This window comes from Vipera ursinii (assembly GCF_947247035.1).
Source record: "Vipera ursinii genome assembly, chromosome: Z".
Lineage (NCBI taxonomy): Eukaryota > Metazoa > Chordata > Lepidosauria > Squamata > Viperidae > Vipera > Vipera ursinii.
The window spans coordinates 9,351,594-9,495,772 of NC_139517.1; the positions used below are offsets into that span (position 1 = coordinate 9,351,594).

At 40.8% G+C, this 144,179-nt stretch overlaps 1 protein-coding gene across 1 annotated transcript; it reads left to right on the plus strand.

The window, feature by feature from the left end:
- Positions 1 to 20,626: 20,626 nt before the first annotated feature.
- LOC310649960 (vomeronasal type-2 receptor 26-like) lies at positions 20,627 to 103,691 on the plus strand (the record flags this gene model as incomplete). The annotated part of the gene is made up of 3 exons (XM_083378792.1): positions 20,627 to 20,906; positions 57,674 to 58,404; positions 103,488 to 103,691. The coding sequence occupies 3 exons, from the start codon at positions 20,627 to 20,629 to the stop codon at positions 103,689 to 103,691; spliced, it is 1,215 nt and encodes a 404-aa protein (XP_083234918.1).
- Positions 103,692 to 144,179: the final 40,488 nt, after the last annotated feature.

A 144,179-nucleotide genomic window follows, 5' to 3' on the forward strand; every position in this document is an offset into this window, starting at 1 on the left:
GATTATTTAGTATTTTAAAAATTCATTTTTAGGGATTGTTAGGATTATCAAAAGCACAGTTTCATCTAATTTTCCTCTTTTTCTAAAAATGCTTTCCTTAAATAAGGTGGTCATGGTTAAACAGGACACTGAATATATTGTACCAAGAGCTTTTTTATGTATATATATTTTATTAGAATTTTTTTTCTTTAACATAACAGATCATTGTAAAACAATGTTGTCTGGGTAACATTGTACCAAGAGCTTTATGCTTTAACATTTTCAAGGGCCATTTTGGGAGGTGGGAAGAGGGGGCCAGACGCTCAATCCAAGGGAAAGAGAATAATCAGTCCAGTCTTAGCCACCAATCACAGGCAAGGGTGGAGAGAACTTGAGGTGGAGAACTTTTTTCCCCATCACGATACACTTCACTCATTTTGGTCTTTTGACTTGGCAGCTTGTGGGAGAATAGGGGGATTCCAGAACCATTTTATTTTTCAGATTTCTGAATTTAGAGGCTCCTTTTCTAGCTTAAAATATTCCTTATCTTTTTGTTTAATGCATGGAGTCAGTCTTCAGTCTTGGCAAATTTTCAGAAAGGGTTTGTTTACCACTCCTTTCTGGGGCTGAGAGAGGGACTAGACCATGGTTCCCCATCTGGATTTTGAAAATTTTTAAATGATTATTTCACGTCGTTGCCAACCACTGATACTAATGTAAGGGGCAAATAAAGTATTTTGGTCATACAGGTTTTTAAAGAAATCTCAGTTAATCCAAGTAAGGCCTGTGGATTTGTAATCTCTGTCTTTGAATATATTACCTCAATTTGCTTTACTTATCCACCTAAGAAAGCCAGGGAAGCTCAACTACCCCCTAAATGTTTATAGGAAAGAGAGATGAAAAGAATTCTGTCAATTTATCTGTAATCTGACAGGTCGACATATCTGATCTGTTGTACTGGTTACTGGATAAGGGTTTTTGTTTGTTTTACAACATTGACAAAATACACTATTTAAAAAAAACGGTCAGAAATTAAAGACATGGGTGACTGCCCTTTTAGTTCTTTCTCTTTCTTCTCTTAGCAAAATCTACTTGTAACAGAAGAGTTAGGCAGTGTTAGAAGTTGATCACTCTAATCAACTTTTACCAATCAATTGTACTTTTATCCAGTGCTTTTTTTTTTCTAAAAAAAAGTGCCGGAACTCTTGTTAATGTTTTATTTATATAATTTTATTTATATATTTATATAATTAAAAATTAAGTATTTACTGATTATCTGGATTTTTGTCACTCAGCCTTAGCTGCACAATCACTGGGAAGCAGAATGTATTAAAATATGACACAAATTCCACCCCAGTAAAAAAGGGGGAAGCTTGTACTGTAGTAGTTTTATTGTATTACTGTATTCTGGAACTGAGTACTGTAGATTATTTTTGAAAATAGGCAAATCCTTGTCTGAAATAATGCTGGTTTTTTTTGCAGTTGCCATTAAATAAACACCACAGTTGTTAAGTGAATGCTGTAGTTATGAAGTGAATGTCATGGTCATTAAGCAAATCAATATTCCTAAACCAAGCGAAAAAGACAGAAATTAGCAAAAAAAAATGTCATGAATTGCAGTTACTTGACTGCAAAATGCTGCAAGTGGCTGTAAAGGTGAGCCAGTTGTCAAGTTGCTGAAATGTGATCATGTGACTACAGGGGTGTGTGCAACTGTTGAAACTGAGTTGTAAGTAGCTTTGGGGGGGTCCATTGCAACATTGAATGGTAACCAGTCATAAGTTGAAGAAAACCAGGTTTACTGTCCATTATTTGGTTTGCATTTTATTTTTATCAGTCAAGTTTAGTCTTGAATTGGATTGACAGTGGAAAGAGGTCAGACACAACTTGTTAGATTTGGGATGCTTGTCATCTTTCTAAATGACCTCAACCAACCCTCCCACGTATACACGATCTTTGTCTTTCCCTCCACCACACCTGGAGAATTTATTCTTCCAAGGTTATAATCACTAGTGCCTTATATCTTAACAATGCTATATTTTGTTGCTAATACAATATCAAACCTATTACACTAACACTTCTAAAACACAATAATCAGTATTAATCAATTTCAAGTGTTTATATTCCATACAGTTCTAATTTTTCTATATAGGAACATGTAACAATAATGTAACCATTAAATTACCTCGATATTATAACCAATATTCAGTTAGTCAGTTCAGTTATAAATATATTCAACAAGGAGACATAAATTTTCTCACCCTCCTTGAGCATTTAACTTTTTGTTTCTAGTTAGTCTCCTCCAATTCAATCATACAATAGATTATGTTCAGTTAATTCTTATTGGTCAAAATTCTCAAGATAATTACCATTTATCCCTTTCGTTTTAGAAACTTTTGAAACAGATAGTTCAGTTCTTAAGTTATGAGTATCACTCTTCCCTCATTTAATGCTAATTGGTTGTTAGTTCTTATTCAAGGTGTCCGGTCTCTCAGCTCAGTCCGCATTGTCACTCTTAAGTTTATTTTGTTTTTTGTTAAACTTCTTGGCTTTATTGCGAGAGCCAGAAAGAGAAACCACCCTTGGCCACCAGTCTTTACAGCCTGTGAGTGTTGCTTTAAGGTAGGCATGTCCAAAGTCTGGCACGGGGGCCATTTGCGGCCCGGGGGGTGGTTTAATATGGCCCTCTAACAGCCCTCCCTGCTCTGTGTAAATGCGGCCCTCCTGATTGAGGGCGGCAAGCAGAAGACTGTCTGCCACAGGAGGGAGGGCGGTGAGAGGGCCGCATCGGAAGCCCGATCCTGACGTCACAGAACATGGAAATATAACTTATGAATTCTGATTGGTAACTTATGAATTCTGATTGGTTACATGAATTCTAAGCCCCCTTCTAGCATCCCTAGCCCCCCTTTGCAGTGCGAAATTCTAGCTAAATATCGTGCAACCTTGCGTCTAAGAATGGTCATAGGTGTCTTGCTAGCATCTAAGTTTCCTGTGCTATGTCTGTGGTCGGCTACAGGCGAGACATATGTGGCTAGCTGTAACTGAATTCTGTGTCAGCTATACTAAAGGTGTTCCAGGGGTGAATGTGTGGTTTGACATTTTCCATTTCCTTGTTCTTCTAACTAATACACACATTTTTTTATGCCTCACTTTTGTGTCCTACCTCACATTTATGACATACAGCATTCATATGTATTCTTTGTGTCTTTCTTCATAGGCTGCCTCAAATGGCTGTTCAGTCTCTTCTTAAAAACTTCCAGTGTTGGAGCATTCACCGCTTCTGGAGGCAGGTTGTTCCACTGGTTAATTGTTCTGTCAGGAAGTTTCTCCTTAGTTCTAGGTTGCTTCTCTCTCCTCGATTAGTTTCTATCCATTGCTTCTTGTCCTGCCTCTGGGCACTTTGGAGAATAGCTTGACTCCCTCTTCTTTGTGGCAGCCCCTGAGATACTGAAGCACTGCTATCATGTCACCCCTGGTCCTTCTCTTCATTAAACTAGACATACCCAATTCCAGCAGCCGTTCCCTATATGTTTTAGCCTCCAGTCCCCTAATCATCTTTGTTGCTCTTCTCTGTACTCTTTCCAGAGTCTGGGGTCTTAATTGGGAAAGGTCTTAATTGGGAAAAGGCTCAGATTTACAGTTTGATTTTTGGAAGCTCAGTACGTTCCCCACCCCCTATTTAATACATTCTATTTGGCTTCATTCTTACAGCAACAAATCTGTGTAAAATGCAGGTGAATTTCACTCTATAGTAATGACTTTCTCATAACATTCAAATACTGTAACAGGGATATGACCTAATTAATGAATTAATGTTGCCCCCTTTACTTCCAGGGTGTGTGGTTTGTCTTTGAGAGATTTTCTTCTTTCCCTTTAATAGAGGCACTCAAGCTAACAAGAACAGGCATCGTTGGCATAATGAGTTATGTAAGAGAACATAGGAAATTCTGTTGATCTGTGGCTGAGAAACCCAAAGGGAATAATTGATGGAAATAACTTGCACCATCACCTTTACTTTGACTCAAGATCAAGACTGGATATCCACCATGTGAGGATTACAATTCTTTTACTAGACATCATAGATGCGTTTTTTAAATGGCTGTCTGGATGGAGATGGTGACGGATCTCATAAAAAGCTCACAACCTTAAAGGAAGAAGCTTGGGAAAAAATGCAGGCAGCTCCTTCTCTTTGTTGTGGTGATGGTGGAAGTGTGTTGCCTTTCCTTGTCCCAGAGGTCTACAAGCAGATCTTAACTCAATTACAACTACCTTTTGTACAGTCCTTTCAAGAGGTGGGCAGAGATATGGTATCACTGCCCAATCACTTCTGTTGTCCTGCATTAACTTTAGATAGTGACGTTTTGTTTTGTTTTCACGTCAAATTTTCTACTTTGGTGTTCCAGTGGGTTTCTTTTTTGGCATTTTATGACCCAATTCTGCAGTTATAACGGTGGCTGTACTGTACTCTAGTTGGTTTGCTTCATACAGTGTGCTGGATGGGATGGAAGTTAAGATGTTGTTCACAGCATTTAGTAGATCCTTCACTCGTTTGTTATGCACTTCACGAATGGCAGGCAGTCTTTTTCTGTGTTTTCTTTGATGTTGTTTTCAATCTTTTCTTTCAGCATTTTCATTAGATCACTTAGCTCTACATTTTCAAGTTGTTGCGCAGGGGAATCTTCATCCTGTGTGGTGGCTTCTTCCACTGGTTGGTCAGTTTGTTCAGGTGTTGGAACAATTTCTTCGGCCTGTTCATCGTCATTGCTTGTTTTCTTTTTAGCCAATGTTTCTAGATGTTGCATTTCCACATCTGTAAAAACTTTATTAAGGATGATGAAATGTCTTTGATCCATTAATCGTTGTTCAGTCATGTCACTTTCTGGATGTTTTTCTTTCCACAGTTGCATCATTTTTTTTAAAAATCCCCTGGCTGTTGGATCTTCCTGGTAGTAGCGTTGGATGATTTCTCAGTTTTCTTTGGTTGTCCAGGTTTTGCCCTTTTGTTCCAGTCGTTTTGCAGTTGTACGCTCTGGTTCCCCAGCAGTAACAACTGAGCCCTATGGCCCTGTGATGATCCAGGGCACAGCACAGAGGCAATGCAGTCAGTTGGCAAGTCAAACAGTTCTTTTTATTGCTCCCAATTTCCCCCAAATGTTCCCAGGTTTGCTGGCAAGCCTCCAAGAAGAAGATCACACACACATCCCTTCAGCCGACTGTGGCTGAAAGCAGGTTCAAATACAGGCTGATTAGGATAAGAAATTACCCAAGGCCATTTAGATAACAAGGAAGAATTCATAAACTTATGTTTGAATCTGTTTGAATCCTAGCTTGCCTGAGCAGTTTTCAAAAGAGAATCCGAAATACAGTCCAAGGTCTTTAAACAGTCAAGCACCGTGGTCAGTCAGTCCAATAGTCAGGGTTTCCAGGTTTCCAAACAAGAGATCGACAACAATGCACAACACTCCCAAGATTCAGTGTTTGTTCCCAACAAATGCCCCTCCCCATAGCGTCTCCTTAAATCTCAAATCTCCAGGTGTGCCTTGTGGAGAGGGGCAAGATGCTCTCCTCCCAAGTAATTGAGCCTGCCTACATTGTTCCCTCCTTCTCTCCACTCTCCGTGCTCTAGGATCAGGTGGGGGTGGGCCTTGCTCATCGCCTGTATTGTGTACTGGGTTCTTTGCAAGCAGGAGACGAGGCGAGAGAGTTCAGGCAGGAACATGCTTTATTGAATAGCAGGAACTGAATGTTAACCAAGACTTCTTGATTAAGGCTCTATGCAGCTATTTATACTGCTGGCCACTAGGCGGTGGCCAATAGGTTTGAAGGAGCCTATTGCCGCCCTAGAGCCAACCAATGGTGGTCCTGGAGACTTCTTGTCTGAGGAGCCAGTGACCGTTACCCAACTCCCTGATTCAGCAATCTCAAACAGCATTCAAAGAGAAGTGGTACAGTTCAAGTAAAACAGGCCCAATACATTACATCCCTCCCCCCTAGAATGTACAAATATTATAATAAAAAATAGTTGAAAATAATGTACAGCAGTGTTACAAGTGTTTTCAATAATACAGTTACTTTTAGAACATGAAATAAAGTTCAGCAGTGATACAGTTCTTGCAATACAAGTTCTTGCAATAATACAATTATTTAAGAACAAAATCTTGCAAATACGTTGGAGGTCTATGCGACCTTGCAGATCGCCTGGGGGATCTAGGCAACTCTCAGTCTACCAGCTTGCCCGTTGGGCTGGGTAGACCAGGACTCATGGGTCCACAAGAGTCAGACTGCCTCGAGTCCCTTTGGCTGGCCATTCCAGATTGGCCCAGACCAAAGTCCAATGTAGGAGCAGAGTTAGCACAGCGGCTGTCTTGTTCGGGTTGACTTTCTCTGTCGGGATCCGTGTTACACTCCTGGGCTTTGCCCATCTACGACCATCTCCCCGTTGTACTGACTGCTAGAGTCCTCAGGCATGTGAATTGCTCCGCTTGGGTGCCGGTTTCTGGCTGTAGGAGTGGACCTGTCGTGAGGTCCTTGCTTTGTGGCCATTCTGGGAACCGCTTCCCTAACTGATCAATATAGCGGTGAATGACTCGCCCGCCATCCAGAGCCACCTCGTAAGAGAGGGGGCTGAGACTTCAACAATTTTACCCGGCACCCACAAGTTCCCATGTCCATAGTTTTGGGCCCACACCCCATCACCCACTTACAACCCCCTCGGAGGCTTTGGGCGAGAGGTGTCTGCTGCCACATGGTCTGGATACACCCTGTCTAGTTTGGTGATGAGTCTCCTTCCCCAGCGAAGCTCTGCTGGGCTTTTGCCTGTTGCTGTGCAAGGCGTAGTGTGCTGGCAAAGCAAAAACTCAGTGAGCCTATGGTGCCAATCCCCAGTCACTATTTTCCCCTCAGTGACTCCTTTGTAGTGCGCACCATCTGTTCGGCTGCCCGTTAGTCGAGGGGTGAAAGGGAGCCGATGTAGCATGCCTTATGATCCTGAGCAATTGGGGAAAAGCAGAAACAGGTGGATCTGGACCAGCTGCAATTTCTTTTTTTTTTTATTAAAGAGTTTTACAAAAACAAAATTTTACAATATATCCCCAAATCCCTCCCACCCCAAACCCACCCACTTCCCCCCCACTTCCCAGAGCTAAATACAGGATTATAGTTATAATAATCATATTCTAAATAAAAATTATGCATAATATACAATTAACCAAATTCATAATGCGCTTTAACTCTCTTTTAACATAACTACAAACAACGTACCAATAACAATATCCCACTAAAATCTACTCATAAGCTAAATGGTACTTTTTAGTCCCATGTTTGTTTTGAATATAATTTATCCATCTCCTCCAAACTGAAATATATCTTTCCTGTGAATGATCCTTCAGATAAGCAGAAATCTTAGACATTTCTGCAAGATTTGAAACTTTAAACACCCATTCTTCTACAGTGGGCAAACTATCTTTCTTCCAATATTGTCCCACCAGTAATCGTGCTGCCGTTATCATGTTCAACATCAAGTTAGTTTCTTTAACATCACAATCTACAACAATGCCCAATAAAAACAATTGTGGGGAAAACTTTATCTTTCTCTTAAAAATCTTTTGAATGTTCCACCAAATTTTAATCCAAAAAGCTTTTATATTTCTACAAGTCCACCACATGTGAAAATAGGTAGCTTCTAAACTACCACACCTCCAACATTTAGACTGTAAATTAGGATACATGTTGGACAGCTTCTTGGGATCCAGATGCCATCTATAAAACATTTTATAAAAATTTTCTCTTAAATTTTGAGCCTGGGTAAATTTAACATTTCTGACCCAAATTATCTCCCAGGTGTCCAACGAAATTAGTTCCTGAATATTTTGTGCCCACTTTATCATGCAGTCTTTAACCAGTTCCATTTCTGAATCCAATTCAATTAAAGCATTATATATCCTCTTTATATGTGCACAATTTGAATCTCTAATTTGCTTTACTAAATTTTGATCTGTAGTAGTGATGCCAACCTTTTGATCTGACTTACACCTAGCTTTCAATTGGGTATATTGAAACCAAGAGTAACTTATGTTTTCTTGTCTTAACTCCTCTACTGGTTTAAGTTGCCAATCATTCCCTTGCAATCTAAGTAGTTCCTTATAAGAAACCATATCCATACTCACTCCCATAGATAACGCCCTCTATCGCGTGTCCAGGAATTCCCCAAATTGGTATTTTATAATTTAACTTATAATAATACTTTTTCCAGACATGCAATAAAGCACTTCTAAGAATATGGGATTTAAAAGCCCTATCTACCTTCTTATCATAAAGCAAGTATGCATGCCATCCATATACCAAATCCCATCCCTCAAGATGAAGTATTCTCTTGTTAGTTAGATTAAGCCAATCACTAACCCAGGTCAAGGCAACCGCATCATATTACAATTTCAAATTCGGCGCCTTGAGTCCCCCTCTTTCCCTGGCATCTTGTAAAATCTTGAATTTAACTCTTGGTTTTTTCCCCGCCCAGATAAATTCGTTAATACCCTTCTGCCATTGATCAAGGTTGGCATCTTTTTTCAATATAGGTATCATTTGAAACAGAAAGAGAAACTTTGGTAGAACATTCATTTTAACAACTGCAATTCTTCCCAGTAATGATAATTGTAATTTTTTCCAATTATTTAAGTCCCTTTGTACCTTCAACCATAGTGTTTCATAATTATTCTTATACAATTTTACATTGGAGGCTGCAATATATACTCCTAGATATTTAACCTTCTTCACTATTTCAAAACCTGTTAATTTAGATAACATATCCCTTTCACTCATAGATAAATTCTTGGATAATATCTTAGTCTTATTACTATTCACCTTAAACCCAGAAACCTTACCATACTGAGTTATAATTTCCATCAAGTCTATAACCGACTGTAACGGTTGGGATACTGTCACAACCAAGTCATCAGCAAAAGCTCTCAATCTATAATCATTCTGTTTTATTTTAATTCCCTTTATCAAAGAGGACTCTCGAATTTTAATTAGTAAAATCTCTAATATTAAAACAAACAATAATGGTGATAGGGGGCAACCCTGTCTTGTACCTTTTTCAATTTTAAAAGTCTCTGTTAATCCCCCATTAACTATAATTTGTGCAGTTTGTTGTTGATATATAGCTTTAATAGCATGTAGAAAACCTTCTCCAAAATTCATCTCCTCAACAACTCTTAATAAAAATTGCCAATTCAATTGGTCAAAGGCTTTCTCTGCATCCAAAAATATCAATGCTGCTGAGACTTGGTTGTTCTTATCCAAATATTCAAGCAAGTTAACAATTTGTCTTACATTATATTTCATATACCTCCCAGATATAAATCCCGATTGATCACTATGAATCATTTGTTTCAAAACTTGTGTTAATCTATTAGCCAATACTTTAGCAAAAATCTTATAATCTGTATTTAAAAGCGATATAGGTCTATATTTTTTAGGTTGAGTAAGGTCTTGATCCTCCTTTGGGATCAACGATACAAAAGCTGTCCTCCATGATGGAGGAACTGTGCCTCCAGTCTGAATTTCATTAAACAAAATCTTTAAGGGTTCAATCATTTCAGGTAAAAACTTTTTATAATAAATTGCTGTTAATCCATCTGTTCCCGGAGCTTTGCCCAATTTCAACTGTTTAATAGCTAAAGAAATTTCTTCTGATGTAATTGGGCAATTCATCTCAAGTTGTTGTTCTTGTGAAAGTCTTGGAAAATGAGCTCCCTGTAAATACTTGTCTACATCTAAAGCTTGTATATTCTCTTTAGAATATAATTTCGTGTAAAAATCTAGAAAACTCCTCTTAATCAAATTTTGTTGGTAGACTTCTTTTCCTTTATATTCTATTTTGTCTATAGTACGTAATTTCTGTTTCTTCCTTAATTGATAAGACAACCATCTACCAGGCTTATTGGCGTTACAAAAAGTATTGTGTTTGGCATAACGCAAATTAGTTGCTACTTGATCAGCCAATAGCACATTAAATTGTTCTTTCAATAAATGTATTGAGATCTTTAAATTATTATCCAATGGATTCAAAATGAACTTTTTCTCCTTAGTTTTAATCTCTTCCTCAATATCTAAACGTTTTTGCGCTTGCTTACGCCTATAAGCATTACAGATCTCTCTAGATCCTACAGATCTCTCTAGATCCTGAGCAATTGGGGAAAAGCAGAAATGGGTGGATCTGGACCAGTTGCAATTTCTTTTAACAGTCTCCAGTGCTCAACAATTCACAGTTCTAGGAGAAATTTCTCGATAGTGAGAGCAAACAACCAATGGAACAACTTACCTTCAGAAGTTATGGGTGCTCCATCAGTGGAGGCTTTCAAAAAGAGGCTGGACAATTATTTAAGTGGAATGGTATAGGTGTCTCCTGCTCAAGCAGGGGGTTGGACTAGAGGACCTCCAAGGTCCCTTCCAACTCTATTATTCTATGTTTTATGAGCTACTTCCTATACCACCTCTGAATTGTGGGACATATTTTCCATCTTCAGAAATTGAGCGCCCAGCTAGACCTTTTAAATTAGAGTCTTCATGAATATAGCTTTGGCTCTGATTGCATTCCATCTGTATTGCTAGTTGAACCCCCTGCCCCCCCCCACTCCCCTGGGGGTTGAAAGAGAAGGTTTAGGTCAAAGTAAATATATATATAAGATAGTTTGTCTTTGCTTCCCTGTTTGAGTTAGTGCATCCATCCTGACCTGGAAAAACACTCAGTAAGAAAAGGATCTTTGCTAAAATTTTCATCTTTATTCTTCCTGCTCCGTTCATCTCTCTCTCTCTCTCTCTCTCTCTCTCTCTCTCTCTCTCTCCCTGTTTTTCCTTTTTGCAGACCTGATGGGCGACCCGTGAAGGGTGCTCCTTAAAGGGAATTGCTTCATCTTGATGATTTACATAAAGAACGTGTTGTCCAACACACTATTTAAGGAGGAAAGGAAGTTAAGAAGAATCTCTCAACTGCTTAGACTGCGACAATTTCATCCTGTGGGTCTGCGTGTCTTTGTGTGCGCGCATGTGTATAAAATGAAGGGGTAAAATGAACAAGCAAAAGGAGGGGGGGAAATGGCGTAGGAATTTAATTTAATTCATTATTTGTATACCGCCCTTCTCCCGAAGGACTCAGGGTGGTGAACAGGGCAACATATAAAAAATACAAAAATACAAAAGTTAAAAACGAATTAAACAACGGCCCAGAATAAAACAATGGATAAAATATTTACAACAACAATAAAATCCCAACCCATTCCATAATATATGGAAGTGGACAAAGGAATGTTTGAGACTGTACAATTAGTGCTTGTTATATCATTGAGGGGAATTTAACCATTAAAAAATAATAATTTCTTTTTCAACTGCAAGAAATGATTTGAATCTCGGGTTTAAATGCCCAATACTTCACTATTTGCTATTTAAAAAAATAATAAATAATTTTATGTAGTTTATATTTAGTTTTTTTGTTGTACAGGTAGTCCTTGATTTACAGCAGTTCATTTAGCGACCATTCAAAGTTTCAACAGCACTGAAACACGGGACCTATGACTGCTTTTCATAATTACGACCGTTGTGGCATCCCCATGGTCATCTGATCAAAATTCGGATGCTTGGCAACTGACTCCTATTTATGACGCTTGCAGGGTCACATGATTCCCTTTTGCAAACTTCTGACCAGCAAAGTCAATGGGGAAAGTCAGGTTCACTTAGCAACCGGGCTACTAACTTAACAATTGCAGTGATTTGCTTAACAACTGTGGCAAGAAAGGTCGTAATAAGGGGGCAAAATCTACTTAACAAACGTCTCACTTAGCAATAGAAATTTTGGGTTCCATTGTGGTTGCAAGCCAAGGACCGCCTGTAGTTTGATTATGTACCCTATTTAACGTTTAACATTTTTGTGTATTTCTGATTTCAACTCAAGTTCTGTCTCTCTTAAAAACCATATTTTTATAGTTGCATTTGCCATGCTGTATGATGTACTGTATCCACGGAAAACATTCTTGATTAAATCTGGATACATTTATTTTCTGAAAACATGCTAGGTCAGGGGTCGGCAACCCGAAAAAGGAAAAGAGCCACTGGGAACCAGTTCCATAACACACACATAAAAGTGGGAGCCGCATGTGTGTGTCCATGCACGCGCATGCGCAAAACGGTTTTTTCTTGCGCATGCGCGGACACCCGTGGTTGCCACCTTCCTGTGTGTGTGATGGAACCGGTTCCCAGTGGCAGAGGCGCCGCCGCCTTCGGCAGCCTGTAAACGTGCCGCGGCAGCTCTCCCAAAGAGAGGAGGGCGGCGGCCTGCAAACGGGCTGCGGCGGCTTTCCTCCTCTTTGGGGGAGCTGCCGTGGCACGTTTGCAGGCTGCCGAAGGCAGCAGCTCTGCAGGCGGGCCGCGGCAGCTGTTGTGGCCTATGGGTGCGACATTCGGCAGTGCCCCTCTTCGCAGCACGGCACGAGGCCCTCACCCGCCTGGACACGCCCTCCTCGCCACGGGAGCCATCCTCGTACACCACTAGCGCAGGCCCACCTCGTCTTGGGGGCCTGCCCTCCGCACGCCGGCTGCATCCTCCGATCGACCGACGCCGCCAGGGAGACTGCCCGGTGTCGGGCTCGACACGCCCGACACCCGGTGAGGCCGCGGAGGGACTCACCGGGCCCCGTGACCAGCTGCTGGTGTCTGTATGCAGCCCCCACGTTACTGCGGCCTTCCACCGAGCCGGGGAAGAGCGCGGCCGCCGGGACGACCCAGCAGCCACCGGGGCCTTCCAGCAGGCCGGGGAGCAGCCGTGGAAACGCGCAGCTGGCTGACATGATCCAGCGCCGACGCAGTGGGCCGAGGAAGAGCGCAGGAGTGGGGCAGGAGCGAGAGTGCCTGTCCTGCTCCTTTTCTCTTCCAAGCGGCGCTGCTCGGCAGAGACAGCGACGACGACATCGGGGCTTGAGATCTCGCTTTCCCCCCTCTTCCTCCTTCTCTCATGCTTTACATAAACACACAAACGCACACATGCACACACAAAAGCACAGAGTTCCCCTTCCCCCTTGTACAGGAATGAAAGGCCCCCCAAAGGAAGCCCGGCCTCTTCACCGCACCGATCCGCTGAGGAGGTTTTTTCAAGCGGGAGACGGGCAGAGCAAGATAGCCAAACAAGAGACTCCTCAGACGGTGCCATCTTTTTCTTCCCCTCCAGCTGCTGGCTCTGAGCCCCAGCTCGCGGGTCTGACTGGCGGCTTTGCGCGAAGTTTGCCGGGGTTGTTTTGAGATTTACACGTGTCGTTCTCGGGGGGGGGAAAGGGTACCCGACCTATTCCCCCCCTGTTGAACGAGCCAGGGGAGGGCAAGAGCCTCTGCGGGCAGGGAGGGAGGAGCGGCGAGAAAGGGACGTTTGGATGTAAGCCGAGCAACCCCGAAAATCGGTTTGAGTAGAAAAGGAGGAGCTTTGGCAGGGAGGGAAGTGAGGTTGGAAAAGCAGGCTGGGCGAAGGAAGGGAGCGGAGGTGGCAGCTTTGCAGACGCAGCTTTCTCAAAGAGCGGCACCGCTGCCCGTTCGCGCGGAGCTACGCGTGCACCTCTCCAAAGGTTTGGGAAGGTGCGCGCGCACTCGGAATGGGTAGCGGCCCCGCTTGTTGCAAAAGCTGCCACGGCCCGTCTGCAAAGCTGCCGCTTTCGGCAGCTTTCCAGACGGGCCGCGGCAGCTTTCGCAACAAGCGGGGCCGCTGCCCATTCGCGCGGAGGTACGGAGACCTGCTGAGGTTTGGGGAGGTGCGCGCGCACCTCCCCAAACCTCAGCAGGTCTCCAGACGACAGCGGCTTGGGAGAGGTGCGCGCGCACTCTCCAAACCGCCGACATCCCGTTTGCACAGCTGCCGTGAACGCGGCAGGTCTCCGGACGGGACGGCGGCAGCTTTTTTTGTTTTTTTTATTATTTTAAATGAGCGACGCGTCTGCCTTCCGCATGCAACACAACCCCGCCACTGTGAGGCACAAAGATCAGGTTGATATTCAGATGGTATCCAGAGAGTCCCTGCAAACAAGGCAGACACGGGCGAGGTGAAGTGATAATTAAAGCGCCAAGAAAGCCTGACAAAGGTGGCGGGGCGGGGAGCCCTCCTGCACAAATCAAATACTAATCAAAAGCCAAGGAGACGAGCGGGTGACCGAGGGAGTTTCCAGCCCCTGCGCCTACATTCTCAGATTCCACTGCTGACGGTGGTGGACAAGACGAATTAAAAGCAGCCTGCTGCCCAGGAGACGGCAGCCAAAGCTTTGACCACCCCCCCCCTTGTATCTCATTTGGTGAAAAGAAACAAACAAACAAAAAAGGGGGGTGGGGTACCGTGAAAGTGTCAAGAGGCGGACGTGGCAACCGGGGGTGGGGGGGGCTGTCTTCCACAAGACAGCACTACCTCAGGAAGACCAGAAAGGGGTCTCGCCTATTCTTCTGTGCTCTCCTCCGCCCACCTTTCGGGCTGAGTCTGGCGGCCGGGAACTCTGCTTCCCCTGTTTGGCGGAGCGGACTTGCTCGCTCCGAGGCGAAGTGGCGTCAGAGCCAGGCTTCAGCAGCCTGCGCGGCAAGGAATACCCTGTGTGGCTGTGGCTCTTGGGGAAGCCCTGGCTGTCCGCTTCCTCGCTCCACGCTGCCATTCGGGGCCCGCGCGTTCCCCGGGCAAATCGTGCCGCTCAGCAGGCGAGGAAACACACCCGCTCCAGTTGCCCCCCCTTCCCTCAGGAGACGCGAAGCAAGTGACCGCCCGGAGCGCGGGCTCTCCGGGAGCCGCCTCTGCTGCCCCAGTCCTTGCGGTTCCCGTTTGCTCGGTAGGGATCTTTCCCGGGACTGGCTTTTCCCTCTTAGCCAGACATTGTGGAACCACTTTCCTCAAACCCCCCCCCTCGGTTCTGCTCTCTCCATGCCTTCTCTAACCTCCTCTTCTCCAAAAAGGCCTGTTGGAAAACTGCACAGAGCAGAAGCGGCAGCCAGGAGCCTACCATCTCTCCTCTACCGCTCGCTCTCGCTGCTCCAGCCCTGGTGAGCGAAAGAGACGAAAGGCCCCGAGCGATAGGAAGGGGATCTCTGCCCTAGAGCGGGGGGGAGGGAAAGGGGGGGAGGAAAGGCCCGATCACTTTGTGTTACCTGCCGTGAAACCAGTCCTTGCAGGCGTCGCACTCGATCATGAAGCGGGTTACATCGTAGGGCAGCCAGGCAGCGGAAAGAAGCAGGCAGGCAGGGCGCGGAGGTACAGAGACCTGACGATGTTTGGGGAGGTTTGGGGAGGTGCGCGTGTACCTCACCAAACTTCCCAAAACTTTGGCAGGTCTCCGGACGGCGGCGGATTGGGAGAGGTGCGCGCGCACCACTGCCCGTGTTTAAATTGAAGATATTAACACAATTCACGAAGAAAGCAACTGAAAGAAGACGTGCAAATATTTTTACAATATTTGGCTTCAAAAGTTATTCTAAAAATTATTCCAAAATGTTTTTGCTTGTTCCTAGATTCTTTTGATTCCTGTTTTACTTCATCATTATCATTGCTTATATCATGTTATCTGTCATATTACCTCTTTGAATGATAAATCCTTTTGTGGTAACTCCTTTCTTTTCACATTCATCTTTGATCTCCTGTCTTTGCTTCTCCCTCTGCTTCTGGCCTTGACACTTGAGCTGCTGCTTCTTGTGGTGCTTTCCGGACTATGTGACTGATTTCTCCTAGTGCTGTCCTTGCTTCTTGTCCTCCTTCGTACCCTGAAACTTTAACTAAAGCTTTCTATCTTGTCTTTTATTCTGGAAACCACCTTTCCATGGCTGTACTTGCAAATGCTCAACCCATGTCGCAGATGCAATTTTCTCTCCAAGATTCTACCAAGGATGGACATTTTCTCATCAGGTTCCACGCCAACTAGGAAGTGAGTGTGGTGAACTCATGAACTCGTTAAACTTTACATAAAGTCAATCACTCTCATTTAAAAAATAAAAATGAAAATTAATTAAATTAAAATAATACTCTCCTCAGCTTCCTGGAGTTGCTTTTTAATCTTCTTGTTTTCACCCACAACATGTGCCAGATTGCTCGTAAGCACTTTATTTTCTTCTTCCACCTAAGACATAAAAATGACCAGAAGTCACAGAATAGAAATAAGCAGACCAAAAGAGAAGCTTAAGACAGGCTTGTAAGGGAAACGACTGACTCACAGTGGCTATTCTGGCATTCTTTTCCACCAGCTCCTCCTGATGCCTTGCTTTTATTGTATCAAGGTGTTCCTTCTCCTTTCTCCGTCGCTGTTGGTATTTTGCGATACACACCTGCCAAAAGAAGACATTTTGAACCCTTTGAACAGAGGAGGCAAATTTATTTGTAGTTAGGACAAAGTAGGGTGAATTTATATTTTTAGCAGCATCATTAAAGAGGCTGATTAGCAATGGAGCTGATGAGAATAATTACTTTGCTGTCCTCCACTCTTTGTAAAAATTTATAACTCACTAACCATGGTTAACCATTGTTAAGCAACAGACCTTATGACATCACTTGAATGTTTGCCTCTAGCCAGCTGAAGTTCCCTTTAGCTGATGTTATAATGGCCCTTTTGTTCCAATGTAAACTTTGCTGCATGAACAATTGACACTGCTTGCGAGATAGAGTTGATGACAGCATGGTCAGAGGCTAGGATCTTCCCATCTCTAGCTTAGGGTAAGGTGACTCTGAGCCTCCTGACATAATCAGGAATTAGGAATTTGAGGGCTCTAGCCCCCGCCCCCCTGTCCACTGTGTGCTTTTCTCTGCACCCCAAGCAAAATCACAGAGCCATGTTTCCTAGCCTTTCTGGAAGGCTGTCCTGGGGAATGTGTTCAAATTGAAGATATTAACACAATTCACGAAGAAAGCACCTGAAAGAAGACGTGCAAATATTTTTAAAATATTTGGCTTCAAAAGTTATTCTAAAAATTATTCCAAAATGTTTTTGCTTGTTCCTAGATTCTTTTGATCCCTGTTTTACTTCATCATTATCATTGCTTATATCATGTTATCTGTCATATTACCTCTTTGAATGATAAATCCTATAGTCAGACATGCAAGTTGACAATATAATAAAACCAAACATCTCTTACCTCAATCAGGATCTTCCCGGCGTAATATAGGAGTGCCTGCCTCCATTGTGACTGAAAAGTATAAAATTGAACTAAATGAAACTAATCCTAACAACTAATTCAACAAATATATGAAATACGATAAATAAATAAATATTATGTAAATAGATATACTGAGTAAATAAATGAATGAAGAAATACTGCAAAACAAAGCTAAACTACGTCAATGCCAAATAAAAGCCACTGAGCCAAATAAGCGCCCACAGAAGGTAAAACTCTGTGTGAATAACTTTCACTCAGCCCACCAAAAACTTTTATTTGCTTTTCCTTTGTGAGCTCATGCCCCTGTCAACACCGTTATGAGGCATGACCTCAAAAGGGAAACGCCAAGCAAACTGAGTGGCTGAATGAATGCTACTCAGAGTTTTATCTATTTTTTCAATCCTACTGATGTGTTTGCTGCAATCAGAGGATGAGCTAACAAGAAAAATATACACAGCTGAGAGTGAAAAAGGGCTGCAGTGGTGAATGAGCAGACCTGGAGAGATTTCTGTGCTCGGCAGAGTAAATTGTAATAGGATCGCACTTCAAAAAGCTTCCATGCATTGCTTCTTGTCCAGCTCTTAGGTGTTTTTGAGAATAAGTCAACCAACTCGTCTGAATGGCTGCTCCTCAATTACTGGACGATAGCTGTCATATCACCCCTAATCTTTCTCTTTGATGGGCTAGGTGTTGCTTTGTATCTGTTATAGCCAATTTCTGCACTGGTCAGGGAGTCATACTAGATGTTCTCCAAGATCCCTTGCAGTTCATAGTTCCACAGATTTATGAGCCAATAATATACATATATTTTTATCCATTTTTATAAAAAAAATATTTCTTTTTATTAATATATTGCTGGCTTCCATAAGATCATTATTTTCGAAATTAACATATTAATGTGATAGGACTACACAGTGGCTCTCGTCACCGCGCACTTTGCCCCCCCGCCCCCCCCTTTGGCTCCTCTCGTCGCCGGGGCTGAGAGCCCCGGCAAGCGAAAGGCATGCTTTGCCCGTCCGCCCCCCGTTGGCTTCTCTCGTCGCCGCGCGCTTCGCCCGCCCACCCCCCCGTTGGCTCCTCTCGTCGCCGGGGCTGAGAGCCCCAGCAAGCAAAAGGCGTGCTTCGCCCGCCCGCCCCCCCATTGGCTCCTCGTCGCTGGGGCTGAGAGCCCTACTTCTTCCCCTTTTTCCCAGCCCCCCCCCCACCCCCTCCTCGATCTGTAAAGAGATTCCATAACCCCCGTGGGGATATTTGGGTGTTTTTCCCCCCTTCCTCTCTCTTTCTCTCTCTCCCCCATCTCCCCTTCTTGGTGTCTCACCGTTCTTCTCCGTCTGCACCCCCCTCCCCCCCTCCTCAGAATCCTTCAGAGAACCCCTTCCCCATCCCCTCCTTTTCAGTTTTTCAAAGGTGTATTTTGTTTTTTCCCCTTTTTATCTCTTCGATTTTTCTGTTTTTCTTCTTTTCCTTATAAATGAATAATAACAGTCACCAAATGGGAGGGGCGTTTACTCGTTCCCAAGCAGCTGAGGGGAAACTTGGAGCTGCTCACAGCCACCTGTGTGCAAGGCTGGCTTTTTAAAAAGGATTTTACCTTAAGAACCTGGGTAAGGAGGCACAGGTGGGGCTGCCATCCCCAAGGACTCGGGTAGGCAACCTTGGCTCTTTTATGAGTCCTGGGCTTAAACTCCCAGAATTCCTGAGCCAGCCATGCTGAGGAGAAATGGAGAGGTTTCCATACTGGCTCAGGAATTCTGGGAGTTTAAGCCCAGGACTCATAAAACAGCCAAGGCTGCCTACCCGTCACAAGGGGAAACCAGATTCACTTAACAACCTGAATACTAACTACAGTGATTCACTTAGCAATGGTGGTAAGGTCGCAAAATGGAGCAAAACTCAGTAAACAAATGTCTCACTTAACAACACAAATGCAACTCAACCAAATAAAATGGCTTAACAAAAAGGTATTCGTCTCTTAACAGTGATTTTTTGAAAACTGCTGGAATACTGCTGACTAAAGAAAAGGCCTGTTTATTCCTCAGGTGACTGTCCTACTTTCCAAGTAAGTGGCGGGGGGGGGGAGGGAGAGAGAGAGAAGGAGAATATGAATATATGTGGTTGTCCTTACTAGACTTTTAGTAAAGAACTTTAATGAAATATTTTGATGTTTGTTTAATTAAGAGATGAGGTATGGCGCAATTATGCTGTATTTAAAGATGGTAGATTAGCTGCTAAAATTGTTTTTACTTGTTGGGATGAAGGAGAAAGGGTTTTTTCCCCTTCTTTCCTTTTCTACACACACACATCCCTTTTTTTCTTTTGTATTTTTCTATTTGTGGTTTTTATAGTTTGCACTGGGGAGGGGGAATCATGGCTCTCAAAAAATAAGCTGGCTGTGCTTCTTGCTCATGTTCACTTGCCTTCTGCACCTTGAGTGTGTGGGGGGAGGACGAGCTTTGCTGCTGCGGTTTGCTTGTCCATGCCCGGGCTATGTCCTGCCGCTGCCTCCCAACCTCCACCTTTGCCACTGGGTAAAGCAGCGGTGGAGCGCTCTGTCCTGGGGGAAAGCAGCAGTGGCAGTGGAACGCTCCATCGGGTGGGGGGGAGTAGTGGAGGCTGGGTGCTCTGTGTGTGGGGGGAGAATCTTTGCAGGAAACTGGTTCTTACATTATTTGATTCACAATACTGGTTATAATTTCCACCGTACGACACCCACCAGCATGAGATTTATTTTGCTGTTTGCCCCTCAATAGGCCAACCATGGACAAATCATCCAAGAGAAGAAAAATTTCGGAAGAACACAGAGTGTTTAATGATGAATGGGCACATTCATTTGCTTTCACCACTGACAAGACTGGTTTACCAGTATGTCTAATATGTGGTGAGAAATTTGCAAACAACAAGAAGTCTAATGTTGCAAGACATTTCCAAAATAAACACACAGCCTTTGCTGAAAAATACCCAGAAGGAGAAGAGAGAAAAAAAGCCGTTTCAGAATTGATGCGGAAGGTTGATCAGAGCAAGAATCAATTTAAGAAGTGGGTGACGTCTGCAAGTTGTTTTTTTTATTTTAATTCCATTTATATCCCGCCCTTCTCCGAAGACTCAGGGCGGCTTACAAGCTTAGCAGTAGCCTTCATTCTATGTATATGCCTGCTTATTAGGGCTTTCATACACCCCCAAGCGGCATTATTACAAAGTCAGCTTAATTGCCCCCAACAATCTGGGTCCTCATTTTACCTACCTCGGAAGGATGGAAGGCTGAGTCAACCTTGAGCCTGGTGGGACGCGAACCTGCACAACTACATATGCTAGTTTTGTGGCTGCTCAGGAAATAGTCAGGCATGGGAAGCCGTTCACAGATGGAGAATATATGAAGGAATCATTCATTAAGATTTCATAACATCTATTCTCAGACTTCAAAAACAAGAGTGAAATTGTGCAGAAAATCAGAGATATGCCCCTCTCTGCGAAGACTGTTAAAGACAGAACCCTAAAAATGGCAGAAAACATCACCAGACAGCAAATTAAAGACATCAATTCAGCTGAGGCATACTCAATTGCCTGTGATGCATCCAAAGACACAGGTGATATTGAACAAATAGCGCTGTTCTGCCGATATGTGAACTCTGCTGGACCACAGGAAGAAATGTTTGAGTTGATACCACTGAAAGGCCAAACAAGGGGAGAGGACATCTGTGAGGCTGTCTTGGATTATTTTAGAACCAATGAAATCAACACCACCCACCTTGTGTCAGTGGCTACTGATGGGGCACCAAGTATGACAGGAGTCCCTTGGACTGCAAGGCGATCAAACCGGTCAGTCCTAGAGGAGATCAACCCTGACTGCTCTTTAGAAGGCCAGATCCTGAAGCTAAAACTCAAATACTTTGGCCACCTAATGAGAAGGAAGGACTTACTGGAGAAGAGCCTAATGCTGGGAAAGATTGAGGGCAATAGAAGAAGGGGACGACAGAATGAGGTGGCTGAATGGAGTCACTGAAGCAGTAGGTGTGTGTTTAAACGGACTCCAGAAGATGGTAGAGGACAGGAAGGCCTGGAGGAATGTTGTCCATGGGTCGCGATGGGTTGGACATGACTTTGCAACTAACAACACACACACACACACACAAAGCATTAGGCTTTATTTTCAGGGCATGTCCTATTTTTTCCACTGTTTCACTTCACAGCAGTGGCCCCAACAGCCCCGTCCAGCTAGACCCCACATGGCCACCACTGGCTCACTTCTTTTGTGGCCTCTCACCAGAGAACAGATGCCAGGGGATGGGTATTCTAGGAATGTGTGAATTGACGTCTTAATAGTAACACTTCCCCCCCCCCCGCCGCCAAAAAAATCCTGCTATTTATGGTCTTCCTGCCAAAAACAGTCTGCTTATTCTCTAATGGGAAATGTCACATTGATGAGCTGCTTCCTATTCTTCACAAATATGTTAAGACAGGAAATTTCATCATTGGTGGCATCATGTCTCAGATTTACACCCCTTCTGAGAAAATCACATTTATTAGACATCCTTATTAGACATCCTTCTCAAGATTTTAATGCGGAAGCTATGTAAGGAATTGCTGTTACTTAATGAGAGCAAATGTTCAGGAACGTTTTGAGACTTGTTGCACAGAATTGTACAATGAGACCCCTTTTCTTCTCACCATGTTCCAAATTAGTGCCTTTTAAAGACAATAAGCTAATAAACAGTAGGGGACATGGAAGATAACATCTTGAAATAATTCTTAGTATTAGTATTGAAATTTGATACACATGTTTTGCTGCATTGAATGAAAATGCTGATTCTTAAAATTGTTTCAAATGATGAACTATATATTTGATACTTTTCATCTCATTTTTAGGACCCAAGTTACTTTCTTGCAAAAAGTTCAAAAGGGGCAGAAAGTTTGAGACTTTCATTTCCTACTCCTACTTCAGACATGTCAAACACAAGGCCCGGGGGCCAGATCCGGCCCGCGAAGTGGTTTCATGTGGCCCGCGAAGCCATCCTGGAAACAGTGAGGGATCGGCCCCCGTTGCCTTGGCCCTGGCCCAGAGACCCTCCTCCTGCCAGAGACCCTCAGATCCGTCCCACTCCTGCCCAGGCCCCCATAGGCACCCTTGATGCGAATGATGTACAGCTGGCCATGCCCACCCAGTAGGCCATAAGCACTCTAGCCACGCCCACCCAGTAGGCCACACCCACCCTGGCCAAACCCACCCGGCCCCCTAAGGGCAACCACAATGCTGATGCGGCCCTCAATGAAATTGAGTTTGACACCCCTGGATGTCAAACCCATTCTCTTATTCTACCAGGTAGCATCATCGTAGCATCCAGTTTTGGGTTACTGAGCTGTATCTTTTTCCCCAAATGCTATATTATTTTGATTAGGTCTGAAATAAATAACGAAAGCCTTCTAAGAAGAGGAAAGAAGTAAAAGAAAAATATTTGAGGAATTTGAATTTAAAGAACAAAATTATACAAGATCTGGAGAATGGAAAAGTTTTCTCTACTATTGACATTTTTGGATAAAGTCAGTGGTGGGATTCAGCTGGTTCACACCAGTTCGGCAGAACCAGTAGCTAATTTTTTGTTGCCCAGGCCCAGAATGGACTTCCAGAAGTGTCATCCAGACAGAGAATTGTTTGTTCACATATTTGAATCCTACTACTGGATAAAGGTTAATATTCAGCTACAAGCTTTGTTTTGTTATTGATAGAAGATGGTAGACATCTGGCTTTTACCTTGCCTGATGATTATAACGATAAGATTCTAACACTGGGGTGTGTGGGGGAGGTTGGCACAGAGAATGGGACTGTTAAGGGACCTTTATCACAACATTATTCACACTGCATTCAGATTTTGAAAAGTTATTTGTTCAAGAGGATTATATACTGCCACTACTTGAAGACATAGATAGAAAGAGAAAGGTAAATGTTTCCCTTTCCAGTCATGTCCAATTCTAGTGGGTGGTGCTCAACTTCATTTCTTAGCCAAGAGACCAAACATTGTCCAAAGACACTTCTGTGGTTATGTGACCAGCATGACTATAAGCTGATATACACAGAATGCTGCTATCTTCCCAGCAAAGTGGTACACGAGGTCTCAGCAGTTAAAGATGCTGAGCTTGTCATCTGAGAAGCTGATCACCCAGGTTCAAGGCCCAAGTGCTGCATGACAGGCAGGAGCTCCTGTTACTTGCTCCAGCTCCTGCCAAACTAGCAGTTCAAAAGCACGCAAGCGCAAGAAGATAAATAGGTAGAAAGGGAGCAGTAAGTTCTTGAATATTCACCAATGGTGGTAGAATTAATGGAGGGGGGCATAACGACAGGTACAAAAAGAAGAGGATTATGAATTATATCCAGTACCCCATCTACTTCCTTTTGCAATATTTTTCCTATGTAAATCTGGCACCAAACTCCATCATTCAGCCCTAAAATATCATTAGCTTAGTGTGGCACAAAGACTCCCCAATTACTATTTGTTTTGGAACTGCTTCAGATTGTTCTGGCATGGAAAAGTTACAGTTCTTGGAAGCTAAGGAATCTCTTTCCCCCCTATGGAAGGACTCCTGGTTCACCCTTATCTCCTGTCTCTCAGGCCCTGCTTCACAAATCAGTTGCAAACTTTAACTGTAGAAATATGGGTGGCATGGAAATCCCAAGGCTGTTACAGTCTGTCTGTGATCCTGGATAAGCTATTTCCCAAACATATTTTTAATTTATCATTAGTATTATTTTTTAAAATGTTATATATTGCAACAATCTACATTTATCTTGTCAATGTGGCAATATACCATATATACTTGAGTATAAGCCGACTCGAGTATAAGCCGAGACCCCCAATTTCACCCCCAAAAACTGGAAAAAGTTGTTGACTCGAGTATAAGCCGATCCGCCGTTCTGCAAGCCTCCGCCGCCGGCAGAGGCTGGATTCACGCTCTGCAAGCCTCTGCCGCCAGCAGAGGCTCGATCCGCCATTTTGCAAGCCTGAATACACAGGAATACCCTGTGTGGCCGCGGCTCTCGGGGAAGCCCTGGCTGTCCGCTTCCTCGCTCCACGCTGCCATTCGGGGCCCGCGCGTTCCCCGGGCAAATCGCGGCGCCCAGCAGGCGAGGAAACACGCCCGCTCCAGTCGCCCCCCTTCCCTCAGGAGACACGAAGCAAGTGACCGCCCGGAGCTTACCGAGGACTTGCTTCGGTGCTTCCAGGATCGCGCGCACCTCTCCCAAGCCGCCGCCGTCCGGAGACCTGCCGAAGTTTGGGGAGGTTTGGGGAGGTGCGCGCGCACCTCCCCAAACCTCCCTAAACGTCGACAGGTCTCCGGACCTCCGTACCCTGCCTGCCTGCTTCTTTCCGCTGCAGAAAGAAGCAGACCTCCGCGCCGTGCCTGCCTGCTTGTTTCCGCAGCGGAAAGAAGCAGACCTCCGCGCCGTGCCTGCCTGCTTCTTTCCGCAGCGGAAAGAAGCAGGCAGGCAGGGCGCGGAGGTCTGCTTCTTTCCGCAGCGGAAAGAAGCAGGCAAGCAGGGCGCGGAGGTCTGCTTCTTTCCGCAGCGGAAAGAAGCAGGCAAGCAGGGCGCGGAGGTCTGCTTCTTTCCGCAGGGGAAAGAAGCAGGCAGGCAGGGCGCGGAGGTCTGCTTCTTTCCGCAGGGGAAAGAAGCAGGCAGGCAGGGCGCGGAGGTCTGCTTCTTTCCGCAGCGGAAAGAAGCAGGCAGGCAGGGCGCGGAGGTCTGCTTCTTTCCGCTGCGGAAAGAAGCAGGCAGGCAGGGCGCGGAGGTCTGCTTCTTTCCGCAGCGGAAAGAAGCAGGCAGGCAGGGCGCGGAGGTCTGCTTCTTTCCGCAGCGGAAAGAAGCAGGCAGGGCGCGGAGGTCTGCTTTCCGCTGCGGAAAGAAGCAGGCAGGCAGGGCGCGGAGGTCTGCTTCTTTCCGCAGCGGAAAGAAGCAGGCAGGCAGGGCGCGGAGGTCTGCTTCTTTCCGCAGCGGAAAGAAGCAGGCAGGCAGGGCGCGGAGGTCTGCTTCTTTCCGCAGCGGAAAGAAGCAGGCAGGCAGGGCGCGGAGGTCTGCTTCTTTCCGCAGCGGAAAGAAGCAGGCAGGCAGGGCGCGGAGGTCTGCTTCTTTCCGCTGCGGAAAGAAGCAGGCAGGCAGGGCGCGGAGGTCTGCTTCTTTCCGCAGCGGAAAGAAGCAGGCAGGCAGGGCGCGGAGGTCTGCTTTCCGCAGCGGAAAGAAGCAGGCAGGCAGGGCGCGGAGGTCTGCTTCTTTCCGCAGCGGAAAGAAGCAGGCAGGCAGGGCGCGGAGGTCTGCTTCTTTCCGCAGCGGAAAGAAGCAGGCAGGCAGGGCGCGGAGGTCTGCTTCTTTCCGCAGCGGAAAGAAGCAGGCAGGCAGGGCGCGGAGGTCTGCTTCTTTCCGCTGCGGAAAGAAGCAGGCAGGCAGGGCGCGGAGGTCTGCTTCTTTCCGCAGCGGAAAGAAGCAGGCAGGCAGGGCGCGGAGGTCTGCTTCTTTCCGCAGCGGAAAGAAGCAGGCAGGCAGGGCGCGGAGGTCTGCTTCTTTCCGCTGAGGAAAGAAGCAGGCAGGCAGGGCGCGGAGGTCTGCTTCTTTCCGCTGCGGAAAGAAGCAGGCAGGCAGGGCGCGGAGGTCTGCTTCTTTCCGCAGCGGAAAGAAGCAGGCAGGCAGGGCGCGGAGGTCTGCTTCTTTCCGCAGCGGAAAGAAGCAGGCAGGCAGGGCGCGGAGGTCTGCTTCTTTCCGCAGCGGAAAGAAGCAGGCAGGCAGGGCGCGGAGGTCTGCTTCTTTCCGCTGCGGAAAGAAGCAGGCAGGCAGGGCGCGGAGGTCTGCTTCTTTCCGCAGCGGAAAGAAGCAGGCAGGCAGGGCGCGGAGGTCTGCTTCTTTCCGCAGCGGAAAGAAGCAGGCAGGCAGGGCGCGGAGGTCTGCTTCTTTCCGCTGAGAAAAGAAGCAGGCAGGCAGGGCGCGGAGGTCTGCTTCTTTCCGCAGCGGAAAGAAGCAGGCAGGCAGGGCGCGGAGGTCTGCTTCTTTCCGCAGCGGAAAGAAGCAGGCAGGCAGGGCGCGGAGGTCTGCTTCTTTCCGCTGAGAAAAGAAGCAGGCAGGCAGGGCGCGGAGGTCTGCTTCTTTCCGCAGCGGAAAGAAGCAGGCAGGCAGGGCGCGGAGGTCTGCTTCTTTCCGCTGCGGAAAGAAGCAGGCAGGCAGGGCGCGGAGGTCTGCTTCTTTCCGCAGCGGAAAGAAGCAGGCAGGCAGGGCGCGGAGGTCTGCTTCTTTCCGCAGCGGAAAGAAGCAGGCAGGCAGGGCGCGGAGGTCTGCTTCTTTCCGCTGCGGAAAGAAGCAGGCAGGCAGGGCGCGGAGGTCTGCTTCTTTCCGCAGCGGAAAGAAGCAGGCAGGCAGGGCGCGGAGGTCTGCTTCTTTCCGCAGCGGAAAGAAGCAGGCAGGCAGGGCGCGGAGGTCTGCTTCTTTCCGCAGCGGAAAGAAGCAGGCAGGCAGGGCGCGGAGGTCTGCTTCTTTCCGCAGCGGAAAGAAGCAGGCAGGCAGGGCGCGGAGGTCCGGAGACCTGCCGACGTTTGGGGAGGTTTGGGGAGGTGCGCGCGCACCTCCCCAAACCTCCCCAAACTTCGGCAGGTCTGCGGACGGCGGTGGCTTGGGAGAGGTGCGCGCGATCCCGGAAGCACCAAAGCCTTGGCCGCGCACAAGTCCTCGGTAAGTTTTTTTGTTGACTGGAGTATAAGCCGAAGTGGAATTTTTCAGCCCAAAAAGTGGGCTGAAAAATTCGGCTTATACTCAAGCATATACGGTAATCAATCAGTCAGAATTGAGGTGGATGGGACTTTGGAGGTCTTCTAGTACAAGCCCCTGCTCAAGCAGGAGACTAAACAATTTGAGACAAGTGGCTGTCCAGTCTCTTTTTAAAGACCTCCAGTGATGAAGCACCCACAATTTCTGAAGGCAAGCTGTTCCACTGGTTAATTGTTCTCACTGTTAGAAAGTGTCACCTTAATTCCAGGTTGCTTCTCCCCTTGATTAGATTCCATCCATTGTTTCTTCAATTAGAATTAATTCAATTCTAATTGAATTAGAATTAGAATTAGAATAGAACAAAGAAAGCTCAAAACAATCTATATTTATCATGCCAAAATGTCAGTAAAAGAATAGAGAAAAGCTATATTATTATGTAGAAATATGAAGATGGCATTTAGGTTCTTTATATTATGGATACAATTAATCACTAAGTTGTATTATTTTTTATTTATTTATTTTATTTTAATTCCATTTATATCCCGCCCTTCTCCAAAGACTCAGGGCGGCTTACAAGCTTAGCAGTAGCCTTCATTCTATGTATATGCCTGCTTATTAGGGCTTTCACACACAACCCCAAGCGGCATTATTACAAAGTCAGCTTATTGCCCCCAACAATCTGGGTCCTCATTTTACCTACCTGGGAAGGATGGAAGGCTGAGTCAACTTTGAGCCTGGTGGGACTCGAACCTGCACTAATTGCAGGCAGCTGGTGTTACTTAAGGAGGCATCAGCCCACTGCTCCACCAAGGCTCTTTTAATTGAATTATTATGTTATTTTTATTTAATTATTTATTAGACTTTATGCCACCCATCTTGCTTATTTTTTTCCTAATTAGTCTGCTGATTTATCCTGGACTCTCTCTTCATAGATAATACTATAATTTCTATTTGTTGCTTTACATACCCACAGACTTGATTCTTTTTCCATTTAAGTAATCAAGGAAATATTTATTCTCCATAGTGTGATTGCTTACTTCTGGGGTTCTGCAAAGGAATTATTTCATTCAAACCAAACCAAGTTTGATTACTTTTATCTAGAATCAACCTATCTTACAAAACACTTGCAGTTTTAAATAACTGTCAGTTCAATCTATCCTATAATTATCAAGATCATCATGATGCTTTCATTCTTTCATTAAAGTGGGTCCTTGGGCTGCAGCAACACTATTAAGACTAAATTGTTCAAATAATCCAGCCTCTGCCAATTAGAGGTGGAACAACAAAAAAGACAAACATTTGCTTGACATTTGGCACACCCAACTTTTGCATCAACCTGTTTAATAAGAGAGTAATTATCCAGTTTTTATGATACTCAAATATCTTTAACTACTCCAACAAAGCTGGCAGAAGGACTTCTCAGAAATCAGATTCTAATGCAGCATAATAGAGGTGTTGATATCAGTATTAATGTTGCTAGGAATCCAGATTCTTCTTCCTATTCTTCATAAATATTACCATCCAGGGGAACTCAACATTGCTGGTATTATGTCTCAGAGTTATGTCTTTTTACATCCAATAACCTTTAAAATGGCCCCTTCACTGGATCTCTTAGATGATATCATGTAAGGAAGTTCTCAAAGAGAACGTAAGAGGTATTTCATTATTAGAGTTTTGTTCTGATGATATAATTATGCATAAATTGTAGTATGGCATATATTTTTCTAGATTACGTTGATAATGCTTAATCTACTGTATATCACTTTTATTTATTTTTAGTTAGGTACTACCCATCTTACGCACAGAATGATTCTGGATGCTATACAGTTAAAAGCATAAACACATTTAAAATGCAATACATCGGTAAAAGAAGCCAGGTAGAAACAAAACTAAAACAAGTTAAAATAAGTATTATGCCAGAAAGATAAAGCTATTTTATCTTGCCACTTGCTAAACATTTTTTTTTTTTGCCTTATGGCCAATCTGGAAAGATTTTTTTTTCCCTATGAAAATATTTCCTGATGAAGTCTCCTTTATAGTTAAATGGTTCTTATCATTTGGAGATTATTTCTGGTGTGCAACCAAAATCTGCTTTCTAACAATTTAAACATGTTTTTGTTTTTTTATCTTGTCTTCTGGAACACGTTTGAACATTTCAGCCATGTCTTGTACTGAATAAGCCTTCTGAGATATGAAGGCAACCAACAGCCATGGATAGTGCCTTGTGCCTCTTGTCATACCAAATATATTATTACCATTATCTGAATATATGTAGTTTCAGAGAACATACTTAATCAACTTTGGCTAGTCTCGCAATAGGTGTGTTTATGGGTGGGGTTGAACATGGTTAAATCTTGGAGGGAAAATCTAAGGTAGTTGATCTAACTAACTGCCTAAGGTGATTGGCGTGGGAATTCAAGAGAGAAAAAAAGTCCTAGAATAAGCATTACAATTTGAATGCTATAATGTTGTTAGAAAAACACTTAAGGATAATATAGGTTGAGTCAAGGGCATATTTATATTAGATAGAAGAGAGGTTTTTAAAAACACATACAGGAAAATGTATGACAAAACAGAGTTGTTATTGGGTTTATATGCAAAGAGAAATGTAGCACCTAACCTAAACCTAAACAGACAACCTTTTTTTTAAAAAAAAGCAACATTTATTAAAGATGTTTGCAACAGAATAATAACAATATAAATTTTGAATTGTCAAAAAGAAAACTAGGGAAAAGTAATAAAAAGTGGGGGGAAAGGATTTGAAAAGGAAGAAAAAGTAATAAAGAAGTGGCTTCGGATTTTTTTTAATAACAGTTATAAGTACATACTGTATATATTTTACCCCCTCTCTAAGCTTACATCATAATTTCCTTCTGTCCATAATATGCTATTTCTATTTATCAAAGCCATAAATCACCAGTTTATTTTCTTTTTCTTTTCCAGAAAAAAGTCCATAAGGGGTTTCCAATCACTAATAAAGGGAGTCATTGACCTTTCTCTAAGCAAACAAATTAAATTTGCCATCTCTGCTAATTCTATCATCTTCACCAATCATCCCTCTGCTCAGATATTTCAGGGACTTCTCATTTTTGTACATAATTCTTGCAGCAGAGATAATCTTCCATGTTTTTTTTTCTAAATGTGCAGTCCTGACAAAACAAATCCAAATGTTTAGCAAGTGGCAAAATAAAATAGATTTATCTTTCTGGCTATATATTTATGTTTAAAATTCCTTGTGTTTTTATGTATTTGAACCCAAAGTTTTCTGGTTTTCTAAAATCTACCAATCATGATAAAATGGTTCTTCTTGTTGTCCACATTTCAAACACAAATTTAGGGTACCTTTATACATTCTAGATAAAGATCTATTACATATTGCTAATATGGCACTTCTAATATAGTGATTTTTAAATCTACATTGACGTTAACTTTATTGAACCACAGAAAACTATGCCATCTAAACTACGTATTGTGCTGCCCTAAAATTATTTTATTTCTCAGCAACATGAACTCTTCCATGCAAACTAAAGGTTGGAAAATGCAACTTCAAAACAGGCAATGCCAAGTCTCTTCATTTCTTTGCATCTTGGAGAGCTTTTTATCTGTTTTTGATTCTTGCCCTTGCCATATGAACCTTTGCTTAAAATGATGTGTTGCCTACCAAAATAGATACTGTTTGAAACAAAATCATCATTCTAGATGATGGATTTTTTTTATCATAGAGCTTCTCTCCAATAATACATCCACTTTTGTAGGATTTTGGCTCAGAATTACCAACATATTCTGGCTCTGGCATTTGCAATAAAAGAAATCAATGAAGACCCACACATTTTGCCAAACATCACTCTGGGATTCCAGATCTATAACAGTCATTTGAGTGCAAGCTCAACTTATCTTGCCTCAATGGAACTTTTCTCTACCTGGAAGAAGTTCATTCCAAATTATAAGTGTGATAGCAGGAGTAGTGCAGTTGCAGTCATTGGAGGACCTGACTCAAATGTCTGCCGCCATATGTCTACCATTCTAGGTATCTATAAGATTCCACAGGTAAGTATTTTCTAGGTTCTCCTTGGCTTTCTTGATCACCAATTATATTTTCTCACTACTTAATAGTATTTCATTACTTACCGTAATTTTAACTCTTCTGTGTTCACGATTCTCTTTCTCCTATTTTTTTTTGAGTTGTTGATTATGCATTGCTATTTATATATGTTAATGATTACATTTTGGCAGTTCCAGTGTTGGATTTTTGTTTTGCTGTAATTTGGATTGCTTTTTTTAAAGGTTGCTATGATCATATTTGAGTTCATTAGATGAAGAAACAGAATATACATTTCTGGAATTCATTAAAACACAACTGAATAAATTTTGTTTTGACAGAAGCTTAACATCTGGAGTTTAAATATGAAGTGGACATTTGACTTGATTTCATGTTTTGAATACAAGGATAGTCCACAATGCAGAGTACAGTTTCACCTTGATCTAGTAAAGCGATGTTTTGCAAAAAGGATTATTTTCACTTGAAACAGGTTGAAAATAGGTGATGATAGATAGATGAGAGTGAGAGAGAGAGAAATGATAGATAGATTAGAAGAGATAGATATATAGATAGATGATAGATAGATAGATAGAGAGAGAGAGATTAGAAGATAGATAGATATATGATATAGATAGATAGATAGATAGATAATTAACAAATGAGAGATAGATGACAGAGAGAGAGAAAGAGATGGAACTGCACTTGACAAATAGATAATAATATCTCAGTAGATTTGCAAATAGTTAACAATTTCTCTTCTCTCTGATTAAATTTCTGACAATTTTTTTAAAAATATGCCATTTTAGAAAATGCCATTTATCTATTTAATTTAAGCAGATAAAATTATATTTGTCCAACACTGGAAAACTCAAGAAAATATAACAGTTGAAATGTGGATTAACATAGCCTCTTTAAGTGTCACATTAGAAAAAAAATGAAACATGAGAGACAGTCATCATATTTTTATCAAATTTATGAATTTTATAGATTTCTTCAGGATCAATAAGCTATATTATTATAATAGTTTATAGTGCATATGTGGTAAATTTGCTCTTTATTTACATGTTAGTATATTTTGTTCTTCTATTTTCTATTTTCTTTTTCTATGCATCTTGGATTTGTATTAATTTTTTTGCATGTGTGTGTATACATATTAATGTATTTTGCAAACCTGCTCTCCTTTTCAAATCTCCTTTAGCTCATGTATGGTTCTTCTCCAGCAATGGATAACAAATATGAAGAAGCTTTTGCTCAACAGATGTTTCCAAACTGGACTCATCAATACAATGGAATTCTTCACTTACTTCTATATTTCAGGTGGACATGGATAGGGGTGCTTTATGTTGAAGATGAGAATGGGGAAAGGCTTGTGCAGAAAGTCCTTCCCTTTTTTTCTCAGAGTGGCATTTGCTTCGATTTTATTCAAAAATTACCCAAGCACAGTTTTTCTAGTAACACCTTTAATCTTGTAGAAAAAGGGGTTGAAACCTATAAGATAACTGAGCGAAGCAGTTACAATGTCTTATTCACACACGGAGAACTGCAGACAATGCTCATTTTCAGAGTATTTATCGCACTTTCAGAATATGATAGATCAACTAAGGCTGAGAGTAAAGTTTGGATCATGACTGCTCAGATGGACTTTGCATCCCTCCCTTTTCAGAGGAATACAGGCATAGACTTCCTTCATGGTGCTCTCGCTTTGGCAATTCACTCTGAGGAGATACTGGGATTCCAAACATTTCTTCAGACCAGAAAACCTAGTTCAGAAAAAGAAGATGGTTTTCTCCAGCTATTTTGGGAAAGTGTATTTGGATGTTCCTTGTCTAACCAAAACACAAATGATGGACCTGAGAGGGCCTGCACTGGAGAGGAGGAGCTGAACAATCTCCCTGATTCTGTTTTTGAAATGAGAATGACTGCTCACAGCTATAGTATCTACAATGCTGTCCATACTGTGGCACATGCCCTGCACTTAATACATGTGATGAATTCCAAACAACACACCTTGTCAAAAGAGAAGAAGCTTCTCGATCAACATTCATGGCAGGTAAAACCAAAGGGAAAATATGTACACGTAACAAGTTTGAAACTACTTAGGAAATAAGGTGTTAAACTGGATGAAGATCTTTCTTCCTTTCTATTTCACCAATAGTCTTGCATGATTTTCGACTTCAAAGAATTTGGTGATGCCTATTGACAATATTTGCTGTTGTACTGTTTGCATGTGATTTCGATTTTATTTCTTATGTTAAATGGGTTAAATATGATTGAGTACAAAGAACCATTCATTCCAGATTCATCTAATGTTAACTGATTAGTAGAATATTTATTATGACGTCTACTTTAACCACTTAGCAAACATTAAACAATTCCAGCCCTAAGGGATGTCATGGTAGCTTGGCTACCTTCATGAACTATTAGGATCAAGATGGATGATCTATGCAGGGTTTCTTCCCCCCCCCCACTTTCTGAAGTTGAAGTTATTGAATGAAGGCTAGAGCTGAATTGCAATCTTAAGCAAACCAAAGACAGAGTCTTCTATTTTGGCCTCTACAAAGAAATATTAGCCATTTCCTATTATTATCAATAAAAATAATATGACCTGTTCACAGCAAATAAATAGATTAAAAACAAGAAAATAGTAACAATCATCACAGGGATAGATACTAACCAGCAGAATAGATTCTAAAGCAATAAGAAAGCATTTATTTTTTATTTCTTTTATTTTATTTTTAATATCTTGCCTCAAGAATCCAACTACAGTTAAATATTAACAAATAACAAATGAATAATGAAAATCAAGAAATGAAACATAAAATGAAAACATGAATAAAATAAATTTGTACCACAATATATTCATAAGGACAATGAAAATAATCTTTTACGTATACTAACTTAAACCTATCTACCGTATAGCTTTACTAAACATTTTGTACTAAAACACCCCTATTACCATTCTCAACAACTGTTTATCCCCTTCTTCCAAATGGTGTTTATTGAACAAACAAAATTTCAAATCCTTCTTATATACCTTTCAAAATATTATATATCTAAGGATATGTAGACCCAAAATAATGAATTTCTCCAAGCTGAAATTGTACTTCTTTGTGGAAACTCTTTATGGAGAAGTAGTTTTTTATATAGGAAATGAATAGGTGATGTCATTGAGAAGCCTTTGCTACAGGATCCTGGTTGATGAGACTCCTTTTGAAATAGCATCCTCAGCAAGGCCTGTCTCCCAGATCTTCCTAAAGTGGGAATGAGATATTTTTTTTGTTAGGATTCTGAACAATTACAAGTTGTATCTAATTACATGGATTCGGTATCTGTACCAACTTAGATATCTTTACAGTCATGGAGATTTTTTTGTTCAACAATGTCATGACAGATGTAGTAGACTATACCATGACAAGGTCAATTCAGCCCTGGATTAACTCCTGAAAACCCCATCCTGAAAGCTCCTCAACTGGAAAATCTGTCAGAATGACACAGAACAGAGCAATATGGAAGGTTTGTTATACTCTTTAAAAATGAGAGGCTGTGTGGTTTCGAAAAGGCTTTTTCAAAACATAAAGAAAACAAAGGACCTCTTCAATGTTTTGCACAGCCTTAACAAAAGAAGTAGCAATTGAAAGGTTCAGTAAAATTGTTATACTACTGATACTCCAAACATTGTTCATGGAATTTACTTTATACCTCTTGCACATGTTTCCCTCCCTCCCTCCCTTCCTAAAAAATAGCACATCCCCGACTTATTAGTTATCCTTATGAATTTTCTCCCTTTATATTTTAGTTACTGAACTTTCTAAGAAAAATTTCATTTAACAACAGTGCTGGAGAAAAGATATCTTTTGACCAAAATGGTGAAAGGATAGCTGCATTTGATGTTATCAACTGGGTGACGTTTCCAAACCAATCTTTCCTTAGAGTCAAAGTTGGAAAGTTAGTCCCACATGTGTCGTCAAATACTTCATTCATCATTAACGAGAATAATATTGTATGGCCTAGCAAGTTCAATCAGGTATGAGTTTGTTCTGAGTTTCCAGATCTTTTCACCAAAGAAAAAAATTGGATTGCACAGAGCCAGGCCTAACAATAAGCAGTGCTAACAATATGGTGGTGTGACTGGTGTTGCGGTAGCTGTTATGTATGCTAATTTGCAGCACACATTTGAAAATCCTTTAAACATTTAGAGACATGCACCATGGTGACATGCACCAATGAAACATCATTTTATAAAAATTGTCTTTAATTTCAAACTTTTTGACCACATATTCTCCCACTGATCCATGTATATATTACAACCAAAGAACTTAGCCCATTTTATCATTCCTTCTTTGACTTCTTCTGTTTCATATTTCAGTAAAAGTTCAGGCATCTTAGCAATAACATGTTCATCATTTGTACACAATTTCATTTCAAATACAGTCTTACATTGCTCAAAACCCAAAGTTTTCTTATGTACTTTAAATCTTTCTACTATGTATAAAAGCAACATGAACTTCCTTCTATCACCAGTTTTTCTTTTGTGTTACTCTACATTTTCTTTTGACAAAATTCTAATTTATCAAAGTAAATCAAGTAGGCATTTCTTAGTAGACATTTCTGTCAAATGCTTCCTATGCTGAGAGCTACAAAGGTATTTTAAAGGAAAGTACAGCCTAGGTTTATATTTTTCTGCATACTCAGTAAATCTAACAAACTTATTTTTAATATTTACATCAACCTTAGTTTTATTGTATTATATATATATATATATATATATATATATATATATATATATATATATATATATATATATATATATATATATATATTTGTTTTCTGAGGTTTTTGCGGGTGCCTGTATGTGGATCCTTGGTTTTACGGGTTTTTCCCCGCGTAGAACTAGAGGTGTAAGCGCAACGTTTCGACGGAATCCCATCCATCATCATCAGGCTTTAGCTTCCTTCTTCTGGGAGAAGCATGTGGCTGTTTGTTCCTCTTTTATATATATACGTGTGTGTGTGTGTGTGTGTGTGTGTTAAATTATGCCCTTCTAACTCCAAATTTAGAGGGACATGGTGGCTCAGTGGGTTAGGACGCTGAGCTTGTCGATCAGAAGGTCGGCAGTTTGGCGGGTCAAATCCCGAGTGCTGTGTAACAGAGTGAGTGCCTGTTACTCGTCCCAGCTTCTGCCAACCTAGCAGTTCGAAAGCACGTAAAAATGCAAGTAGAAAAATAGGGACCACTACGGTGGGAAGGTAACAGCCACATGACCACGGAGACATCCTTGGATAAGCACTGGCTCTTCGGCTTTGAAACGGAGATGAGCACCGGCCCCTAGAGTCAGAAATGACTAGCACACATGTGCGGGGGAACCTTTACCTTTACCTTTTTAACTCCAAATTTATCAGTAACATTCATCCTTTTATCCAGACCAAATAGCAAGCTGCCACGTACAAATTCAAATCAGGTAAGCTCAACCCTCTTTTTTTGTTTTTATTTTTTTCTTTTTTTGGTATCTTTAACACCTTATATTTAACTAGTATTTTTCCCTCCAAAACAAATTAAATATATCTGTCATTTAAATGGTGTCTTTCTATTTTTTTTACCTTCAGACCTGTCCCGTTTCAATATGCAATGACAACTGCTTTAAAGGTTTTAGCAAGAGAAAAAAGGAAGGCCTGCCATTTTGTTGTTATGATTGCTTTCTTTGTCCAAAAGGGAAGATTTCAAATCAGGAGGGTAACATACCTAATATATTAATGGGTCAGAAACATTTGTTGTGTAAATATAGATACAGAAACAAATACAGATATGAGAACCAATTTGATAAGGCTAGAATCTAGGAGACCATAAGCTCTAGTCCCATTTTATGGTATGAAATCAGCTAGATGACTTTGACACTCTGGTCTTGGGAAGAAGAAAATGGCAAACCAATTCCTAAAATATTTACTAGTCCACCAAGTTAACACTGTCTTGAAAACTCTCTCACATGCACACAAACACACACACAACAATATTGATAGATATATGTAAGGTGCAAAGCTGACCTTATATTTTAGCAGTTGTTCAATTAAATCATGATGGTAGCATCTGCAGATGAAGATATAGTCCTACATAACCTCTGATAAGCATGGTATTATTTTGTGTATATTGTTAAAACTATAAGAAACCAGGTTACACGTATAACATGAGTAAAATACATTACATATAAAACAGACAGAAAAAAATACCAAAGATGTCCTTAGGAAATCATAATTTTCAGATATATGATAGTGACATACAATGGGGTTACTAAATATTCCCATTTATAAACCAATACTTCCCAGCCAATAGCATAATTCAGTGATTGGAAAGACTAAAGATGTCTCTTTTAGATGCATCTTAACTCATTTTTAAGGACTTTGGCAATATCACATATTGATGTTAGTCATGAATTCTCTTTCAGACATGGATGATTGCATTCAGTGCCCAGAAGGACAATTCCCAAATCATGGACAGGATGGATGTCTTCCGAAAAAAATAATCTATTTGTCACACAAAGAATCATTAGGTATTAGTTTGACCATTCTTGCGCTCTCACTTTTTTTAATCACAGCATTGGTGTTTGGTCTTTTTATAAAGTACCAAGACACTCCCATTGTCAAAGCCAACAACAGGAATCTCACTTATACTCTCCTTGTTTCTCTCCTGCTCTCATTCCTTTGTGCTTTACTGTTCATTGGCCAGCCTGAGAAGGTGATGTGTCTTATTCGACAAAGTGCTTTTGGCATCATCTTTACAATAGCTGTATCATGTGTCTTGGGTAAAACTGTAATTGTGGTTCTAGCTTTTAAAGCCACCAAGCCAAATTCCAAAATGAGGAAGTGGGTGGGAAAACCTCTGGCCAACTCCATTGTTTTTTCCTGCTCTTTTCTTCAAATAATTATTTGTATAACATGGCTGGCTGTTGCTCCTCCATTCCCAGATCTTGACATGCATTCTTTGCCTGAACAAATTATATTAGAATGTAATGAAGGCTCAAATGTCATGTTTTACTGTGTCCTAAGCTTTATGGGTTTCTTGGCTGTTGTCAGCTTCATAGTAGCTTTTCTAGCCAGGACACTGCCTGATACTTTTAATGAAGCCAAGTTTATCACCTTCAGCATGCTAACATTCTGCGCTGTTTGGTTGTCTTTTTTCCCAGCTTATTTAAGTACCAAGGGGAAATATATGGTGGCTGTGGAGATCTTCTCCATCCTGGCCTCCAATGCTGGCCTACTGATTTGTATTTTTCTTCCAAAAATCTATATCATTATAGTGAAACCAGAATTAAATAATAAGGAACTGGTCAGAAGAAAGCACTAAAAACTTATGGCATTCAGCTAACAAATTTAAAAATCATATAGATTCTAAACAATGAATGGAATAAACCATTATGGGCTTTTCCTTTAGCTTCAGTGAGCTATTAACATTTTTTTTCTCTAAATGCCACTTCCAGCACTTAGTTGTATACATGAACATTTTAAATTAATGTAAAATGGGATGCTTGAACTAGGTTCACCTCTTTCAGTTCCCCACCTTAGAGTGGGGAGAGCCGGTATGGAGTGGTGGGAGGATTTAATTGTCCATAGGTAAAATTTCTTATGTAAATCTGGATATAAAGTCCCAGTTCATGTGAACAGCTTCATTCTGAGCCAAGTGACTCTGGTTATTTTGATTTTGTAGACTTACTAGCTAAATCGCTCGGATTCGGACCGGTTTGGACTCCAGCTGGGCAGAGTCTGACGATCAGGACACGGGCGGTCTTGTCAATGTTATCTGGGAGGAGTTTGATTCTGTGACCCCTGATGAAGTGGACAGGATTATGGGGAGGTTGAGCTCCACCACATGTTTATTGGATCCGTGCCCTTCCTGGCTGGTTTATGCAGCCAGGGAGAGGACACGAGGCTGGTTCCAGGCGGTGATATCTGCTTCTTTGAGTGAGGGTAATTTCCCCACCGTCTTGAAGGAGGCGGTGGTGAGACCTCTCCTCAAGAAGCCTGCCTTGGACCCAGCTGTCTTGAACAACTTTCGTCCAGTCTCCAACCTTCGCTTCCTTGTGAAGGTTGTTGAGAGTGTGGTGGCGCATCAGCTCCCTCTGGTCCTGGATGAAGCGGATTATCTGGACCCGTACCAATCGGGTTTCAGGCCCGGGTACAGCATGGAGACGGCATTGGTCGCTCTGGTGAATGATCTCTGGAGGGCCCGGGATAGGGGATATTCCTCTGTCCTGGTCCTATTAGACCTCTCGGCGGCTTTCGATACCATCGACCATGGTATCCTGCTGCGGCGTCTCAGGGGATTGGGAGTGGGAGGCACAGTTCTTCGGTGGTTCTCCTCCTATCTCCTGGGATGTTCGCAGTCGGTGTTGGCAGGGGGGCAGAGATCGGCCCCTAGGTCTCTCGTTTGTGGAGTTCCTCAGGGTTCGGTTTTCTCGCCTCTCCTGTTCAACATCTACATGAAACCGCTGGGTGAGATCATTCGTGGTTTTGGAGTTGGGTATCATCAATATGCTGATGATACCCAACTTTTCATTTCGACCCCAAACCACCCCAGTGATGCCCTCGCTGTGATGTCCCGTTGCCTGGAGGCGGTTCGGGTCTGGATGGGGAGGAACAGACTTCAACTCAACCCTGACAAGACTGAGTGGCTGTACATTCCGGCATCCCGGGACATTCAAAATGTTCCATCTCTTTCTATGGGGGGTGAGCTCTTACCCCCCGTGGATAGGGCTCGCAACTTGGGAGTCCTCCTAGATTCACGGCTTACCCTGGAAGATCATATAGTGGCCGTGACTAGGGGGGCTTTCGCCCAGGTTCGCCTGGTGCGCCAGTTGCGGCCCTATCTAGACCGGGATGCCCTGTGTACGGTCACTCATGCGCTCGTGACCTCTCGTCTTGACTATTGCAATGCTCTCTACATGGGGCTTCCCTTGAAGACCACTCGGAGGCTCCAACTGGTACAGAATGCGGCCGCGAGAGTTGTCTTGGGAGTTTCCCGGTACTCCCATGTTACACCTTTGCTCCGCGAGCTGCATTGGTTACCAGTTGTCTTCCGGGTGAGGTTCAAGGTCTTAGTGATGGTTTTTAAGTCCTTACATGGCATGGGTCCGGAATACCTCGGGGACCACCTGCTGCCGGCATCGACTCCCCTCCGCCCCGTGCGTTCCCACAGAGAGGGCCTCCTCAGGGTGCCTCCAGTCAGAGAATGTCGGCTGGTGGCCCCCAGGGGGAGGGCCTTCTCTGTGGGCGCTCCGGCTTTGTGGAACCAGCTGCCGGTTGAGCTCCGGATGGCACCGGATCTCCGCTCCTTCCGGCGCGGGTTAAAGACCCATTTATTTGAACAAGCTGGCCTGGCCTGATGGGGAATCACTTAGGGTTTTAATATTTATATATATATATTATTGTTTTTATTGTGGGCAATAATTTAATTCTTTTTTAACTTTTGTACTTTTGTAGTTTTAAGTTATGCCCTGTTCACCGCCCTGAGTCCTTCAGGAGAAGGGCGGTATAAAAATTTAATTAATTAAATAAATAAATAAATACAGTGATAACTAGGAAGGAGGGAGGCAGATATTTGTTCTTAGTCCTATTATCTATGAGGATTTAAATAGTAATACAGATCAAATTTTAGGGAGGCCAATGGGCTGTACTCCAGGAAACTTTTGATAAGATTGTAATTTCAATATCTGTTTCCAGTGTCCATTTTTTCCTGTTGTGGTTAATGATTAGATGACTGACTGACTAACTGACTCATTTATCCATTCATTCCTTCATTCATTCATTCAGCCATCCATCCATTTCACTCAGTAAAGGATTTATTTTGCATGATTAAAATGTGATACTCAATTAACAATTGTATATTTATTTATTTGAACTAATAAAGTGTTTCAATACCAGTTAGTTCTAAGTGGCAGCTATTCCAATACAATACAAAAATGAAACCATAAAACAGATGGTGGTGGTTGTGGTGGTGGGATCACATTAAGCAACGTTCTGAGAAAAGACATGCTCAATAACAACAGATTTCTCAATATTTTATCAGTCCCCCCAAAGGCTTTCTGAAATAGCCAGAAGTTAGTGGCTTTCCTATGTACCAGCAGAGTTCATCCTGAAAATGATGGAACCCTGGGTATGATGGAACCCTGTTCTCAAAGAGAAAGGTTTTCTGAAACTTGCCCCTGAAGAATGAGGAGAAACTACAGCTAAACAAATTCATAATGATGATGACGATGATGATAACTTTAATGATGATGATAACTTTATTGTCACTTTGAATGTACACCAATTGGCATACATCAAAATGAAATTTCGTTGCATACAGCTCTCAAAAGGGTCACCATCTCTAATATATACTCCTTGTTTGGGGCCCGCTCAAATTTCACATTGTCCATTTTAGTCTCTAGGGAGTGAACGATGGCAAACAGGACCGATGGAAATGGGGCTCCATGTGGATTAGCCCTCACGTTAGCTTGTATTCTGACAACCTCGCCTTCTTTCCTTTTTCTGATCCTGACTCTTCCACCTTTTCCTTAAAGAGGCCTTGCTTCTTTTCGCCCCTGGAGCATGCTGCCGCCACCACCAACTCCTCCAAAAGCCTCTCTCTCTTCCTCTGGGCCTGCCGACAGCCTCATCCAGTTCCTTCGCTCCATAAGCTCCAGGTCCTCTCCTCTCCCTCCTCTGGAAACAGCCCTGATTTGCAATAGAATCCATCACTGGGCCAGCAGTCAGATCTTACTGCTGGTAGAACAGATTCAGTTAATAATACTTAACTCCTGGAGGTGGTCTAAAGCACAGCTGAGAGATCACTTAGAATCAGGAGGTCTAATGACCCCTAATCTGGTTTCAGCATAGTACATCACTGTGGACTAATGTGGTTTAATATTCTGGGTTGATTCCAGTTTGAAACTAGCACTGATAATTCGTGTCTTCAAGTGCCTTTCATAACTACTGATCCACAACTTTCTGCAGAAAGAGGAAATTTGAGAGTGTTTTATAATTATCAAAAACAACTAGGCTGAGCAATTACTTTTTGAGGAAGGGCACATATTGCACTGTGCAAAAGTCTTAGCCCACCATTAGATTTATTTTTGTAGCAATGGTATAATGACCATATATAATTAAGTCCCAGTCTCCTTATTAAAATGCAACCAAAAAATACAGGGAATTTGTACAGGTAGTCCTCAACTTAATAAAAGTATGTTTAGTGACCATTCAAAGTTATAACAGCACTGAAAAAGGGACTTATGGACATTTTTCATACTTACAACCATTGCATCCCCATGGTCATGTGATCAAAATTCAGATGCTTGGCAACTGACTCATATTTATGATGGTTGTGGTGTCTGGGGGTCATGTGATCACCTTTTGCAACCTTTGGACAAGCAAATTCAATGGGGAAATCGGATTCACTTAACAACTGTGTTACTAACTTAACAGCTGCAATTATTCACTTAAGGACTGTAGCAAGCAAGGCTGTAAATGAGACAAAATTCAATTAATAACTGTCTGTAGGAGGTGACCAAGCTGAGCCCAAGGGAAGGGTCAAATGTGTCATAAATCATGAGTCTAAGTCCAGCCCACCTTAAATGCCTCTCTTATCTTCCACTCATTTCTTTCAACTGCTAGTTCATCCGATTCTTGTAGAGATCTTAAGCTTGAAATAAATCTTTATACTCAGTTGAATTGTCTCAATCTCCTGATAGAAGAAGAAGGAGGAGGAGGAGGAGGAGGAGGAGGAGGAAGGAAGGAAGGAAGGAAGGAAGGAAGGAAGGAAGAAAGAAAGAAAGAAAGAAAGAAAGAAAGAAAGAAAGAAAGAAAGAAAGAAAGAAAGAAAGAAAGACCTAGAACTAAGGAGAAACTTCCTGACAGTTAGAACAGGTTGTTCCATTAATCAGTGGAACAACCTGCCTCCAAAAGCTGTGATTGTTCCAACATTGGAAGTCTTTAAGAAGTGATTGGACAGCCATTTGTCTGAAATGGTATAGGGTTTCCTGTCTGAGCAGGGGTTAAACTAGATGACCTTTTTATTATGATTATTATTATTATGATTATGATTATTATTATTATTATAAAGAAAGAAAGAAAGAAAGAAAGAAAGAAAGAAAGAAAGAAAGAAAGAAAGAGAAAGAAAGAGAAAGGAAGGAAGGAAGGAAGGAAGGAAGGAAGGAAGGAAGGAAGGAAGACTCAGGATTGTTTAACTACAGCCACTTTCCCCTTCCCCTTCATCTGGGAGAACAGTGTGAGATTCAGAAAGGAAAAGTTTTATTCTGACTCTAGATCCTCAAAAAACCCTAAAGGATTTATATAACTGGGCCTAAATTTCAGTCTCTTGACTGAGTTAAAGGGCCCCAATATAAGAAATTTGGCCTGAAAAACCAAAGAGAGACAAACCAAAATTTTGGATTTCTGTTCAGTTTAACTTTTGTTCCACTTCTGAGCTCCTCAGTCCTCTAACTATACACACTTTTTTTTTCAGTTAATGATCTCTGGTAGTGAAATTGTTGAGAGAATCAATGAGAGAAATTTCATGGGAATCGCCCAGAAGCTTACCCTATAATTATGAATAGTTACTTGGTCTGCAGCTTCTTTGAGAAGCTTTTCACTTTCTCTGTGGAGAATTCAGGTATTTGTTGATGGTGCTACAGACCAAAATAAAAAGAAGTTAAATGTCCCAGTTCAGAAATACAGATGCTGCAGAGAGAGACTGTGTTACCAGGCTAGTAAGATATGGTTTGCCTTGACTTAGAATCTAACTAAAGATGGAGAAATATTCTTTTATGGGGAGATTTTCATTCATGATCTTAATACTCAGATTATTGGTATTAGTGCCCCTTCCTACGTGTGTCTGCAGAGTTCCAGTGCTAAAATGCCCCAGGACCCAATATATTAGTAATCATCTTAAATATTATTACACAGGAGACCAGATCCTGGGTGGCATTTTCTCACAGTCTTTCATTTATATGAACATATTAGAGTTCAGAAGACACCCATTCCAAGACATGCTTTTGGATCATGTGTAAGCAGTTGTGTATTTTAAAATTATGGATAAGTTTTCTATTTCCTTTTTTAAAGCTATATTTCACTCTTTCACTAGTAATATATTTATTATACCTTAGCAAGCTATTAGAGAAGACTCTTTCCTTCTTAAAAGTTCTCGGAGTCCTAGTGGACAATCACTTAAATATGAGCCAGCAGTGTGCTGCAGCTGCCAAAAAAGCCAACACGGTGCTAGGCTGTATTAACAGAGAGATAGAATCAAGATCACATGAAGTACTAATACCACTTTACAATGCCTTGGTAAGGCCACACCTGGAATACTGCATCCAGTTTTGGTCACCATGATGTAAAAAAGATGTCGAGACTCTAGAAAGAGTACAGAGAAGAGCAACAAAGATGATTGGGGGACTGGAGGCTAAAACATAAAGAATAGTTGCTGGAATTGGGTATGTGTAGTTTAATGAAGAGAAGGGTGAGGGGTGACATGATAGCAGTGTTCCAATATCTCAGGGGCTGCCACAAAGAAGAGGGAGTCAAGCTATTCTCCAAAGCATCTGAAAACAGGACAAGAAGCAACGGATGGAAACTAGTCAAGGAGAGAAGCAACCTAGAACTAAGGAGAAACTTCCTGACAGTTAGAACAATTAACCAGTGGAAAAACCTGCCTCCAGAAGTGGTGAATGCTCCAACACTGGAAGTTTTTAAGAAGAGACTGGCCAGCCATTTGTCTGAAATGGTATAGGGTTTCCTGCCTGAGCAGGGGGTTGGATTAGATGACCTCCGAGGTCCTTTCCAACTTTATTATTATTATATAACTTTTATTCATTAAACATGAAACTCAGTCTCCTTCTTCTTCTTCTTCTTCTTCTTCTTCTTCTTCTTCTTCTTATTATTATTATTATTATTATTATTATTATTATTATTATTATTATTATTATTATTATTATTATTAGAAGAGACTGGCCAGCCATTTGTCTGAAATGGTATAGGGTTTCCTGCCTGAGCAGGGGTTGGACTAGATGACCTCCAAGGTTCCTTCCAACTACTACTTCTTCTTCTTCTTCTTCTTCTTCTTCTTCTTCTTCTTCTTCTTCTTCTTCTTCTTCTTCTTCTTCTTCTTCTTCTTCTTCTTCTTCTTCTTCTTCTTCTTGTTATTGTTATTATTATTTCTGAAATTCCAATGGCAATATAGTAATTTTCTATTTATTCAATTTACAGATTACTGACTCAGAGCTATCAACACATTTTAGCTTTGGTTTTTGCAGTGAAAGAGATCAATCAAAGTCCTCTCATCTTACCTAACATCACCTTAGGCTTCAACATCTATAATGACTATTTCAGTCCAAAAGATACTTACAAAGCTTCAATGGAGCTCCTCTTTGCTTCAGATACATTCATCGCTAACTATAAATGTCATCTTCAAAATAATCTGATAGCCATTATTGAGGGACCAAGTTCTGTTGCTTTTCTTGATATGGCTACCATCATGACACCTTACAAGTTGGTACAGGTGAGTTCTTTGATGAAAACGTATGCCTACTTTTTAAACCTATTACATTTCTAATATTTCATTTCAGTTGCTTACTTTTCTAATATTTTATTACATTTGTTATATGTTTAGCAGACATAAAATAAAATGGCTGAATGATACCATTTCAAGATCTAAATGTATGAAGAATATTATTTTTTAAAAAGTCACAGGGCCCAATGGACCTAACTGCTTATACCTTTTCTGTTTCCTTGCTTCATTTAGGTTGCATATTGCTCTGCTCTAGAGATCAAGACCCAACCTCCATCATATTTCTTTTACTGGATGTTCCCAAATGCAATTAGTCAATATAAAGTACTTCTCCAGCTTCTTCTGCATTTCGGCTGGACCTGGATTGGGGTATTTTTCCTTAATATTGGCAACATAGCAGATATTTTATGGAGGAATATTCTTCCCATGTTTTCAAAAAAAGGTGTCTGTTTTGAATTTATAGAAAAAATGCCAGCTGGCTTTCTCAGTGAGGATGAAAAAACTGTTCAGAGATCACATGCAATTTTAAAAACAGTTTTCAATAGCACAACTAATGTTGTATTGCTTCATGGGGAATTTCAGAGTATATTAAATTTAAGGTTTTTACTCAACATGTTGGAATTTAGTAATGTAGATTATGGTACAAAAGTCTGGGTGATGACAGCAGATGTTGACTTCTCATCAGTTCTCTTTCAAAGGACCTGGGACATTAATTTCATGCATGGAACTCTGTCCCTTTCAGTACAATCAATGGAGATATCTGGATTCCAAAATTTTGTTCAGATGAGAAACCCAACTTTGGACAAAGAAGACAGTTTTTTAAAAGATTTCTGGCAACAGTCATTTAATTGTATATTCCCAGTGTCTTCTATAGAGGATGAGACTATCTGCACTGGGGAGGAGAAACTTAAGAACCTTCCCATGACTGTGTTTGAAACCAGCATGACTGCCCACAGCTACAGTGTCTACACTGCTGTCTATGCAATTGCACATGCTCTGCATGTTATGTTCTCTTTCCAAGGCCAGCAAAGGTTAGTGAGGAGACAGAAAATCCTCAATCAAGAGTCATGGAAGGTGAGCAGACTGCTTAGAACATCTCAGCAGAAACAGTACATTGATTCAGTTGCAAAGTTGTCTATCAGCCTTGTTTCATCCTTAAGCCTATCAGATATATTTTCAGCTTTTATTAAATTCCAATGTGTGTGGTTGATCTAGCTGCATATTTTGCAAGTGATAGTCACAATGTGTTTCATGAGCACCAACTGTGTGTCCTTTGCTTTTTATGTGATTTTTAAAAAAAAATCCTTTCTAATTTTATAATTATCTGAACTTCTAATTTGTACTGTTTAGAAATTTGACTGCATTGTTTCAGTATCAGATTTTTCATCCTTAAGCCAATCACATATATATTCAGTTTTTAGTAAATTCCAATATTTATGACTGATCTAACTGTATATTTTTCAAGTGATAGTCACAATGTGTTTGGTGAGCACCAGTTTCATGTGTTGTATACTGTGTGCTTTGTTTTCTGCACAATAAGATGATTATTATTTTGCTTTCATGTTTTAGGAGTTAACTTCTAATTTGTATTGTTTAGAAAATTTGACTGCATTGCTTGAATGTGTCATTGTTCTCCAAATTCTAGCATCAGTTCTGTTGTAGCTAAAATGCTATTAACTTATAACTATAAATATAGTTATTCTATTTGTTGGGCTCACCATCAAATTATCAACTGATGGTGAACAATCAGAAATAATTAAAATTACATCCTTATTTTGCCCTGAAAAAATATGTAAAATGCAATTTTATTCTAGCAAATTCAAACTTGGCAAGATACTAGTAAAACTATACTCGAGAAAAAATACTCAATGCTTGGAAAAATGCTGAAGTTATTTTTATACACAAGTAAAGAGCCCAAAGTGATTTAAATAATTATTGCCCAATAAGTCGTCTTTATCATCTACAAGATTTTCACCAAAATAATAGCAAAAAGAATATTGAGAACATTTGATGATGAACAAATCAAAGGAGCAAGCAAGGTTCAGAAATGGCTACAGCATAATGGATCATATCCAGGTTGTTCAGCAAATCATTGAAAGGCACAATGGACTTCTGGTTTGCACTCATAGTTCATGGCTGTGTGAGAGTGGACCTCCACTCCTCATGGCTAATTTTGCCCTGCCAGGGGGACCCTAGATGAGTCTGAAGTCACCCCGGAGAAGTACCCACAAAGGTGGAGTGCCCCATTGTTCACAAAGCGACAGCAATTGCTTGGTTTGATCCAGGGAAAGCCTTCGAATCTGACAGGAGAAAGGCTAGCCACATGCTAACATCTAGCCCAAGCTACTGCAGCCAAATCCAAGAGCACTACCAAGAACAACAGTGAACAGCGTGCTTGGAACTGGTGAGAGTATTTGATCTTCTCTCCCTTATTTTACAACCAGTCCCTGGGAAAGTTCCCCAAACCAAACAATCTCTGAAAGTGAGAGGAGGGGACTACATTCCCATTACCCCATAGACAGAAGTGGCGAATTAACCTTTAAGGAGGAAAGAACCTTATTGAAATTAAATTCAAAATACTACAATCTGATTAAACTTAGAAACTAAAACAAACTGCTATGATTATATTCTAGAGAATTTTGATTACAAAAAGAAAAATAATAACTTTTTGTCTGAAAAAGCTGGAAAATAAATATTTGCTGACATCTAGTGGACAATGAGGGACGCGGTGGCTCAGTGGGTTAGGACGCTGAACTTGTCGATCAGAAGATTGGCAGTTTGGCGGGTATAATCCCAAGTGCCACGTAGCAGAGTGTGAGCCTGTTACTCGTCCCAGCTTCTGCCAACCTAGCAGTTCGAAAGCATGTAAAAATACAAATAGAAAAATAGGGACCACTATGGTGGGAAGGTAACAGCGTTCTGTGTGCTTTTGGCGTCTAGTCATGCCGGCCACATGACCACGGAGTCATCCTCGGACAAACGCTGGCTCTTCAGCTTTGAAACAGAGATGAGCACCGGCCCCTAGAGTTGGAAACGACTAGCACGCATGTGCGGGGGAACCTTTACCTTTTACTGGTGGACAATGAGAATATACCACATTAAAGACAATGCACAGAAACAAAGAAAAAAATCTGTTCTCATGAACTCTAATAACCTTTAAGAAGATAGTTTATTTATTTATTTATTATAAATAATAAATAATAGTTGCTAAGAAACAGAAGAGATTCCATACTGGGCCGGCTATAAGATTGGAAAGTGTTTGAAGGAAAAGAAATACTTTGATTGTGGTTTAAATTTATGAACTGTTTAAAAACTTAGATCTATGATAAAATATTGAGAAGGGAAGTTACAGGAAGGATTTAAGCTGGCTAAATATATTGAATTGACAATTGACTCTTGAAAGAAAGAATTGTTATAAAACATTGATTTTATTGAAACCTTGAGAACTGAAAATTACAGTAGATTACAAAAATTATATATAAAAACAAGAACTATACAAAATTTTACTGTATGGATTTTGAGTTTTGGTTAGCTTGACAAGGTTAATTACAGAGACTATGGCATTTATGATGGACTACTCAAAAGGGGGAGATAAAATGGACGTGACATACTCATTAAAAAAATGATAGAAAACCACACTTAATATCTACTTCTGAAAGATTTAGCCTGAAAGATCAAAGACCTTTAGAAACACTTCAAGACAAGACAAATACTTTCCAAGATGAAATTTATGCAATGCTATGACAGATACAAACTACAATAGACTTAAACCATGAGGAGATTAAACATAACTTGGATACTATAAATAAATATACTTCTAACTTAAATCTACAATAAAAAAAATCCAAAGAATGATGGTAAAGAATGAGCAAACAATCCAGACAACAGAATGTGAACTAGAAAAAAAAATAACTGGTGAAGTTATAAATGAAGGAAATTGTAACTTAATACAAACAAGAAAATACTTACAAGACTTGGATACAACAATAAGTATGAAAAAGATACCTTATGCATTAGAACATGAAAAACCTGAGAAGAAAGAAGACTTAACAAAATGGACACTGCTAGGAGAATCATTGTTTGGGAGATAAAAAGCATACATCCTATCTACTATGTATATACTCCTAACAATAACTACAAAATATAAGAACTGGAAAGGTTGAAAATATTAATTTGGAAAACAATTTGGCAAAGGAAGAAGATTAGAGATGAGCTGAACAGACTGGATTTGCCCTACCAGATGGAATATTATCTGATTAAACACTTGTTTGAATATGGCTAAATAAACAAAGAACTTTGGCCATAAAGGGACTTTAGAATAAGAGGAATAAGAGTTATAACTAATATAATATTTTTGATAAGATACAAAATGTAAAAATATTAGGATTTGTAAGTGAAGGAAAAGTTTGAATTTTAAAGAAAAAATAAGTTTGAAAAGATTTAGGATTAAGGAATGATTGAAATATTGAGGGAAAATTAGGCTTAATAAGAAATCTGAATAAAGGATATATAGTGATTTAACTATTTTTTTACAAATAGAAGTGAAATATAAATTGACTAGAAAGATGTTATGGATAGATGTTATGATAGATAAGTACTACAAAGGTAAAGGTAAAGGTTCCCCCACACATGCGTGCTAGTCGTTTCCAACTCTAGGGGCCAGTGCTCATCTCTGTTTCAAAGCCGAAGAGCCAGCGCTTGTCCGAGGATGTCTCCGTGGTCATGTGGCTGGCATGACTAGATGCCAAAGGCGCACGGAACGCTGTTACCTTCCCACCATAGTGGTCCTTATTTTTCCACTTGCATTTTTACGTGCTTTCAAACTGCTAGGTTGGCAGAAGCTGGGACGACTAACAGGTGCTCACTCTGTTATGAGGCACTTGGGATTCAACCCATCAAACTGCCGACCTTCTGATCGACAAGCTCAGCGTCCTAACCCACTGAGCCACCGCGTCCCTTTTTGAGATAAGTAGTATAGTATCTCTATAATATATGAAAGATGAAAATACTGGGATGATATATTTAAATGGAAAATTTGGATATTTAGATGTTAAATACTGGGAAAAATATGATTGATAAGAATTGTTTATTATGGAGAAATTGAGCTTAAACAAGATTTATGAAAATAAGATACATGGTGAATCAATAAGTTGACTCTTACGAAAATAACATAAGCTGATAAGAAAAAAATGCTACCTATGGACTATTCTTGGTATAATTATAGAAAAAAATGTTTTTATTTAACCATTTAAATATGGAAAACATCAAATATTAGAAATTATATTTGTTTAATGTTGTAAAAGGAGAATACTACTGGGTGAAGAGAAGATCAAGGAAATATATTATAAATTGATATACTAATTATGGAAATATAAAAATTAATTATTATTGTTTATTAACTATTAATAATTGTATTTCTTTTCTAAAAAAAATTATGAACCAAGAGAACATGCTGTTCACCAGGCACTAAGGCTGTTACTGTAAAAAAAAAACCAGTAAAACTTTTACAAGAAAGAAAGAAAGAAAGAAAGAAAGAAAGAAAGAAAGAAAGAAAGAAAGAAAGAAAGAAAGAAAGACACAACGAATACACCATGCCTCTGTGCATGGCTTTCACTGACTACAAAAAGGTCTTTGACTCAGTATTCCAGCAAGCAATAATTAATGCAGTGCTCAACCAAAGCGTAGACACTGCTTACATAAACATACTACTATCATTATATGAAAAAAATGCCTTAATGATCTTAAAATGGAAATCAACAAAGAACAAGGTGTATGACAAGATGATACAATATCACCTATTCTTTTCTCAGCCTGCCTTGAAGAAGTATTTTGCAAACTAGACTGGGCAAAAGATGGAATAAAAACCAGTGGCACCTATTTAAATCACTTAAGATTTGCAGATGATGTTGTTCTCTTCTCACAAGACCCAGAAGAGCTACCCAAAAACATAGAAGAGCTACATGAAGCAGGAGAACCATTTGGCTTAAAAATAAACGTGAAAAAGAGCCAGGTTATGTTTAATAAATTCACTAAAGAAAAAAAAATATATCTGAGAAGAACATAGTAGACCACTACGTATATTTTGGTCATTGAATCTCAAAGGAAGGTGATACAATAAAGGAAAGTGAATGGCGTGTCAAATGTGATTGGCCGGCATTCAACAAGTTAAGCATAACAACCTCCCTTTATGCCTGAAGAGAAAAGTTTTTGATTAGTGTGTGCTACCTGCTCTAACATACGCCAGTGAAACATGGACACTAACCTCACAATGATACAAAGGCTAGGAGTGGCTCAAAGATCTTTCAGTAGTAATAAACTATATAGTCCCCCATTTTACAGGCCTTTGTAGTAATATATGCAAGCTTCTAATGGAATCTTATAGTAATGGTTAGTTCTAAATACTTACCACTAGTGTATAAAATGTTTTATTTGCTGAATTGCTGGTTTCCATTACAGTAGCTCACTGCAAATTTTGAAGGACAAATCATGCAATCTTATCTTTGTACCTTTCTTTTCCCCTGCTTATAAAGCTTCACCACTTTCTGCAAAGCACATCATTTAACAGCAGTACTGGAGAGATTTCCTTTGATAATAATGGGGAAATAGTTGCAGGATTTGATGCTATAAACTGGATCATATTTCCAAACCAGACATTTCTTAGAGTCAAAGTTGGAAGGATAGATCCAGGAACCCTCCTCTCTGACAAACCATTGATTATTTCTGAAGAGAAGATCATTTGGCCCAACCGGTTTAATCAGGTGAGATTTATCTTATTTCAAAAATGGCTTGGTTCACTTTTATTATGACCAGCCATGAATATTCAGGTTCATACCTCAGTAGAAAGTGCATATATTGTCTTCCCTTCATTCTAAAGAATTGTCCACTTCTTACCATTTCTTTAACATTTGCTTTGTAGATATATATATATTTTATTTATTTTTTATTAGATTTATATACCGCCCTTTCCCGAAGGACTCAGAGCGGTTTACAGGGTATTTTAAAATCACACCAATTGTTGTATAGCAACAATTTTAATATTGTATAGCAACAATTTTAATATTGCTTCTAAAAGTTTGCCTAATTCCCTTCTCTCCAGAAAAAACTAAACATAAAAAATGCTTTATTAAAATAAATGATACTTGGGAGAGTTTAATTAGCTAAGTTTTAATGTTTCCAGTAGCAGCAATTTATTATCAGATTTACATCATGAGTTTTTTCCTTGGTAGCATCTAGTTACTCTGGATGGAAATTCCCAGCCTTGGGCTAGAGGGGAAGTGGAATAAATAAATAAGGAAATAAATGATAAATGCAATGGAAAACTAGAGCAGTACTAAAGTCAAAAAGAATGAGATTGGTCCACCTACTCAACATAAATTCTGCTGAATAAAAGGGGAAATTTCATAACATGATATCCTGAGGTTTGTTTCACCTAGATCCGAGATGTCAAACTGCCAGCCCATGGGCCAGTTGCATCATGCAGAGGCCACACCCACCCCAGCCCTGGCAATGTGAAAAATGTTATGATACATCATGATGTATCACATGATGCAGCGAGTTTGACAGCCATGATCTAGATTCATCTGAGTATTTCAGGAAACAGTTTGCTTCTATGTTTGATGAGAGCTGATTATTTAATTTTCAGGGTTTTTTTTAATTAACACACCTTTTATTTCAACCTTTTTCCTTGCAAATGTCACAAAATTGATTCCAGCCTAAGTAATAGGAAGGATTTTCTTCTCTCAGATTTCCCAGGATTTTTCATTATTGTGTATTTTGTTTCAGCCATATCAGAGAGAATGGGTATCTATACCTTTAACAGGTGTAGCATTTGAAAACTTTTTTATATTGCAAATTTATTTATTTTTATTTTTTTGAACAGGAAAGACCTCTTTCACTCTGTAACCAGAAGTGCCATTCAGGTTACAGAAAGACCAAAATTGAAGGAAAATTGTTTTGCTGCTATGAGTGCACTCCATGTCCAAAGGGGAAGATCTCAGACCAGACAGGTAAAAAAAGAATTGGAGAGAGGGAGGGAAGAACTTTTAAAAGAGGGACACTGGGGCTAGGGGAAGCTAGGGATTTCTCACATTTCTCACATTTTCTCAGTTCTACAAGAAATATGGGACTGGGAAATATGATCTCAAAACTGGACCATTCTTAGTTTCAGAATAGAGTTATACCACAGGTCTGCAACCCGCGGCTCCGGAGCCGCATGTGGCTCTTTCAGCCGTCTCCTGCGGCTCCCAGTCCTCTGCCATGTGCAGTCCAAAAAAAAGTGGGACTAAAAAAGTTCAAACAATCAATTCAAATATGCAGGGTAGGTGCATATCTCGCCTTGGCTCCACTCTTCAGTCAAACCCTGTTCTGTGCATGCATGTATGTACGCACATGCGCACACATTTTTCACAGCTCCCAGTTTTTCCTTTTGTGAGGGAAACGGTTCCGAGTGGCTCTTTCACTGTTTTAGGTTGCTGACCCCTGCTCTATACCATTCCAGACAAGTAGCTGTCCAGTGTCTTAAAAATCTCCAGTGATAAAGCACCCACAACCTCTGAAGGCAAGCTGTTCCATGAGTTAATTGTTCTCACTGTTAGGAAGTTTCTCCTTAATTCTAGGATTTATTTAAGAACTAATTCTTAATTCTCACTGTTAATACAAAGCAACTTAACTGTGAAATCAGTTATGCATAGATGTGGATTCTCCTTGATTAAATGAGCAGAACACGGGCTAGACCAGGGGTGTCAAACTGCTGGTCCGCGGGCTGGATGCTTCATCTGGAAGCCACGCCCACCCCATTGCCAGCAATGGCAAAATAGTCCCAATATGTCTCGCAACATCACGTGATGTCACAGGTTTGACATGTCTGGGCTAGACAATTACTTTTCAGAGGTGTTTTATGTAAGTCTCTACATTAAGCAGGGCTTGGATTGGGCTAAATTGCCTAAGTATAATCTCTGGGATGATAAAGTTTTAACAGGCTGATGATCCACAGATGTTTTTCTTCATAATATTCCAATCAAGAAAAAACTGAGAATATTATGTCCCAAAGCACATAACCTGTCATGGTTCCAATAGATGAAACTCTTCAAAAGAACTTCGAGGCAGTGTTTACCTTAAAGAATCTTTCATTTGAGACACAAAGTATCGGTGCTACATAGCTGAAACCAGAAACTAAATTCCCCTTCCCTGGATACAAAGTAACAAAGTGCAATTCCCTCCTCCAATAAACAGTCACAAATCACATTCCCCAATTAGTTTGAAGTATGGGCTTTCTCCCCAGCTCTCTAGCCTGCCAAAACACTATAAAGCTCTGGGCCCAATGTTCTTCAGTTCCCATTATAATGTTATTATTGTTATGACTAGCTGGACTCTCATCCCTATTCCCCCTCCCAGCAGCAAGTAATTCCAAAAGCAATAGAGAAAATGGCTGCATTTCCATCTGTTGTCTAAGCAAGAACACTCAATGTTAGCAGCGTTGACATAAGAAATGTTTGGGTGGAGGAGAAGCAAAAACTACCAATAAGTCATAGAATACAGAGACTTTAGTATAGGAACTAAAGCTGTATTCTAGTGCAGAGGTCCCCAACCTTTTGGGCACCAGGGACCAGTTACATGGAGAGAGGTTTTTCTGTGGACCAGAGGGGGCATGGTTTTGTGTGCTGCCTGCATCCTGTGGATGGGGTTTTCCTTGTTTGTGCGGACCTGTTGCTGGCATGCTGCAACCCAGTACTAGTCCATGGACCAGGGGTTGTAGACCTCTGTTCTAGTGGATTTCCTTGGTATTGGAATTGGTGACTGACTATTCCAAATAATGTTTCATGGTCTAAGAAAAAAAGAAAAGTACTTTTGATATGCTGTTAGATTAATTGATGCCACATGATCTCTGAATAACTCTTTGGCTTGAAGTATCTATTACCAGTTATTTGTTTGGTATGCTAATCAGAGCTATTACTGTTGTTCAGGCACTAACCCTAACATATGGATAATTGTAATGTACTCTGTCTAGGGCAGGGCTTTTCAACCAGTGGTACGGGTACCACCTGTGATACATTGGCACCTGGCAGGTGGTACATGGCCATCCTAGAAAAGTGGTAGCAGGGGAGGGGAATGAGCTGAACCTGGGCAGCACTATACAAGCCTGAGTGAGAGATGGCTGGAGCTGCAGGGCTGTCAGGGCTCAGTGGAAGTGCCAGGATCAGTGCCGCTTTCCAGCTGATTGGCACTTCTTTGAGGCTGTCAGGGCTCAGTGGAAGTGCCAGGATCAATGCCAGGCTCCAGCTGGAGCTCGGCACTGATCCTGGCGCTTCTGCTGAGCCCAGAAGAAGAGCCGATCAGCTAGAATGTTGCAGCATCTCCAGGGTTTTGTGATTTACACTCAGATGCTTGGAAACTGATTCATATTTATGATGGTCACAGTGTCCCAAAGTCATGTGAAGTGACCAAAACCTGCTGCAACCACCCAGCAGATGGGGGGGGGGAATAAAAACCAAACTTCCTCTCACCCCACCCCTGCTACCAATCCTCAACAGAAATGCTCACAACAATGAAAACCTCAGATAGGAGGAAGAGCGCCACCTTATGGGCAGGCAAGTGTCTTGCCCGGCTGTGGCTGGGGGGGGCACTTTTTCAGTTCCATTGTAACTTCGAACAGTCACTAACTGAATGTTTGTAAGTTGAGGACTACCTGTACTTTATCACTTTTTTCCTTTTTTTTTTTTTTGGTCATCAACTTTTTGACACCTTGCTAGGCGACCGGTGGTACTCCGATGTTGCCATATCCTAAAAGTGGTACAATGGGTGAAAAGGTTGAAAAGCCCTGGTCTAGGGTTTACTTTTCAATGAACTAGAGAAGAGTGTGAGAACCAAATTGTTGAGTGGACAGATGTCCATGTTTTGTGCAAATAAGTGCATTTCCTGTTGCAGTGGTGCAGGATACGTAGAAGACAACCTCCTCTTCATTCTCTTCTCCTTTTTTAATAGAATAACAGAGTTGAAAAGGACCTTGGAGGTTTTCTAGTCCAAATCTCTGTATAAGCAGGACACCCTATATCATTTCAGATAAATGATTATGCAATCTGCAGTGATGATGCACCCACAACTTGCAAAGGTAAGCCATTCCACTGATAACTTCTCATTTCTAGGTTAGTTCTCCCCTTGATTAGTTTCCATCTATTTCTTCTTGTCCTGTCTTCAGGTTGCTTTGGAGAATTGGTTAACCCTTCTTTGTGGCAGCATCTCAAATATTGGAACACTGCTATCAGGTCACCCCTACTCACAATGTCTAAGGACCTACCCCAAAGATGAGCAATGGATGGAAACTAATCAAGCAGAGAACCAACCTAGAACTAAGGAGAAATTTCCTGACAGTTAGAACAATTAATCAGTGGAATCACTTGCCTCCAGAAGTTGTGGGTGCTCCAAGACTGGAGGTTTTTAAAAATAGATTTGACAACCAGTTGTTTGTACTAGTATAGGGTTTGATGCTTGAGCAGGGTGTTTGACTAGAAAACTTCCAAGGTCCCTTCCAACTATGTTATTCTGTATGCTGTTCTCCTCAGCTGTTTTAGAAGGGAAATAAAGGAATATCCCTTATGAAACTTAAAACTGTCCCTGTCATATACTGTACGTGCCTCAGAAACTATGGTCCATGCATTGTCAGTTCTATAGGAACATTCACCACATACTGGTTACCTTTTTAATCTACATATGCAGAACATCCTGTTAATTTGTATTTCTTTATTTCTTAGATAACAAGGTTAATCTATCTCTCCAAAAGTAGCAAATGTCATACATTAAATGTAACCTTCACTCACAAATGATTGATAGAATTCATTGATATTAAGGGTTGACTTTGTTTTGTTTCTTTTATTGGATGTTCTTTTGGTGTTCAATGAGCAAATAATGTTTCTGTCTATCTAATAATAATAATAATGTGTTCTTTAGTATACTTTTTTTAACCAAAAAGAGTTATTCCACTGAAGTTCAATCATAACAGTTGCATCATTTGTACCATAATATCATGTGATATACTAAGGGATTTCTGGTTATATTTTGACTTTAATATATATTTGGCTTTCCAGATATGGATGATTGCTTCCAATGCCCAGAAGGTCAATATCCAAACAATGACCAGGATTTATGCATACCAAAGCTTGTAACTTATCTATCTTATGGAGACCTTTTGGGGACAAGCTTACTTACATTAGTTCTTGTACTTTCTTTTATCACAATCTTTGTGCTAGGAATCTTCTTGAAGTACCACAATACACCCATTATCAAAGCCAACAACCGCAGCCTCTCCTACACCCTTCTTATCTCCCTTCTCCTCTCCTTCCTTTGTTCTCTGCTTTTCATTGGCAGACCCTTGGTGGTGACCTGTCTCCTTCGACAAACTTCATTTGGGATCATCTTCTCAGTGGCTATTTCTTGCATATTGGCCAAAACCATCACTGTGGTTCTTGCTTTCATGGCCACCAAACCAGGATCACGGATGAGGACATGGGTTGGGAAAAGACTGTCTCTTTTCATTGTTCTTTCCTGTTCTCTTGTTCAAAGTACCTTTTGTACTGTATGGCTTGGAACTTCTGCCCCTTTCCCAGATTTTGATATGTTGTCCATAAGTAGTGAAATAATTATAGAATGTAATGAAGGTTCAGTTGCAATGTTTTATTCTGTTTTAGGTTTTATGGGCTTCCTAGCCTTTGTCAGTTTTATTGCAGCTTTTCTAGCTAGGAAGTTACCAGACACTTTCCAGGAAACCAAGTCAATTACTTTCAGCATGCTGGTGTTTTGCAGTGTCTGGTTGTCATTTGTCCCTGCTTACATAAGCACCAAGGGGAAATATACAACAGCTGTGGAGATCTTTGCCATCTTGGCCTCTAGTGCTGGGCTCCTGGCCTTTATCTTTTTCCCCAAGTGTTATATTATTATAATTAGACCAGATCTTAATAAAAGGGAGCAATTAACAAAAAGAGTAAATTAAACTATATTTTAAACAATTTTTTTTCTCTAGTTGTAGAAATTCAATGGTCTGTGACATTTAAATTGCTCTTGACATATCAGTCTTGTCAAAGTATGCCATTCTGTACATCATCATTGTTATTGTAGCAATAAGAATTGAGTTGTGTATGTTCTTTTTCTTTTTTGTAATCTCTGAGATGGACCTTGAAGTCAAAGATTTTCACACACTCCATATTCACTTTTGTTCTCATGGTATAATTTGAAAGATGTTGTCTGTGTCTTTTACTGGTCATGGTTCAAGTATGCTGTCTTTATTTTAAGGCAGACATGTCAAACACAAGGCCCGGGGGCCAGATCCGGCCCGCGAAGTGGTTTCATGCGGCCCGCGAAGCCATCCTGGAAACAGTGAGGGAACGGCCCCCACTGCCTTGGCCCTGGCCCAGAGACCCTCCTCCTGCCAGAGACCCTCAGATCTGTCCCACTCCTGCCCAGGCCCCCTTAGGCAGCCTTGATGCGAACGATGTAGAGCTGGCCACGCCCACCCAGTAGGCCATACACACTCTAGCTACACCCACCCAGTAGGCCACACCCACCTGGCCATACCCACCCGGCCCCCTGAGGGCAACTGCAATGCTGATGCGGCCCTCAATGAAAGTGAGTTTGACACCCCTGTTTTAAGGGAAGCTGTCTTTATTTTAGTTTTTTTAAAAAAAATGTTCTGAGTTCCTTTACCTTTACAAAACAGGTACAGTTTTGTTACCTATTATCAAGATGTACTTTCAAGCTAAATTTTCCTATTCAAGCTGATATCCCTCATTTCATTTTCTGTGACCTACTTGCTGTGACAGCTATTCAAATATTACTTATGTTGTCATTAACATATTTTTTTTAATCTAAGCATAGTGCCAACTCAGTTCACTCTAAATAGGTCCTTTCTCAAGGAATTCATTTCTCTCTGCAATTAAATTTTAAATTTTACTACTACAAAAGCTTATTGGTTTGGCATATTTTATTGATATTAAAGAAATATCTGGCACTTCAACATAGAAAGCATCTTTAATAATCAATTATTATTAAATAATATGCCCCCGACCTCCATTCATTCCGCCGGGACCTGAAGACCTGGCTCTTCGAGCTCTCTGGCCCAGGCTGAGAATTTTAATTTTAATTTTAATTTTAATTGGGGTTTTTACTTTTTTTCAGGGATTGATGTAATTTTTTTAATTGTTTTTAACTTTTGTATTTCTTGTTTTAAATATTTATTTTTATTTTTTTATTTTAATTCCATTTATTTTAATTTAATTTAAAATTAAATTAATTTATTTTAATTCCATTTTTAATTCCATTTATATCCCGCCCTTCTCCGAAGACTCAGGGCGGCTTACAATACCCCGTAAACCGCCCTGAGTCCTTCGGGAAAGGGCGGTATATAAATCTAATAAAATAAATAAAATAAATTAATTAATTAAATCAGGTTTTTTCCTATTTGCTCTGCATATTTTCTTTTCAGTAAAACTCAATTTCCATCTGCCAGTTCAATTTCCTCTTCCTTACCTGGTTGACAAAGGTGACAATGATAGAATGGGAGAGGACACAAAGGAAAGAAAAATAACATTATCTTTCTGTATATAACTTACATGCATGAATCTTTGTGCAAGCATATGGCCACAGCCAGCATATAATATCAAATAAAAACTTCTTTTAGCTAAATTGCTATGTAGCTTTCCACTTAGCACTCTTTCTCAAACAATAACTGGATAATATATTGTGTTCTCCAATTTCCAATTCTCCAGATTTTGAAATACACTTCATAATCAGTGAAATAATTGTTGAATGTAATGAAGGATCAGTTGCAATGTTTTATTCCATTTTACATTTCATAACCTTCCTGGCCCTTGTTAGTTTCATTGTACCTTTCCTATCTAGAAAGCTACCTGGCACTCTCCAGGAAACTAAGTCAATTATCTTCAACATGCTTGTTTTTGCACTGTGTGGTTTTTTTTTTTTCATCCCTGCAAGTACCAAGGGCAAGTACATGGCAGACGTGGAGCCATTTTGTCCTCCAATTCTAGGCTTCTGGCTTTTTCCCCCAAATACTACATCATTACAATAAGGCCTGATCTCAACAAAAAAAGAGCATAAAAAGATTGAATTAAACTGTTTTGTCATCAACATTTTATTTCCATTTTTCTTCTGGGGTGGTCAAGGGTGTAACCATTATTTGATCATTTGTAGTGTGCGTCTTAGGTAACACTTCTGAGCAATTTTTTCATGGGCATTTTATCAACATTTATCATTCTTTCCATATTATAAGGAATATGAGCTAAATATGGTTTCAGCTGGTGCAATGATTGAAGGTAAAATGGCAACTACAGATGACCTGCCAGTCCTCGGGACCTTTCATTAGACAGTTGAGTGATGTCCTGGCAGTTGAGCTTCTTGGCATAGCTGAGCAAGAACAAAGTTGATGGATGGACAGTCCAAAGACCAAATAAGGGGACAGCTGGAGAAGCTGAGCTGAGTCCATGGCTGGTGGCAATTGTATCAGTGGTGATGGCAATGATGAAGAGGAGTCCCTAAAGGAAGAACTTCAAAATTTTAAGGCTGCACCAATGAACCCAGAGGCTGATTCCCAGAAATTGTTGAAGGTGTTAGATGGAATTGACCTGAAATTGGCCTTAACAAACTGCTACCAGTTCTGTCAAAGAGAGGTAGAAGGCTTGCTCTGGGAGTTGGGGTCCCCCAAAATAATAAGAATGGTGAATACTAGGTGAGAACATAGGGGTAACTGCTGTGAATTTAGGAGTGAATGTTTGGTGCCCTTCTCTCTGGGTGATAATCAGGGATAGTATAAGATGGGGCAGTCCTGGGATGGGGTAGATTGAACATGAATTGTGTTGGAGATGTGAGAGAGCTCCTTCTGATACTGAGAGCTAACACTGAAGCACCGCAGGAGCTTCTTCCCCTCACATTCCCCTGATTGAATGATTGAGCTGGAAGCCACAGGTTGGGATATGAATGGCCATGAACAGGGAAGAATGGAAGGGTTGGAAGGAATGAGACCACACTATAAGATCTCAATAGTGATAGATGGAGGGAAATAATGGCTGGATTCAGCAATTCAGCTGGCTTGCACAAAACAGGGACCAAAACACCTTAAAGAAACCCTTGGGATTCTCAAATCTAATTTGAAGCCTCTGAAGTAGGCATGGAAGCCCTAACATAAGAAATAAAAATACTCTTCTTTTTTTGACTCTGTTATGACTATGGTCACATATTTCATCTCCATATTGCTTAAAAGAAATAACACCATTGTGTCCTTCTTAAGCCCTGGCATTAATAAAGCTTGTTATCAAGGTTTAAGGGTCAATGCACTGTCATCTGCTTGATGTAGCGCTTTGGAGAAACAAGGACTTTTGCTGCTGTTGTTATTTCCTTGAAGTCTTTTGTTGACTCCTGGTGAGTGCCTGGGAAATCTCTGCAGTTTTCTTGGCAATGTTTGGGGGAGGGAGTTTAAGTGTTTTGCCATTGCTTCCTCCTTCCTAGAGATGAGAGAAGACTGGCCCAAGATCACCTAGCTCAGGGCTTTTCAACCTTTTCACAGATTGTACCACTTTTAGGACATGACAATATTTAAGTACCACCAGTGCTTAGCAAGGTGTCAAAAACTTGATGACTAAAAAAGGGGGGGATTGGGGTTTTACTGATTAGATTCATTTGTGGTTATAGAAATGACTAGTTTATAATATTATGGAAAAGTAAAAAGTTGAGGTTCAATATTAGTGCTTCCTTCTACTGCAGGGGTGTCAAACTGCCGACCCACGGGTCGGACACGTCACGACGAAACCACACCCACCCCATTGCCGGCAATGGGGAAAAAGCTTCAATACATCGTGCGACGTCACGTGACGTCGCGAGTTTGACATGCCTGTTCTACTGCAACAAAGGAAGTCTGCTCTTTTTCCCTTCTCCCCTCATTTTCCTCCCTTCCTTTTTCCTCCCCACTGTATCCTACTATTAGCTTTTGTATTTTTGTATTTTATTGTATAATCTAATAAAATGTTACAAACTGTAGAAAAAAGTTAAAAAAAAAGTTCCGGTTTTAATTTCTTCGGTGACTGTTCCTTTGCTGAATCACTTTATCTTTGCACTGACAAATGTATGATAAATTTATCCATTTTTATTAATATGCACCACTACCAGCTAGCTCAGGGGCTTGCAAACCTGGCACTTTGAAGACTTGTGGACTTCAAGTCCCAGAATTCCTCAGCCATCATGACTGGTTGAGGAATTCTGGGAGTTGAAGTCAACAGGTCTTAAAGTTGCTAAGTTTGTAGACCCCTGAGATAGCTGGTCGGCCCTTCTTCCTCTCTCCCTCTCCTCTTCTTCCTCCCTGCCTTCTGACCTCTCCTCCCACAATGTAGTAAGAATGCACCCTCCAGTCCCTTCCCTGTACCCTTAAAGACACAGGAATCAAGCACAAAGCAAGAAAGGCTCACAAAACCCTCCCAAATAAAGAAACACTAAACTTCAGGGTTTTTTCCCCCTCTTTAAGCTGCCTTGGGCATGTCTCAGTTTAAACAATGTAGCAAAGACTTGGCAGTTGTGAAAAGCGACAACCTTAAATTAAACCTGTTTATCTACAAAGAAAAGTTGCTAAAAGCCACAGACAGACTCAGGATAAGGGGGTAAAACTAATTACATTTGTTTAAAGGAATTGAACCTATGGAAGGCAACACTTTGGACTCATTGCTAGCCTTTGTGAAGCAGACTAAAATATTCCAATAACCAAAGCACACAAACTGAGCCTCTGAATTACAAAACAATGTAAAACTGTACAAAAATCCTTATGGTAATCCATTCAAGCTGCCAGCTGATCAAGAACCCACTGGCTTCTGAAATAAGCCCACTTCCTTTCTGACATACGTTTCTCCCGGCTTTTCATTTCATCAGCGCTGATTGCATTTTCCTGGCTTGAGAAAATGAACCAGGGGACCTTTTCTTCCAGCAACAACTGCTGCTTCTTCCCTGTCCCTGTTTTTTCCCTGCTTGCTGAGCTCTCCTTCTACAGCTTCTTCTCCATCGCCTTCTCTTTCCATGTTGTCTTTTTTCCCCTTTCCCGCCAAAACCACCTCCTTTTATATCCTTCCTCTCCCCCCCCCTTTTCTCTTCAGTTCACCTCCAGCTCTGTGCTGCTTCCAGAAGCATCAATCAACTGGAACCAATCAGCTGGAGCCCTGCCAGCACTCCTGGGGCTTCTGCTGAGACCTAACAGTCCTGCAGCTCCAGCTACCTCTTCCTCAGACTTGGGTCACTTCAACTCATTCGCCTTCCACACTACACTTCTCTAGGATGGTTGCATGCCACCTGCCACGTGCCAAAGTACCACCGATAGTATGCGTACCACCAGTTGAAAAGCCCTGACCTAGCTGAATTTGTGTCTAAGCCAGGACTAGAACTCTTGGTCTCCTTGTTTTAGTCTGGTGTCTTCACACTACACCAAACTGGCTTGCTATCAAGGACTTACACATATTTAAAAGAAAGAACTATTGGCAATCCTGTAGGTAATGAAACAGTTCTTGCAATCTTTTGCAAAAATTATTGGGAAAGGGAGGGAATAGGTGGTTCTTCCACATTTATTTAAGTTCTAAGTTGTGCATATTTTTGGTCTCAAATTATCACAGGAATCTCCATTTCTGCACTGCACTTTATTGCTATATATGACTAGCTAGCTATAGCCATATAAAGAAAGAACATTATTGTCCTACCACAACTAACATTAGTATTAAAAAACAACAACAACTATGAAAGAGATATATAATGTAAAATGTATCAACAACCAAGATCAGGACTTGGAGTTGAAAATGACTTGATTTTTTTCTGCAAATTTCACAGCTATTTCAAGAAAAATAACATTTTTAGAAATTGCCTTTTCTATTGCATCTTCCTCTGGGAGTGGTCATTACAAATATCGCCTGTGTGATTGCATCATGGGAATAAACTGAAAACTAAAAACATATTTTCTTCCATAATACTGCAAATAATAAAACACAGGATGTGTTCATCAGCACTATTTTGATCATCTTAATTCTTTTCTCCCTTCACTTTGGACATTCCCTGACATTCCCAATTTCATATTTCAAAACTAAAGAATTTATTATCCCTTCTAACTACTGGAATTTATTGAATACAAAACAGTTATGATCCACCTGTGCAGAAGCAAGCAAATTGTTTCAACATTTCTTGATTTGGTTCTGATATCTGGCTATATTGTTTTAGAATTTTTCACCAAAAGTGTGTGAAATGAATAGCTTTCTTACAGCAAGATGCATATGTTTTTAACCATTGGAGTGTTGGTCCTGGTTTCCCTCCCGACAACTGTTTGCAAGATTCCTTTTGCAAAATGTACTAGGAGTGAGCCTAATCCCATTCTTCATAAATACCATGAACCAAGTGAGCTCACTCTTGGTGGCATAATTTCTCAGAGCTTTGTTGCTTCTGAGGAGATCACATTCAAAATGCACCCCTTTCCAGAAATATTTGTTGAATTCATGTAAGAAGCTGGATGATTTAGAATCATATTATAGCTCTGTCTAATAGTAGTTAGAAGCCAAATGATATTTTTCTTTCCTTATTTCTTCAGTGGGGTGGGAATCCCTCCTGAAACTGAATCATTTTCTTTATTTTATCAAATTCATTTGTAATGGAGTAAGTGTCCTTTTAAATTAATATTTTCAACTACTATATCTATGGATACAATCCACTCATGTCTGTCTGACTACTATTGTCTGTCTGTCTGTCTGTCTGCCAGCCAGCCTGCCTGCCTGCCTATCTATCTATCTATCTATCTATCTATCTATCTATCTATCTATCTATCTATCTATCCATCCATCTCTCTCTCTCTCTCTCTCTCTTTCTCTCTCTCTCTCCCTCCCTCCCTCCCCCTCCCTATCTATCTATCTATCTATCTATCTATCTATCTATCTATCTATCTATCTATCTATCTATCTATCTATCTATCATCTCTGTCTCTGTATCTCTATCTCAATATCATCTGTCATCTGTCATCTATCACCTATCTATAATCATTCTTGTGAAAGGTAAAATAGCATTAAACATAATATGTGCAATATATACAATGGGTAGGATCAGTAAAAAAATTGCTTTGAGAAACATATTTATTTCCTTTCTGATTATTATTTTATTTTGAGGAATACATTTAGCAGAACTTAATACTTGCTAATCATATCCCATTCACTCTCATAAGCAACATAATATAGAAAATGTAAAAACTGCTAGTGTCAGTTCTACTGCAAATCTGATGCAGAACAAGATACCAACTTAGGACATGTAGGAAAAGTAAAAGAGTTGGTTTGCTAAGCCTTAGCTGTTATCTTACAAATTACTGCTGGTAGTTTTGGGAAGAGTTGGAGGTGGGGGGGAGAAGAAGAATAGTTTAATGCAAATTAAATATTTGCTTGTGATGATGCAGAAATATGTGAAAGAGGTGATACGTGCATGTTGACTATACAATTCTGCTTTGGTCCTGTAAGTCCCTGGTGCTCTCTAGCATTGGTCACTTAGTTCATTCTCTGAGTGTAGTCACTTTGTTTGTAGAACTTCTCTTAGCTACACTGTTTCTTATATGTATTCCATGAACATGGAAATAGACATGGATGATGCCTTGTTGTAATTAATATCAAGATTGTTAGGAAAACCTTATATTTATTTCAAGTGGAGTTAACATGTACTGTAATTGATTGAGTCTATTTCTTATTTTCCAATTGAATTACAGATTACTGATCCAAAGTTACCAGCATATCTTAGCTCTGGTTTTTGCAGTAAAGGAGATTAATGCAGACCATACAATCTTATCGAATATCACTTTGGGTTTCAGCATCTATAACAACTATTTTGATCCAAAGCTTACATATGCAGCTACAATGGAAATTCTCTCCACACCTGGCAGATTCATCCCAAATTATAAATGTGATTTCCAGAACAATCTGGTAGCAGTCATTGGAGGGCCTAACTCAAATGATTTTCTTCACATGGCAACTATTCTGAGTAAACACAAGATTTCACAGGTAGTTCCTTTCATGAAAGAGAAGAAACTGGAGAAGTCCTTCCCAATTCCCTTAGATGTTAAATGCAAAAACTAAGTTTTTTTGGTTGCAGAATGCTTATTTGAACACTAATTAAACTCAATAAAAAAGCCAAAAATGAGCCCCATAAGGGAGACTATGTGAAATATACCAAAATATGGAATACATTGATATATTTTTATAATAATTATGTGAATTAAATGTTTTAATATGCATTAGTATTGACAGGGTTCAGTTTAGCTGCTCATAAAATACATACATTAAATTAATAACAGGACCATATGATTTCAGTCAAAGATAGGCAGTACATTCTTAGAAACATATTAACAAAAATAAGGCTAAGTAACTATTCTCTCTGAAATGAATCTTTCTCCTAGCTTCTTCTCCCTTCACACTTTCCTTTCCTTAGCTTGCATATACTTCTGCTCCAGAGACAAATGGACCAAATCAAGCAATTTCCTTCCATTGGATGTTCCCAAATGTGGATTATCAGTATCGTGGAATTCTCCAATTGTTGCTACATTTCAAATGGACATGGATCGGAGTGTTTTATGTTGGTATTGGAAGTCAAACAGAAACATTTTTATGGAAAATATTACCTTTGTTTTCACAGCATGGGATCTGCTTTGATTTTATTAGGGAGTTAACAGACAAGGGTTTAAGTGAAGCTCAAGCTGTTGCAGTCTCAGCAATTCCAAATATAAGTCTTGCGTGGAAAAGCACAGTGAATACAATTATCTTTCATGGAGAATATCAAGGGATAATATATCTGTGGATTCTACTTGAAGTCTCAGCATTTCATAATTTGTCAGAGAAAGCAAAGGTCTGGATCATGACAGCAGATGTAGACTTTACATCAGTCTTGTTTCAAAGACACTGGAGCATGGATTTCCTTCATGGTTCTATATCCTTGGCAGTTCAATCTAAGGAAGTGTCAGGATTCCAGAGTTTTGTTCAGATGAGGAACCCTCTTTTGAATAAAGGAGATGGCTTCTTGAAAGAAATCTGGCAGCAACTGTTTAATTGTCTGATTCCAAACTTTTCCACTGAGTTAGATGATCAGAATATCTGCACAGGAAAGGAGAAGTTGGAGACACTTCCAATGACTGTTTTTGAAGCAAGGATGACTGCCCACAATTATTGTGTCTACAATGCTGTCTATGCTGTTGCATATGCTTTGCAAGCCCTGTATTCATCCATGGACTGGCAAAGATCAGGGATGACCTGGAAACACCTTAAACAACAGTCTTGGAAGGTAAATCTCTTTATTAGAATTGTGCCATAACTTTTCATGCAAAGCAAAATTATAAACCTGTTTCGTTTAACTGAATCCTGATGTCTGCAACCTGAGAGTGTCACATTTCCATTATAATAAGAGCCAATGGCTTCTTCATGTTGAATGCATATATTCAAATTGGTGGCTAAAGCTTATCTGCAAAGCAAAAAGTTGAGGTGAGGTGTCCAGGTGTCCATACATCTTGAGTTAGCATTTTTTTTCTTTCATGTCTACAATTGTTTTAAGTCCCAATTCTCATTCATTACAATGCTGGTCTCATACAACTTGTTCCAATCTGGATGTGAATTATTTCTACTTTTCACATTACAACCTCCTTGTTTGGCTCTCTCCATTATCTTCATAAGAATGTGTAAAGTTCATTGCAGATATTTGTCTGCTTCTCATTTTTACCAAGAAGAGATTGTATAGAAGAATGCATCTTATACCATGTTCATACTGATCCAAACATTTTCCAAAAAGTATCTCTTTACAAAATACTAGATCTATGAGTTCCTGACTATGATGTCTGCCAAATATATTGGGAAAATAAATAATTTCCTATCAGAATTTTTTTAAAAAATAGTTCAAAAATGTTTTGTAGCAAACACATAATGGATGATCCCTGACTCTTACTTCTGTATATTTGAATTTTAGTTTTGGAGTTCTTATTCTAGAACTAGCCAATGTTCCTGCCTTCAGATATCATATTGAAACCCTGTACAAATTTATTCATCTCTCCATATGAAAATACTTAATTGCTACAACTATAATCACATATCCATTTCAATATCAGCATTGATTATTTGCTCCTTCTTATTTATTTTATTAAAAAAATAGATTCATATTGTTATCATATACTTTGGAAAGGAAGAGGGAGGTAATGAAAGCAATACCAGATGCATTTTGACCCTCAGCTGTTACAACTGAGATTGTTCAAACTATCTTTCTATTAAAAAAATACTACTATAAATCTAGCAATTGTTAAGATCCTTCGGTAGACATCTTCTTGTTTGGATACTTCTGATATTTTAATTAGGACATTTTAGATTTGCACAAGAATGTCATGTTTTGCCCATAAGAAATAAATATATGTTTTAGAAATTGTGGAAATCCTATTCAGAGATTAACCCTGCAAAAATATTATGATCACTTTTTAGAATGTTAAAAGGCTTAAAAATCTACTTCCATCAAGACAATGATGAAATTAGGAGTATCTGTTTTCTTCTTTTTTTGAATTCACCATGCTTTTATTTTATTTATTTTTTCTAATGTTTTTTTCTTTCCTGTTTAGCTTCACCATTTTTTGAGACGAGTTTCATTTAATAATAGTGCTGGGGACAAGATTTCCTTCGATGATAATGGTGAATTCAGAGGTGGATTTGACATCATAAACTGGGTCACATTCCCAAATCAGTCCTTCCTTAGAGTTAAGGTGGGAACCATTGATCCAGACCCACTCTCATATCACTTGCTGACCATTAGAGAAGATGACCTCATCTGGCCCAACTGGTTTAATCAGGTAAAATCCCTCTCATGTCCACTTTGGTTTATTACTTTGCCCAATATTTCTAGGAGGTTAACATAAACCTAAAGCAATTGAATTCAAGTGACTATACTGATAAAATGTATGCAGGTAGTCCTTGATTTACAACAATTCATTCAGTGACCATTCAAAGTTACAAAAGCACTGGAAAAAGGACTTATGACCATTTTTCACACTTACAACCATTGCAGCATCACTATTGTCACATAGTCAAAATTCAGATGCTTGGCAACTGACTCAACTGCAGTAATTCACTTAACAACTGTGGCAATAAATGCCATTAAATGGGACAAAATTCACTTAACAACTGTCTCACTTAACAACAGAATTTTAGGCTCAATTGTGGTCATACATCAAGGACTACCTATATTCTATTTTGCCTTGTTTTGATTCAATCATAGGAACTGTTGATGAATCTGAGTCCTCCTAGTGATAGACTCAATATCCATGTGATATTTGGGGTCAGTTGGTAGGCTAGGTGACAAATTGTACAGTGGAACTAAATCTGTATACTTTGGGAGAGTAACTTCAGCTCTGGTGACATCCATAAATTAACCTTGCAATAATAAAAGATGTGCCATTAAGTTCACAATGAATGGGAACTACAAGAAGCATTGCCTGCAAAAGCTGAAACATCTAGTTGATATGTAGACTAAGGAATTCATCTTCTTTTAGCCTGATGGTATTAGTTATATGATTAATTGGCCTGGAATTATTTATGTTTCTGAATGCTATTTTATTTAAGTCAGGAAGGTTAGGAAGATGCTATCACCACAATCTCAAAATTTTGTAATGACAATCTGTGAATATAATTTCCAACATTCCAAACTATTTTTATTTCCTTCATGGGCAGGCATCACCTTTCTCCTTGTGTAATGATAATTGCCCTTCAGGTTACAGAAAGTCCTCAAGAGAAGGAAAACCATTTTGCTGCTATGATTGCATCCCATGTCCACAAAGAGAGATCACAAATCAGACAGGTAAGAGAAACTGTGAAAGATGGTTAATTATTTCCAACAATATTTGGGTGGGTTATGAATGAAATCCACATGAAGTTAGTATATTATTACTAAGGTTGGTCCCACAGTCAGCCATACATTCAGACTGGATTTGATATTTTGTTCAACTATCAAATCTTTCCTAAGAACTTCATATAGGCAGATATTTATTTTTTTTATTTTTTATTCCATTTATATCCCGCCCTATTGTCATAGGATGTAAGCTATTTCAAGTAAAACTGCCTTTTGCAATTTACTGATGGTGAATTTGTCAATGCCGATGGGGTTCAAGTGGTGCTGCAGTTGTTTTGGGGCTGGATAAAATGAGTTTTTTACTATTGGTATTAGCTTTGCTTTCTTTGGCACAATTGTTCAATTGTTTCTTTACTTTCAATTTATATTTGCTTTTGCAGATATGGACCACTGCTTCCTGTGTCCAGAAGATCAGTATCCCAACAATAAACAGAATTCCTGTCTTTTGAAATACATAACTTATCTCTCTTATGAAGAAACATTAGGAAGCAGCATGATGACTATGGCCATTATCCTTTCTCTTGCCACAATTTCTGTACTAGGAGTGTTCTTGAAGTACCACAACACTCCTATCATTAAGGCCAACAACCGCAGCCTCTCCTACACCCTCCTCATCTCCCTCCTCCTCTCTTTCCTTTGTCCTCTGCTTTTCATTGGCAGACCCATGATAGTGACCTGTCTCCTTCGACAGACTGCTTTTGGGATCATCTTCTCAGTGGCTGTTTCTTGCATATTGGCCAAAACCATCACTGTGGTTATTGCTTTCATGGCTACCAAGCCAGGATCAAAGATGAGGATCTGGGTTGGGAAAAGATTGGCTCTTTCCATTGTTCTCACCTGCTCCTTCATTGAAACCCTTCTTTGTACTGTGTGGCTGGCCACCTCACCTCCTTTCCCAGACTGTGATATGCACTCCTTCATTTCTGAAATTGTTGTAGAATGCAATGAAGGGTCAGTTTTCATGTTTTATAGTGTCTTATCTTTTATGGGCTTTCTGGCTATGGTCAGTTTTATTGCAGCTTTCCTAGCTAGGAAATTACCAGATGCTTTCCAGGAAACCAAATCCATCACATTCAGCATGCTTGTTTTTTGCAGTGTCTGGATGTCCTTTGTCCCTGCCTATGTGAGCACCAAAGGGAAATACACAGTAGTTGTGGAAATCTTCTCCCTCTTGGCCTCCAGTGCTGGGCTTCTGGCCTGTGTCTTTATCCCCAAATGCTACATCATTATTGTAAGGCCTGATCTGAATAAAAAGCAGTATCTAATAAAGAGAATTATCTAAGCAATCTTGTCTTATGTCTTTCTCCAACGTGGGACTGGCATTTTGGTGTGAATCTAAAGAGGCATTAATTTTGACAGATACTTTAAAGTTCAGATAATCCATTTCATGTAGTTGAAGAAAGCCCCATACATCAGCCAAAGATAAGAAAAAAATATACATTGGAATTTGTCATGATTGTCCTTATAAATGTAATATTCTGAATCAGAGAAACTGGAAGCTGCATTCTCACACATAGGTTTGTATGGTGTTCAGTTTAATCATTCTGGGGTCCATTTTTTAGTTTATTTAACCTGAAATCTTGATTATATTGTCTTAAAAGTATTTTATAAAATGTGTATGGAAAGTTACCCAGAATTAACTTAACCCATGCACAGTCATGCGCTGACTGGTAGATTCTTCATGTGGTGTGCAGCCAGGAAGGTCATCTCAATCTCTTGCGTGCGGTCGCCGTGGGTCTAGTTCTGTTGTGAGAGAAAGCATATGTCCTTGTGGGACATGTAATATGTTTGCCTGCCCTCGCGCCCCCTTACCCGGTCACCATAAGATCAGCTCTGTTGCATGATTTGGTCTTTTGGATCTCAAAGTTCTTTTAGTGTAAGGTTGCTGCATGTGCCCATCTTGTTGTGCACTGTTGCTTGGTGTGTTTGTATGAAGGCAGGTGTTATGTTTGTCAGCTGTAAGTGATTTTATGGGATTTGTAATCTGGACTGTCATTTCTCGTTTCATCGCATATGGTGAATCGGGTTTCATTGTAAGGGTCAGTTTTGGTTGTGGTCTCAATACTCTGTTGTTGTTTGGGTGTTGTGTGGGCTGGTTTTGTGTCTGGTTGTTTTGTGATGTTGGATTTGTGTCTTGGATGTTGAAGTCAGACATGGTGTTGTTTTTATGTGCAGGAATGTCAGATGGTGGTATGTTGGTTGTGCAAACTATCATGGTTATGTTAGAATTCTGTCTCTCATTTAGATCAACTGGAATAGATAGTGTAGAAGTAAACCCATCTGTTGTATTGATATGGTGCTTGGCTGTTGTACTGATATGGGTGGGTAGTGTTTTTGTGTCTTTATTGATTGTATTGAAACATTTAGATATTTTGTATTGTTGTAAATGTCTCTTTAGCTGTGAAGATCTTCTCCCTTTTGGCTTCTAGTGCTGGGCTTCTGGTTTGTATCTTTTCCCCAAAATGCTACATCATCATTCTGAGGCCTGATCTGAATAAAAGCAACATCTAATAAAGAGAATTATTTAAGCAGTGCTGTGTGGTTTTTTTTTTTTTTACTTTTTTGGACATTGAAATAGGATTGTCAGACGAATCTCATGAGGCATCAATTCTGACAGATACTTTAAAGATCACATAATCCATTTCAATGTACTTGATGTAAGTCCTGTGAAACATCCAAAGATATAACAATTATGCAGTAGAGCTTTTACAACTTTGACCTTATATGTGTAATGTTCTATGGCAAGTGAATCTGGCAGCTGCATTCAAACATATAATAAGTGTTCAGGTTAATGATGCTGTTTTAGTTTAGTTAACCTGATATCTTAATTATATTTACTAAGATATTTATACAATGTTTATTGAAAGATGCAAGAATTAAATTAAAATGTATAAACATTTTCTGAAAATAGATAAAATTATCCAAAATTGTTTAGATTACTGAATACTAAATACTGTAAATACTAAAGTTAAAATAATAAAAAATCTGTATAGAAAATGAATTGGCTTACATAAAAATAGTTTTTGAATACTGTAATGAAATACTATTATACTGAGTAACTCAGTATTCACAATTTATTAATATTTTGTGCTTGTAAGGTGAAAGAGAAGTAGGTGACAAAAAACACACAGACAGAAACAGAGAGAGAGTTCACGACCTGACTTTTCTTAGTGAATGAAAGCAGATTTTTATCAACAAAAGCCAGGAGAGAAAGAAAGAGAGAGATTCTACAATTTGGTTTTTCTGACTGAATGAAAGTAGATTTTATCTAAAGAACTCAACTAATAGCAATAACAATCTGTTCTTTTCCAAGTTTAAACCTCTATGATAGATATGATATGAACAAGAAAACTCTCTAGATCCATGTCTCTCTTTTTATTCCTGCTGAAGAAAAATGGTCCCAGATCCCATTACATTTTTTCATGGCTACCTTTTAGTATGTAACTGCATTGTTACATAGCAATCCCAGAAGCCCTAAATCCATGATATTTGGAAATGTATCTCAGTGAATATCTCCATATCTCTATTGTTAATCACAGGTGAGACATTGAGAAAGGTTTCAAGATATTCTGTGAATCTGTATAAAATTTATTCAATCTACATTGCTCAAGATAGGAACCAGCTTGAATTTCTAGGCTACTAATGTTTTTGTATCTCATGAACTTGTAGAATTTCATGAACATGCAGAACTATTCTTCAGCAGTTCCTCATTTCTTGTGACCATGTTTTTTCCCTTGGCATCCTTTGGCATATGTTACAAAACAAGGCTTAATTGCACCATGAGAATAAGCTCAAGAATTTATGTGCAACACTCAGATAAACATATTTCTTTCTTTGCTGTTTTGAATAATAAAGAAGTCTATTGAGGTTATTGTTATGTTCTTAGTTTGGTTAGGCATTGACAAGGCAGAGAGTTGAAAAAGCAAGCATGTTTATTAACTAACAACAGAAGAAGCCCTAGAGGCTACTGAACAGCTATATATATGGTTCATCTCTAGGCGGTTTAAAGTAACAGTTTCCTGCCCCAAACATAATTATCAGCTTGGAGACAGAGAGTCTGGGTTGAAGTAACAGAAACCATTAAGCAATCCTACACCAAAATACAACAATTAAGGTCACACATTAAGCAAGTGATTTCAACAGTTGAGGCCAATACATTACAGTTATCATCTGCCCTGTCCTTATAATCTTGATTGACTTCCCCTTTCAATTTGGCAATTCCCTATAACATGCAATAGGATTTGACCAGTTTAGGACTTTAAGACCAAAGGCTACTTCAAACATTCCTTTTGGTCTCAGACATTATGTTTACAAAGGAGTTGTAGCTCAATACCTAGAAATTTATTTACAACTCCCTCAGTTTTCCAGCTGAATCTTGACTGTTTGGTTGGAGAATATTCTACCAATCATGCAGGAAGTGAACAGACTTTTTACAGGAAGATTTTCATATCTTACAGTTGGGATGGTGGTATTAAGGATGATTCCTGGGAGGGTTTGCAAAATTCCTTTTTCAACATACCACAGCAGTGCTCCAAGTCCATTTCTTCATAAATATCATGAACCAGGGGATCTCATTCTTGGTGGTATAATTTCTCAGAGCTTTGAGGTTTCAGAGAAGATCTCTTTCAGAAGACATCCTTTTGAAGATTTGTTTGCTGATTTTATGTAAAGAGTTGGATGCTTTAAACCTCTCATATCTTTGTCCTGGCAATAGTCAGAAGTGAAGACTGTACGGTTTGCTTATTGATTTGTGGAAGAAGGGAGGTGGTGTGGAGAATTTCTGCTAGCTAATGATTCTTTCTGTTTAATTTCACCAGTCTAAAGATGGAGCAGGATGGGGTGAAGTATTACTATTTGAATACTATTTGAATAAGTATTACACTACTTATTCAAATGCTAAGTGAAACTTTTTGGTCCCGTATTTATTCTGAATATATTCAATCCATCTTCTCCATTCCACAATGTATCTCTGTTGCGATTGTTCTTTCAAATGTGCTGAAATCTTTGCCATTTCCGCCAAGTTAGAGACTTTCAAAGTCCACTCTTCTATAGTCGGCAGCTCCTCCTTCTTCCAATATTGGAAAATCAATTATTATTGACTGTTTTTTAATTATCATTGTCTTTTTTTCAAATATATAAACCAAGACAACACACTGTACATTAGCCACTGGAGATTGTTATTGTAAAAAACCAATAAAATATTTTAAAAAAAAAACAATTCATAGGTCTTCCCTGTTGAAATGAAAGTCTCATTTGTGTTTAATGCCCACTTCTTGTTACACATTCTAGTCTGGATATGAATTAAGATGACCAATAAAGGTAAATATATAATTCACATTTAATCTATATATTTAGTCACAATTGTCTATTACATAACTAAAATATCTCAACAAATCAATTTGTCCTATTATTTATTTATTTATACATTTTATGGTCCCCATTATACAGTAACTGACTTCCAGAAGGAAAAAGAGTTTCAAACTATCCAAGTCCTAGGGGACAGGGCATCATAGAAGACCACTCTAACTGCTCATTGCTTTGTGGCTTCAATGTACAAGTGAATAAGTTCCCCAACATACATTATATATGATGTCAGGCAAAAAGAGAGATTGTTAAAACTTTCTTTTCATGAGCTGATGTTTATTGTTCAGTTCATGTTTTATCACAATGATAAAAGAGATGGGAAGAAACATACACACTAATAAGTCAGCACTGGAGGAGATCATGGAGACGTTCTCAACAGCAAATGTATATTTTCCCTTTCTACTTAGATAGGTTGCAAAAAAACACAGCCAAACACTGCAGAAGACCAACATGCTTGCTTCAAAGGGGAAGTGAGGAAGATCTCTAACATGGTCATACTATCTTTGTTAAAACTTTCTTTTCATGAGCTGTTGTTTATTGTTCAGTTCGGGTCTGATCAATATGATAAAACACTTGGGAAAAAAGATACACACCAACAGGCCAGCACTGGAGGAAATCATGGAGAAGATCTCCACAGCCAATGTATTTTTTCCCTTTGTGCTTAGATATGTTGGAATAAAACACAGCCAAACACTGCAGAACACCAACATGCTGAAGGTGATGAATTTGGCTTCATTGAAACTGTCAGGTAACTTCCTAGCTAGAAAAGCAGCAGAGAAGCTAAGCAGAGCAAGAAAACCCATAAAGCCCAAAACACAGTAGAACATTACTGAGTCTTCATTGCATTCCATGATGACTTCTTCAGACATTGAATGTGTATCAAAATTTGGATATGGTGGGGACGTTATCAGCCACACAGCACAAAAACACACTTGTACAAGGGTGCAGGATAGAAGAATGAAGGTGACCATTCTTCCCCCCACCCAATTCCTCAGTTTGGAACCAGGTTTGGTGGCCATGAATGCTAGAACCACAACAAAGGTTTTGGCCAATATACAAGAAACTGCCACAGAAAAGATGAGGCCAAAAGCTGGTTGTCGAAGGAGACACACAATCTTATCAGGTCTCCCAATGAATAGAAAGACACAAAGGAAAGAAAGGAGGAGGGAAACTAAGAGACTGTAGGTGAGATTCCGGTTGTTGGCTTTGACAATGGGAGTATCTTTGTGTTTCACAAAAATTGTTATTACCAAAGTTGTCATTAAAGCAAAGCAAAGAGAAAGAGTATTCAGAGTGATCCCCAAACGTTCTTCATAGGACAAAAATATGATCCGCTTTGGAAGGCACATATTTTTCTCAGAATTTGGATATTGATCTTCTGGACATGAAGAGCAGTCATGTATATCTGAAAAAGAATGGAGGTGAACTGATATAGTTAATTAGAGAGTTGTGCCATCATGACATAGTCCCATCATATTTTGAAAATTTCCTACCTTTCTCCTTTGATATTTTCCCTTCTGGACACATGCGGCAATCATAGCAGCAAAAGGACTCCCCTTCTTTCTTTGCCTTGCTGTATCCTGTCTCACAAGGATCATTACACAAAGATAGAGGTAATGCCTATCAATGAATGAAGAGGAATATTTTTAGATACAGAGAGGAAAGGAAATGCTTGGAGTGATACTGGTAGTGTGCAATCAGTAGATTAAAAATAAACTAGTGTGATAACATATTTTTAATGTAATTGGTCTGAAATTATAATAAATTAAATATCTACAATTATTAATATTTATGGCTTTCTATCCCCACTGTCCAAAGACAATTTCTGTGCTGAGTACTTAAAATTGGTTTTCTCAACTTCTGAATTTTGAAGCCAGCTAACTGATGAAATCTAGAACACGAGCTTGCAGTTTTTAAAAAAAAACAACCATGAAAACCATTGCCCATAATTAACAGGGGGCCAAAATAAAGGGTACAATGTTCAATAGCAATTGCTAGAAAAGTTATAAAAAAAATTTATTGATATTTTTGCTTCCCCGTGACATTTGTACCTACTGTAGTTTAGTCAGAAATCATGCTCTGAGACTTTCATCAATAAGGATATTTAAATGAAGGCAGACCAGTCTAGATTCAAAAAGCAAACCTGATTAAAGCCTACTGGCCACGTGGTGGAATCCACAGAAATATTGAAGAACTTGTCTGCTGGAGCTGTGGGATCTATTATTCCAACTTTGACCCTCACAAAGGATTGGTTTGGGAATGTGATCCAGTTGATAATATCAAATCCACCAATGAATTCTCCATTTTTGTCAAAGGAGATCTTTTCACCAACACTGTTGTTGAATCTGACACTTCTCAGAAAAGAATGAACCTGAAATATATTGATACTCAGAAAGAACAAGAGAGAGAACAGGACTCAGGAGAGAGACATAATTCATATATTCAAAACATTCATATGAATGTTTCTTTAAACAAAGAAAATATAAACATTTTTTTAAAAAATAATTGTAGGTCAGTATAAAACAAATGACATAACAATCATTCTAACACAAAGGAAGAGATAACATATCAACTTACTGAAATAAAATTAACAGAATTATAAAAAAAAAACCTTTTTAGTTTAATTGTGAGTGCTACTTAAGCCAGAGGACTTGTAATAAATATATAATAAATGCTGAGAAGTTTAAAACTACCATATAATTGTGTTTATTTCACACAATAGCAAGGTTATACTCAAAATCCTACAAGCTAGGCTTCAGCGATATGTGAACCAAGAACCAAAATAAGTACAAAATATTTTTTTTTGAAAAGGCAGTGGAAATAGTGAACAAATTGCCAACGTTTGCTGGATTATGAGAAAGCAAGTTTGTTCCAGAAAAACATTTATTTCTGTTTCATTGACTTTGTGTGGATCACAACAAACTGTGGCAAGTTCTTAAAAGAGCTGGGAGTATCAGACCAACTGAGAAACCTCTATGCAGGTTCAATAAGCAACAGTTATAACTGGACATGGAAAAAAAATGATTGGTTCAAAATAGGGAAAGGAGTACTACAAGGCTGTATATTTTACCCTGCTGATTAAAATTACATGCAGAGTAAATCATGAAAAACTCCAGGCTGGATAAATCACAAGCTGGAATTAAGATATCCAAGAAAAATATTAACAACCTCAGATAAGCAGACAATATTACTTTAATAGCCAAAAGTGAACAGGAAATAAAGAACCTCTTGATGAAGGTAAAGTGGGAGAGTGCAAAAGTTAGCTTGAAACTCAACACGAAAAAACTAAGATAATGGCATCTGGTCCCATAACTCCTGGCAAACAGAAAAAGAAGAAATGGAAGCAGTGACAGATTTTTTTCCCCTTGGGCTACAAAATCACTACAGATAGTGGCTTCAGCCATGAAATTAAGAGAGGCTTACTCCTTGGGAGGAAAGCTATGACAAACCTACACAGCATATTAAAAAGCAGAGACAACACCTTGCTGTCAAAAGTCTGTATAGTTATGGTTTTCCAAGTAGTAATGTACAACTGTGAGAGTTGGACCACAAGGAAGGGTGGGCACCAAAGAATTGATGCTTTCAATTTGTGGTGCTGGAGAAGAATCTTGAGTACAAGGAGAGAAAATCAGTCAATCCTAAAGGAAATAAACTCTGACTGCTTTGGAGGACAGATATTGAAGCTGAAGCTCAAATACTTTGGCCACCTAATAAGAAGAGAGGACTCACTGGAAAAGATCCTGATGTTGGGAAAGAAAGAAAGCAAAAGGAGACGTCAAAAGGACAGCAGAGGTTGAGATGGTTAGATAGTGTTTTTAGCACAATGAACATTAATTTGGGCAAATTCTGTGAGACAGTGGAGGATAGGGGGGCCTTGGGTGTTGTGGTCCATGAGGTCACAAAGACTCAGACATGACTTAAATGATTAAACAACAACAATACATAGAATATATAGTGCTATAATAGTTGAATACTCTTCTTACTTATAAAGAGCCTGTAGCTGTGCTAAAATTTGATTTTAATTACAACATAGTTAAAATCAAACAGACTGGAGGCAAGGAACTAACAAGTTAAAACAAAATCTAAATGGAAAGGTCTGTCTGTCTGTCTGTCTATCTGTATGTATATATGTATGTATGTATATACAGACAGACACAACACCCTTTCCAGTTACAATATGTTTTATCTAGGTATTGTGTTATGTATTTGGCTATATTATCTTATGTTCAAAAAGAGAGAAAAATGGCCATAAGGCATACTACTTTATAGTAACCTAGAGAGGATTCAGGATCCCTTCACTTGGAGGAGTGATATGCATTTAAATCTTAGCTCACATACAGAACTGGGCTAGGGTGCCTGATATCCCCATTCCTGGACAGCTAGCAAGAGACGAAGGTACTCAGGGTCTTTCTCCCACAGCTAATGTGTTGTGAATGGGGAAATATCTACATTTCTAATGACCACATGAATGGTCTTGAAGGACACAAGGGAGAGCCATTGTCAAGGTAACATTCAGATAAGAAGTACTTGAACCTTGAATAATAAATATGATTTGAGAAAACATTTCAGAGAAACCTTAGTGTATCAAACAAAGAGAATATGATAGAGAACTAAGAACATTCCTACTTGCAAGATTCAGTTACTACAGCTCTTGCATAAAAATTAGTCCTGACCTACATGGTGATGGTTTCTCAGTCTGGTCTACCTTTGGGGGCTGAAAATGTCTTGGAGGTCTCTGTATATGAGACAACACAGAAATATCTAAGTACAGGTGGTCCTCATTCAATGGCTACTTGTTCAGCAATCATTTGAAATTGGTTGGTCCAAATTATAAGGTACTGACGACTTTCTTGAAATTCCAGGTGTCACAACACCTCTATGGTCATGTGATCACAATATTGGAACTTGGTAACTGGATTTCTGACTGTTGCAGCATCCCAAAATTACATGATTGGGATTTGTAACCTTCCTTGCTGGCTTTCCACAAGCAAAGTAAAAGTGGAAGCTGGAAGAAAGTTGGAAGCTGTAATCACATGAGGTGCTTCAAAACCTGTGCAGTCCTCACTTAAAAATGATAATTGGGAACTGTCACAATTGCTTGTGTGAGCTGCATGGTCAAATGACAGCATACTTTATAACTGTATCACTTAGCAATGGAAATTCTGGCCCTGATTTCCATAGTTCAGTAAGGATGATTTGTAAAATGTTCAGTATAGGGGACAGGGGTGTCAAATTACCGCCCTGTGGGCTGGTTGTATCATATGGAGGCCGCACCCACCCCAACTATGGCAATGCAAAAAAGTCACGATACATCACGACACATCACATGATGTGGTGAATTTGACCCCCTTGGTTTAGGCAATGAGAAATAATGACCAAATGGCAATGCCATTTCCTTTACTGGATGTGTTCAAAGAGAGGCAGAATCAACATCTGCTGAGATGCTAGAATCTGAAATTGTGCACTAAGCAAGGGCTTAAATATCCATTTTTAAACCTATGATTCTTTCATCACTTGGGAGTATTTATGTCTCACAAAAAGTAGGCTCAAAATTAAATCCTACCTTGTTCCTCTTTTATTAAGCACCCGAGATGTTAAAAACACCTTTATTCCCTTCCCTGCTATTCCTAGAACTCTATTCCTGAAAGCATATAAGGCTGTCCTCATTGCTTTACATTCATTTGCTCCCAAACTATGCATGTTTTGCTGTTAATTTCTGTGTGTAGAAATACAGATGACTTTCTAATGGTCTGTGAAATGTGGGAAACTGATGCCTGATGGAAAGGGAACATCTGAATCCTGTTTTGAATAATCATGTCATAATATAATTATCAGTCCTTCCTCTTCCACACATGGAATGACTTATAAAGGCGTGATTGTGCTTTCAACAATCACAGAATTGTGTGTGATTAAAAGCAACTATTCCAAAGAAAGCATCTAGAACAGGGGTGTAAAACTGCTGGCCTGTGGACTGGTTGTGTCATGTGGAAGCCACACCCACCTCAGCTCCAGCAATGGGAAAAACGTTGTGATACATTATGACATGGAGAGTTTGACACCCCTGATCTAGATGAAAAACTGCAGATCATGTGAATGCAATAGATCACCTCATTCTATTTATTAATAGACTGACTTTATGGCAGAGATATGGAATGTAGTAAGGAGGTGAATTCTCAAGAGGGAGGGGATATATTTCAGACAAGTAAAAGACAACTCAGTTTGAATATTATGTGTGAGAGAAAGAGGATGAAAACACTCCTTCCTGAATAGTTCATAGATTATACTGTGGATAATTTATACCAGTTCATAGATTATACTGTGGATATATTGAAGTGCTCAGTCTAGTAAGATTTTGTCTATAGGTATGAAACAAAAAAGAAACCAGCTTGGAAGAATCACCATATCCCATTCTAAATTTTGCAGGCAGTTGATTTCATGGACAGTAGTACATTCTAAGAGATGTGGTTACAATTTTGTAGGATGCTATTTACAATTTTAACATCAGCATATAAATATTTAAATTAATTAATCCATTACTGTATCTCACATTTAAATCTAATGTCAATCCCTCAACAAATTACTGTTCACTAGAGTCTATGGACAGATCTTGCAATTGCAGATATGGTGGTTTCTGTACTGCTCTGCTTACAGACTTACTTGCCACCATGCATGATTATGAAACTGTTTCCTCCCTTCTTTAACTAATGTTTTTCCCTTGGATTTGGATGAATACAGAGATTGCAAAGCATGTGCCACAGCATAGACTGCATTGTAAATATTGTAACTCTGGCCACTCATTAGTGTTTCAAACACAGATGTGGGAAGGGTTTCAAGCCTCTCCTGTCCAGTACATGTCTTCCCAGAGGTCTCAGTTTTTGAGTTTGCAAAGAAACAATCAAATGCCTGTTCCCAAAAATCTTTCCGAAAATGATCATGCTGGTTGTTGTTGTTGTTTGTATTCAAGTTTTGAAGAAATTCCTGGAAGTCTTGAACCTCCTTTGTATGAACTGCAAAGGATAAAGCACCGTGTAGAAAATGGATATCCCAAAATTTATGAACGGCAACTGAAGTGTAATCTGTCTGAGCTGTTACAAGCCAAATCTTATTCTTCTTTGGTATATCCTCCACTTTTGAAAACTGGAGAAAGTATCTCAGAACTGCTAAGGACTGAGTTTCACCATATAAAATTATCACATTAGCAGTGCTGTTCATGAGAACATGGTATAAATATAGCCCTTCTTCTATGGTATCAGTAAAATCACTGTACAAAGGTACATTTGGGAACTCTGCTATGAATTCAGTACAGATGCCATAGTCAGAAAATTTGGGGAGCATCTCCTGAAGGAATTTCTTTCCTTTCTCATCCTTTACTACAAGAATTCCAATCCAGATCCATCTAAAATAGAGCAATAACTGCAGGAGACCCTTGCATTGGTGGGATTCATTTGGAAACATTTGTTGGAAGAAAACTGCTTGAGTCTCTTTATCCATGACTGGAGCAGAGCCATATATCAACTACAGAAAGATAAACGATTGCAAAGGTCTATATGAGTCTAAAAATTCATTTGCATTTTTGGGTATCTTTGATGTTATATTGTGAAATGTTATGCAACTGGTTGTGTTTATTATGAAATATCAACCAAGATGTCACTCTTGAGGTATAAGTAAATACATTTTTGTTGAAGTAGTCTCATTTTGAATATTTGAATCTTAGTTCAGTGTTTGGAATTTGGATATATTTTGCTGTGTCAAGTAGCCCTACCATCTGTTCAGAGTTATGATTACTCATGCTGTTATGCTAATCTTATCAAGTAAAAATAATACCTAGGAATCTGAAAGGATTCTTAGGAATATCACCAAGAAGTCACACTTCAGGTATCAGTAAATACCTTTACCTAGAAGTAGTCTCATTGTGGATATATCAAATTTGAACCTTGGATCAATTTCTAGAATTGAGAAATGTTTTGCTGTGTCACATATCCCCACTGTCTGTTCAAACTTACTCATTACTCAGGCAGCTCTACTGATCCTATCAAACAAAAAATAATTTGTAGGAATCAGAAAAAAAATCTCCTTTTCACAGAGAGAAGCATATAGATACCTGTAGGGGTATGGCAAAATGACAGTGTATGTGTTCAGCATATCTTACCTGAGGAATTTTGTAGATGCAGAGCACAGTTGCCATGTGAAGAGAGATGTCAGGTGCCCCAATGACTGCAGCCAAGGCATTTGGGACCCCACACTTGTAGTTAGGGATGAATTTTCCCTGAGTGAAAGGCAGAACCATTGAGGCGAAGTAAGTCCTGCTGGGACTAAAATTGCTGTTAAAAATGTGGAAGCCCAGCGTGATGTTGGGTAGGATCTGAGGATTTTCATTAATCTGTTTTATAGTAAATGCTAATGCCAGAATATGCTGGTAATTCTGAAAAAGTACTCTGTAAAATATTTTTTTTTACAAAAAAATACATTAACAAAGGTCTGCTTCACATTATGGCACTTGCAATCATTCAGTATAACACATTTTGTGGAGTGTGTGAAATAATTCTTATTTCTGTGTTCTTATGTCCCACTACCAAACAGCAGATTTTATGAATGGCTTATATGGAGAGGGAAATTGCTACATTTTGACACCAGAAATATCAAATGAGAAAACTGATCATGGGAAATATGCTTCCCCTTTTTAATGATAGTAATACCTTCATAAATTAAGCCACACTCCTGTATATTAATGGATATTTAGATGTGATGTGGTATAAGTGGAGATTTTATCTCTATTTCAACATTACCTGGAGACTAAAGTAAAATATAACTTTCCATAAAATAAACCTAGGCATCCTATTTTAGATGTTTCTTTCTGAAATATTTGCCATCAGAGGAAACATTTCAAGCATCAGGTAATATACCAGCAAGGTTCAGAGCTTGACAATAAATTAATGATGTACTTACAGAAGTCCATCATGAAATACCTGAGAAGGATCTTGAATAAATTTGATGGGATTAGAAGATGCAAAGAAGGCAGAAATAATTCCTGCAATATTAATGTCTCCAAACTGATGATAGGTGTGCTGAATAGGAAGAGGCTGATGAAAGTCACATTGAAGGCCAGGATCCTTACACATCACTTCAGGCAGTACTATTAACAGTAACTCCATGAATAGTAACATCTTCCTTGAGTGTCTTCTTTCTGGGTGTAAGTGCATCCCTCTGCCACAAGTTAGTTGATGTGGATCAGACTGACCTGCCTTCTTGAGATGTTCTTCGGACACAAATAGTGAGTGCAACATACTACCAAATCAACTCACAGAGCTTTGGGGCTCCCATCCATAGGTTGGAATATCATGGGGACAATAAATACCATAACTCAGTGTTCCTTCCTCCTATTTTCATGGAGTCCCATAGGATTTTGAAGAGACTAACTGGTTAATTTCTTAATGATATTAAGACAGTCACATATGTGAACATCTTCAAAACATGTGAGGGGCCTCCAGAGGCAGGGATGCATGAAGAATAAGACAAAAATAAAATCATTAGATCCATATGTGTGTGTGTGTGTGCGTGTGTGTGTATATATATATATATATATATATATATATATATATATATATATATATATATATATATATATATATATATATATATATATATATATGTAGATCCAGAGTCTCGGGTTTCTTCCCGCGTTCCTTTCATCTTCAGAAAGTTGTGGCGACGTTTCGACGAAATCCCATCCGTCATCCTCAGGCCGGAGTGTTCCTCCTGCTGCTTCCAGGAGCAATGCGTGGTCTGGAAGCAGCAGGAGGAACACTCCGGCCTGAGGATGATGGCCTCATATGCAATCAGCCCAGGTTCGAATCTCAGAAGGGTATAGCTGGCTGATGACGACTAAGGAGTCAGAAATGCATCTCAGTTTCCCTTTAATTCTTTGTTAGTAATTTACACACACACACACACACACACACACACACACACACACATATATATATATGTATGTATGTATGTATGTATGTATATGTATATGTATATGTATATGTGTGTGTGTGTGTGTGTGTATGTATGTAAATGTATGGGTAAAGGCATTTATTCTATTCTATTCTATTCTATTCTATTCTATTCTATTCTATTCTATTCTATTCTATTCTATTCTATTCTTGTTTTATTCCATTCTATGTTCCATTCCATTCCATTCTTTAATTGCACTAAATAACATTACTCTCTGTTCTCTACTAACCATTACATTACCATTATTTTCATATATTCTTCCAGAAATTGGGATGTTTATTGCAATACTTGGTTGTCCTTTGGTTGAATTCTACTATTCAAGATTGACATATGATGCTGTAGGATGCTAATTTATGAAGGCTGCATTGGGAAACCAACTAAGCATATAGCAGAATGAAGATTGGTTTACTAGCAATAGTACAGACAAAAAATCAGTTTAGGTAAGGACTCATACCATAGAGTTAGTTTAAAAATTAAAGAATATAAAAGTCAGAATTGAAGTGGCTGACAGACCACTCAGAAACAGCAGGCTTAACATCAACAGGTTTATTCAGAATCGGACAAACAGGTGTTAGGCTTTCGTTCTTTTATAGCCGGCAGCCGGCCGGCTAGTGCAATCAGCGGCCGTTCTTCTCCCGCTGGGATTCCGGAGCCAATCCACTGTAGGATGTGTTTGACAGCTCCTTCGTCCGCGTGGCTGGGGCGCGTGTGTGGTTCCGTGCTTGTGTTGACAGCGGAGAGCTGTCAACTGGCTGCGCCTGCGCCTTTGCTGGGGAGGTTTTGACAGCTGTCAAAACTCCCACATGTTTGGCTGTCATGGTGTTTACCTCACGAATACTACAACTGCTTTAACTATTTAACGTTAACAATCTTACATATAATACACCCCTTACCCTTCCCCCAGATTAGTTCCTCCCCCCTGCTGTTGTTGATTGCTTCCTGCCCACTCGTAGTCCTGAAGGTAGGCGGGCGCTCTCCTGGATCGGCTGGAACGGCGTGGGGGTGCTCCGTTGTAAGGCTCCCTTTCCCCCTGCTGTGGTAGTGGCATGCCGGCGTCGTTGGGTGGGGCTGGATTATCTGGTGCGGGGTCAGTCATTGGCAGCCAGCCTAGGCTCTCAGAGGGTGACTGGGAGTTATTTTCAGGTCTTCGCGCTCTCAGTTGGTCTACGTGCCGCCGCATTTATCCATCAGGACCCGCGTCTATCAGGTATGACAGGGGCCCGGTTTGGTGAAGTACGACCCCCTGTACCCATTTTTGTCTGCTTGTGTAACTCCTTGCCCAGATGGCTTGACCTGGGTTGAAGGTTCGGGGTGGGGGAGGCTGCTCTGGGTCGAAGTTTGCTCTGTCAGGGTGCAGTCTGTCTAGTCTGGTTATTAGCCTCCTGCCCCACCTTAGTTCCGCCGGGGATTTGCCTGTGGTCGTGCAAGGGGTAGTGTGTTGGGCAAGGAGGAACTGGCTGAGGCGTCGATGCCAGTATCCTTTAATGAACTTTTTTTAAAAGTTCCGGACTCCGGAGGAAGTGGACAGGATTATGGGGAGGCTGAGCTCCACCACATGTTTATTGGACCCGTGCCCTTCCTGGCTGGTTTATGCAGCCCGGGAGAGGACACGAAGCTGGTTCCAGGCAGTCATATCGGCTTCTTTGAGTGAGGGTAGCTTCCCCGCCGTCTTGAAAGAGGCGGTGGTGAGGCCTCTCCTCAAGAAGCCTGCCTTGGACCCAGCTATTATTGAACAACTTTCGTCCGGTCTCCAACCTTCGCTTTCTTGCGAAGGTTGTTGAGAGTGTGGTGGCGCATCAGCTCCCTCTGGTCCTGGATGAAGCGGATTATCTAGACCCGTACCAATCAGGTTTCAGGCCCGGGTACAGCACGGAGACGGCATTGGTCGCGCTGGTGGATGATCTCTGGAGGGCTCGGGACAGGGGACATTCCTCTCTTCTAGTCCTATTAGACCTCTCAGCGGCTTTCGATACCATCGACCATGGTATCTTGCTGCGGCGTCTCAGGGGATTGGGAGTGGGAGGCACGGTTTTACAGTGGTTCTCCTCCTATCTCCTGGGACGCTCGCAGTCGGTGTTGACAGGAGGGCAGAGGTCGACCGCGAGGTCTCTCGTTTGTGGAGTTCCTCAGGGGTCGGTCCTCTCGCCTCTCCTGTTCAACATCTATATGAAACCGCTGGGTAAGATCATTCGTGGTTTTGGAGTTGGGTATCATCAGTACGCTGATGATACCCAGCTTTTTCTTTCGACCCCAAACCACCCCAGTGATGCCCTCAACGTGATGTCCTGTTGCCTGGAGGCGGTTCGGGTCTGGATGGGGAGGAACAGACTTCAACTCAACCCCGACAAGACTGAGTGGCTTTGCATACCTTCATCCCGGGTCAATTCGGATATTCCATCTCTTTCTATGGGGGGTAAACTATTACCCCCCGTAGATAGGGCTCGCAACTTGGGAGTCCTCCTAGATTCACGGCTCACCTTGGAAGATCACATAGTGGCCATGAGTAGGGGGGCTTTCGCCCAGGTTCGCCTGGTGCGCCGGTTGAGGCCCTATCTAGGCCGGGATGATTTATGCACGGTCACTCACGCGCTCATGACCTCTCGTCTAGACTACTGCAACGCTCTCTACATGGGGCTGCCCTTGAGGACCACCCGGAGGCTCCAACTGGTACAGAATGCAGCCGCGAGAGTTGTGTTGGGAGTCTCCCGATACTCCCATGTTACACCTCTGCTCCGTGAGCTGCATTGGTTACCAGTTGTCTTCCGGGTGAGATTCAAGGTACTAGTAATGGTGTTTAAAGCCCTACATGGCAGGGGTCCGGAGTACCTTAGGGAACACCTGCTGCCGGCATCAAGCTCCCTGCGCCCTGTGCGTTCCCACAGAGAGGGCCTCCTCAGGGTGCCACCGATCAGAGAATGTTGATTGGTGGCCCCCAGGGGGAGGTCCTTCTCTGTGGGCGCTCCGGAGCTATGGAATCAGCTACCGGTTGAGCTCCGGATGGAGCTCGATCTTCGCTCCTTTCGCCGCAATCTCAAAACATACTTGTTCGAACAAGCCGGCCTGGACTGATGGGGGATTGGTGAGGTTTTTTACTGTCATTTTATTGGGGTTTTAATATGTATTGATTGTTTTTTAGTGGGCATGTATTTAATCATTTTTTAACTTTTGTAATTCTGTATTTTTATTCTTGCCCTATTCACCACCCTGAGTCCTTCGGGAGAAGGGCGGTATAGAAATATTATTAAATTAAATTAAATTAAATTAATGCTTCTTTTGTGGACCTCACCATAATCTCTGCCATGCCATTCGACGACGGGTGGAATGGAGCCGACGTGACATGCCTAATAGAGTTCCCCGGGATTCCGGAGCCAATCCGCTGTAGGCTGTGTTTGACAGCTCCTTCGTCCGCGTGGCTGGGGCAATAGTCAGAAGTGAAGACTGTACAGTTTGCTTATTGATTTGTGGAAGAAGGGAGGTGGTGTGGAGAATTTCTGCTAGCTAATGATTCTTTCTGTTTAATTTCACCAGTCTAAAGATGGAGCAGGATGGGGTGGAGTATTACTATTTGAATACTATTTGAATAAGTATTACACTACTTATTCAAATGCTAAGTGAAACTTTTTGGTCCCATATTTATTCTGAATATATTCAATCCATCTTCTCCATTCCACAATGTATCTCTGTTGTGATTGGTCTTTCGAATACGCTGAAATCTTTGCCATTTCCGCCAAGTTAGAGACTTTCAAAGTCCACTCTTCTATAGTCGGCAGCTCCTCCTTCTTCCAATATTGGAAAATCAATTATTATTGACTGTTTTTTAATTATCATTGTCTTTTTTTCAAATATATAAACCAAGACAACACACTGTACATTAGCCACTGGAGATTGTTATTGTAAAAAACCAATAAAATATTAAAAAAAAACAATTCATAGGTCTTCCCTGTTGAAATGAAAGTCTCATTTGTGTGTAATGCCCACTTCTTGTTACACATTCTAGTCTGGATATGAATTAAGATGACCAATAAAGGTAAATATATAATTCACATTTAATCTATATATTTAGTCACAATTGTCTACATAACAAAAATATCTCAACAAATCAATTTGTCCTATTATTTATTTATTTATACATTTTATGGTCCCCATTATACAGTAACTGACTTCCAGAAGGAAAAAGAGTTTCAAACTATCCAAGTCCTAGGGGATAGGGCATCATAGAAGACCACTCTAACTGCTCATTGCTTTGTGGCTTCAATGTACAAGTGAATAAGTTCCCCAACATACAATACATATGATGTCAGGCAAAAAGAGATTGTTAAAACTTTCTTTTCATGAGCTGATGTTTATTGTTCAGTTCATGTTTTATCACAATGATAAAAGAGATGGGAAGAAACATACACACTAATAAGTCAGCACTGGAGGAGATCATGGAGACGTTCTCAACAGCAAATGTATATTTTCCCTTTCTAGTTAGATAGGTTGCAAAAAAACACAGCCAAACACTGCAGAAGACCAACATGCTTGCTTCAAAGGGCAAGTGAGGAAGATCTCTAACATGGTCATACTATCTTTGTTAAAACTTTCTTTTCATGAGCTGTTGTTTATTGTTCAGTTCGGGTCTGATCAATATGATAAAACACTTGGGGAAAAAGATACACACCAACAGGCCAGCACTGGAGGAAATCATGGAGAAGATCTCCACAGCCAATGTATATTTTCCCTTTGTGCTTAGATATGTTGGAATAAAACACAGCCAAACACTGCAGAACACCAACATGCTGAAGGTGATGAATTTGGCTTCATTGAAACTGTCAGGTAACTTTCTAGCTAGAAAAGCAGCAGAGAAGCTAAGCAGAGCAAGAAAACCCATAAAGCCCAAAACACAGTAGAACATTACTGAGTCTTCATTGCATTCCATGATGACTTCTTCAGACATTGAATGTGTATCAAAATTTGGATATGGTGGGGACGTTATCAGCCACACAGCACAAAAACACACTTGTACAAGGGTGCAGGATAGAAGAATGAAGGTGACCATTCTTCCCCCCACCCAATTCCTCAGTTTGGAACCAGGTTTGGTGGCCATGAATGCTAGAACCACAACAAAGGTTTTGGCCAATATACAAGAAACTGCCACAGAAAAGATGAGGCCAAAAGCTGGTTGTCGAAGGAGACACACAATCTTATCAGGTCTCCCAATAAATAGAAAGACACAAAGGAAAGAAAGGAGGAGGGAAACTAAGAGACTGTAGGTGAGATTCCGGTTGTTGGCTTTGACAATGGGAGTATCTTTGTGTTTCACAAAAATTGTTATTACCAAAGTTGTCATTAAAGCAAAGCAAAGAGAAAGAGTATTCAGAGTGATCCCCAAACGTTCTTCATAGGACAAAAATATGATCCGCTTTGGAAGGCACATATTTTTCTCAGAATTTGGATATTGATCTTCTGGACATGAAGAGCAGTCATGTATATCTGAAAAAGAATGGAGGTGAACTGATATAGTTAATTAGAGAGTTGTGCCATCATGACATAGTCCCATCATATTTTGAAAATTTCCTACCTTTCTCCTTTGATATTTTCCCTTCTGGACACATGCGGCAATCATAGCAGCAAAAGGACTCCCCTTCTTTCTTTGCCTTGCTGTATCCTGTCTCACAAGGATCATTACACAAAGATAGAGGTAATGCCTATCAATGAATGAAGAGGAATATTTTTAGATACAGAGAGGAAAGGAAATGCTTGGAGTGATACTGGTAGTGTGCAATCAGTAGATTAAAAATAAACTAGTGTGATAACATAAGGCACGCGGTGGCTCAGTGGGTTAGGACGCTGAGCTTGTCGATTGGAAGGTCGGCAGTTTGGCGGGTCGAATCCCGAGTGCCGCGTAACAGAGTGAGCGCCTGTTACTCGTCCCAGCTTCTGCCAACCTAGCAGTTCGAAAGCACGTAAAAATGCAAGTAGAAAAATAGGGACCACTACGGTGGGAAGGTAACAGCGTTCCATGCACCTTTGGCATCTAGTCATGCTGGCCACATGACCACGGAGATGTCCTCGGACAAGCGCTGGCTCTTCGGCTTTGAAACGGAGATGAGCACCGGCCCCTAGAGTCGGAAACGACTAGCACGCGTGTGCGGGGGAACCTTTACCTTTACCTTTAGTGTGATAACATATTTTTAATGTAATTGATCTGAAATTATAATAAATTAAATATCTACAATTATTAATATTTATGGCTTTCTATCCCCACTGTCCAAAGACAATTTCTGTGCTGAGTACTTAAAATTGGTTTTCTCAACTTCTGAATTTTGAAGCCAGCTAACTGATGAAATCTAGAACACAAGCTTGCAGTTTTTACAAAAAAAAAAAAACAACAACATGAAAACCATTGCCCATAATTAACAGGGGGCCAAAATAAAGGGTACAATGTTCAATAGCAATTGCTAGAAAAGTTTAAAAAAAATCTTATTGATATTTTTGCTTCCCCGTGACATTTGTACCTACTGTAGTTTAGTCAGAAATCATGCTGTGAGACTTTCATCAATAAGGATATTTAAATGAAGGCAGACGAATCTAGATTCAAAAAGCAAACCTGATTAAAGCCTTCTGGCCATATGATGGAATCCACAGAAATATTGAAGAACTTGTCTGCTGGAGCTGTGGGATCTATTATTCCAACTTTGACCCTCACAAAGGATTGGTTTGGGAATGTGATCCAGTTGATAATATCAAATCCACCAATGAATTCTCCATTTTTGTCAAAGGAGATCTTTTCACCAACACTGTTGTTGAATCTGACACTTCTCAGAAAAGAGTGAACCTGAAATATATTGATACTCAGAAAGGAAAAGAGAGAGAACAGGACTCAGGAGAGAGACATAATTCATATATTCAAAACATTCGTATGAATGTTTCTTTAAACAAAGAAAATATAAACATTTTTTTAAAAAAGATAATTGTAGGTCAGTATAAAACAAATGTCATAACAATCATTCTAACACAAAGGAAGAGATAACATATCAACTTACTGAAATAAAATTAACATAGAATTATAAAAAAAAAAAGAACCAAAACCTTTTTAGTTTAATTGTGAGTGCTACTTAAGCCAGAGGACTTGTAATAAATATATAATAAATACTGAGAAGTTTAAAACATGTGGAAGCCACACCCACCTCAGCTCCAGCAATGGGAAAAACGTTGTGATACATTGTGACGTGGAGAGTTTGACACCCCTGATCTAGATGAAAAACTGCAGATCATGTGAATGCAATAGATCACCTCATTCTATTTATTAATAGACTGAATTTATGGCAGAGAGATGGAATGTAGTATTTATTTATTTTATTTATTTTAATTCCATTTATATCCCGCCCTTCTCCGAAGATTCAGGGCGGCTTACAAGCTTAGCAGTAGCCTTCATTCTATGTATATGCCTGCTTATTAGGGCTTTCACACACACACCAAGCGGCATTATTACAAAGTCAGCTTAATTGCCCCCAACAATCTGGGTCCTCATTTTACCTACCTCGGAAGGATGGAAGGCTGAGTCAACCTTGAGCCTGGTGGGATGCGAACCTGCACTAATTGCAGGCAGCTGGTGTTACTTAAGGAGGCATTAGCCCACTGCTCCACCAAGGCTCCACCAAGGAGGTGAATTCTCAAGAGGGAGGGGATATATTTCAGACAAGTAAAAGACAACTCAGTTTGAATATTATGTGTGAGAGAAAGAGGATGAAAACACTCCTTCCTGAATAGTTCATAGATTATACTGTGGATAATTTATACTAGTTCATAGATTATACTGTGGATATATTGAAGTGCTCAGTCTAGTAAGATTTTGTCTATAGGTATGAAACAAAAAAGAAACCAGCTTGGAAGAATCACCATATCCCATTCTAAATTTTGCAGGCAGTTAATTTCATGGACAGTAGTACATTCTAAGAGATGTGGTTACAATTTTGTAGGATGCAATTTACAATTTTAACATCAGCATATAAATATTTAAGTTAATTAATCCATTACTGTATCTCACATTTAAATCTAATGTCAATCCCTCAAGAAATTATTGTTCACTAGAGTCTATGGACAGATCTTGCAATTGCAGATATGGTGGTTTCTGTACTGCTCTGCTTACAGACTTACCTGCCACCAAGCATGATTATGAAACTGTTTCCTCCCTTCTTTAACTAATGTTTTTCCCTTGGATTTGGATGGATACAGAGATTGCAAAGCATGTGCCACAGCATAGACTGCATTGTAAATATTGTAACTCTGGCCACTCATTAGTGTTTCAAACACAGATGTGGGAAGGGTTTCAAGCCTCTCCTGTCCAGTACATGTCTTCCCAGAGGTCTCAGTTTTTGAGTTTGCAAAGAAACAATCAAATGCCTGTTCCCAAAAATCTTTCCGAAAATGATCGTGCTGGTTGTTGTTGTTGTTTGTATTCAAGTTTTGAAGAAATTCCTGGAAGTCTTGAACCTCCTTTGTATGAACTGCAAAGGATAAAGCACAATGTAGAAAATGGATATCCCAAAATTTATGAACGGCAACTGAAGTGTAATCTGTCTGAGCTGTTATAAGCCAAATCTTATTCTTCTTTGGTATATCCTCCACTTTTGAAAACTGGAGAAAGTATCTCAGAGCTGCTAAGGACTGAGTTTCACCATATAAAATTACCACATTGGCTGTGCTGTTCATGAGAACATGGTATAAATATAGCCCTTCTTCTATGGTATCAGTAAAATCACTGTAAAAAGGTACATTTGGGAACTCTGCTATGAATTCAGTACAGATGCCATAGTCAGAAAATTTGGGGAGCATCTCCTGAAGGAATTTCTTTCCTTTCTCATCTTTTACTACAAGAATTCCAATCCAGATCCATCTAAAATAGAGCAATAACTGCAGGAGACCCTTGCATTGGTGGGATTCATTTGGAAACATTTGTTGGAAGAAAACTGCTTGAGTCTCTTTATCCATGACTGGAGCAGAGCCATATATCAACTACAGAAAGATAAACGATTGCAAAGGTCTATATGAGTCTAAAAATTCATTTGCATTTTTGGGTATCTTTGATGTTATATTGTGAAACGTTATGCAACTGGTTGTGTTTATTATGAAATATCAACCAAGATGTCACTCTTGAGGTATAAGTAAATACATTTTTGTTGAAGTAGTCTCATTTTGAATATTTGAATCTTAGTTCAGTATCTGGAATTTGGATATGTTTTGCTGTATCAAGTAGCCCCACCATCTGTTCAGAGTTATGATTACTCATGCTGTTATGCTAATCTTATCAAGTAAAAATAATACCTAGGAATCTGAAAGGATTCTTAGGAATATCACCAAGAAGTCACACTTCAGGTATCAGTAAATACCTTTACCTAGAAGTAGTCTCATTGTGGATATATCAAATTTGAACCTTGGATCAATTTCTAGAATTGAGAAATGTTTTGCTGTGTCACATATCCCCACTGTCTGTTCAAACTTACTCATTACTCAGGCAGCTCTACTGATCCTATCAAACAAAAAATAATTTGTAGGAATCAGAAAAAAAATCTCCTTTTCACAGAGAGAAGCATATAGATACCTGTAGGGGTATGGCAAAATGACAGTGTATGTGTTCAGCATATCTTACCTGAGGAATTTTGTAGATGCAGAGCACAGTTGCCATGTGAAGAGAGATGTCAGGTGCCCCAATGACTGCAGCCAAGGCATTTGGGACCCCACACTTGTAGTTAGGGATGAATTTTCCCTGAGTGAAAGGCAGAACCATTGAGGCGAAGTAAGTCCTGCTGGGACTAAAATTGCTGTTAAAAATGTGGAAGCCCAGCGTGATGTTGGGTAGGATCTGAGGATTTTCATTAATCTGTTTTATAGTAAATGCTAATGCCAGAATATGCTGGTAATTCTGAAAAAGTACTCTGTAAAATATTTTTTTACAAAAAAATACATTAACAAAGGTCTGCTTCACATTATGGCACTTGCAATCATTCAGTATAACACATTTTGTGGAGTGTGTGAAATAATTCTTATTTCTGTGTTCTTATGTCCCACTACCAAACAGCAGATTTTATGAATGGCTTATATGGAGAAGGAAATTGCTACATTTTGGCACCAGAAATATTAAATGAGAAAACTGATCATGGGAAATATGTGCTTCCCCTTTTTAATGATAGTAATACCTTCATAAATTAAGCCACACTCCTGTATATTAATAGATATTTAGATGTGATGTGGTATAAGTGGAGATTTTATCTCTATTTCAACATTACCTGGAGACTAAATAAAATATAACTTTCCATAAAACAAACCTAGGCATCCTATTTTAGATGTTTCTTTCTGAAATATTTGCCATTAGAGGAAACATTTCAAGCATCAGATAATATACCAGCAAGGTTCAGAGCTTGACAATAAATTAATGATGTACTTACAGAAGTCCATCATGAAATACCTGAGAAGGATCTTGAATAAATTTGATGGGATTAGAAGATGCAAAGAAGGCAGAAATAATTCCTGCAATATTAATGTCTCCAAACTGATGATAGGTGTGCTGAATAGGAAGAGGCTGATGAAAGTCACATTGAAGGCCAGGATCCTTACACATCACTTCAGGCAGTACTATTAACAGTAACTCCATGAATAGTAACATCTTCCTTGAGTGTCTTCTTTCTGGGTTCAAATGCCTCTGTCTGCCACTAGTTATTTGAAGTGGATCAGACAGACCTGTCTTCTTGACATGTTCTTCAGACACAAATAGTGAGTGCAACATACTACCAAATCAACTCACAGAGCTTTGGGGCTCCCATCCATAGGTTGGAATATCATGGGGACAATAAATACCATAACTCAGTGTCCCTTCCTCCTATTTTCATGGAGTCCCATAGGATTTTGAAGAGACTAACCGGTTAATTTCTTAATGATATTAAGACAGTCACATCTGTGAACAACTTCAAAACATGTGAGGGCCTCCAGAGGCATGAGTAATAAGACAAAAACAAAATCATTAGATCCATAAATCATATATATATATATATATATATATATATATATATATATATATATATATATATATATATATATATATATATATATATATATATATATATATATATATATATATATATATATATATATATATATATATATGTAAATTACTAACAAAGAATTAAAGGGAAACTGGGATGCATTTCTGACTCCTTAGTCGTCCTCAGCCAGCCATACCCTTCTGAGATTCGAACCAGGGCTGATTGCATATGAGGCAGTGTTATATATATATATATTTCAAATGTTAACTATTTAGATTACCTTGCTAGGCCCCAAACATGGGGCAAATCTTTATTTCCTGTTTTCAGCCTATCTTGAAGGCTATCGAACAGGCAGTAGTCACACCGGACAATTCATATATTTGTGTAAATTACTAACAAAGAATTAAAGGGAAACTGAGATGCATTTCTGACTTGTTAGTCGTCATCAGCCAGCTATACCCATCTGAGATTCGAACCAGGGCTGATTGCATATGAGGCAGTGTTATTTGCCTCTAAGCCACAAGGTCTCTCTCGCTCTGTTAGCTTTTTTTCTGCAAGGGAAGATATGTTTCAAATGTTAACTATTTAGATTACCTTGCTAGGCCCCAAACATGGGGCAAATCTTTATTTCCTGTTTTCAGCCTATCTTGAAGGCTATCGAACAGGCAGTAGTCACACCGGACAATTCATATATTTGTGTAAATTACTAACAAAGAATTAAAGGGAAACTGAGATGCATTTCTGACTTGTTAGTCGTCATCAGCCAGCTATACCCATCTGAGATTCGAACCAGGGCTGATTGCATATGAGGCAGTGTTATTTGCCTCTAAGCCACAAGGTCTCTCTCGCTCTGTTAGCTTTTTTTCTGCAAGGGAAGATATGTTTCAAATGTTAACTATTTAGATTACCTTGCTAGGCCCCAAACATGGGGCAAATCTTTATTTCCTGTTTTCAGCCTATCTTGAAGGCTATCGAACAGGCAGTAGTCACACCGGACAATTCATATATTTGTGTAAATTACTAACAAAGAATTAAAGGGAAACTGAGATGCATTTCTGACTTGTTAGTCGTCATCAGCCAGCTATACCCATCTGAGATTCGAACCAGGGCTGATTGCATATGAGGCAGTGTTATTTGCCTCTAAGCCACAAGGTCTCTCTCGCTCTGTTAGCTTTTTTTCTGCAAGGGAAGATATGTTTCAAATGTTAACTATTTAGATTACCTTGCTAGGCCCCAAACATGGGGCAAATCTTTATTTCCTGTTTTCAGCCTATCTTGAAGGCTATCGAACAGGCAGTAGTCACACCGGACAATTCATATATTTGTGTAAATTACTAACAAAGAATTAAAGGGAAACTGAGATGCATTTCTGATATATGTGTGTGTGTGTGTGTGTGTGTGTGTGTGTGTGTGTGTGTGTGAATGTATCGGTAAAGGCATTATTCTATTCTATTCTATTCTATTCTATTCTATTCTATTCTATTCTATTCTATTCTATTCTATTCTATTTTATTCTATTCTTGTTTTATTCCATTCTATTTTCCATTCCATTCCATTCTTTAATTGCACTAAATAACATTACTCTCTGTTCTCTACTATCCATTACATTACCATTATTTTCATATATTCTTCCAAGAATTGGGATGTTTATTGCAATACTTGGTTGTCCTTTGGTTGAATTCTACTATTCAAGATTGACATATGATGCTGTAGGATGCTAATTTATAAAGACTGCATTGGGAAACCAACTAATGACAATGTAGTAAGCATATAGCAGAGTGAAGATTGGTTTACTAGCAATAGTACAGACAAAAAATCAGTTTAGGTAAGGACTCATACCATAGAGTTAGTTTAAAAATTAAAGAATATAAGAGTCAGAATACAGTTTTGTTTAATTATTTTAGAAACTAGAATAAGGAATCAGTTCTCCACTAATAACCATAGATCCTATATTGTAGTCTCTTCATAGAACGTTCTAAGTGCTGGAAGTACTCAACTTACAACTGCAAATGAGCTTAGAAGCACTGTTATAACTCAGGACAGTCATTACTCAGGTCACATAATGACTGTGTTCAATTTTCATTAGACATTAGACATCAGGAGACATTAAGGGTAGGTGATGGTCATTAAGCAAATCCATTGTCTGAAATGGGAATTTTTTGCTGGAAACTGTAGGTCTCTGGCAAAGAAAACAGTATAAATGAAACTTGCATGATTGTGAGATGCTGCAAACGCTCATAAATGTGTGTCAATTGCTGAGCATTCACAATGTGATCACAGAAGGGATGGGTCAGTTATCAGAACTTAAATAGCCCTGAAGATGTTCAATGTTATTTTGAACTGTCAGTAAGAACCTGTAACTAGAGAACTACCTACTGGTACAGCTGCAGGAGCCAGTGGTCAATGAAGGAAGCAGTTTTTGCCACAATCTTTCAATCAAATACCACTTTCAGATTTGTGAAAACAGCACACAGAACACTTTCAGGAAGGTTAATGCACTTTGCAGAGAGCTAGTGCAGTGTGTTGCACTGATCCACAATAGAACAAACTGGTGTTGATTGAATTGCTCCATTTGCTACTTATGAAAAATCAGCTGCTAGAACACCTAAATGTGCTTTTTTAATATGCAATTTATTTTTCCTTGAAGACATTTTGTTTCTCATCTAAGATGCTTTTTTCAGTTTGAGTGGCAGGAAATGGAAGGATTTCTATTTCTTGCAGTCATCTGGTCATTAGCACTCTTTCTGTGAATTGTTGAGGCCAACTGGAGGTTTATCTATTCCCTCGGGTCATCTGAATAGTGCAAATAGTTGTGGAAATATTTTGGAATTGCTGAAAAGACTATGTTATAAACAGTAGATGTTGTTGTTAGCTGTGAAGTCGTGTCCCACCCATTGCGACCCTATGGACAATGTTCCTCCAGGCCTTCCTATCCTGTACCATCTTCTGAAGTCCATTTAAGCTCACACCTACTGCTTCAGTGACTCCATCCAGCCACCTCATTCTCTGTCGTCCCCTTCTTCTCTTGCCCTCAACCTTTCCCAGCATTAGATTCTTCTCCACTGAGTCCTTCCTTCTCATTAGGTGGCCAAAGTATTTGAGTTTCAACTTCAGGATTTGGCCTTCTAAAGAGCAGTCAGGGTTGATCTCCTCTAGGAATGACTGGTTTGATTGCTTTGCAGTCCAAGGGACTCACAGGAGTCTTCTCCAGCACCATACGTAGTTCAAAGTCCTCAATTCTTTGGCGCTCAGACTTTTTTATGGTCCAGCTTTCACTGCCATACATTGCAACTGGGAAGTCCATAGCCTTGACTACGCACTTTTGTTGACAGGGTGATGTCTCTGCTTTTTAGTGTGCTGTCTAGATTTGCCATGGCTTTCCTCCCGAGGAGCAAGCGTCTTTTAATTTCTTGGCTACAGTCCCCATCTGCAGTGATCTTGGAGCCCAGGAAAATAAAATCTGTCACTACCTCCATTTCTTCCCCATCTATTTGCCAGGAATTGAGAGGGCCAGATGCCATGATCTTGGTTTTCTTAATGTTAAGTTTCAAGCCAACTTTTGCACTCACCTTCTTCACCCGCAACAAGAGGCTCTTTAGTTCCTCTTCACTTTCAGCCATTAGAGTGGTATCATCTGCATATCTTAGGTTGTTGATATTTCTCCCGGCAATCTTAATTTCAACTTTTGATTCATCTAGCCCTGCCTTTCTTATGATGTGCTCTGCATATAAGTTAAATAGGCAGGGCAACAGTATACAGCCTTGACAGACTCCTTTCCCAATTTTGAACCAATCAGTGGTTTCGTGTCCAGTTCTCACTGTTGCTTCTTGGCCTACATATAGGTTTCTCAAGAGACAAATAAGATGGTCTGGTACTTCCATCTCTTTAAGAACTTGCCACAGTTTGTTGTAATCCACACAATCAAAGGCTTTAGCATAGTCAATTAAGCAGAAGTAGATTTTTTCTGGAACTCCCTAGCTTTCTCCATGATCCATGTTGGCAATTTGATCTCTAGTTCCTCTGCCTCTTCGAAATCCTTCCTGTACTTCTGGTTGTTCTCGATCCAAATACTGCTGAAGTCTAGCTTGTAGGATTTTAAGCATAACTTTACTAGCATGTGAAATGAGTGAAATGGTGCAATAGTTTGAACATTCTTTAGCACTGCCTTTCTTTGGAATTGGAATGTAAACTGACCTTTTCCATTCCTGTGGCCACTATTGAGTTTTCCAAATTTGCTGGCAAATTGAGCGTAGCACTTTTACTGCATCGTCTTTTAAGATTTTGAATAGCTCAGCTGGAATACTGTCACCTCCACTAGCTTTGTTGTTCCTCAGTTTTTCTAAGGCCCACTTCACTTCACATTCTAGGATGTCTGGCTCAAGGTCAGTGACCACCTCATTGTGGTTATCAGGGATGTTAAGCTCATTCTTGTACAGTTATTCTGTATAATTTTGCCACCTCTTCTTAATCTCTTCTGCCTCTGTTAGGTCCCTGCCATTTTGGTCCTTTATCATGCCCATTTTTGCATGAAACGTTCCTTTCATCTCTCCAATTTTCTTGAAAAGATCTCTGGTCCTCCCTATTCTATTGTTTTCTTCTATTTCTTTGCATTGTTCATTTAAGAAGGCATTCTTATCTCTTCTAGCTATTCTTTGGAATTCTGCATTTAATTGGGCGTATCTTTCTTTTTCTCCCTTGCCTTTCGCTTCCCTCCTTTCCTCAGCTATTTGCAAAGCTTCCTCAGACAGCCATTTTGCTTTCTTGCATTTCTTTTTCTTTGGGATGGTTTTGGTTGCTACCTGTTGTACAATGTCGCGAACCTCTGTCCATAGTTCTTCAGGCACTCTGTCTATCAGATCTAATTCCTTAAATCTATTTGTCACCTCTACTGTATATTCAACAGGGATATGATTTAATTCATACCTGGTTGGCCTAGTGCTTTTCCCTACTTTCTTCAGTTTAAGCCTAAACTTTGTAACAAGAAGCTAATGGTCTGAGCCACAGTCAGCTCCTGGTGTTGTTTTTACTGACTGTATAGAGCTTCTCCATCTTTGGCTGTAGAACACATAGTCAATCTGATTTCTGTATTGACCGTCTGGTGATGTCCATGTATGGAGCCGTCTCTTGGGTTGTTGGAAAAGAGTGTTTGCTATCATATTCTCTTGACAAAATTCTGTCAACCTGTGCCCTGCTTCATTTTGTACTCCAAGGCCAAATTTGCCTGTTATTCCGGTTATCTTTTGGCTTCCTACTTTAGCATTCCAATCCCCCATGATGATAAGGACATCAATTTTTTGGTGCTAGTTCTATAAGGTGCTGTAGGGCTTCATAGAACCCGTCAATTTCATCCTCTTCAGCACCGGTAGTTGGGGCGTAGACTTGGAGTATTGTGATATTGAATGGTTTCCCTTGGATTCGAACTGAGATCATTCTGTCATTTTGAGGATTGTATCCCAGTATTGCTTTTCCTACTCTTTTATTGACTGTGAAGGCTACTCCATTTCTTCTGAGGGATTCTTGCCCACAGTAGTATACCCAGTGCTTTTTTTGTAAAAGAAAAAGTTGCCGGAACTCACACATGTCATACAATCCGCCTTGCCTACCCTACAAGGTTCCATCCAAAAAAGGTGCCGGAACTCCGTTTTGAGCGTTCTGTGAGAAAAAAAGCCCTGAGTATACCTGATGGTCATTTGAATTAAATTCACCCATTCCTGTCCATTTTAGATCGCTGATTCCTAAGATGTCAATGTTCAGTCTTGTCATTTCTTGTTTGACCACGTCTAGCTTTCCTTGATTCATGGATCTTACATTCCAGGTTATTATGGAGAAAAAATCTTTACAGCATCGGACTTTCCTTTCACCACCAGATACATCCACAGGTGAGCATCCTTTCGGCTTTGGCCCAGTCACTTCATTCTTTCTGGGGCTACTAGTACTAGCCCTCTGCTCTTCCCCATTAGCATATTGGATGCCTTCCAACCTAAGGGGCTCATCTTCCAGCATCATATCTTTTTGCCTTTTGGTACTGTCTATAGGATTTTCATGGCAAAGATACTGGATTGGGTTGCCATTTCCTTCTCCAGTGGATCACGTTTTGCCAGAACTCTCTGCTATGACCTTTCCGTCTTGGGTGGCCCTGCACGTAATAGCCCATAGCTTCATTGAATTACGCAAGCACCTTCGCCACGACAAGGCTTTAATCCATGAAGAGGAAACAGGAGATAGGTGGTGTCATATCGCTCTTCCTCTGTTGAGAGAGACCTGTTCAGTTTTAATGTATATGGACTTTTGGGGCCCTTTTTCAAAACAGCGATTCTCTCAGTCCACAATGTTGACTTTGCTGTCTTCAAAAGAGTGGCCTTTGTCATTCAACATCAGCTACCTCCTGTTTACAGCAGTTCCAAAAAGGTTCCACAGCAATTTGCACTAGTTAGAGGACCTTGAGTGCACAGATAAACCTCCAAGTGGCCTCAACAGCTCTCAGAAAGAGTACTAACAACCAGATGACTGTGAAGAATAAAAATCCTTCCATTTCCCTCCACTTAAACTGAAGAAACGTCTTGGAAAAGAAAAAAAAACATCTTCAAGGAAAAACAAAGAAAGTCCTGTTGCCTCTTGAAAAAAGCACCTTTGGAACAACCATGACCTAGAAGACTGAGAATAGGAGCTAGCCAGGACAGTTGTTAGCTGGTTTGGAGCTGGGTTGGTTTTGTTCACCTTTTTTGGCATTATAACATAATTTGTCCATTGCTTGGAGAGTGTCAAGCCCCGCCGGCCTGCCACTCGCTCGGGCCTCGACATCGCCTCCGCCGGCATGGAGGAGCGACCCCTCCCTCCCCCAGAAGACCGCCGTCGCCAACACTTGCCTGCCGTCCCCGACCGCTGCAGCAACCGGCGGAGCCGTCAGCCCCACCTCTCCCTGGCCGTAGGATGCGGCGCCGGGCTCCCGCCGCCCAGCTGATGGGCGTGGCTTCGCCCGGTCGCCGCGGAACACACCGCAGCCCTGCCGCACAGCTGACCGCCGCACAGCTGACCAGCGCGCCGCTACCAGGCGGCCAGCGGACACGCGCTCGCCTCGCCGACGTGGATGGCACTGAGCGCCCGCCGGGCTGGTGGGCGCATCTACCCAGGTTCCACCGGCACCTCGGGGGCGGGATCCAGAGCTGCGGGCTGCGGGCTGCGGTTGTACCTGGGCCCCGGGAACATCGCTGTTTGTCTGCCTGCCGGCCGGCAGGCTCCACAACAACAGGAACGCAACCGCAGCCTAAGCCGGAACGGACTGGAGGCGACGAAGAACCGGTCGGTCGGTCAGACCTGCCCCTGACAACCATAGGCGGGGGTGTGGCTGTACCTGCGCTGCCACCCACTCTCGCTGGGCGCTCGGACAGACTCAGGGGGGAGCCAGAAGTTGCAACGCCAGGACAGACTGGGGCGCGTATGCGGGCGGAAGGACAGGCCTTACCTGGGAGGGAGCTCGGCGGGCCGCAGCGGTGCACGCGGTGGGTGGTGGCTATGCAGGGTGATGGGTGGGACTTTTCTGGGGAGGCAGGCGGATGCCGGTTTGCTTTGAAGGGGTGGGGTTAGGGTGTAGCAGCACGATAAAAGAGCGTTGAGGCTGGGTGCCTCAACGCTGACTTTACCGCGGTTTGATTTGTGTGAGGAATAAACCTGGTCACCCGTACCTTTGGAGTGCTTGTGTTTCTTCACAGAGGACGTCGTGACAGTAAGTCAGCGTTAATCCAGGATTCCTTCTGCTGTTATCCACGCTTTGGGCATGGCAGAGGATCCACAGGGGCTTGCTCTGGCAGCCGATGGGGATGGGGCCATCGGGGCTGCAGCTGCAGCACCACTTGACCCAGATGTGGCAGAGGGGCCGGTGGTGCGGCCAAAGGCCAAGGGAGTTATGGCCACGGCTGTGGCCAGCGAAAGCAGGGAGGAAGGGCCTCTGGCTCATAGCGGGGAGTGGTGGTATAGCCCTGCATTGGAGCACCTGGACCTGGCCCGTGGAGAGGTCCATCCAGGGGCCTCGGCGACGGCTTGGAGAGAGCGGCGGCTGACGGAGGAGGAAGGCGAGGAGTGGAGCTACTCCACGGCTCCAGGGGCCTATACAATGGACGTGTTGCAGGACCGTTTTGGGGAATTTGGGTATCAGGACCCTGCGCCTTGGTCGCCTTCGGGGCCGGGCCGGGAGACGCAGCGATGGTCACTACAGAGACTGACGCCTGGCCAGTCGGGCCAGCCCAGTTTCCGCCTGGCAAGCCCAAGGTTTCGGGGCCCGCCATCACAGCCGATGGAGGTAGGAGCTGTTCGAGCCGAACGACCACCACCCGAGGCGTCAGACCAGGCAGAGCCCACCAGGTGGACAACAACAGCCGGGGCGTCCACCAGGCCATGGAGCGGGCGGCACCATGCACCAGGTACGAGGGGCCCCAGGGCCCAGGGGGGTCCTGGGGCCTGGGGTTCTTCTGGGGCCCTCCGCTGCTGCCAGTGACGTATGACGGCCACCCTGACCGGCTCGCCATGTTCCTGAGCCACACTATCCACCATCTGGATCAGTACGGAGCAGCCTATGCCTCCCAATGGGCCATGGTGGTGGCCATCACTGCGAGCCTGCAGGGAGAGGCCGCGGCTTGGGCGGCTGACCTGTATGGCGAGCATGCCCGGGAGCTGGCCGATGTTGGACTGTTCCTAGAGTCGCTACGGACGCAGTTCGAGGAAGTGGCCCGCACCCATAGGCCTGAGGCGGAGGTGGTGGGGCTGTGACAACAAGGCAGGCCCGCGGCGGAGTATGTTGGTGAGTTCCGCCGGGTGGCTCGCAAGCTCCGCTCTTGGCCAGAACGCTTGCTGGTGCACCACTTCCAGGCAGGGTTGGACAGCGCGCTACGTAGGGCGTGCGTGGTGCGTGGTGTGCCCGAGCAACTGCTGGAGTGGTATCGGGTCGCTGTTGAACTCGACGTCCGGCTGCGCAAGTGCATGGGTAAGTTAGAGGGGGTGGTCGGGGCCCGCAGACCCCCTGAGAAGCCAAAGGAGGAGGATCGGAAGACCGTGGCTCCAACGGCAAACCCACCAGTGCCGCTCCCAAGACCAGCCATAAGATGTTTCCGGTGCGATCAGCCGGGACACCGTGTGGCCAATTGCCCTTTGCCAGCACCCCGTGTAGCCGCAGCAACTCCCTCTGGCAAGGGGCCCACAGCACGGAAGTCGGTGGAGCGTTCGAGAGCTGCTCACCAGCTGGCGACCCTCATGATGACACCAGCAATGGGCGCGGAAACACCCGGGGCCAACGACTCAGAACCCTACAAGAGCCAGGAGGAGGAGGAGGACCCCATGGTGAGTGACCCGGTGGTACCCTTCACAGTTCCAGTCGTGCTCATCAACCTGCGAACGGGACATAGGGAGGCCTGCCTAGCACTAATCGACACAGGCAGCACCCGTTGCCTGATCAGCCAGACTGTGGTTGCCCGGCTGGGATTGGAGGTGCGGCGCCTGCCAACCCCTCTCCGTTTCCAGCAGGTGGATGGGTCCCTTCTGGGGGGGGCTCCAGTCACCCGGGTGACGAGCCCTATTCGATTGGAGATGGGAACCCATTGGGAGACTTTGTGGTTCCTTGTCGTTCCGTCTATGACGGAGGCAGTGATTCTGGGGTTGACGTGGCTCGACAAGTGGGGTCCCACAATCTGGTGGGAAGGGGGCTGTTGACACCTGCGGTTGAGGACAGGGCCACAACCGCCACCACACGCATACGTGGGTCCCTCCGGTCAGCCAGGGGGCGAGCAAGCCCAAGGGGAAGAGGGGGTGGGGGAAGCCTGCTTTCCACAGGCGTACGCCGACCTAGCAGAGGTATTTGACGAGAGAGAGTGTGATGCTCTGCCTCCCCACCGAGCGACGGACTGCGCCATCGAGCTCGAGCCGGGCGTAAAGCTGCCAAAACCGCGCATGTACGCCCTGACACCTCGCAAGATGCAGGAACTATGGCGTTATATTGATAAAAACCTCACGAGGGGGTTCATTCAACCTGCCCGTTCCAAGATAGCAGCGCCAATACTATTCCGGGAAAAGAAGGATGGCACGCTTCGCCTGTGTGTCGACTTCCATGGCGTCAACACGGTTTGCGTCGAACACCTGTATCTGCTGCCCCTCATGAAGGACCTCCTGGCACACCTGTCGACGTGTCGCATCTTCACGAGGCTGGATTTACGGGAGGCGTATTATCGGGTGCGGATCAGAGCCGGGGATGAGTGGAAAACGGCGTTCAACTGTCCGTTGGGCAGTTTCCAGTTCCGGGTCATGCCGTTCGGACTCCAGGGGGCCCCAGCCATCTTTATGCAGCTGATAAATCAGGTGCTCCACAAGCACCTGTACCGCGGAGTGCTAGTGTACCTGGATGACATCTTGATTTATTCCAAGACCATGGAGGAGCACATCGCCCTTGTGCTCCAGGTACTACGGAAGCTGCTGGTTGCCCGCCTCTACATGAAGCTCACCAAGTGCGAGTTCCACAAGACGAGGCTGGATTATCTGGGGTATCGAGTGTCCGCGAGCGGCATAGAAATGGACCCTCGCAAAGTGGAAGCCGTGCTGCAGTGGCAGGTGCCGCGGACGCGACGACAGCTGCAGAGTTTCCTGGGGTTTGCGAACTTTTATCGCCAGTTTATCCCGGGCTTTGCGGTGACAGCTCTGCCGCTGACGGACTTGCTGCGGACGCGGCAGTCTGGGGAGAAGCCACGTCCAGGGCTGAAGCTGGCATGGACCACCACATGCCAACGGGCGTTCGAGACCTTGAAAGCCCTGTTCGCTAAGGAGCCGGTGTTGGCACACCCCGATCCAGACCGACCGTATGTGGTCCAGGCCGACGCCAGCGATGTTGTGGTAGGGGCTGTGTTGTTGCAACGGAACATGGAGGGCGTGCTGCAACCGTGTGCCTACTCATCCAAAAAGCTGTCATCCGCAGAGCGCGCATGGGCGATTTGGGAGAAGGAGGCGTTCGCCGTGCGCACGGCCTTGGAGATGTGGCGTCATCTATTGGAGGGGGCTGCCCATCCCTTCGAGGTCTGGACGGACCACAAAAACTTGGAGGTCCTGCAGTCACCGAGGAAGCTGGCGCCCAAGCATGTCAGATGGGCTCTCTTTTTCCGGCGGTTTAACTTCGTTCTGAAGTACGTGCCGGGGGGATGAAACTTTCTTGCTGACGCGCTCTCACTGCTGCCGCAATACAACACTAAACGGGAAGCAGTGGTGCAAGAGCTCATCCCACCTGGTGTATCCCCGAGCGCGAACCAGATGGTTTGCAGCGTGGGGGACGATTTGTCCCATGCCATGGGCGATGCCTTGACTACAGACACCTGGCTGAAGGAGCATCCCGGCCTTGTCACTATGCGCAATGGCTTGGCCTGGCACGGGGATAAGCTGTATGTGCCCCAGGCACTGCGCCCCGCCATTCTGCACTGGTGTCACGACGCCAAGCAGGCTGGCCACTTCGGCTTCCTGAAGACCTTACACTTGGCACGTCGCCAATTCTGGTGGCCGTGTATGAAGGCGGACGTGGAACAACACGTCCGGGGCTGCCACGTGTGTGCCACAGTAAAACCCCGTGTCGGGAAGCCGTTAGGTCTGCTACAGACAGTTTCGGACCCCGATCGGCCATGGCAAGACATTGCCATGGACTTTATTGTCGGGTTGCTGGAAAGCATGGGCTACACGGTGATCTGGACAGTCATCGACCTTTTCTCCAGACAGGCGCACTTCATTCCCTGCAAGGGGCTGCCATCCGCCAAACGGTTGGCACGACTATTTCTGACACATATCTATCGGCTGCATGGGGTCCCCCTACGGATTATTTCGGATCGTGGGGTCCAGTTTACAGCACGGTTCTGGCGGGAGTTCCTGCGGCACATCGGGTCCACCCAGGGCCTCAGCTCCGGCTACCACCCAAGCACTAACAGAGCCGCTGAGAGGGCCAACGCCATGGTGGAAAGGCTTCTCAGGAGTTACGTGTCATACCAGCAAACAGACTGGGTAGACCTCCTGGTGTTTGCTGAAGTCACCCACAACAACGCCGTGCACTGCAGCACAGGTTTGACACCATTCCAGGTGGTGGCGGGGTATGATTTCGTCCCTGTCCCTGAGTGTGGACAGGGGTCGATGATACCCACCGGGCCTGGGGAGTGGATACACCGATTAGGGGGTGCTTGGAAAACCACTAGGGAGGCGATGGCGAAAGCCCAGGCACGGGTGAAGGAGCAGGCAGACAAGAAACGGGAACCCTTCGAAACCCCCAAGGTCGGGGACTGGGTTTACCTGTCGACCAAACACTTGCAGTTGCGGGTACCGAGCAGGAAGTTAGGCCCCAAGTTCCTTGGCCCTTTTCAAGTGGTTCGGGTCGTCAACCCCGTGACCGTACATTTACGGTTGCCAAAGTTCCTAGGGAAGGTCCACCCTGTCTTCCACAGTAGCCTGCTGAGGCCTGCTAGGGGGGTGACAGGGAAGGCAGGTGGGTACGCACCAGGGCCTGTTCATGGGGATCAGTACGAAATACAGGCAATCTTGGATTCTCGGGTACGGAGGGGGAAAGTGCAGTACCTTGTGATGTGGAAAGGATACCCGCTGGCAGAAGCCTCATGGGTGGGAAAAGGGGACGTCCGGGCAGCTCGTCTGGTCACGGCTTTTCACCGTACACATCCGTCCAAACCAGGGGGTGGCGCCGGGAACTCAGCGGCCTGTCTCCGTGGAGGTCCATCTTGTCGTTCTTCCTTTGCAGGAGGGCAGGTGGTAGGGGAAGCCGACTGTCAAGCCCCGCCGGCCTGCCGCTCGCTCGGGCCTCGACATCGCCTCCGCCGGCATGGGGGAGCGACCCCTCCCTCCCCCAGAAGACCGCCATCGCCAACACTTGCCTGCCGTCCCCGACCGCTGCAGCAACCGGCGGAACCGTCAGCCCCACCTCTCCCTGGCCGTAGGACGCGGCGCCGGGCTCCCGCCGCCCAGCTGATGGGCACGGCTTCGCCCGGTCGCCGTGGAACACGCCGCAGCCCCGCTGCACAGCTGACTGCCGCACAGCTGACCGGCGCACCCGCTACCAGGCAGCCGGCGGACGCACGCTTGCCTCGCCGACGTGGACGGCACCGAGCGCCTGCCGGGCTGGTGGGCGCATCTACCCAGGTTCCACTGGCACCTCGGGGGCGGGATCCAGAGCTGCGGGCTGCACTTGTGCCCGGGCCCCGGGAACTTTGCTGTTTGTTTGCCTGCCGGCCGGCAGGCTCCACACCAACAGGAACGCAACCGCAGCCTAAGCCGGAACGGACTGGAGGCGACGAAGAACCGGTCGGTCGGTCAGACCTGCCCCTGACAACCATAGGCGGGGGTGTGGCTGTACCCGCTCTGCCACCCACTCTCGCTGGGCGCTCGGACAGACTCGGGGGGGAGCCAGAAGTTGCAACGCCGGGACGGACTGGGGCGCGTATGCGGGCGGAAGGACAAGCCTTACCTAGGAGGGAGCTCGGCGGGCCGCAGCGGTGCACGCGGTGGGTGGTGGCTATGCAGGGTGATGGGTGGGACTTTTATAGGGAGGCGGGCGGATGCCGGTTTGCTTTGAAGGGGTGGGGTTAGGGTGTAGCAGCACGATAAAAGAGCGTTGAGGCTGGGTGCCTCAATGCTGACTTTACCGCGGTTTGATTTGTGTGAGGAATAAACCTGGTCACCCGTACCTTTGGAGTGCTTGTGTTTCTTCGCAGAGGACGTCGTGACAGAGTATAATATTAGTGAATAAGAAGAGAAAACTCTAGCCAACCAATTTTATTTCAGCATTTGTGGGAGGATCCATTCCCTTCTGGGAGCATCTGCACACTACCTTTTTTGTCCTTTTTTTCCTTTTCTTTACTTTTCTTTTTGCAACTTGTGGTTCCAGTAGCAGCACCCTTTGCAACTCTGCTTCTCTGTTTTCTTTTAACTAAACTCTAACAGCCATGATGCTAATCGACCAGAGTTCTTTGCAGCTTTAGAAAGAGCATTCATAACTACAACATTTCTTGCAGAGACCCCAGAAAGCACCAGGCCAACTATCGTATCACACATCAGAAGAAGATGAGAACAAAACCAATCCAAAGGACAAAATAAAGCAGTCCTCAAAAGAAGCCCTCAGAAATCACCCACCCCAACTTCTGATCTGCGGTATGTAGACAAAATAAGAAGATAGGAGAAATTAATAATTAGGAATTTTAGGCAGAAATGGGGAAGTTAGAAGAAAATTAGGCCTTTTCATAAAAAAATGAGTTTTGCAGTAGATGGTGGATATTATATGTTGATTCTGAATTGGACATCTACAGTAATAAGTCACCTCATTTCCTGCCACTTTCTTGGGCTATTTTCTAAACTGGTGCATTTTACTGGAGGTTTGTATCTGACACTGATGGGCAGAGCTTGCTGTCGTAGGCATTCATGCAGGAAGAATAATTGTTCCTTGGTGGAAGTATGCCTACATGCAAATTTCTCCATTTGTGTGCTTTATGAAGTGTTTGATGCCACTATGTCATACCAATAGAGGATGAATATTTGTAGCTCAAGGTTGAATTACAGCATGGGTGTCAAACTCACCATGTCACATGATGTGTCGTGACATATCACAACTTTTTCTGCATTGCTGGAGATGGGGTGGGTGCAGCCTCCATATGATGCAACTGGCCCAAGGGCCAGCAGTTTAACACTCCTGAACTACAGGGTCATTATTGCCCTCTGAGCTTGGTTGTTATTAAGTTACAAGACAAACACTCAACTAGCAGCCCAATCAGGACACCACCAAGTATGCTCCCACCAATACTAACAAGTCAAGCCACCAATATATATAATGAGAGCAAACCCTACTCCCTGGTAGTACTGATGACATTGCCTAGTTTGATAATGAAAAGTCTTCAAGAAAGCAACCAAGCTCAGAGAGCACCAGGGTCCCCAAAGTTCAATCCTGAGCTGCAAATATTATCTTCTATCAGCATGCTCAGCTAGAATCAAATTATCTAATTCTTGCATAGTGTCTAAACGATAGAAGATAAATGATATAATTCCACCTTGGAACCACAAGTCAGTATGGACTTGTCTTTCTCTGTATAACCAATATGATTCCCTTCACTTAGCAAAAGCCTGACTACACTGAAAGTTTCTGGTTCATCAAATGGCTCTGGAACTCCAGACTCATCATAGCTTTCCCTGGCATCACACTTACAAAAGGAAGCACTGGGGGAAAATATAGACATTGTAGCCTCATATAAAAGGGACGCGGTGGCTCAGTGGGTTAGGACGCTGAGCTTGTCGATCAGAAGGTCGGCAGTTTGGTGGGTTGAATCCTGAGTGCCGCATAACAGAGTGAGCGCCTGTTACTCGTCCCAGCTTCTGCCAACCTAGCAGTTCGAAAGCACGTAAAAATGCAAGTAGAAAAATAGGGACCACTACAGTGGGAAGGTAACAGCATTCCGTGCGCCTTTGGCGTCTAGTCATGCCGGCCACATGACCACGGAGACATCCTCGGACAAGCGCTGGCTCTTCGGCTTTGAAACGGAGATGAGCACCGGCCCCTAGAGTCGAAAACGACTAGCACACATGTGCGGGGGAACCTTTACCTTTACCTTAGCCTCATATATTTGCATCTCATTTCTATCAGTGAAACACTTGATATATTCCATAGACTATATCTTATCTCTGCTACTGTAGCCCCAACAAAGAATTAATTATTTAATTTCTATGCTGCTCATCTCACAACATAGAAATCTAGGTAGCTTACAGTCATTCAATCAAATATCATAAAAATATTAAAACGTTAAATGCAGAACATAAATTTAAAATTCAATTAAAATTCAGTTTTAACTGAATTAAAATTCAATAATCAAAATGGAAAGGATGGGAGTGAAGTACCCATGGGGAGGAGATAGGTTTTGCCTAATCTATTTCCATGTTTCCCTGAAAATAAGACCTGGTCTTATTTTAATTTTATTTTATTGCCTCCAAAAGAGGCACCAGATCTTATTTTCAGTGTGGGAGGTGTCTTTTCCACTCACCTCCAGTGCCGACAGCCCCAGCCAGCCAGCCCATTTCTTCTGCCGCCAAAAAAGCAGCTTCATTCTGCAGCTGAGAATAGAGCTCTGGCCTACATTTTGTAGTCAGAGATATTTGTGGAAGGCTACTGCATCCAAGAACTGAGATATGGAGTGTTTATATACTTTTCAGAGAGTGGTGCAGAGTGATGCACTGATCCATAACAGAAAAACCTGGCCTTAACCAGGATTGCTCCATTTGATAATTATGCATAGTCAGCTCTAGGAACATTGTAGCTGAATTGTTCTTGTTGTCCTTTCTTGCATTATAATAATATTTGCCATTTGGGGGGATTTGCAGTGAGCTTTCAAAATTAGTGAATAAGAAAGCAAAACTGTAACCTACCAATCAGGATTTTGTTTCAGCACTGTGGGAGGATCCACTTTGCTCAAAGATCACCCCTGCCCCACCTACTTTCTTTTTTTCTTCTCTTTTCTGCAAGTTGGTGTTGCTATAGTAACATTTTTTGTAATTCTGCTTTCCTATTTTTTGTTTTACTCCTAATTGATTTTGCTGTCTAAAATCCTTCTTTCGTACCCTCCTATTTTAACTAGATAGACACATGAAAAGAAAAGGATGCTCTTTTATACTCAAATTAACTAAATCTTGCATAGCTTCTAAACAATGAAATAGTGAACGTGAATTCTATTCCGCTCTGGAACTTAATAATTAAGTTATAATTGGACATATTAATTGGACATACTTCTCATTCACTAACTAACCAATAGAATCCTCTTCACTTTGCAGAAGCTACACTGGACTCAACTGCCCACTCAAATTTCTGGTTCATCAGATAGCTCTGGAACCCTGAACTCATAGAACACAGGATAATGGAGTTGGAAGGGACCTTAGAGGTTTTCCAATCAAATCCCCTTCTTGAGCAGAGACCCTATACCATTTCAGATAAATGATTGTCCAGTCTCTTTTTGAAAGCCCCTAGAGATAGAGCACCCACAATTTCTGAAGGCAATCTATTTCATTGGTTGCTTGTTCTCAGCATTAATTTATTTCTCCTTAGTTCTAGATAACTTCTCTCCTTTCTTAGTTTCCACCCATTGTTTCTTATCTTGCCTTTTGGTGTTTAGGAAAATAGTTTGATCCCCTCATCTTTGTAGGAGACACTCAAATATTGGAACTCTGCTGTCATTTCTCCCCTAGTCCTTCTTTTCATTAGACTAGTTATAGCAAAACCTGTGTGCCACTAGAGAAAACTCATCAAAGTCTTCCCTAATAGCACACTTACAAACGGAATTGTTGTCAAAGCAATACAAACAGTATATTCTCTATCTGTTTAAATCTCATTTCTATTAGTGAAACACTTAATATTTTTCAAAGAACACTACACCCTACCTCTTCTGCTATAGCCACAAAAAAAGAGAATTTCCAAAGACACTGCAAATGTGAACAAGTGGGCACCCAGAGAAAGAAGCATGATTTCATAACCTGGAATTTAGAATCATGTTCTACCTTTCAGTCAAATGGTGCAACATTCTATGTACTCAAAAGATCTATGATCATGGAACATGCTCCTGTATACAGTGAACATACTTGATTCAGAGATCACTCAATATCCTAGAAAAAGACTATTGTATAAATTGCAAGCTACCATGTATTGAATTTCTGGTTCTATTTATTTGGATTTGCCAGAATTGTGTTTTTTCCCACAGAGATTTTAATCATCTTTGCTATTGAGGAGAAGATATATGAAAAACTGGAAGATCTTTTGAATTTACCCCACTTTTCATAGATTACCAGTACATATGATATGTATCAGAGGATCCATAAGGTTTGATTGCTTCAGAGACAATTCATAGAACCTCCCTGTTTAACCAAAGGCTCATTTGTATTTAATCTCAACTTCTTTTTATACACTCTATTGTGCATGTGAGTTAAGATGACCAGTAAAGACAATTTAAAAATTCACATGAAATCTATATATTTAGTGGAAGACTGTTATTCATAGCAAAATTGTAACCAATCAAATAAGGAGTAACAATTCCTATTGTTCTGTAAAGAGAAGTAAAATTTCTTGCAATCCTTAGCCCCACTATATACTGTTATATGTCAACAAATAAATCTATGCTATTGTTGGTTCATTTATACAATTTGTTCTGAGATACCCAAATCTCAGGGAACAGGCAACATGGAATAACAATCTATCTGCACATTGCTTTTTGGGTTAAATATCCAAGTTCTTCAACATGTAGATATGAAAAATATCAGGGGGAAAAACAGATTTCTTAAAACTTTCTTTTCATGAGCTGATGTTTAGTATTCAGTTCAGGTCTCATCACAATGATAAAGCCCTTAGGGAAAAAGATGCACACCAATAATCCAGCACTGGAGGAGATCATGGAGAAGATCTCCACGGCCAGCATATATTTTCCCCTTGTGCTTAGATAGGTTGGAATAAAGCACAGCCAAACACTGCAGAAAACCAACATGCTGAAGGTGATGAATTTTGCTTCATTAAAACTGTCAGGTAATTTCCTAGCTAGAAAAGCGGCAGAGAAGCTAACCAGAGCAAGAAAACCCATAAAGCCCAAAACACAGTAGAACATAACTGATTCCTCATTGCACTCAATGATGACTTCTTCAGACATTGACTGCATATCAATATCTGGGTATGGTGGAGAGGTTATCAGCCATGCAGCACAAAAACAAATTTGGACTAGGAAGCAAGATAGAAGAATGAAACTGACCATTCTTCCCCCCACCCATTTCCTTAATTGGGAACCAGGTTTGGTAGCCATGAATGCTAGAACCACAACAAAGGTTTTGGCCAATACACAAGAAACTGCCAGAGAAAAGATGAGGCCAAAAGCTGATTGTCGAAGCAGACACACAATCTTTTCAGGTCTCCCAATAAATAGAAAGACACAAAGGAAAGAGAGGAGGAGGGAAACTAAGAGAGTATAAGTGAGATTCCTGTTGTTAGCTTTGACGATAGGAGTGTCTTTATGTTTCATGAAAAGTCTTATTAGCAAAATTGTCATTAAGGCAAAGCAAAGAGAAAGAGCAGTCAGACTGATCCCCAAGGGTTCTTCATAGGACAAAAAGGTGATCCGCTTTGGAATGCACATATTTTTTTCAGGATTTGCATATTGATCTTTGGGACATGGAGAACAATCATCCTTGTCTGAAAGAGAACACAGTGGAATAGGCACAGTTGATTATAGACAGTGTTGTACACTCATATACCTAGGGTATAATGGGGCGTATTTGGAAATGTCCTACCCTTCTCATTTGAAATTTTCCCCTCTGGACATAAACGGCAATCATAACAGCAAAATGACTCCCCTTCTTTCTTGGCCTTGCTGTATCCTGTCTCACAAGGATCATTACACAAAGACAGAGGCAGTGTCTATCAATGAATGAAGAAGTTAGGATTAGACAGCATCACCACCAGATAGATTCATTGCTGGCTGACCAGCCATAGTCAGTGTCCTCAATGGAAAAGCATCTGTATGTGAATTTAATTCTTTCATTGTCTAGACCATATCAATTCTGGACCATGATTGATGCCGCCCTGAGTAGTATGTAAATTGCTTTTCATTCAGTTTTCTCTCCCTCCAACTATCTTGAATATTTAATTCTTCCATCACTTTAATTCTTCGACCCTATCTGGACCAAGATGCCCTACGCACAGTCACTCATGCGCTCGTGACCTCCCGTTTAAACTACTGCAATGCTCTGTACAGGGGGCTGCCCTTGAGGACCACTTGGAGGCTTTAACTGGTGCAGAATGCGGCCACGCGAGTTGTGATGGGGGCTTCCCGATACTCCCATGTAACACCTCTACTCCGCGAGCTGCATTGGCTTCCGGTTGCCCTCTGGGTGAGATTCAAGGTGCTGGTGATGACCTATAAAGCCCTAAATGGCTTGGGTCTGGGATATTTGAGGGAACACCTCCTGCCAGCATCAAGTTCCCTTCATCCAGTGCGCTCACACAGGGAGGGTCTCCTCAGGGTCCCGCCGGTAAAAGACTGGAACCAGCTGCCCGTGGAGCTGAGGACTGCCCCTGACCTTTGTTCATTCTGCCGGGACCTGAAGACCTGGCTCTTTGAGCTCTCCGGCCCAGGCTGAGAATTTTTTAACCGGGGTTTTTATTTTAAGGGATAATTTAACCTTTTTAATTGTTTTTTAACTTTTGTATTTTGTATTGCTGATTTTAAATACCCTGTAAACCGCCCTGAGTCCTTTGGGAAAGGGTGGTATATAAATCTAATAAAATTAAATTAAATTATTTTTTTTTAAAAAGTACCGGATAATATTCTCCTGGTTTGTTTCCTTATTTCCTCACTCTTATAATCTAATTCTCTGTGTATAATTGCATTAAAATTGCCAATTATACAAATGTTCTCATATTCCATATCAGCAATAACCTTATGCAGTTTCTTATAAAATTGTCTTTGTTTTTCATTAGGGGCATAAATTCCTACCAGGGCAACCTTTTTGTTATTCAGGGAAATTTCAATAATCAGTATTCTACCTTCCTTATCTCGATAGATTTGTCTTGCTGGGATTCTTTCTTTAACATATATCTCAATTCCTCCTTTCTTCTGCTGTGAAAGCGATACAAATTTGATTCCTAACTTAGGGTAGTTTAGTAGATCCTGATCTTGAGTCTTTATATGTGTTTCTTGTAGAATTGCTATATCTAAGTTTTTCTTACTGAGCTTATTCAAAATTATATTTCTCTTAGCCGGGGAGTTTAATCCATTTACATTTAATGATAATACTGTTAATATTTCTACATTACTGCCTCTGTTTTGATCTTGTTGCTCTTGTTTGTCTATCTTCCTTAAGTTCTTTGTGTCTACTTTCATCATCATTGTCATAGTTCATTCTCATTTTTAGTCTTCTCTCCTTTTCCCGTTCTTTGCCTTGTGATTCTCGTGACTTTGTATTATGGCTCTCTGTATTGTTCTCGTCTCTTAACTCTCTTTCTTCTAGTTCATCTTCATTGCCTAGATGCTGCTGGAAAAACTCTTCTGCTTTATCAATTGAATCTAACCTATATCTTTTTTCTTTCCAGGTCGCCAGAATCCCTTCTGGCATCAGCCACCTAAAATTGATGTTTTGTCTTATTAATTTTGATGTAATATGTTGGTAGGGCCTTCTCAGGTCTCTTACTCTCCTAGGGACTTATTTGAGGACAGTTAATTGTTTACATCTGTATTCTATTGGGTCGTCCCTTGTTCTGTGCAAAATCTCATCCCTAATTGACTTCTTCACAAATCTGATATGTACCTCTTGGGTAAGTTATTTCTTCTCTTGTAATTTGTGTGGATTCTGTATATTTCATCAATCTCATTTGCCATCTCTTCTTTCCCTGTCCCTAGGGCCCTTGATAGCAAGTCTGTCATCATTTCTGAGAGGTCCTCCCCCTTCTCTTCTTTCATATTTTGAAAACGTAGATAATGATCTGCTTTCTCAGTTTCAAGCAGGATGACTTTTTTTCTAACTCTTTGTTTGTTTGCAAGAGTTTTTCATTCATTTTATCAACTCTTCTTTCCTCCTTATTCATTCTGTCCTCCATTTCTAATAATTTCTGTTCATTTTTCAATATTTGTTGTTGGAAACATTCAAATTTTCAACAAGGAGACAAGTACCGTATATACTTGAGTATAAGCCGAATTTTTCAGCCCACTTTTTGGGCTGAAAAATTCCACTTCGGCTTATACTCCAGTCAACAAAAAAAACTTACCGAGGACTTGTGCGCGGCCGAGGCTTTGGTGCTTCCGGGATTGCGCGCACCTCTCCCAAGCAGCCGCCGTCCGGAGACCTGCCGAAGTTTGGGGAGGTTTGGGGAGGTGCGCGCGCACCTCCCCAAACCTCCCCAAACGTCGGCAGGTCTCGGGATCTCCGTGCCTTGCCTGCCTGCTTCTTTCCGCAGCGGAAAGAAGCAGGCAGGCAAGGCACGGAGATCCCGAGACCTGCCGACGTTTGGGGAGGTTTGGGGAGGTGCCCAAACCTCCCCAAACGTCAGCAGGTCTCCGGATCTCCGTGACCTGCCTGCCTGCTTCTTTCCGCAGCGGAAAGAAGCAGGCAGGCAAGGCACGGAGATCCGGAGACCTGCCGACGTTTGGGGAAGTTTGGGGAGGTGCCCAAACCTCCCCAAACGTCAGCAGGTCTCCGGATCTCCTCCCCAAACCTCCCCAAACGTCGGCAGGTCTCCGGATCTCCGTGCCTTGCCTGCCTGCTTCTTTCCGCTGCGGAACAAAGCAGCCTGAACGAAGCAGGCTGCTTCTTTCCACTGCGGAAAGAAGCAGCCTTCTTTCCGCAGCGGAAAGAAGCAGCCTGCCTGCTTCTTTCCGCTGCGGAACGAAGCAGCCTGAACGAAGCAGGCTGCTTCTTTCCACTGCGGAAAGAAGCAGCCTTCTTTCCGCAGCGGAAAGAAGCAGCCTGCCTGCTTCTTTCCGCTGCGGAACGAAGCAGCCTGAACGAAGCAGGCTGCTTCTTTCCGCTGCGGAAAGAAGCAGCCTTCTTTCCGCAGCGGAAAGAAGCAGCCTGCCTGCTTCTTTCCGCTGCGGAACGAAGCAGCCTGCCTGCTTCTTTCCGCTGCGGAACGAAGCAGCCTGAACGAAGCAGGCTGCTTCTTTCCACTGCGGAAAGAAGCAGCCTTCTTTCCGCAGCGGAAAGAAGCAGCCTGCCTGCTTCTTTCCGCTGCGGAACGAAGCAGCCTGCCTGCTTCTTTCCGCTGCGGAACGAAGCAGCCTGAACGAAGCAGGCTGCTTCTTTCCACTGCGGAAAGAAGCAGCCTTCTTTCCGCAGCGGAAAAAAGCAGCCTGCCTGCTTCTTTCCGCTGCGGAACGAAGCAGCCTGAACGAAGCAGGCTGCTTCTTTCCGCTGTGGAAAGAAGCAGCCTTCTTTCCGCAGCGGAAAGAAGCAGCCTGCCTGCTTCTTTCCGCTGCGGAACGAAGCAGCCTGCCTGCTTCTTTCCGCTGCGGAACGAAGCAGCCTGAACGAAGCAGGCTGCTTCTTTCCGCTGCGGAAAGAAGCAGCCTTCTTTCCGCAGCGGAAAGAAGCAGCCTGCCTGCTTCTTTCCGCTGCGGAACGAAGCAGCCTGAACGAAGCAGGCTGCTTCTTTCCGCTGTGGAAAGAAGCAGCCTTCTTTCCGCAGCGGAAAGAAGCAGCCTGCCTGCTTCTTTCCGCTGCGGAACGAAGCAGCCTGCCTGCTTCTTTCCGCTGCGGAACGAAGCAGCCTGAACGAAGCAGGCTGCTTCTTTCCGCTGCGGAACGAAGCAGCCTGCCTGCTTCTTTCCGCTGCGGAACGAAGCAGCCTGAACGAAGCAGGCTGCTTCTTTCCACTGCGGAAAGAAGCAGCCTTCTTTCCGCAGCGGAAAGAAGCAGCCTGCCTGCTTCTTTCCGCTGCGGAATGAAGCAGCCTGAACGAAGCAGGCTGCTTCTTTCCGCTGCGGAACGAAGCAGCCTGCCTGCTTCTTTCCGCTGCGGAACGAAGCAGCCGGCGGCGGAGGCTTGCAGAACGGCGGATCGGCTTATACTCAAGTCACCAACTTTTTCCAGTTTTTGGGGGTGAAATTGGGGGTCTCGGCTTATACTCGAGTCGGCTTATACTCAAGTATATACGGTAAATAAATTTTCTCACCCTCCTTGAGCATTCAACTTTTTGTTCCTAGTTAGCCTCCTCCAATTCAATCATACAATAGGTTATGTTCAGTTAATTCTTATTGGTCTAAACTCTCAAGACAATTTCAATTTATCCCTTTTGTTTTAGACACTTTTGAAACAATTAGTTCACTTCTTAAGTTATGAGTATCACTCTTCCCTCATTTAATGCTAATTGGTCGTCAGTTCTTATTCAAGATGTCCACTCTCTCAGCTCAGTCCGCACTGTCACTCTTCAACTTCTTCTTGGCTTTACTGCAAGAGCCAGAAAGAGAAAACACCCTTGGTCACCAGTCCTTACAGCCTGTGAGTCTGTTACTTTAAGGTCAGATCTTTTTTCCCCCTGTCTCCTTTTCACCACTATCTGACAGGGGAGGTGCTATCCCCTTTCGCTCTGGGGCTTCTCCTCTTTTCTTCTCTTCTTTGAAATTCCCCAGAGTGATTTCACAATCTGGAACACTTACAAGAGTTTGCTGAGTATTTCCTCCACTAGGTTAGTTGAATCGCTGTCCCGCTGCTTCACTGCTATTTCTGACAGCTGTCATTTCTTCACGGCCACCATAATGTCCGATCACTGGTTAAAGATGGTTTTCTCAGGTTTTGAATTTAACGTCAACAGACTGATGAAATGTAGTATGCCGAATTTCAGTGTTTACTTCTAAACCATGAAAACCTTTGTCCATAATTAACAGGGGCCAAAAATGAAGGGTACAATGCTTTATACCAGGGGCGTCAAACTTCATCATGCAAAGACCATGCCCACCCCAGCTCTGGCAATGCAAAAAAGTTGTGATAGCTTGCGACACATCATGTGATGCAGCGAGTTTGACACCTATGTTTTATATCAGAGTTCCCCAACCTTTGGGGCACCAGGGCCAGTTCCACGGAGAAAGGTTTTTCCATGGACAAGAGAGTGAGTGATTTTGGGTGCTGCCTGCATCCCATGAAGGGGGTTTTGCTTGTTTGTGCAGACTGGTTGCTGGCATGCTGCGGCCTGGTACCAGTCCATAGACCAGGGGTTGGGGATCCCTGCTTTATACCAACTATTAGAAAAGTAAACATTCTTAGGGCTTTTTTTCTCATAGAATGCTCAGAATGGAGTTCTGACACCATTTTTGGATAGAACCTTGTAGGGTAGGCAAAGCAGGTTGTATGACGTGTGTGAGTTCCGGCACCTTTTTTTTTAAACAAAAAAGCACTTTTCTTTCTTCAATACATATCTTCTTAATACAAACTTTATTCAGAGATGATGCTCTGAGACTTAATGATCATATTTTTATAGTATATAAATGAAGACAGACAAATGTAGATTCAAACAGCTAACCTGATTAAAGCTGACTGGCCACGTGATGGAATCCACAGAAATATTGAAGAACTTGTCTGCTGGAGCTGTGGGATCTATTATTCCAACTTTGACCCTCACAAAGGATTGGTTTGGGAATGTGATCCAGTTGATAATATCATATCCACCAATGAATTCTCCATTTTTACCGAAGGAGATCTTTTCACCAACACTGTTGTTGAAACTAACACTTTTCAAAAAGGAATGAATCTGAAATACAGCAACATGGAGAGAGGGACAAAGAAGCCTAGGTAATAATAATAATAATAATAATAATAATAATAATAATAATAATAATAATAATAATAATAATAATAAGAAGAAGAAGAAGAAGAAGAAGAAGAAGAAGAAGAAGAAGAAGAAGAAGAAGAAGAAGAAGAAGAAGAAGAAGAAGAAGAAGAAGAAAGTTGGAAGGGATCTTGGAGGTCATCTAGTCCAACCCCCTGCTCAGGCAGGAAACCCTACACCATTTCAGACAAGTGGCTGTCCAGTCTCTTCTTAAAAACTTCCAGTGTTGGAGCATTCACCACTTCTGGAGGCAGGTTGCTCCACTGGATAATTGTTCTAACTGTCAGGAAGTTTCTCCTTATTTCTAGGTTGCTTCTCTCCTTGACTAATTTCCATCTGTTGCTTCTTGTCCTGCTTTCAGGTGCTTTGGAGAATAGCTTGACTCCCTCTTCTTTGGAACACTGCTATCATGTCACCCCTCACCCTTCTCTTCGTTAAACTACACATACCCAATTCCAGCAACCGTTCCCTATATGTTTTAGCCTCCAGTCCCCCAATCATCTTTGTTGCTCTTCTCTGTACCCTTTCTAGAGTCTCGACATCTTTTTTACATCATGGTGACCAAAACTGGATGCCATATTCCAAGTGTGGCCTTACCAAGGCATTGCAAAGTGGTATTAGTACTTCACGCGATCTTGATTCTATCCCTCTGTTAATGCAGCCTAGCACTGTGTTGGCTTATTTGGCAGCTGCAGCACACTGCTGGCTCATATTTAAGTGATTGTCCTACTTTGACCTTTATAAAAGACTGGTTTGGGAATGTGAGAGAACAAAACAGAGGGAGGCAAAAATAATTCATTTGTTCAAAACATATATATGGATGCCTCTTTAAAGAAAGCCTATAAAAACTTTTTTTACTTGTAGGCCAACATCAAACAAATAAAATAGCAATCATTTAAAAATAGGAGTAGAAGTAAAATATCAGGTTACTGAAATAAAATTAGCATAAAATTTCAATATAAAAAGGCAAATAAACTACACTTTGTAGTTTAATAGTAAAAGCTACTTAAACTAGAAGTTTTCTGATAAATATTTAATACAAGGATGCATAAGGCTACAAATTTTACTACATTTCCTACTTCTAAAGACCTGTTAAAATTCCAGGTTCTAAAGATATAAAAATATCACACAATTAAAATGACCTCAGACTTTTTTCACCTTTTAATATAATATAATAATATATAAACCATACAATAAATGGTTGTGTAATGTGCAGACTGTTAAACTAATATTTTGTTGAAGTGCATTTGGATTTTATGACAGCATTCAGTCTTTTGCATGGCACATCTCGTCTTCATACTCTGTGCCCACTCTTCAATGCCAAAGCACTCTAAATCTGTCATATTGCAAGGCCATCTCCTTTGCATTGCCCTTTTCAGGTCAGCCCACAGATTTTTAATTAGATTCTGATCTGGGGGCTGTCTGGGCCATTTCAAAACTTTGTTCTTGTTCTGGTGAATTGATTCGTTTGCTAGTTTGGAGGTATGCTTTGGCTCACTGTCATACTGAAAAGTGAAAATCCTTTTCATCGTCAGCATTTTAGCAGAAGCCTGAAATCTCTGTGCCAAAATTATCTGATATTTGGAACTGTTCATAATTCCCTTTACCTTGATAAAAGCCCCAGTTCCAGCTGAAGAAAAGCAGTCCCAAAGCATAATGCTTGCACCACCATGTTTCACTAAGGCTTTGCTGTACCTTTGGTAATGCACAGTGTTATTTTTGTGCTTGTGTTTAAAATTCTGCTTTTAATTTGATGGCCACGTGCTTCTGTCAGACCTTATGAATGTTTTTTTTTTTTTTTTGCAAAATCTAGACAGGCTTGGAAGTTTTTTTTCTTTGTAAGAAAAATCTTCCATCTTCCTACCCTAACCCACAGCCCAGACATATGAAGAACAAAGGAGATTGCTGTCACATATAACACATAATTATTACTTGTCAGAAATTCCTGCAGCTCCTATAATGCTGTTGTAGGCCTCTTGACAGCATCATGGACCAGTTTTCTTCTTCTTTTCATTAATTTTGGAGGGTTATCTAACTGTTGATAATGTCACTATTATGCCAAATTATCTCCACTTGTTGATGACTCCCTTCACTGTGTTCTATGATATATCCAATACCTCAGAAATAAATTTGTACCCTTCTTCTGACTGATAGATTCCTACAACGAAAGCCCTTTGATGTTTTTTCTGCTCTTTGGAGATCATGGCTTTTGCTGTAAGAGGCAATTGAGTAACAGCTGTACTTTATACAAGGTAGATTAGAGACATTTAAATTGATGCAGGTGTGTACTGACTACTAGTTTTCATCAGTTTTAATCTAATTGGTTAATTCAGAAGGCAGCCATATCCCTACTTACAAGAAAGTTTGCACAGTTATGCAACCAATTTATTGTACATGTCTATTGTTATTTTTCCTGCAAAAGATTTCAGTTACATTTTCAGTTGAATTGTACAGCTTTTACACAATATCAATATTCCTAGAGAATATTTGCTAGAGTTTGCAAACAAATGTTTCAGCTATAGATATTTTGGTTTCTACACTACACTAATTAGAGACTTACCTCCCACCACATTTGATTGTGAAAGTATTTCTTTCCTTGTTTCACTATTCCTTTTTCCCTGGATTTGGATAAATACAGAGATTGCAAAGCATGTGCCACAACATGGACTGCATTGTAAATGTTGTAACTCTGACTGCTCATGCGTGTTTCAAACACAGATATGGGAAGGGTCTCAAGCCTCTCTTCTCCACTATATTTCTTCTCAGACTTATCCATTTTTGAGTTTGCAAAGAAACAATCAAATGCCTGTTCCCAAAATTCTTTCCAAAAATGATCATGTTGGTTGTTGTTGGGACTTAAGTTCTGAAGAAATTCCTGGAATCCTTGGACCACCTTTGAGTGAACTGCTAAGGATAAAACACCATGTAAGAAATGGATATCCCAAGATTTATTAATAGACAACGAAGTGTAATCAGTCTGAGAAGTTATAAGCCAAATCTTTTCTTTCTTTGGTATATCCTCCACTTCTGAAAACTGGAGGAAAATTCTCAGAAGGGAAATGGACAGAATTTCATCATATAAGAGAATCACATTGGCTGTGCTATTCATGAGAACATCATATGTATGTAATCCTTTATACAGAGTATCAGTAAAATCACTGTAAAACACTACATTTGGGAACTCTGCTATGAATTCAATGCAGATGCCATGCTCAGAAAATATTGGGAGCATCTTCTCGATAAATTTCTCTCCTTTTTCATCTTTTACTACAAGAATTCCAATCCAGATCCACCTAAAATACAGCAATAACTGCAGGAGGCCATTATGTTGATGGGATTCATCAGGAAACATTTGCTGGAAGAAAGTTGACTGAGTCTTTCTATCCATGACTGGAGCAGAGCCATAGGTCAACTACAGAAAGATAAACATATGGAATTCCAAAAGTCTATTTGAGCCTCTGAAAACATCAATTTTCATTTGAGTCTTTGACTGCCCTGGAGTTTATATAATGAAATACTAATCATTTTTATTTTGAAATATCAATCAAGATGTCACTTTTAAGGTATCACTAAATATCTTTCCCTAGAAGTAATTTCATTGTGAATATTTTAGATTTGAAACTTAATTCAGTTTCTAGAATTGAATTTGCTATGCCAAATATCCCCACTGTCTGTTCAGAGTTACAATTATTGATGCTGCTATGGTGATCCTACCAAGCAGAAAATAATAACTAGGAATCTGAAAGTTCTCTTCTTTTTACAAAGAAAAGCACACAGTTGTCTGGGGAGGTATGGCAGAATAATAATGTATATCTTCCTTACATCATACCTGAGGAATTTTGTAGATGCACAATATAGTTGCCATGTGAAGAACAATGTTAGGTCCTCCAATGACTGCAACCAAAGTTCTTGGGATCCCACACTTGTAGTTAGGGATGAATTTTCCCAGAGTGAAAGGCAGCAACATTGAGGCAAAATAAGTCCAGCTTGGACTGAAATGGCTGTTAAATATGTGGAAGCCCAGTGTGACATTGGGTAGGATTTGGGAGTTTTCATTAATCTGTTGTACAGTAAACACTAAGGCCAGGATATGTTGGTAATTCTGAAAAAATACCCTGTAAAACAAAACAAAAAATCACAATTAAAATGCATTAAGAATTGTTTGTTTCTTATTACAACATTTCAATTTTTTCAATACAACATGTTTTGTAGAACGTGTTTCAGTACAGTATTTTTATGCTTCCTCAAAAATGCAAAGCAAAATACTAAATAGTACATATATACTCTCCCAGGAACTGAAGTTTATTTTTAATAGAAATCAAATACTCACTTGAAATTGGAAGCATTATTTCTTAACACATGAGAAAGGCCTAGTATACAACCTCAGTTTTTAAATATAGATGAAATTGCTAAATTTATGTACCAGAAATATCAAATGAGCAAAGATATAAAGGGAAATATATGCCCCTACCCCACCCCCAAAAAACCATAGTGGTAGTTTCTTCTGAAACATGGTTGCACAGTGGTTAAAATGTAGTTTTGTAAGCTAATTCTGCAGGCTGCCAGGAATTTTATCCTGATCAGCTCAAGGCTGACTCATCCTTCCAACCTTACAAGGTCAGTAATGTGAGGACCTAATTTTTTTGGTGGGAAAATATGCTGATATTATATACTGCTCAGAGTCTGCTGTAAAGCAAAGTAGAGAAGTGTATAAGTTTAAGTGCTATTGCTATCTTCATAAATTAAAACATTCATGCTTCTACATTTATATATATTTAGATGGAGTTTTTTATAAATGAAGATTTTGCCCTTTTTCAACTTTACATGGAAACTGAAGCAGAATATATTTTCACATAAAATAAATCTAGCATCCTGTTTGAGATGCTTCTTTCCAAATCTTTTCTCATTGAAGAAAAACACTTGAAGCCTCATGTCATTTAACAGCAATGTCCAGAATCTAACAATGAAATGATGTTGTACTTACATAAGTCCATCATGTAATCCCTGAGAAGGATTTTCACTGAAATCAATGGGTTTAGAAAATGTAAAAAATACAGAAATAATTCCAGCAATGTTTACATCTCCATGCTGATGATATGTGTGTTGAATAGGAAGAGGCTCATGAAAGCCACACTGAAGGCTAAAATCATTGCACACCATTTTAGGCATTACTATTAACAGTAATTCCATGAATACTAACATCTGCCATGAGTGTCTTCTCTTCGTGCACAAATACCTCTGTCTGCAACACGATCTTTGAAGTAGATCAGTTTGACCTGTATTCTTGAGATGCTTTTCAAAGAGAAATGGAGAATGTAACATATTATCAATTCAACTCACAAATCTTTGGGTCTTCCATCCATGAGAAGGAATATCATGGGAACAATAAATAACATCCTTCAGGGTCAGTTCCTCCTTTTTCCAAAGAACCCATAGGATTTGGAAGAGAAAACCAAGCTAATTTCACTATGATAGTGACAATGTCACCTATGTAAACAACTTAAAACCATCTGAAAGCCTCCTGAGGCAAAATGGATTGATACACAAGACAAAAGTAAAATCTTGGGACCTATAAACCAAAACAGAGATGTAAATATAGACATAGGTATAGGCATTGATTACAGCTACTGTGGATCTATTCTATTCTATTCTATTCTATTCTATTCTATTCTATTCTATTCTATTCTATTCTATTCTATTCTATTCTATTCTATTCTATTCTATTCTATTCTATACTATTCTATTCTATTCTATTCTATTCTATTCTATTCTATTCTATTCTATTCTATTCTATTCTATTCTATTCTATTCCACCAGTACACTATACTATTCCCCACTCTCTACTCCATTTATTCCAGTAAGATTGATGCATTCTTCCAGAAATAAGTTTATTGCACTTCTTGGTTGTCACGTGGTTGAATTCAGAATGTATCAGATTGGCATACTATGTTGTATGATGTTAATTCCTGAAAACTGCATTGAGAAACAGACAACCATATGATATAACTGAGTGGGAATGGGTTTAATAGCCACAGAACAGAGGGAAAAATCAGCTTTGGTATAGACTCAAACCATATTTTTAATTTAAAAACTGAATAATATAGGAGTCAAAATACAGTTTGTTTAATTCTCTTAAAAGTTGGAATACAGTGAATCAGTTCTCCACAAATCAACCATTTGACCCAAGTTGTAATCTCTTCATATAACATTCTAAAGGAAATCCTTAACATACAGTATGACTTTAATTCAATTCAGAATTATAATCATAAGTCATGCCAATCATTCAGTGAGTCATTTGCAACCTTTTTAAAAAAGTAGATATTTAGTGAAGGTCTTGGTTATTAAACAAATCCATTGTTTATTGGAATTTTTCACCAAAATAGATTAAACTAGAGTAGACTAGACTAAACTAAAATAATAAAATAAAATAGGTGTTAGAAGGTGTTAGACTTCCAGAGAAAAAAGGAGGAACTTGCCCCACTTTACATCGGGGAGGACTGTGTGGAGAGAGTTTCCTCCTTTAAATTTCTGGGAGTCTACCTCTGTGAAGATCTGACCTGGAAAGTTAACACAACCCAGGTGGCTAGAAAGGCCCAACAGAGGCTTCACTTTCTTAGGGTCTTGCAGAAGAACAGGGTAGAACAATGGCTAATGACCCTCTTTTACCGGTCTACTATAGAGAGCGTCCTCTCATATGGTATTGTGGTTTGGTATGCTGGTCTGACAGCCGCGGACAGGAAAGTATTACAGAGGGTGGTGAGCACAGCACAAGACATTGTGGGCTGTCTCCTGACACCACTGGATGACATCGCCAGGGCTCGTTGCCTTGGAAGAGTGAGGAAGATTCTCAGGGATGACTCACACCCTGGACGGTATCTTTTTACTCTCCTACCATCTGGTAGGAGATATAGGAGTATAGCCAGCTGTACCAACAGGTTGAAAAATAGCTTTTATCCGTGGGCTGTTAGGCTTTTAAATGTGATATAATCTCTGTGAACTTATGCAGAATTGACTTGGGAGGCTGGTGTGTGGTGTAGTTGGTTCACATGGTGTGGTAGGATGGAGGGTTTGTTGTCACTGTGTGTTGGGGGGGAGAGCAGGGGGGGAGGCTCAGCTAATCTCATTGTGCACATGTTTTACTTTGACAATAAAGGTTTATTATTATTAAAAAAGATCATATGACTGAGGGTGCTGTAAAAAGCCATAACTGTAGGTCAATTGCCCAGCATCAAAATATGGTCTGTTCAGCCATCTGAATAGGAGGGGCTAAATAGGAGGGGCTATCAAAGTTCACCCATAAGAACTTTGAATCCATGTTGTGGCCATGGAGATGTGCCTGTTAATTTTCTCCTGTCCATTAGCATATCATTGTTACTCAAGAACTACCTATAGTTGCAGGAGCCAGTGGTAATAAAGGAAAAACCTTTTGCCACAGTCCTTTGATCAAATGCCATTTTTGGATCTATGAAAACAGCACAGAGATCACCCTTAGGAGGATTTATATACTTTGCAGAGTGTTGTGCACAGTGATGCACTGATCCAGAATATAAAAACCTGGCCTTAACCAGGATTGCTCCATTTGATAATTATGCATAATCAGCTGCTAGGACCATTATAGCTGAATTGGTCATGTTGTCCTTTTTGGCATTATAATAATATTTGTCGTTTTGGAGATTTGCACTGAGCTTTCAAAATTAGTGACTAAGAAAGCAAAACTGTAAGCTACCAATCAGGATTTTGTTTCAGGAGGATCCACTTTGCTCAAAGAACACCCCTGCCCCACCTACCTTCTTTTTTTCTTTCTTCTCTTTTCTGTACCTTGGTTTTGCAGTACTTACATTCTTTGTAATTCTGCTTTTTTATTTTCTTTTTACTCCTAACAGATTTTGCTGCCTAAAATCACTGATTGTCCCTCTTTCATGCCCTCCTAATGTGACTAGATGGACACATGCTCCATTAAACTCACATTAACTAAATCTTGCACAGTTAAGATTAAATGTGAATTCTAATTCCACTTTGGAACTACAAATTAATAATTGGACATATATTTCTCATTCTCTAACTAACCAATAGAATCGTCTTCACTTTGGAAAAGCTAGATTGTATTCCACTGCCCACTGAAAGTTTCAGGTTCATCAGAGAGCTCTGTAATCCTGAACTCATAGAACATAGAATAATGGAGTTGGAAAGGACCTTGAAGATCTTCCAGTCCAATCCCCTGTTTGAGCAGGAGACCCTATACCATGGGTAGACAACCTTGGCTCTTTTATGACGCGTGGACTTCAACTCCCAAAATTCCTGAGCCAGCATAGCTATACTGGCTCAGGAATTCTGGGAGCTGAAGTCCACGCGTCATAAAAGAGCCAAGGTTGCCTACCCCTGCCCTATACCATTTCAGATAAATGCTTGTCCAGTCTCTTTTTGAAAGCCTTAAGTGGTAGAGCACCCATAATTTCTGAAGGCAATATATTCCACTGGTTGATTGTTCTCACCATTAGGTAATTTCTCTTTAGTTCACCATTACTTCTCTCCTTTCTAAGTTTGCATCCATTGTTTCTTGTCTTGCCTTTTGGTACTTTGGAAAATAGCTTCACCCCCTCATCTTTGTAGGAGCTCCTCAAATATTGCAACAGTGCTATTATATCTCCCCTAGTCCTTCTTTTCATTAGACTAGAGGACATACCGAATGCCCGTAGAAAAGACTCATCACAGTCTTCCCTAATAGCACATGTATAAAAGCAATACAGGTTAGTGGCAAACACTTTAGTCTCTGTCTATTTAAATCTCATTTCTATCAGTGAAACACTTACCCAAAATGAAGCTTTTTTCTATATACTACAGTCGATTAGACTACTGCAACGCTCTCTACATGGGACTGCCCTTGAGAACCACTCGGAGGCTCCAACTGGTGCAGAATGCAGCAGCGTGAGTTGTGTTGGGGGTCTCCCGATACTCCCATATTACACCTCTGCTCCGTGAGCTGCATTGGCTTCCGGTTGCCTTCCTGGTGAGATTCAAGGTACTGGTTATGACCTACAAAGCCCTACATGGCATGGGTCCGGAGTACCTTAGGGAGCACCTGCGACCAGCATCAACTTCCCTCCGCCCAGTGCGCTCCCACAGAGAGGGCCTCCTCAGGGTGCCGCCATTCGGAGAATGCCATCTGGTGACCCCCAGGGGGAGGGCATTCTCTGTGAGTGCGCCTGACCTGTGGAACCGTTTACCGGTTGAGCTCCGGATGGCTCCCGACCTTCGCTCCTTCCGACGCGACCTAAAAACCTATCTGTTTGAACAATCCGACCTGGTCTGATGGGTTTTGTTTTAATTATTATTTTAATGTGATTTATTTTCTGCATTTGGGCACTAGGGTTTAATTTGTTTTCAATTTCTGTATTTGGACATTTTGATATTTATGTCCCTGTTCACCGCCCTGAGTCCTTCGGGAGGAGGGTGGTATACAAATCAAATAAAATAAATAAATAAATATTCTAGAATATCCCATTGCAATTAGATAAAATTTAAAAACAGGATATTGATATATATTAGTGAAAATATATCTTGAATTGTATTGATTGACTGGGCTATAACTAGAAATATACTAACTTGTTTATTTTGACTGTATACTGATATATGTCAATAAATAAATTTATACTATTGTTGGTTTATTTATACAATTTGTTCTGAGATATCCAAATCTCAGGGGACAGGCAACATGGAATAACAATCTATCTGCACATTACTTTTTTGAGTTAAATGTCCAGGTTCTTCAACATGTACACATCAAGAATATGAGGGAAATAAACAGATTTCTTAAAACTTTCTTTTCATGAGCTGATGTTTATTGTTCAGTTCAGGTCTTATCACAATGGTAAAACACTTGAGAAAAAAGATGCACGTCATGGAGAAGATCTCCACAGCCAGCATATATTTTCCCCTTGTGCTTAGATAGGTTGGAATAAAGCACAGCCAAACACTGCAGAAGACCAACATGCTGAAGGTGATGAATTTGGCTTCGTTGAAACTGTCAGGCAACTTCCTACCTAGAAAAGCAGTAGAGAAGCTAACCAGACCAAGAAAACCCATAAAGCCCAAAACACAATAGAACATAACCGATTCCTCTTTGCACTCCACGATGACTTCTTCAGACATTGACTGCATATCAGTATCTGGGTATGGTGGAGAGGTTATCAGCCATGCAGCACAAAAACAAATTTGAATAAGGAAGCAGGATACAAGAACGAATCTGATCATTCTTCCCCCACCCATTTCCTTAATTGGGAAACAGGTTTGGTGGCATTGAATGCTAGAACCACAACAAAGGTTTTGGCCAATACACAAGAAACTGCCAGAGAAAAGATGAGGCCAAAAGCTGATTGTCGAAGCAGACACACAATCTTTTCAGGTCTCCCAATGAATAGAAAGACACAAAGGAAAGAGAGGACGAGGGAAACTAAGAGAGTGTATGTCAGATTCTGTTTTTTGGCTTTGATGATGGCTTTTGTTTCATGAAGATTATTATTACCAAAATTGTCATTAAAGCAAAGCAAAGAGAAAGAGCAGTCAGACTGATCCCCACATGTTCTTCACAGGACAAAAAGTTTGTCCGCTTTGGAATGCACATATTTTTCTCAGAATTGTGATTTTTTTTTGGGGGGGGGACATAGAGAACAATCATCCTTGTCTGAAAAAAAACAAAGTGGAATTGTTACAGTTGATTATAGACAGTGTTGTACACTCATATACCTATGATATAATGGGGCTTTTCTGATTATTTTTGGAAATTTCCTACCCTTCTCATTTGAAATTTTCCTTTCTGGACACAGTTGGAAATCATAGCAGCAATATGACTCCCCTTCTCTTTTTTTGCCCTTGCTGTATCCTGTCTCACAAGGATCATTATGCAAAGACAGAGGCAGTGCCTATCAATGAATGAAAAATTTAGGGTTAGACAGCATCACCACCAGATGGATTCATAGCTGGCTGACCTGCTATACTCAGCATGTGGCCCTCAATGGAACTGCATGTACATGGATGGATGTGTGCAATGGAATACCCCAGGGCTCTGTTCTGGGCCCAGTGCTCTTCAGCATCTTCATCAATGATTTGGATGAGGGGATGGATGGGGAATTCATCAAATTTGCATACGACACTACCTGAAAGGAATAGCCAACACTCCAGAAGATAGACGTAAGATACAGAAGGTTCTTGACAGACTTGAACATTGGACCCTACCTAACCAAATGAAAGTCAATGGTGAAAAAAGTAAAGTTCTTCTTTAGGCAAGAAAAACCAAATGCATAGGTACAGTATAGGTGGCATCTTGCTCAATAGTAGTAACTGTGAGAGGGATCTCGGAGTCCAAGTAGACAGTCACTTAAACATGAGCCATCAGTGTGCTGCAGCTACCGAAAAAGCCAAAGCAGTGCTAGGCTGCATTAACAGAGGGATAAAAACTTTGGCTCTTGGCTAATCTTTTAGAGGAGAATTTATTGGAAGGTCTCAAGGTGGTTAAACATACTGAATTTCAACTTTGATTGATAGTTGAGCCCCAATTAAAAAAAAAGTTTACAAAATAGGGTCTTCGCTGAGGCCTTGATAATTTGAAATATATTGGACTACAAAAAAACATATATAAAGATCAGAGCTATGTGAGATTGGGTTCTGTGACTCTGAGATTGAGTGATGCCCTCAATGTGATGTCCCGTTGCCTGGAAGCGGTACAGATTTGGATGGGAAAGAACTGAGTGGCTTTACGTACCGACATCTTGTTTAGTCCAAGAGGCTCCATCTTTGATTATAGGAGGAGAGATGTTACCTCCCGTTGATAGAGCACGCAATCTAGGTGTCCTCCTGGATTCATGACTCAGTTTTGAAGATCATATTGGAGTTGTGGCTAGGGGGGCATTTGCCCAGATTCGCCTGGTACGCCAGTTGCACCCCTTTCTGGACTGAGATGCCCTACGTACAGTCACCCATGCACTCGTTACCTCCCGTATAGATTACTGCAATGCTCTCTACATGGGGCTGCCCTTGGAGACCACCCGGAGGCTTCAGCTGGTGCAGAATGCAGCCGCACGGGTTGTGATGGGAGCATCCCAATACTCCCATATTACACCCCTCCTGCGTGAGCTGCATTGGTTACCGGTTGCCCTCTGGCTGAGATTTAAGGTGCTGGTACTTACCTTTAAAGCCCTATATGGCTTAGGCCCGGGTTACTTGCAGGACCATCTGCTGCCGGGAACGAATTCCCATCGCCCAGTACGCCACACAGAGAAGGCCTCCTCAGGGTACCGTTGGCTAGACAATGTTGGCTGGCGACCCCCAAGGGGAGGGCCTTCTCTGTGGGAGCGCCAGCCCTGTGGAACCAGCTCCCCCCTGAGCTTCAGATGGCCCCAGATCTCCAGTCCTTTTGCCGTGGCCTCAAAACACTCCTTTTCCACCTGGCTGACCTGGACTGACAGGGATTTTAATTATGTTTACAACTTTTAACTCTAATTTTTAATTTATTTTAATTTTAATTTTAATTTTAATTTATTGTACAGAGGTCTTTAATTTTAATTTTATCTTAATTTCTGTATTTATTGTATGTTATTGTTGTTAGCCGCCCTGAGTCCTTCGGGAGATAGGGCGGGATATAAATAATATAAATAAATAAATAAATAAATAAATAAATAAATAAATAAATAAATAAATAAATAAATAAATAATAGACTAAAATATTGATGAAAGATTTTTGAATGAGGGAGACAATATGGATATCATACACTTATCAAAAAATGACAAGACACCACACTCAATATTTACCCCTGAAAGATTTAGTCTGGAATATCAAAGATCCCCAGAAGCAATATTTCAAGGCAAGACAAATACAAGGAGGAAATGCACATAATGTTATGACAAATACAAATAAGAATAGTTTTAAAACACGAGGAAATCAGAAACAACTTTGATGACATAAATAAGCACATCTCTAATCTAAATCTACAATCAAAAAACACCCAGAAAATGACGGCAAACAAACAAACAAATCAGATAATAGAAGACTAGAAGACTTCTAGAAGAACATGATCAAATCAACAAGTAGAAACAATTTAATACAAATAGGAAAAAATCTGCAAGACTTTGACATAACAACAAAAATGGAATGGACTATAGAATTCCCAGGTGAATCATCAGAGTTTGGGAGACAGAAAGTACATATTTTACTTATTCTATCTTCTTTATTCCCAACAAAACTTACAAAAACACAGAAACTGCAGACAAGCAGAATATATCAACCTGGAAAGCTACTCGGCAAAAGAAGAAAGCTAAAGACAGATTCAAGAGATTCAACTCACCCTACCAGATGGAGTATTACATGAGTAAACACTTGTTTGAATATGGTTAAAAGAATAGAGAATGTTGAACATAAAGGGGTTCAACAACAAGGGGGATAAAAGATTTAAGTAGTATAGTATGTTTTACAATATATGAAATGTAAAAATATTGGGAAGATGTAATTTTTATAAATATAAGTGAAATATAAGCTGATCAGAAGGATGTTATATGCAGATGCTATAAGATAGATAAGGAATATAGTACTTTTATAATGTATGAAATATGAAAATATTGGGATGGTGTACTTAAATGAAAAAAAATGGATATTTAGATGACTAACATTGAGAAAATCATGATTGATAAGAATGGATTGAATATAAAGGGGAAATTAAGCTAAAAAAACTACAAAAATAGGATGCATAGTGAACTAATGAGATGATATTTATAAGAATAATATAAGCTGATGATTAGTTATCATTATCTGAACAAACATGAAAAATGTTTATATTTAATCATTTATACATTGAAAACAGTAAAAATTACATCTGTTTAAGATTAAAGAAGGAGAATACAATTGGGAGAAGGGAAGATCAAAGAAATATATTATTAATTAATAATAATAATAAGTTGGAAGGGACCTAATTATTATATTAATTGTGGTATTATCAAAATCAATTATTATTGACTGTTTTTAAAATTATCATTGTCTTTTTCTTCAAATATATAAACCAAGACAACACACTGTATGCTAGGCACTGGAGAGTAGTATTGTAAAAAACTAATTAAAATATTTTTTAAAAAAATAATTCATAGGTCTTCCCTGTTTAAATGAAAGTCTCCTTTGTGTTTAATGCTCACTTCTTGTTACACATTCTAGTCTGGATATGAATTAAGATGACCAATAAAGTTAAATATATAATTCACATTTAATCTATATATTTAGTCAGATTTGTCTATCACATAACTGAAATACCTGAACAAATCAATTTGTCCTATTACTTATTTATTCATTTACACATTTTTATTGTAATAAATAATAATAATAATAATAATAATAATAATAATAATAATAATAATAATAATAATAATAATAAGTTGGAAGGGACCTTAGAGGTCATCTAGTCCAACCCCCTGCTTAGGCAGGAAACCCTATACCATTTCAGACAAATGGCTGTCCAGTCTCTTCTTAAAAACTTCCAGTGTTGGAGCATTCACCACTTCTGGAGGTAGGTTGTTCCACTGGTTAGTTGTTCTAACTGTCAGGAAGTTTCTCCTTAGCTCTAGGTTGCTTCTCTCTTTGACTAGTTTCCATCCATTGCTTCTTGTCCTGCTTTCAGGTGCTTTGGAGAAGTCAGGTGCTTTGGAGAAGTCAATTAAAATTGACTTCCAGAAGGGAAAAAAACTTTCAAACTATCCAAGTCCTAGGGGACAGAGCATCATAGATGGCCGGTCTAACTGCACATTCCTTTGTGGTTTCAAAGTACAAGTGAATATGTTCCCCAACATACATTATATATGATGTCAGGCAAACAGAGAGATTTGTTAAAACTTTCTTTTCATGAGATGTTGTTTATTGTTCAGTTCAGGTCTTATTACAATGATAACACACTTGGGGAAAAAGATACACACTAATAATCCAGCACTGGAGGAGATCATGGAGAAGATCTCCACTGCCACCATATATTTTCCCCTTGTGCTTAGATAGGTTGGAATAAAGCACAGCCAAACACTGCAGAAGACCAACATGCTGAAGGTGATGAACTTGGCTTCATTGAAACTGTCAGGTAAATTCCTAGCTAGAAAAGCAGCAGAGAAACTAACCAGAGCAAGAAAACCCATAAAACCCAAAACACAGTAGAACATGACCGAGTCTTCATTACACTCCAGGATAAGTTCTTCAGGTATTGAATGCACATCAAAATCTACATATGGTGGTAAGGTTATCATCCACACAGCACAAACACATATTTGAACAAGGGAGCAGAATAGTAGAATGAAACTAACCATTTTCCCCCCCACCCATTTTCTCAATTTGGAACCAGGTTTGGTGGCCATGAATGCTAGAACCACAACAAAGGTTTTGGCCAATACGCAAGAAACCGCCACAGAGAAGATCAGGGCAAAAGCTGGTTGTCGAAGGAGACACACAATTGTATTGGGTCTCCCAACAAATAGAAAGACACAAAGAAAAGAAAGGAGAAGAAAAAGTAGGAGTGTATAAGTCAGATTCCGGTTGTTGGCTTTGACAATGGGAGTGTCTTTGTGTTTCACAAAGATTGTGATGACCAAAATTGTCATCAATGAAAAGCAAAGAGAAAGAACAGTCAGACTGATCCCCAAGGGTTCTTCATAGGACAAAAATGTGATCCGCTTTGGAAGGCACATATTTTTCTCAGGATTTGGATATTGGTCTTCTGGACATGGAGAGCAGTCATCTATGTCTGAAAAAGAATGCATGTGAATTGATATAGGGAATATAGTGTTGTGCCATCTTGGTTTAGTCCCATTATATTTGAAATTTTCCTACCCTTCTCCTTTGATATTTTCCCTTCTGGACACAGGTGGCAATCATAGCAGCAAAAGGACTCCCCTTCTTTCTTGGTCTTGCTGTATCCTGTCTCACAAGGATCATTACACAAAGATAGAGGTAATGCCTATCAATGAATGAAGAAGAATATTTTAAGATACAGAGAGGAAAGGAAGTGCTCGGAGTGATAGTGTTAGTGTGCAATCAATAGATTAAAATAAAGTAGTGTGATAATTTTTGATGTAATTGGTCTGAAATTATAATAAATTAAATATCTACAATTATTAGTATTTATGGCCTTCTATCCCAACTGTCCAAAGACAATTTCTGTGCTGAGTAGTTAAAGTTGGTTTTCTCAACTTCTGAATTTTGAAGCCAGCTAACTGATGAAATCTAGTACACAAGTTTGCAGTTATTATGTCAAAACCATGAAAAACATTGTCCATAATTAACAGGGGGCCAAAATAAAGGGTATGATATTTGTATCTACTGTAGGTAAATTAGAAAAGATGCTTTGAGACTTTCATCAATAAGGATATTTAAATGAAGGCAGACCAATCTAGATTCAAAAAGCAAACCTGATTAAAGCCTACTGGCCAGGTGGTGGAATCCACAGAAATATTGAAGAACTTGTCTGCTGGAGCTGTGGGATCTATTATTCCAACTTTGACCCTCACAAAGGATTGGTTTGGGAATGTGATCCAGTTGATAATATCAAATCCACCAATGAATTCCCCATTTTTGTCAAAGGAGATCTTTTCACCAGCACTGTTGTTGAATCTGACACTTCTCAGAAAAGAGTGAACCTGAAATATATTGATACTCAGAAAGGAAAAGTGAGAGAACAGGACTGAGGGAGGGAGACATAATGCATACATTCAAAACATTCATATAAATGTTTCTTTAAACAAAGTAAATATAAACTTTTTTTAAAAAAATAGTTGTAGGTCAGAATAAAACAAGTGACATAATGCGTTCGTGACCTCTTGGATAGACTACTGCAACGCTCTCTACATGGGGCTGCCCTTGAATACCACTCGGAGGCTCCAACTGGTGCAGAATGCGGCCGCGCGAGTTGTGATGGGGGTCTCCCGATACTCCCATGTAATACCTCTGCTCCGCGAGCTGCATTGGCTTCCAGTTGTCTTCCGGGTGAGATTCAAGGTGCTGGTGATGACCTATAAAGCCCTAAATGGCATGGGCCTGGATTATTTACGGGAGTACCTTTTGCCGGCTTTAACTTCCCATCGTCCTTTGCGCTCCCACAGAGAGGGCCTCCTCAGGGTGCCGTTGGTCAGGGAATGTCGATTGGCGGCCCCCAGGGGGAGAGCATTCTCTGTGGGCGCACCTGTCCTCTGGAATCAGCTCCCTGTTGAGCTCCGGATGGCTCCCAACCTTCGCTCTTTTCGCCGCAACCTGAAGACTTGGCTATTTGAACTTGCCGGCCTGGACTGAGGGATTGGGATTTTAGATTTTAAATTTTAAATTTCAGAACGTGTTTTATTGTTTAGGGCTACTTGGTTTAATTTATTTTATTTTTTGTATATTATGTGTTGTATATAGTGTTTTAATTGCCCTGTACACTGCCCCGAGTCCTTCAGGAGAGGGGCGGTATATAAATCCAAAAAATAAATAAATACATAAATAAATTATTTTAATAGAAAGGAAGAGATAACATATCAGCTTACTGAAATAAAATTAACATAGAATTGCAAAAAAAACTTTTGTAGTTTAATTGTGAGTGCTACTTAAGCCAGAGGACTTGTAATAAATATATAATAAATACTAAGAAGTTTAAAACTATTTTTTGAAAAGGCAGAGAAAATAGTGAACAAATTGTCAACATTTGCTGGATTATGAGAAAGAAAGTTTGTTCCAGAAAACATTTACTTCTGTTTCATTGACTATGCTAAAATCTTTGATTGTATGGATGACAACAAACTGTGACAAATTCTTAAAAGAGCTGGGAGTATCAGATCAACTGAAAAACCTCTGTGCAGGTTCAATAAGCAACAGTTATTACTGGACATGGAAAAATGATTGGTTCAAAATAGGGACAGGAGTACTACAAGGCTGTATATTTCACCTTGCTCATTTAAATTATATGCAGAGTAAATCATGAAAAAATCCAGGCTGGATAAATCACAATGTGGAATTAAGATATCCAGGAAAAATATTAACAACCTCAGATAAGCAGACAATATAACTTTAATGGCAGAATGTGAAGAGAAAATAAAGAACCTCTTGATGAACGTAAAACAGGAGAGTGCAAAAGTTAGCTTGAAACTCAACATGAAAAAACTAAGATCATGGCATCTGGTCCCATCACTCCTGGCAAACAGAAAAAGAAGAAATGGAAGCAGTGACAGATTTATTTTCTTGGGCTACAAAATCACTACAGATAGTGGCTTCAACCATGAAATTAAGAGAGGCTTACTCCTTGGGAGGAAAGCTATGGCAAACCTACACAGCATATTAAAAAGCAGAGACATCACCATGCTCTCAAAAGTCTGTATAGTTATGGTTTTCCCAGTAGTAATGTATAACTGTGAGAGTTGGACCATAAGGAAGGCTGAGCACCAAAGAATTGATGCTTTTGATTTGCGGTGCTGGAGAAGATTCTTGAGAGCCCCGTGGAGTACAAGGAGACTAAATCAGTCAATCCTAAAGGAAATAAACCTTGACTGCTTTGGAGGACAGATATTGAAGCTGAAGCTCAAATACTTTGGCCACCTAATGAGAAGAGAGGACTCATTGGAAAAGATCCTGATGTTGGGAAAGAAGGAAAGCAAAAGGAGAAGTCAAAAGGACAGCAGAGGATGAGATAATAATAATAATAAGATGGTTAGATAGTGTCTTCAGCACACTGACCATTAATTTGGGCAAATTCTGTGAGACAGTGGAGGATAGGGGGGCCTTGGGTGTTGTGGTCCAGGAGGTCGCAAAGACTCAGACATGACTTAATGATTATACAACAACAATACATAGAATATATAGTGCTAGAATAATTGAATACTCTTCTTACTTATAAAGAGCCTTATAGCTGTGCTAAAATTTGATTTCAATTACAGTATAGTTAAAATCAAACAGACTGGAGGCAAGGAACTAACAAGTTAAAACAAAATCTAAATGGAAAGGTCTGTCTGTCTTTCTGTCTGTCTGTCTGTATATATATATATGTATGTATGTATACAGACAGACACAACACCCTTTCCAGTTACAATATGTTTTATCTAGGTATTGTGTTATGTATTTGGCTATATTATCTTATGTTCAAAAAGAGAGAAAAATGGCCATAAGGCATACTACTTTATAGTACGTAACCTAGAGGGGATTCAGGATCCCTTCACTTGGAGGAGTGATATGCATTCTATCTTAGCTCACATACAGAACTGGGCTAGGGTGCCTGATATCCCCATTCCTGGACAGCTAGCAAGAGACAGAGGTACTCAGGGTCTTTCTCCCACAGCTAATGTGTTGTGAATGGGGAAATATCTACGTTTCTAATGATCATATGAATGGTCTTGATTGAAGGACAGAAGGGAGTGCATCTAACAAGGTAACATTCAAATAAGAAGTACTTGAACCTTGACTAATAAATATGATTTGACAAAACATTTCAGAGAAACCTTAGTTTATCAAACAAAGAGAAAATGGTAGCGAGCTAAGCACATTCAGACTTGCAAGATTCAGTTACTACAGCTCTTGCATAAAAAAATTAGTCCTGACCTACATGGTGATGGTTTCGCAGTCTGGTCTACCGTTTGGCGCTGAAAATGTTTTGGAGGTCTCTATATATGAGACAACACAGAAATACTTAAGTACAGGTGGTCCTCATTCAATGGCTGCTTGTTCAGCAATCATTTGAAATTGGTTGGTGCAAAATATATGGTACTGATGACTCCCTTGAAATTCCAGCTGTCACAACACCCCTATGCTCATGTTTTGCTGTTAATTTCTGTGTGTAGAAATACAGATGATTTTCTAATGGTCTGTGAAGTTTGGGAAACCGATGCCATATGGAAAAGGAACATCTGAATCCTGTTTTGAATAATCATGTCACAATATAATTATCAGTCCTTCCTCTTCCACACATGGAATGACTAATAAAGGCATCACTCTACTTTCAACAACCACAGAATTGTGTGTGATGAAAAGCAACTATTCCAAAGAAAATATCTAGCACAGGGGTGTAAAACTGCTGGCCTGTGGACTGGTTGTGTCATGTGGAAACCACAGTCACCCCAACTCCGGCAATGGGAAACAAGTTGTGATACATCGTGACATGTCATGTGACATGGGGAGTTTGACACCCCTGATCTAGAAAAAAAGCAACTACTGCACACCATGTGAATGGAATAGATCACCTCATTCTATTTATTTGAATTTATGGCAGAGAGATGGAATGTAGTAAGGAGGTGAATTCTCAGGAGGGAGGGGATATATTTCAGACAAGTAAAAGACAACTCAGTTTGAATATTCTGTGTCAGAGAAAAAGGATGAAAACACTCTTTCCTGAATAGTTCACAGATTATACTATGGATACATATATTAAAGTCCGGCAAGATTTTGTCTATAGGTATGAAACAAGAAAGAAACCAGCTTGTAAGAATCACCAAATCCCATTCTAAATTTCGCAGGTAGTTAATTTCATGGACAGTAGTACATTCTAAGAGATGTGGTTACAATTTTGTAGGATGCAATTTACAATTTTAACATCAGCATATAAATATTTAAGTTAATTAATCCATTATTGTATCTCACATTTAAACCTAATGTCAATCCCTCAGGAAATTATTGTTCACTAGAGTCTATGGACAGATCTTGCAATTGCAGATATGGTGGTTTCTGTACTACTCTGCTTACAGACTTACCTGCCACAACACTTGATTATGAAACTGTTTCCTCCCTTCTTTAACAAATGTTTTTCCCTTGGATTTGGATGAATACAGAGATTGCAAAGCATGTGCCACAGCATAGACTGCATTGTAAATATTGTAACTCTGGCCACTCATTAGTGTTTCAAACACAGATGTGGGAAGGGTTTCAAGCCTCTCCTGTCCAGTACATGTCTTCCCAGAGGTCTCAGTTTTTGAGTTTGCAAAGAAACAATCAAATACCTGTTCCCAAAAATCTTTCCGAAAATGATCGTACTGGTTGTTGTGGTTGTTTGAATTCAAGTTTAGAAGAAATTCCCGGAACCCGTGGACCTCCTTTGTATGAACTGCAAAGGATAAAGCACCATGTAGAAAATGGATATCCCAAAATTTATGAAAGGCAACTGAAGTGTAATCTGTCTGTGCTGTTATAAGCCAAATCTTATTCTTCTTTGGTATATCCTCCACTTCTGAAAACTGGAGGAAGGTTCTCAGAGTTGCTAAGGACTGAGTTTCACCATATAAAATTATCACATTGGCTGTTTTGTTCATGAGAACATGATATATATGTAGTCCTTCATCTATGGCATCAGTAAAATCACTGTAAAAAGATTCTTTTGGGAACTCTGCTATGAATTCAGTACAGATGCCATGCTCAGAAAATGTAGGGAGCACGTCCCGAAGGAATTTCTCTCCTTTCTCATCCTTTACTGTAAGAATTCCAATCCAGATCCATCTAAAATATAGCAATAGCTGCAGAAGGGCCCTACGTTGGTGGGATTCATTTGGAAACATTTGTTGGAAGAAAACTGCTTGAGTCTCTTTATCCATGACTGGAGCAGAGCCATAGGTCAACTACAGAAAGATAAACATATGTACAGTTTATGTGAGCCTAAAAGTTTATTTGCATTTTTGGGTATTTCTCATGTTATATTGTGAAACACTATGCAACTGGTTGTTTTTATTAGGAAATATCAACCAAGATGTCATTCATAAGGTATCAGTAAATACATTTTTGTCGAAATAGTCCCATTTTTAATATTTGAATCTTAGTTCAGTGTCTGGAATTTGGACATATTTTAGCCCCACCATCTGTTCAGAGTTATGATTACTTATGCTGTTATGCAAATCCTATCAAGCAAAAATAATATCTAGGAATCTGAAAGGCTTGTTAGGAATATTACCAAGAAGTCACACTTCAGGTGTCAGTAAATACCTTTACCTAGAAGTAGTCTCATTGTGGATATATCAATTGTGAACCTTATTTCTAGAATTGAGAAATGTTTTGCTATGTCACATATCCCCACTGTCTATTCAAATATACTCATTACTCAGGCAGCTCTACTGATCCTATCAAACAGCAATTAATATATAGGAATCAGAGAAGTTTTT